Genomic DNA, 112,005 nt, shown 5'->3' on the forward strand with positions numbered 1-112,005 from the left:
AAAGCTGGTGATACAGTTTCAATATCGACAGTAAAAACTATATGCCGGTATGGGCTTACAGGATGCGCAGTGAGGAAGAAACCATTTTCCCAAAAGTACCATGAAAAGAGTCGGTCCTTCACCCTGAAGTTCCTTCCCTCGGGGGGGGGGGGGGGGGAATTATGTTTTCGCATCCACCTGAATAATGTGCAGTTGCGCCACTGCCCCCATGGAAAAACAGAGTGAATCTAGAAAGTTTTGACATGTTACATAAGATGTGTAGATGTCACATCTTGCAAGATGCAGGCCTATGGCTTTTGGACTGTGCAGGGCAAATGAAGACAGGTGATTATACGTGGGAACTAAATGCATCCATTATTCTTTTGCTGAAGTCCACTTTACATTTTAATCGTTCTAAGTCACTATGCTGCCAAGATGTTTTTTTTGTTTTTTTTTACCAACACTTCACTTTTTTCCTCATTAATTTCGCTCGTTTAATCTTACTGTGTTATAAACCTTGTACATCAGAAACAAATTAAATACCCACATTGCCTTGTCAGCAGGTGAAGTTTATCATTTACGTCAGGGATCCTTCTAACAAGGACACCTGTTGGCTCTTGGTGATAAGGGGAAGCTGGTTCCTGGCGCACTGCGAGCAGCGACTCTGCAAGGCAGCTTTGGGATCACAGGGCTGCTCTGGGCTCTTTATCAAATGTTTCACACAAAGAGCAGTGCCATACACACATGCACACACAGGATGCAGAAACCGTGCAAATGAAACTCAAGACGAAACAAACTCGTCGTTAAGAAGAGGGAGATAAAACTAGAGAATTTCTGTGAGGTGAATCATCCAATATTCCAGAGGAAGAATCTTCTTTTTTTTGTGATTATTAAACAAATCTGTCATCAGGTAAAATGTAAGTAAGTGAAATAATTAAAACTAAAGTGGAATTAAGCAAAGGGGAAAATTCCAAAAAGTACTGTTTGGTTTCTACATCTGCTAGCATGCTAGCAAAGTTTTTCTCAAAAATAGTGTTCCCAAACTTTTCAGCAAATAGCACTGGAACAGAATTAAGTTATTTGCTATAATAGAATTATACATTACTATTGATAAATAATAATTACCCAGCCAATAATAATAAAACTACAAAAAATGCCACGGTTTACTATATCAATTTGTAATGCTATTATAGCGCAGAATTTATAGCAACAGCTCTGCTATTTGAAGTAGTTTTTTTTTTTTTTTACACCTAATTAGTTTTTATTTCTCACCTACAGCCTCTGGAAACTCTTACTTAATTATCTATGTTTCTTGCTAAAACCAGTCTTTTCCTAATGTGTCTTTTATGCAGCCTTTTCTTCCCACCTTGAGTTCAATCATCTGTTTTGGTTAAAGAAGAAAAAAGAAAAAAACCCTCATGTCAAGCACGGCCTTCAGGACTGAATCCAGAACAAGTTCTATCGTTTTTTTTCTCCGGCCCTTATCTCTTTGGAGTGTCCTTCGCGAGCTGTATAAAGACGCGAGGAACTCCTTCGATACTTTGCTGTCTCTGGCGAAGACAGACAACATGCTGCCTGCTGTGGTGAAGCTCTGCTGTGGAATATCCTACCCACACCTCAGGAGCATGTCAGGTAAAGCAAAGGAGGATTGGAAAACAAAAAGCTTCCCTGTGCTCCATTCAGATGCTATACATTCTGATTCTTCTTCCTCCCGTGCTAACTTGCAGGGCTTCAACGCACAGCTGTGGCAGTGATAAGCAAGGAGATCACGCAAATGAAGCACTGGGCCCAGATCAAACATCACATCGGAAAACCTGCTGGTATTGAAACATAGGTCTGTTACTACTACTTAATGTTTTGCTATGAAGTTTTACTCATCCACGTTGCTTGCAGAGCCCAAAACAGAAGTGGCGGTGAGTGAAGATCAGCTGTTTTACATACAACATGGCAAGGAAGCACTGAGGAAGGCTGTCAGCATGTTGGAGGACGGAGAAGGATGGAAGCTGGAAATTCAAGAGGTAACGTCGATTCACCAACTTTCTTTTGTGTCTTAAAATGTGTCCTTACTGTCAACTCCTTTTGGTCACTCCTACATAAATGTGAAAGTTGCATTATGTTTCATCTTGTTTTAGAACAATGGTGATGTGATCTGTAGCAAAGTGATACCGGGGGCTGGGAAGGTCTTCAGGCTGGAGGCAGTATTGGAAGCCAGCTTGGACGACCTCTATGACCTCCTGTTTGTCAGGGTTGAGAACATGCACGAGTGGAACCCGAGCATACAGCGAGTCAAAGTGAGCTCAATATCATTAAATAACTTATGAAAACCTGTAGCTGTGACAATAAATGTTTTATAAGCTGCAGATGTGAGACTTGAAAAAGTTCCACTGTGTGGACTTACTGGAGTTTTCTGATTTTCTATGAAGCACTGACTCCAGCTGCTGTCCATGTCATGTGAAACTCCGCAGAACTTTTAAAAAGACTTTATTTTTACATTGCTCTCATTGTTGTGATTATCCTTATTTCTTATTAATATTTTCTACCACATTTTGTCTTTCCATTCAACTTTCCCTTAATAGGCACAGCACTATGTGAACAGAAAGCTTCTTTAGCAAATACATAACTATTCACTAGTAATTCACTAAATCACTAGAATAGTTCAGTTTTTTTTTTACGATTACCTTTTTGCTCATTTCAGCTTATTGCTCATATTCATGTCTTTTTTTTTTAGTTTTGTGGGTTATTAAACATACAAATCTATCATTGAAGACTCTGATGTTGTTTTTTTGATTGTAGGTTTTAAAACGAGCCGGACCCGAAACAATTGTAACTCACGAAGTTTCAGCTGAGACAGCAGGGAATCTTATTGGACAAAGGGATTTCCTCAGCGTCAGACACAGCTGCAAAGAAAAATCCTGCCTTTATCTAGGAGGAACAGCAATTCAGCTGGAGTCTTTCCCACCTCAGGCTGGATTTGTGAGGTATGCTGTAATCAAGCCAAACTCCAAAACCCATTTATCATTCAGTGTTGAAATTTTCTGAATTGCTCCATTAAAACATTCATGTAGTTGTATGGAAAGCCAGTTTCTCCATGTGCTGAGATTACAACAACAAAAAGAAACCCATCTGCTTTGATTAGCTCTGACAGTTAAACTTGTCCAAAAAAAAAGAAAAACAAGGAAAAAAAACTCTGAAACGTGTGCAAAACCCACTAATGTGAGAGATACAATGCCTTGCAAAAGTGTTCATATTTACTAAATGCTTTTACAGTTTAGAATAAATAAGATATGCATAGTCCAAAGGCGGAAGAAAATTATTTTTGAGTGTTTTTACAAATAGAGAACAGCATATTCAGCCTATTTTACTCGGACACCCCTAAATGAAAGTAAACATGTTGAAGACAGTTCCCTAGAAAGATGAGATCAGATTTACACATTTTGGTTTTCCTGCAAAATGGATTGTGTGGCAGAAATTAGCACCCTGAATACACCATTACCACGGTAAAACAGGTACCACGCTTCTGGAAAGGCTGTAAAACACTTGACACTGTGATGGAAGTTCCCCTTTCAACTGGATAATGAGCTTAAGCATTACATGAAATTACATTAAAATGATCCAGTCAAAGTGTAAACATATCCCATTTAGTCTCTGCTAACTGCAGAATATTGTGTGGTTTTACAAGGCATTGATTTATTATGGATCGGAGTAGATGAGCCTAATTACAAATCCGTGGCATAGTTTAGTTTCTTGTTTGTGAAAAATATTCAGACTCTTAATATGTTTGTTGAGCAAGTACAATCCATATTAACCGCATATAATTTTTTCGGTTGCAACATCTCTGTGTTTGGAAGAAGTGTTTTTACTAAAGATGATCAGTTAATGAAATGGAAATGACACATCAAACAGATGTAATGGTAATTCAAGACAAGAGCTAAAGTCAAGTGTTTAGATTTGTCATTTTTAATCTTTTACTGAGATGAGGAGTGCAGATTTTTGGTAACTAGTAAGCACATAAATACATCAACTGTATTAGTAGTTATGTTAGGTGGGTATTTCATTATAGTGATATTTGGTCAGTATAATCTTGTTTTTATTTTATGTTGATGGAAATAACTGATTTTGTCTGAACTAAAGATAAGGTGTGGTTGAGGCTAACAAGAATGTTACTGGAGGCAGTTTGTGTCGACATAAAGCCAATTTAAATGCTGTCCTGCTGTTCAAATGTGTTTCCAAGAGAAATCAAACAGACTTTAACCGCCTTTTGGCCTTTTACATGGGAAAGTTAAAAGAATGTGATGCAGGGATGCATGACATACATTATATATGTGTCATAATTAGCCTTTTATTGAACTATTTCTTCTTATTATTATTCTAACACAGAGCTGAGGACGGGCCGACCTGCATTGTTATTAAAGCTCTGGATGAGGACACAAGGAAAAGCAGCTTTACATGGCTCCTCAACATGGATGTGAAGGTGAACTAATGAGCTTTTTCATGTAATAAGACTTCAGATATGTAGCTTTTGTTCTAATGCCAAATTAAGATAGTCACGACGGCAAAATAAATCATTTCAACTTGGATGCAAAGTGCTACGTACATAGGAACAGAAAGTGCTTGAACAAAGCATCAGTTTGTGAATAATAAGTTTGTTCACAGGAGACAGGAAAAACGGTCCGAGTTGATGTGAAGACAGATTGAGCTACATATAGGAGGATCCTGAAAAAAAAGTAAAGGTTGCAAAAGTCTTGAGACTGAGGCGAAGGTTGAACTTCCCACAAGGATACTGAGTCTTAACCCTGTAGCCAAAGCTACTAGAAGATAATCTGAACAAACTAAAAACTCTACATCTATTCCTATACATCTACTCTATTGGTGTTGGTCTTTGTTTCACAGAATCAAAACAAAATGCATCACATTTTGTGGCGCAAAGAACTAAATTCCCCAACATTACTGTCTTACTTCATCCGTTTCTTCTTTGTATATTGGAGCATATTTGTAAAAGAAAGTTTCCTTCTCGTTTTTCCTCAGGGCTGGCTGCCTAAGTCCATTGTCAATCAGGGTTTGCCTCGAGCACAGCTGGATTTCACAAGACATCTTCGGAAACGTCTCAGTCTGAGATGACTGAGTCCTCGTGACCGTCACACTGCAGCAGCACCTTGCCCTGGTTCAGAGAAGGCGGGGGGCACAGTGACAGACTGCCCGAACGGCAAGACGCTACCCTGTTGAAACGAAATGCTGCCCGGATGATATGACCTGCTTGAAGAAGAGCGAGCAGAAGGGAGAAACAGCCTTCAGGTGGATGGAAGCTGGATTATAATAGGAACAAATGTCAAATTGTGCCACTTAAACCTCTCAGTGATTTCCTGTTTAAGAGTCACAACTTGTCTCTTGATACATGACACCCTGCAAATGACTGGATAGAATTAATAAAGTGCTTAAATGCACGTGTACTGGCTGTCTTGTTTTTACTTAGTACTTACACAAATAGATTGAACGCATTAATTGCAAACTATACAGCACATGTCTCATTACAGGAAGTGTCCTGTAGATCTGCACTCATTGATTTAGAATGAAATGAGCCGTTAAATAAAGGTTGTAGGATATAAAATCTTATTTAGAGCAGCTGTTGTGATCTCCATTCACATAAAGAGCCCATCTTTTTTTTTCACTCTGTCACAGTACAACAATAGACTTCAATGTATTTCATAAGTATTTCACTTCACAAGTGTGAAAGTTTGTTCAGACTTTGTAGTGTCATCGTTTTTTTTTTTTTTTTAGCAATCACAGCTGAAAGTCTTCTAGGGTATGACTGTCAGCTTCACACATCCAGATGCTGAAAGTCATCATATTAGATGTGGAGCATCTCTGAACATCTATCTTGTCGCAAATTTCCAATCTCGCTGTACGAAGGAAGACGATGAACTGAACAGTTTATTTCTGCAGCAGAATCTTGTCCAGCAGATCTGACAAACACATCAGCCCGTCAATAAATGGACGTCAAATTACATGTGCTTATTATTAAGAGTCGGATGCAGAAAAGAGGGAAAGGAGGGTGAGAGAAAAGAGACAGTAATAGGCATACTCACGGCTGTGCAAAAGACGAAACAGTCAGACACTGGCTGCCGGGGCAAGTCACTTCACAATTTTCCCAGAACATATTCCACAGTTTGATGTTTATTACTGAACTTCTTTGGTCTTGGAAACGCTAAATTGGTGGCCAGTGCACCTCCCACAAAAAACCCCACAGAACACTGTCTTAAGCTCAGGTTTTGCATGTAGCGCAATCCGACCTCAGCCGCTTCCTCCACGTGTTTATTGCGTCTCCCACCAAGCTTGTGGTAAACTTAAAACATGACTTTTTATGGTTTGCTCTTAACACTGGTTTTCTTCTTGTTACTTTTCTGTGAAGGTTTGTGCATGAGTGCATGACTAATATTTGTCCTGCCAACCTGAGCTGTGGATCTCTACAGCTCCTCAAGAGTTGCAATAGGCTTTTTTTTTTGTCTACTTCTCTGATTAATGCTGTCCTTGCCCAGTCAGTCAGTTGAACTGGTTGTCCACTTCATAGTAAGTTGGCAGTTGTGCCATATCTTTCCCATTTTCACATGTTGGACTGTTATACAACATAACCCCACTTGAAACTTCTCCACAACTTTACTCCATCAGGTAATTATTACTCTCTTTATCCTCTGACAAAACATCTGAGGCCAGATTAAACAAAGATGGATGACATTTACCAATCAGCTGATTCCTGAAGAACATCTGTGGTACTGGATTTTGCTTTGGGTAAAAGGGAGCCGAAAGCACCTAAACACCACAGTTTTCATGTATTTATTTGAAAAATCCTTTGGAAACCAAGTATCATTTCCTTTTCATGTCACAGTTATGCTCTAGTTTGTGTTGGTCTATAAAATAAAATCCTAATAAAACACATTAAGGGCTGTAATGTAACAAAACGTAGTGGGGAAAATCGAAGGCCTGTTTATACTTTTGCAAGGCACTGCGTTGTCACAAACTGAAACAAACTTAACTAAAATAAAAAGGAGCAGTGAAATCACAAAAAAAATCATTGTTCTTACTTTGAAATAAATTTTACTTTGTTCACTTAACCACTTAGAAATTCAATAAATATTAACACTTAAAGCTTTCATTCATGTACGTATATACAAGAACTATACAATGAACATAGTGAAGATGTTAGCTAGAGAGCAGGAACTGTGTAAAAGTATTTCCAGCTTCAGTTCGTAGACCTGTAGTATTGTCTATTGTTTCTAATTCCAAATGTTTTTAACATGTAATTTACACTATGTACACTATCTTAAAACTGCAGGAGTTACAAAAATATCATAACATGTTCTTTCTGAAGTTTTTTTTTTAGTCCTTAAAGCATCAAGTCCCACAAAGGTAGACAGAGGACATGCTACAGTACATTGGGGTTGGCTTGCAAAAGTCATAATTTGGCTTCATTTAAAACAAATCATCATTATACTTGGAAAAAAATATAAAAATAGCAATAAAAAAAGAGCACCAGAGGCAGGGAAGCAGTGAGGTCACTGCCAGAAATGCAGACCATAAAATTATCAGTGTGCCACCAGAAAAAAAAAAAAAAAACACTTAAAAAATTATGTTATTGAGTTTAGATGTGAAGCTGAAATGAGACAGGTCAATACAGAAAACATTTTTTTTAACTTGCTGGGTTTTCATCATCTGCTTAAAGGTTCAATTTGGATAGCAAGATTTATAATATGGCTAACGTACAATGCAAGACAGTGAATGCCTTGCACTTTAATACTAATTGATAGTGTCACGTCAGTGATACGTTTCAACATGAATTTGTAAGCCCGGGAAAGGAAATGCAGTTTGGTTGCTTGAGAGCCTTAAAAAAAGTTCACTTTTTTTATAGACTGAAACATAAAACCTCATTGCTGTTAAGATAACAACAAAGTATGCAGATTTTAAATTCAATGTAAATATGTTAGAAAAAAGTGAGAAATAAGGCCCATAGTAATCTAAAATAATAGCCCCTATTGTCAATTCTATGTTTCTTTTGATTTATTTTATTTTACTTTTTTAATTAACACACCATGGCCTTGACTGTTTAGATGGCTTTTGTTCAAAAACAAATATATAAAAATGAATGAATTATTCTGTAATGCAGTAGATTTACCCACCAAGTAAAAAAATGGATTTCTACTTAGAAAATTATTATTTAAAATAATTTTAGAATTAAAACAGAATTGGATTAAATCAATATGGGCTGCCAATAAAACCTCTGCTGGGTATATTTGGGTGGAGATTTACGATTAAATTAAAAAAAGTGAACCAGATGGGGTCCTGTGGTGGCGCAGGGGTGAAACACAACCCACGTTTGGAGCCCTTAGTCCTCGTGACAACCATCACAGGTTTGAGTCCTGGCCTGATGACCTTCGCTGCATGTCTTCCCTCTCTCTCTTTACCCAATATCCTGTTTAACCACCATCAAATAAAGGCCAATTCAAGCCAATTAAACATTTTTTTTTTAAGTGAACTAGATAATCTATAAAGTCCAACTTGACGATTGCTTGGCACAAAGAGGTAATGTAAAGATTAATTATTTTCCTCATGATCTAATACTTACAATTCTCTTTTTTTTTTATCTGGGAAAGGGTCGATAATTATTCTGGTGTTACACTAATGAAGCTATGGTGGGCACATGCACCGACATGTTCACAATCCAAGTTCAATAGTAGTTCTAATGCACTTGAAAAAACAGGCTAACACAACTGTACACAGATATAAAACATGAATGTAGCTATGCAGTCATCACATTTTGAACATGTCCTGTAGTCTGATTAGTTTACAGCACCTGTGTTTTGACTTTTTTCTTCTTCTTCTTCTGCTTCATATTTTAAGCACAGAGAACAGAGTGTGTGCAGATGCTTCACACATTTTGCTCTGAGGTTTCGATGAGGTAACCATCACTGGGCTTGTCAGGGTTCACTGGCATACAGAAAAACATTGTTAAAAAAAAAAAAAAACAGACGAGAAGTGAGCTGACGTTTCTATTCAGTCCCACTAATGCTCACAGCATTGCTCACGGTTCATTGATGAGCCAACAGGGTTCTGTGACTTGAGTCCCTCTCTGATCCTAAATTGTCCCTTCTTGACCTGGCGGCAACAGGGCCTAAAGTGCTCATCGGATTGTGCTCTTTCGACACACCTCCACTTGAGTCTTGCTTGGGCCGCGGCGGCCCGGGAGGTAGACGAGTGTCCACGTGGGAATCTCTCCTCTCTTCGTTTGGTAAGGAGTCGATGGTGGGATGTGGAGACAGAGCAGCATCTGTCGGTGGAGGAATCTTAGCAGCGGCGGCCGTGGTTGGCGCAGGGATGGTGGAGAACAACCGTCGTCTCATGGCTTTAGTGGTTTGTTGCAGGCTTGGAGTGGTGGTTGCCAGCCACGAAGCCTTGGCTGAGGCAGAATGGGAGGGTGTGGAGGTCTCAGGTTCAGTCTTGGAGCTGGAGTCAGGAACGTGTGCAGTGTGGCTTTCCTTTTTGTTGCATGACTCACAGCAAAGCTTATAGTAACCAGGGATGGAACAGTAGCGAGCCAGAACTTCCATTTGACAGAAAATTGATTTATCCCCCAGACATGGCTCATCTAGAAACGGAAGACAACATAACATTACTAAGAAAAACATTTATGTAAGAGATGCACCAAGAATTGACGTAGCGACAGGAATTGACTGATGTTGAGCTTAATCAAAATCTCCAATAATCAGTGAATGCACCGCCATGTGGAGCGATTGCTTCACTACAACAAGAACACGCGGTTGGTCTGGACGTTTTTACTGACGAGGGTAAAAAGTCAAATTCAGCTACTTTCAAAATCTGTGATGATGAACGAAGTCAGAAAGCACAAAAGGCGCAAAAAGGAGGAAATAGTGTGCATTCATTCAGGGTGACACTCAAACAGAGAATGTGACTTTTGAGAGATCTTTGGAAATCCCAGAATTAAAGAGGATACATTCTCTGGAGAATACACTCAGGGATTATATTGTTTTAATTGTGCTAACCATGCTAAATGCTAATATTAGATGCTAAAGGCAGTTTGAAACAGAAACTGTGTAGAATCAGCCCGCCAAAGCTTTACAAAATACAAAGCATGAAAATAGTGTTTTGTGATTCTAATCAGTGCATCTCCAGATATTTTTAGGTTTGTAAATGTGACTGTTTTAGTAACAGATTTCAGATCGACTTACTAGATGAAAGTTTCTGGAAGGGGCTTTCAGAAGCACCATGGAATACTGCGTCGTCCATCATTGTAGAATTATCTGTAGATTGAGAAAATAAAATAAAACTGTTAGACCAGGACTATACAACAAAGACAGTAAAGTAATAGTAATAACAAGGGACAGCAAGAACACGATAAGCCGCTGAACATGCCAAAAAAAAAAAAAAAAAGCAATATCTTATTGCGTTTTCCAGAGAAGGCAAAAGACATGTTTGCTTCACACTGTTTGAGGACAGAGCAATAAAACAAAAGATGCAGTGGGTCATCACTGAAAGAACATTTTTGATAAAAAAAAAAAAGACCCCTAAAAGGTCTAGCACAACGCTTCTGCACCCACAGAGCATATTGTGAGCCAAGAGTGCTTTGAACTCCTGGAGTGAGTCATCACAAAAATTGAAAATCATAATCAAAGACAACAAACGCAGCTATAAACAGGAGGCTCTCAAGCGAAAGACTGCAGATTTCTGGAGAATAAAAGAGGGAAGATTGAATTTGTTGAATTTAACTCAGCAAACAAAAACTTCAGCAGATCTCTGTCTGTTCTCCTCGCCAGGATTCAGAATCTAACTTTCTCTTGTCTTTCCTGTGTTATTTAATCTGTGTTAATAACTCTGACATCACTAAATATATATAAATATTTGCTTTACAATATGCCTACTTCCCTGTTCTCCATTGCTTTTCTCATCTAAGTTTCAACCATTAACCAAGAAGAAAAAAGGTAACTGGAGGTTACTGAAATGATGTCATAACGTAGAGTCACTAAATACCTAATTACTAAAAAAATTCCAAAAACTCTGAATTTCTTTTAAACTGCTTTTGTTATCATGCAGGTAAACCTCTGAAAAAATACACAGCATCTGACTTGCACAGCAAGATTCCCCTTTTACAAGTAAAATTTGAACAGTGATCTACATATTGTCATTCATGACAAGCTGTAATACATTCATACTTCCACCAATTATTTATGTGCATCATTGCTTGTTTTTTTTTTGTTTGTTTTTTTTCCAGAACAAGCTCCAGTTGTAAAACTGCATCTCACACAGAGAACGTCGAGCTGTGAAGAGCATGTAAGAGCATTCATATGTAAACAAGCTCCCAACGTGAGTCTCCTGACATTTTACTATAATGCCAAAGTTGACTGAAAAAAAATGCTTCCCTATTGATATGAAAAGTGCATTTTCTAAAATAAATTGGTCAATTGTAGGAAAAAGACTCACAATGAAACGTTGGCCAACATCTCTTCGTCACGCATTGGGGAGAGCAATATGTACTTTTACTTATCTGTTGCTTGCTGTATGGTTTAAATAAAGATTAAATCTGATTTTAGTCATGGAGTTGTAATCTTTTTGGACGTCTTTCTTAAAGTCTGTCTTTTTGGGAGAAACAAAAGGGATGCTCTGTTGTGTTGACTGAATATCCCTCCTGTTATTTATCATTGAAACAGCCCACTTCCTGTTGACATTAGTCGTCTCTCACCTGAACATGGACTCAGTTTGCAGATAAGGACCGTTTCTGGCTTCTCGCCCTCACACTCTGTGACGGCGCTGTCGCTGGCCTTGCAAGCCACCTGCCTTTGCTGAATCCCTTCACCACAGGTCACTGAGCACTGCCGCGTAGCAGACAAAAACAAAAAGCACAAGCAGAAACAGTTTGCTCGCGTCTGACATTTATGCACGCTTGTATTTTTTTTTGCAATCACTTTTTTTTTTTTTTTAATAAAGCCAAAACCTTAACTTTAAGAATCTACCTACAACGGATATAAATACAATTTTAGAATCAATATTGCTTAATAATAAAACTAAAAAGGACTCCAGACAGTTTCTGTCCGCACTTCATGACACATCTGGAAAGATCTGGAAAGAAAAAAAAAAAGATAGAATAGAATCTAACATCCATCTTAGAGTAAGACGGACGTGAATTTAATCACAAGGAAAACCTTTTGCTTTGGTAACAAAATCACCACTGACTCCTGCTATCACAGCTATCCTACTCATTTTAATTTCCGTTTGTCAAATTACAACTTTAGATTATTATGTTAATGACAAAAAAAAAAAAACTCAGTACCAATTTTTCTTTGATTTTCTTACCTGAGACCACGCCCCTGTCCTCCACTGAGCGGGACATGCAGTGTAGTTACACACTCTTCTCATCTCTGGCCGGTCGCCTGTGCAGTGTTTGCTGTGGACAGCCCTGCTGGTGCCATTGTAGAGCGACTGCATGCACTGCACCACCCTGGTCTGGTAGCCGAGCTTCCCACAGGTCTTACTGCAGGGACTCCAGTCTTCCACCACCCACCTGCAAGGATATCAAGTGTGTTAAAATACTCTACACTGAGATTGGTGGTAAGCTTACTGTTATATCTTTGCCTGAAGCTCACTCACGTGGGCTGACTGCACTCTTGCACGTTGCAGCGTTTGCGGATGGGTTTAGGCTTTTTGCTGGTTTCGCAAAAGTTTCGGTGGACTAAACGGCCGTCACTCTTCCTCCTGCATCCATATTTTGTGTACTGTATTCCTGAGGAAGACAAAAAAGGTCCAAACCATCTCAGAACACCTGAAGTTGTTTTATAGGGACGAAAGTTATGGAAACAAAGCATTTACAGCCACGTCGTTGGCTGACTGGCTAGCAAGCCATTGACAAATAAAGGGGCAGATGAATGTATGCTAACTGTATTTTCTTAAGAGTGGCAGAATCCTGTGTTTTCCATAAGAAATGTGAGTTTAATTAAAATCTTCAAAGTATGAGAAAAGCATATCACAAATAAAGTTAGTGATGTGTGTTCACCTGTGTCTCAGACTATGTTGTGGAAGTCTATCTAACTCCATAAGAGACGTAAATACAAATAAAAATAACCTTGAATATTACTGCTGTAGAGGAGAAAATAAACTGAAATAACATAAATGCATCTGCTGTGTTTCCTGCTATTACTGCCACCTTTTGCGTCACTGGATAAAAATGTCAGTAGGTGGAAATGTTTTGATTCATCTCCTGTTCACAAAAGTTTACCACTTTCTTAAAGTAAATTCAGAAAGTGAATTTACTTTATAAAATTCATACTTAGTACCAATATTCATCTGGTACTGAATACTTCTTGTCACTGCATCCTTTAATTTAACCCAGGCACATTTTTTCATGTTCAGAACTAACACAGATTTTAAAAAAAAGGAAAGGGGTTGAATAGAAATCCAGACACTCAATGCCAGATGCAACACAACACGTCTACCTTCTTGTAAAACCTTCACAGTGCCTCTTAACTTGAAACGTGTGCTTGAACTTATTGACATGATTATTACATGCTTCCGAATGCTTTAATTTATTTATCAGTAATAACGTTTTTTTTTTTTTGCCAAGCCCATTAAAGTTTTAAATGAAATACTTTTTAAATCTTTTACACAAAAGTGGGCTTTTTCCACAAAAGTCTACTGAGTCATTTCTGTACCCCAAATGCTGGATTATATGCTTTTAAACTGAAAACAAAACAAAACAAAAAAAAACTAATCAGAACTCACCAAAACCTCTCCTAAAGGAGGAAGTAAGACACACTAAGACGACAGATTTATTCTGTTGCAAGTAACATTTTTTTTTCAATCCAGTCCTTTACTGTCCAACTTTGGAGAGTCTGTGCGACTTGTAGCCAAAACTGAATGTTCTCAGCTGGCGTAAACTTGTCCAGATACTTGTCTACTTGTGCGTTCATACTTTAGTTGTAGTGGTTATTTTCTGAAATTTATAGGCCAGGCAGGCAGCAACAGCTAATACCATAGTTATACTCGTGTCATGATCGTGTTTCTGTATATTTATTTTTAGAGTTTTTTGTGTTCAGTTTCCTTCCTGTGTCTCTGTCTCTGCGTCCTCCCCGTTGATTGTCTCCCAGGCGTGTCTCGTTCCCTTGATTAGCCCGTGTGTATTTAGTCTCACCTGTTGTCTGTGTTCTTCGTCGGGTCCTTGTCTTACGTCTTAGTTTGTCTAACGTCGTGTGTATGTGACTCCTTGTTTGACGCTCCAGTAGAACTGCTAAGTCCTGGATAGCGTTAGCTCTCGTTTCCAGTCCTGGTTATCTGTTGCTACCGGTATTTAGCTGTGTGCTAGTTCTCTGCCGTGCTGCCTGTTTTGGACTGTGTGAGCATTTTCATCATTAAACTCATCATCATCATCACCATAACCTGGGTCTCTCCTCACCACCTCAAACCACCACCTTATGACAACTCGCTTTATTCCCCCAATCTGATGGGGAAGCCAACACTGTTGTGTTTAATAAATCCAGGACTGGATCAGTCCTTTTTTTAAAATCAGGACTTGGTTTTGCAAATGCACTCAAAATAAGTTGGGTTAAAAAAAACAACCAATGCCTGGAGATTCTCAGCTGCCGATGGACCTGTTCTAGAGAACATCAGTAGGTACGCTATTTCAAAGCAATAATTTTACGTTGCAAATGTTGCAGCTTTTCCACTGACCTCCGCCACATGGTTTGGAGCACTGAGACCAGCTTTTCAGCGCCCACTCATATGTGTCCAGCTCGGCAAGAAGCACATTGTTGTTGGTAATAAGTGGCAGGAGGTCCTCATGTATTATGTACTTATAAGTCAAACTGATTTTGACGTCCTCTTCCAGTGGAATGACCTGCAACATGCAAACAATGCGCTGTTAGGAAACTCTTGGCAGCTGGTAAAAATTTTACAGTTTTAGCTGTACTCACCAGAACCACAATGCCTTCGTGCAGAGGACCGGTTGTCTTTAATGTCTCCCTCCCTCCATCGACAGAGTACTCCCACTGTAAACCATTTTCGATGAAGGTCTTCGATTCAGCATCCTCACTTTTTTCATTTAGTATGAAGTGCTCAGTAACTTGATTCTTCACAGCTGAGCATTGAGGAAAAGGTCATTTAATTAGGATGCAGAGAGAAGGAGAGATGCTTGCCATGTGAGTTTCTTTTTATGATGATATCTTTGATATTTTCTCAAAGTGGGAATCTCACTGCACGTATTCTGACATTTCAACTGTTGTGATGATCCGACACTAATTCCGCCAAGTTAAGTACCACCTGCTGCTCAGAATAGCCATTAAAAGCCACAATGAGATATGGACGGTTCTGATGAATGCCACCGAGAGTCAGACTTTCCCAGCACTCCTGTGTGTTATCACTCAGGTATTGAAAAATAAAAATTATATAAACTAATTTTTTTTTATAAGTAAGATTATAAAAGCTTTTAACAGCAGGCAGGATGTAGACTGCACTCAGAGTTTCAATTTTCAGCTTTGGATAAAAAATTAAAAAAAACAAGGTGATCCACAGAAGTAATGCACTGTAATTATATGTACAAGCATATTTTTCTGCCTTGTCAACTCCACTGCTACAGAAAATAAGAGAGGTAAACATATTTTTTAAATCCGGTATTGATCTGGAATTTTTTTATGTTTTTAAATCAGTGAGAAAAGGGCTTTGAGCAGTCAGTACCACTAGGAAAAAAAAGCTACACGAAGTCAGTACATGTGTTATTTAATTCCGGAAATGACTTTTTATAAGCTACAAACAGACAAGGAATCCAACTGAATGTGAATGTAAAGCTGAAAACCCAGCATGTCAGTTCCTTTCATTTTATTAACAAAAAAGAAAAAATGGTTGGGTGACCCCCGGGAAGAATACACAACCGCTTCTGAAAAGCATAAACAGATGCTGAGAGCAGGACGGACATGACTTCACGTTTCAGAAGAAACACGTAATGCATTTTACGATTGGTACAAAGTTAGTGCATGTCATCCAGGTCTCTCCAACCCTCCCTGCACCTACTGCTGAGAATTATATTTTGGAAATAGTCAGATACGGAGTTACTGAGCTCTCACTAATTAAAAAGCACAGGCAGCTCACCACCAAATTAAATTACATTTTTATCTTTGTTCAAAGCACTGGAATTGATAAAGGGAGTAGACCTCTACTAAGTAATAACAGTCATTTCTCCAGGTCACCCTCCAAATCTTTGGGAAGTGAGATAACAAGGCTGTGGTTAAATTATTCAGTTCAACGTGTAAAAATTTATATCCCCATTACGTCAAACCTAGTGCATAACTGTGAACTAAATAATAATGTGAACTAAACTCATTTCAGGCAGAAGAATCTAAACATTTATTATTAGACACTTTAAAAAGAGAAAACTATGTGAGTTGTACTTACCAATAATATGGGGGGAGGTATTGTTTTCTTCAATGATTATGTGTCGGGCTCCCATTGGGATGTCAAACATTTTAAGCATTCCTTAGAATAAAAAACAGATTAGGTCAGCCCAGTGCTGGGTGTTAAATGATTTCTGCCTCGATGATATGATGAAACTTTATATTTACCATTCTTTTTGGGGGTCTTAGTCAGTGTTAGCTTCACAGTCCGACAGTGGGAGTTGTCCCCCTCACAAACTCCACATTTATCCTCGTCTTTGTAAGAGCCAACCTCCTTGTCGCAGCCTACGTGCTGCAGAGAGAGCGCAGGCAATCAAACCAGAGCAACTTTTAGACACACTGAGATTGCGTTTCGGGAACAATTATGTCATGTGTGGACGCGGCCCATATTTGGGTTTTTAAAAACGACAATTTCTTACGAAAGACCCAGACATAACATAAGTTGCAGCCAAAACAAAATGTTGAGCCTTTTCATTCAAAAAGATTAAAGCTTCAAACTTTGCATTCAAGGTTAATAACGGAATAGAATACAAACAGTGTGCACTCATTGGGGCAGCAGCGTTTCAGTCCAGACTGTTTTACGGTTTGCAGAAAAAAATATCAGACGATGCTCTAACAATGAGCAACTTCATCACGAGCACAGCAACAAAAGTTATGATAATTTGTGAAAATTCACTATTTCTCAGTCTGGAACCTATATTTCTTAATGAAAATTTTTGCTTCCATGCGAAAAGAAGCCTTTGGATCTCTCTAGGTCAGGGGTGTCAAACTCAATTTCACCGAGGGCCACTTCAGCATATTGGCCCCCCTTAACGGGCCACATTGACGGTACAAATCAGGAGTACATCCCTGCTAAAACACACCCCAGAAAAAAGGTTGACTTCCCTCATTCAGTTCTGTAGAGGCTCATAATGAGTCAATGGTCCAGGTGTGTTAGAGAAGGAATCCATCTAAAGCTGCAGATGGTAGCTCTGGAAAACTAGACTTGGGCACCTCTAGCATAAATGTATAAAATACAATGTTAAAAATAAATTAAACACCTCATATTGTTAAATAACTGATTTTATGTATTGAAGTTTTAAATATTACATTTGAGTTGCTATGGATGTAAAATTACTACTCAGTTTAAAAATTACAATATTTAAATCAGTGTTTAAAGGTAAGCAAACAAATAATAAAAACAAGTCACATGGGCAGACATTATAGACTTTATGCAAAGATTTAGTCTCAGAGGCAACTGAAATCAATTAATTAAAAAAAATCCTTTCTGAATATCATCTCATGGTCTTTGAACTAAATGTGTCTTTCTGACCGGGAGCTGACAGCATGTTGAAGAGTTATGGACCGGACGCTTTGGAGCGTCTGGTTAGGAAGCGCATTACAAACCTTTGGTTGAAATGTAGTTTGTAGTCAATTCATGCTCAAAATCTATTTTAAGTCAATCATTGGCCTATAAATGTGGTCCCCCAGCATGTTTGAGCACGGTGCATGTGTCAGACATGGTGTAATGCATGTTTGACACATGTGCATTACGCCATAGAACTGCCAATTGGTAATTGAAGTAGAGTAGCTTCGATTTCAAAGAAGCCTACATTGAAGTCGATTGGAAAATGAACCATCACGAAAGAGGAAGGCTCTTGTTGTCTCACTGCACCCCAAGAGATGTATAACCTACAAAAACTGTTTCTGTCTGGTTTTGAACCAGAGACCTATTGTGTGTAAAGCAAATGTGATAACCACTACACTACAGGAACTGAACTTCTCTGCTTTGTTTCAGTTTGAGGTTCCAAAGTTGATGATGTGAGATGGAACGCATGAAAATTTCAACTGAGGCTTGCACTCAGATGCCTGGATTCAGAGTACAGACCATGACACCACAGACCCTTGTTGACCTTTAGTAAATACCTGTGATGAATAGAACATGCAAAATCTGTTTCTGTCTGGTTTTGAACCAGAGACCTTTTGCATGTGAAGCAACCATGATAACCACTACACTATAGAAACTCATGCTCTTTGCAGTGTTCCTGGTAGATGATCCACATTTTGTTAGAGACACATTAAAATAAAAAATATCTCTGAAATACAATCAACACTTGAAAATTAAAAATGGTACAAAAATAATATCAACACTTCTAAATCTCTGGAAAATAAAATATTATGTATGTTGTTTTGAAAAACATTGGAATATAAGCACTTTTATCAAATCTCCATTGTGGTAAGATCATGTAAGTTCTTCTTAAATCCATGGAAACTCAACAGTTTGTAAGGTAGGTGAGTTAGCTCAGCAGGTAAGAGCACCGTGCTGGTAATGCTCAGGTCATCGGTTCAAACCCCGTATGGGGCAATTCATGTCTAAGGTCTTTCAGACAATCAACACTTCAAAATAAATAAGGGTTCAAAAATAAAATCAACACTACAATAAAAAAGGTTTCAAAAATAAAATCAACACTTTACAATAAAAAAATGGTTCAAAAATAAAATCAACACTTTACAATAAAAAAATGGTTCAAAAATAAAATCAACACTTTACAATTAAAAAAAAGGTTCAAAAATAAAATCAACAGTTCAAAATGGTTACCATTATGGTAACCGTTTCTGTCTGTTCAGTCCATAAACTAAGCCTGGGATACAAAAAATGTATTGAAGATGTCATTAGCAGAGACAAATGGTTCTACAGAGTCCAGAACGCCCAGGAGAGCAGCGTTCTGGAGGACAGTGACACTAATTTAAGTGAAGTCGCTCAATTTAATTTAAGTTATTGGGGTGGTTTTTGTCACTACGAGAAAAATGTAGATACATTTATCTGCTTAATTTGTGATGGGATATGGATTCACGGTGAATATTAACTAAACCGCATAAAATGCGACTAAATAGCCGATGTTAATATGATTGTAATTTCACGGATAAAAATAGTACATGACCGATTTTTTTAATGTTGTCGGTCAAGATAACGGATAACAAAAAAAGTCTAGCGCCACCTGCCGCCCTGACACCAACTCACACATCTTCATTCACAGTCTTACTTGTAAATCGATTTTTCTTTTCTTGGACGTTTTGATGTTAGCTTGTCGATGTCTCAGTTTTATTCGCTGGTAAAATCAATAAGCAGCTTGAGTTGACTCTGCTGCTCTCTAGTGGCGAGAAGCCATAATGTTGGCTGGTAACAATCGGAATGCATTATGGGAGATGTAGTTTGTAGTCAATTCGTGCTCAAAACCTATTTTAAATCAATCATGGGCCTATAAAATGCTGGGGGGGGGCACATAAAATGACATGGCGGGCCACATGTGGCCCGCGGGCCTTGAGTTTGACACATGTGCTCTAGGTGAATATCTCTTGATTTTGCACCTTTTACTATAATACTTTTTCCTTCCACTCAACTCTCTATAAATATGCTGGGATACATCGTTAGCAGTGACATCCTCAGGCTTATCCTCCTCGTCTCCCACATGACTGTTGTAGGTCATGACATAAAATAAAAGCGTAACGTAATGTAACATTTTTGTGTTCAAAACATTGTCAGTTTACGAATACTCTTTTTCGAGAAAATCAATACTGGTTTTTCATTAGCTCTATCCCATCATTATCAAAATTCCCTGTTATGAAGACACTCTGTGTAATAATTTTAAGTAGGATTTTCACTTTTTAATCAGTTTACTGAAATAAATTACATTTTTAGTGATAGTCTAAGTCAGTGAATTGCACCTGTATATTTTTTTCATACTGTCTTATATCCTACCATAGAAAAATATTCAATTTGAAGTAATTGCACCCTTTTTTATTAAACAATGTTCATATTACCAGGGTTGAAGTTTTTCAGTTTATGGGAAAGGTTTGACTTCAGTCAACCTTTTGGGATTAGCAGTTTAAAACGTTATGTTTTTATTCATTTTTTCTTTCTGCTTTGCCCCTAAAAACTGAGTTAAACATAAAGAACACCGCACATGTTTCACATATAACTCTCATTAGAAAAACAACTCACTCCTGAAGTGATGTTCTTTAAAAGTTATAGCCTGGGTATGCAATCACTGGTGTTACATCAGTAATTGAGAACATGTGTCTCGTTCATATGTGGCGGTAGGATGGAGTGATAAGGGGATGGATGGATTTAGGTATTACTTGCAAGTCTGTTATCATGAGGAACGAACAGAGCCAAAAATGGAGGCTTTCAATTGACCCATCCGTCTATATTCCATGGCTAAAATAACAATATCCTGAATAAAAGCAGGAGGGAAGGCTGGGCTCAGCCTTAGAGAGAGTGGAAACTCCAGTAGAGAGCTGATCCATTGAATCAGAAGGAGTCAGTCGAGATATTCCTGCAGGAAACACCTCAGGATTCCCAAGAGTGAGCTGAAGAGTATTGATAATGACAAGAATAATTGGCTTTACCCCTGTAACCAATATGCCCCCTGCAGGCTGATCTGAGATGAGTAAAACATTGCAAATAAATGCTGTAGATGTGATTTTTATTTATTTATTTATTTTTTAAATCTTTCAGTGGACTGCTTCACTCAAGACTCACCAGACACTCCCCTCGAGCGCAGACGCTGAAGGGGTCTGAGTAGCTGCACCTCGTCCCATCATGCATCACCTGGTTCATGAACACCACCTCCCCAGTTTCCTTCGATTTACAGCTTAGCTCGCATTTACGAGCCTCTGGAAACAACAACCAAGGGTCACTAATTAGTTTGTGAAAATGTCTTTCAGATGTGAAAAATTGATTCATACAATAAACACACAACAGACACACACACACACACACACACGCGCGCGCACACACACACACACATACCCACACACACACACACACACAAATTCAACAAATTGTTTTCTCCCCCAACAGGTAGAGCCAGCTTTCATAATGTATTTACAGTCTTACCATCTGGGTGCTCATATGGCAGCCAGGTGTGCTTGACGTTGTTGTGGTATTTGTTGCTCCGCTGGACGCACTGCTGAGCGCGGAAGTCTTCATAGTGGCCTGCACACTCCTCTGTGTTGCACATCTGGTAGTCAAACGCAGAGCCTGGACAGTCTCGACCGCCGTAGGCAGGCCTGACCCGGGACAGAAACAGCAGCGGTGTTAAATTCGTGGCAAGGATTCAGACTCCTTAGATTTCTGGTTCTGAGCTTTGCTTATGTGATTTTATTAATTAACATGAAATGGTGTACGCCGATCTAATGAAGATTTTCTCATTGTTCTGCTTGACCATACAGTATGCTTTAAGTTCTTTGCAGTTTTTCCTTTGCATAGGTGGAAATGAAGCTGGATTACGTCAGGCACTGTGGTTCATCTTCTGTTTTTATTCTTTTTAATTGCTGCATTTGCATGCAGAATAACATACTCAGCCTGGTCTGACGTTTCAGACTCTGCCATTTGAAACAGTGTAAAGGCATTAGCTGCATTATTTAACAGAAAATGCATAGCAATTATAATTTTTTTTTTGTAGCAAGGCATAAATGCTTCAACCGTTCCTCTAATTACCTTGATGACCCAACCTATTAATTAGTCAACAACACTATGCAACATACTTCAGCTCTCCATTCAAAAAACCCCTTTTTGTGATAGACAAGTATAAGCTACTGAATAATTTAGATGTGAAAGGAAAAGGAAAAGCACATGCGTTTCTCTGATATGTTTCTGTAATCTCTTCCCTGATTCTTGACCATTATATGTTACTTTGTTTTGGTCTATCAGATAAAATGACAATAAAATATACCGAAGTTCAGCAAAACAAAATATGAAGAGTTTGCAAAAAAAAAAAAAAAAAAAAAAAAGAAAGGCTATTAATACCGATGAAAGAACAATATCTGTGCTGTCTAATCAGGAGCGTTCTTCCCAGATTTCCGTTTATAGTTTTAAAACAATGACACAATTTCTTTGATGAATTAAAATAATGTGTTCATCCAAGAGGTCATGACTATGTTTTGGATCAGTCTCATCACTGCCTCAATACTCACGGGGGGTCATTGCACTGCCTGCTGCGGGAACGAACTCCACCGCCACACGTCCTGGAACATGACCCGTATTTTGACCAGGAGCCCCAGTTCCCATCATGCCCTTGCAACTCCTGGCTGGACTTCCAGATGCAGTGACCCTTGAAGCACCACTGGAAAATGAGATGAGATGGGAAGGATGACGGACGGTTCAAAACATCTTGAAACAGTGCAATTGAGTTTCCTGAAAACATCATAGCCGTTCTGACGTTCAGTATCCCAAGACAATTCCACTTTTTACCAGTTAAATAAAGAAAGAAAAAACACCAATCAAATTACATAAAAGGAATGAAAAGTCAGTTTTTATAAAAGCTCTTTCAGTGCCATGTCCTACCTTTCCAGGTGCACACTCCGTCCCATCTACTGGAGGGCCTTTTTTGGTTTTACAGAAATACTGGTTGTCAGGGTGGCTGCACCACAGCTGCTTGCAGGGGTCGTAGGTTCGAAACTAAAGAGGGGAATTTTATTTTTTTAAGAATTGATCTAAACATTTCTGTTTTTTTCTTTCTTTACAACTCAGAAATGGTGAACCTAACTTCAACATTTCAGAAATGATGCATCCCCCTCTTTTATCAGTCATCCACCCGTGATCTTACATGTTAAAATCACTCGCAAAAGATAAAGAAGGACTTTCGTTAGTCAATGCAGTGCATCCGGGTGTGCAGGACTTACAGCTGTGCACATTTTGTAACCAACACCAAAGTCAAAGCGGCACTGCTCATCCATTGAATAATTAATTCCAGGAAGCTCAGGAAGCTTGGGCCACTTGTGTTCAAAGGGATCATCCAGGAGGCAATCATAGGAGCTGTGGGAAAGATTAAAATGAGTTAAGCGTAAATATTACATATCATGAACCAAGGGAACTTTAAAAAAAAAGACCTGGGAGAAGCAGCACATACTGAATGTATCTGTTGAGCTCCTGTTTGCTGCAACGCGACCAGTGGTAGCGATGGAAAGCTGCTTGGACCAGTGGGGCCATGATGCTGCCCATACTGGTTTCATCAGCGCAGCGATTCCCCTGGCCATCGTGCTCCATGCCCAGCCTAAGGGCCAAAACAAACTCATTAGACAAGAGTACGTGCAATATTTGCTGTACGTATTTATAATTGGCACGAGATGATAACTTCACGATTTTGCAAGTCGATGTCATGTACGAGTAAGTAGGATTTAAGTTAGTATAGTAGCTCCACCAAACTGCAGCGAGAGCCACTACAAAAATCAAGTGACAGATCCCACAATCTGCTTCAAACCAACACGGCAAGACAGAAGAGCACCGAAGAGGAAAAACAGGCTGATTTATGCGACTCCCTGTTGTTTTATAAAAACTATTCCTACTAATTAATAGTAATTTCCATATTGTTTTTTTCCGTATTGTTTTTCACACGAGTGTTAATCATCGTACATTGTCTGAGTTTGATTACAAACAATTCATCCCAAGAAACCTTTTCACACTGACAGCTCAATAAACCCTCGGCGTTAAGGTTGCTAAAGCCAATGAGTGAAACCACACCAGGGGTCTGTTTTTAATGGAATAATCCAATCAAAAGTCTGGCAGAGCCTTCCTGAAGCCAGCAACAGACAGCAACAAAATGACGAGTTTTGCATAATTTGGTAAATATTTGAATGTAGCCGCAGGAGGCACCTTAATGTTGTCTTGTCGGATGCTATCAGGAGAAGCACAACATGTCGGAACCCTTTCGGGTCTCACAGCTTGAAAAAGTTGACTGAAGAGTGAGAAGTATAAGGCAAAATGCCAATTAGCATCAAGTGAAATCTTTCTTCTTTAAGTTGCTATAAAAATACTGTAAACAAAAAAAATTACTGTTGAATGTGAGTCAACAGTCCTGTTAGCATTTTGCTCCAAGTCAGCTAAGAACACAAGCGTAAAAAGGTGCTCCAGACCACAATAACACTTTTTCTCTAAAAGATAAATGATATAAGTGGTGGAAAACTCACAGTTCTCATCACCCTGGACACCCCACTCCCATCATAAAAACATTGTGTTGATAGGATCATAGTGTGGAGTGATTTTCTGTCTGACGGAGAAAATGACGTACTTCGAAAATGGTTGAAGTTAAAACAAAAACCCATGAGGAAAAACCTGCTACAGAGTGACACTTCAGTCTTTCAGGACAGCAACTCCAAAAATAATGCCAACGCTACAATGGAACGATCTCCAAACAACCAATCTGACAAAACTTGAGTTTTTTCCACAAACAAAAATAGAAAATGAAATCAATGTCTTTCTCTGTGCAGCTGGTAGAGACCACCTGAGCAGTTCTGCTAATCTTTTTTTTTTTTAATTTTCAGGGGGTCTAAATACGATGGCTCACCACGTTTTTCAAAATCATTTTTTTGTAAAAAAAAAAATTGGAAAACTACGGATCATTTTCCTTCAGCTTTATAATTATGCACTACTTTGTTGTGCTCTAAAAAAAAAAAAGCCGTTACAGTAAGGTTTCGTTTGTGCTGTGAAAAGTTACATGAACATAAATACTTTTTGAAAGGCACCTTATACCATCAACATTTGTTTTCCACAGTTCTGATCAGCAATGCAGACATTATGAGAAGACAAAAATCAAGTCAAAAAGCATAACATTTTCTTACTGAATGACAATAGCACTGTGAAAAGAAAGCTTGTCCTTATTCAAAAAAAAAAGTCCATGCACAGAGAGACATAATCACTATAACATATTCATCTACCCAACTTCACTTCTCTATGACCCTGTCCATACAACCAAAAAATTATCTCTGCATGGTGAGGAGACTGCACTTCTTTTACTCTGCTTTTTCCTGAAACAGACTCAGACTCAGCAGGAACATCAAGTTTGTCATGCAGCCGACTGGAAGGTGTTTGGACTGACAATCTCAAACAGCTCACACCTAGAGATCAGTGACGCGACCACGAGAAACTGTGATTATCAAATGAGTTCTTAAAATCAAATAGTCCTGATGCATCCATTCTGAAAAACCTCTTGGATTTGCTAAAAAAAAAAAACAGCATCATTTTCACTGAGCGGAAGTTGTGACACCTAAAACACGAACGCACTTGAGGACTGAACAAAGTCATTGAGACAAACAGCTGCTAAAAATGTTCTGATTTGACTGTAGAAGCAATCAGTTGCAACAAGCCTCAGATTACACAGGTGGGTTTCTGCGATGCCATTAGGGGGGAAAAAACAACAACACTGCCAGCAATTAGCTGCTGCTGGAATTAAAGCCATAAAGGTGCATATGTAAATTATCATATAACCTGTACGTTACATGGGTATACTTTTCAACATTTCTCAATTAAAAATGCTTTGTTTATTGTGACAAACGTTTTGTGGTAACTGAGTTTGGGTTTTTAACTAGCTGTAAATGAAATTAGCACAAATAAATGTTCAAAATATAAAACTCTCATTGTAATTAGTGCAAATATTCTATGTGTTTTATTTTTTAAAGTTGAATTACTAACAGAAATAAACTTTTTTTTTATAATGGTCTACTCGTTAGCATGTAGATCTACATGCGTGTTTTTCTTGAAACAAATAATTGTCCAAATGTAAATGGAAAAAAAAAAAAAAGCTTATAAAATAGGAAGAAAAACATAGAGAAACCTTTGGGTGGTTGTTGATCTCAAGATAGGAGATTTTTAAACGTCAATAGGCACAGCATGAAGTCTGCTTCTGTCCACTCCTAAAGGATGGAAACATTGGTGACCTTGTTTTTTTTTGTTTTTTTTCTTCTTTTGTGCAATGTGACAGACAATCAAGTCTGTTTGGCTGGCTCTAGATTCTCGTGCCACAGTGGGAGGCTGGGCTCACAAATGTTACAGCTTCTCATTATGCTCCCGAGCTCAAAGAAAGAGGAAAAAAAGCTCTGTGAAATGGGGCAGAGGTGATACGCAATATCTGGACTGAGTGACCACAAGAAAAAAACACTGCTGGTGACTTGGAGGAAACGCAACATGATGCAGCGCAAACCTTTAAGAGTCATCTCTTCAGCTTCACAGAGATGGAAGTCATCTTTAAAAGATCTAATGGTGTAACTTGCAAGCAACTTTGAGTATATATATATATATATATATATATATATATATATATATATATATATATATACTGCTCAAAAAAATAAATAAATAAAGGAACATTTCACTTTAATTTTGTGTGTGACTCCAAATCCAGGCCTCCATTGGTTAATAAATTTGATTTCCATTGATGATTTTTGTGTGATTTTGTTGTCAGCACATTCAACTTTGTACAGAACAAAGTATTCAATGAGAATATTTCATTCATTCAGATCTAGGATGTGTTATTTGAGTGTTCCATTTATTTTTTTGAGCAGTGTATATATATATATATATATATATATATATATATATATATTCTTAAACCTTTGTTCTCTATAAAATCTACCAAAAACACATAAAATCAACGAATTCATGTTAGAAAACATGTCCTTTAATTATTCAAACTGATCCTCTTTTTAAGTGCAAGATTTTTAGGTGTTGCATTTCTCCATTGAGGTTTTTTGACCACAGACTGCTGTGCTGTGACAGTCAAGCCAAACTGTCAGCTTAGCCGAAAGCTCGTAGACCTCGTGAAATGCCGCTACGCCCTTCGTCGGGAAGCTGTTACTTACACGTGACCAGTTTCGTGAGCAACGACGAAGGCAGAGGAGAAGCCGTCTTCGTGATTCAAGGTGCAGCTCCTCAGCGGGTGACACATGCCAGTCACTGGAGCATAACCTGGGCGACAGAGAAGATCATACAGCCCCGACAGTCAAGGACAAGAAAGAAGAACTTGCATCACACACTTTCTTGCATCGTTCCCGAGTCCAAATTACTATAAAATTCACACCAGACGCCACCAAGAACCCAAGTAATAAACATTCAAGGAATTCCTAATTATGTTACATGTAATAAAAGTTTAATGTCAGCGGGCATTAGTATTAAATATCCTTACTGTAATTGAATGCCTTGTAAAGCCTTTGCTGACAGCTTTAACATGTCTACAGGTGTAATTTCAGCCAATTTTTCAACAAAAACTGTCATGAAGTCTTAAATGTTCTCAGGGCCTTTTATATGCACTCTCATCTTCACTTATTTCCCCATTTTATTTTATTTTTTTCAAATAACTTCATTAATTTGCTAACTGATTTCTCTAGCTGTGAGCTTGTGGTTAACCTCTTGCATAAAATCCACTATAGTTCTCACGCAGTGCATTGCTTATTTTATAAAAAAATAAAATAAAATAATATCCCACTAATAGAATTTCTACAAGTTTAACATGTAGAAAAAAAATGTTGGTTCAGGCAACATTTGTGGATGATTTTTTTGTTTCCTCTTTCAGGAATCGTGCTACCAGAACCTGCTCATTAATGGTAAAATTAAGCTTTTTTGCATTTTTGGATTATGGCTCCATGCTTCTTGTTGACTACATTGGTAATTAGAAACCTTTTTATATGCAAACAGTTAGGATTAAGCTAGTCAATATTAGCTTACACTGACTGCTTTGAAATGTGGGCAGACTGTATTTTTTTTCCTCACTTTGAAAGCTTGTTCACACCCCCTTTAACCATGATTTCATTATTTTTTGCCCTGTGCTTTTTGCTTAATTACACAAACTGCATTATTTATTTATTTATTTTTTTTTTTATTTTGTTTGTATGTGATCATTACTTAGCTTGTCAGTGACATGAAGTGTGAATTTCTCATCAGTTCTGGAAGAATTTTAACTGGGGAAAAACATTGACGTTCTCAGTACTTATTTTCTTATCCACATGAGGCACCTGTCAGAGAAATATTCCACAAGTAGTCTTTCATAGTGCGCTTTTATAGACTCACTATGGACAGCTGGCTTTCAGAACAACTCTGCTGTGCAATTAGGTTCAGAAAAACACCCAAATGATTGCTCAGATTATTTTTTTTAAAATCCATATCATACATTAGTAATGATCTGGTTGAGCAGTTTGTATTCAGAAAGTAGCATTTTCACATACTCAGGGTAAAAACCACGTCTAATGAAGCTCTAAAGGGTAAAAGTAGCTGAGGATTTTGTTTTTGTAATGAGGTGTGAGTGACGCGTTTCACTCAGCAGCCACTCGGCAGGAAAACCTCTTGAGCCTCTGACAAAAGGCATGCAACATTTTGAAACTAATAGTCTTAGTTTCACGATCCCCAGGCTCCCGCGGCACAGCGTTTTTTTTCCCCCAGCTACACCAAAAGCTACGCCCCAGCTATCATGACAATGTGCTTTCAGCGCACCACGGCAACAAACTTTTAAGCAAAGCACAAACAGTAAACATGACTCGATCAAGAGGTGTGCAGCGATTCAGCTTTGAGCGTTTTGGCGTGGTTCAGAAGCACGCCGGTTTCAGCCTCGCTTTTTGGCGGCTTTCAGAGACTTCTTCATGCTTTCTGACCACCAGAAGACCTCTTTTGGCATGCAGGTAAAAAGCAGAAAATGCAGCAGGCAAACAGCTGGCGATAAAGGGCTCTCGTGTTATTTGGCCGGGGTTGAAAAAGAAATGTCCGCAGCAAGTTAATTCAGTCGTAGTGCAGTGACGTTCTCATGTTCATAATGAGGCATGTGCCGCATATCCAATACGTTTCAGTGAGGGCTCTAGTAGTAAATAAAAATACGAAGAGCTTATTATTGCTGGAGGCGAAACTGAGGCATGTGAAAGCAGTTATGGAGCATGACTCTTTATCTCAGAGGCAGATAAAGGGAAATTAGGGGAATGCTGAAGACATTCCCACAGAGAAGTCAGCTCTGAATATTTACACCCTGAAGCGCAACCATGCAGCAGGAGAAGCATGTTTCTTTTCTTCCGTGGCTCGTTGTGTACCCGGTGAACTCGGATATCGTATAACATGCCATTAAAACCTATTCATAATCTGTGTATGTTTCTATGCTTTTTTTTTCTTTTTTTTTTACATTACAACCATAGATTTCAATCTGTCTTATAAGAGATTTTACGGAGTTCCACTTTGAGATCTAGTCAGAGATTCCCAACAGGACTTAGCTTTAGCTTTTAACTGGGTCATTCTTGCACAGGAACATGCTGTTATCTAAACCAGTGGTACACGGTTATGTTGTGTCCATGCTTCAGAAGTGCAGATTCAAATGGCTGCCACCACCATGGCGGGGAAACGATGTTGCATAAGAGGGTGGGTCCAAGGTGATGTACAGTGTATGTTTTTTTTTTCCCTAAACATAGGATTTTGTTTCTAGGCCACAGAGTTCAATTTTGGTCTCCCCTGACCAAAACACTTTTTTCCACTTGTTTGTTGCGTCCAGGCCTGCACAGCTGGTAAACACTGTTGCCTGGCAGTAAGAAGGTCCTGACTTTATATAACCCAGCTTGAGGTCTTTCATGTGTGGAGTTTGCATGTTCTCCCCGTGCATGCATGGGTTCCTTCCAGGCACTCCGACTTCCTCCCACAGTTCAAAAACGTGACAGCAACGTCAACTGGGTCTCTCTAAAACTGAGCAGGTGTGTGTGTCTGTCCTGTGTGTGTCCATGTGTTGAACCGGCAGCATGTCCAGGATATACCCCACCTCTCGCCCAGTGACTGTAGCAGAAACCCATACTCTATTTTAAAGTTTCGGTACTTCTGAAGAAAACCTGTTTCACTCTGTTTTATTTCTGCATATCAGAGTAAAGTGGTTTGAATAGAAATGTTTGTCCCACTTTCAAATAAAAAGAAAAAACCCTGAAAACCCTCTATGGTGGCAAATCACACTGAATAACGAAACACATTGAAGTTTACGGTTGTAATGTGCAAAAAGGGTTATGGATGTTGTTGCAACCCACAATATCTTGCATCTTAATCTTGAAACCAGATCTTGAGAGAAAGTGAATTGATTGTGTAACTCTGTGCTTTATGATTCCATTTGAAATCCATTTTCTTTTGTTCATTTATCTTTTAAAAAATAATCATTCCCACCCACTCAAAATCTATATTTGGGTATAGAATCTGCCATCCCGTGGCTAAACCCTGACGAGAGAGTGCGATGTCTTCTCGTGACCCTGAGAGACAGCGCGGGCTCCAGGGCAACATGGTGTAACACTCTATAGAAACTGGGCTTGTTATGAGCACAACACAACTGCATCTATGGCAACATCCGTGGGTGTGACAAGCAAAGCAGGTAGCCCGAGGCCTTCCTCTAAAGTTGACACATGTACATCAGAAGTTGAGACTGTGCACAGGTCAATACAAGATACCAAGCTTTAGCTCAGCGAAACTTTTCTTATTCTGGAGACAGTTTTTGTGCCGGTTTGGCTGCTCACTTTAAAGTTTGTTTTGAAGGGCTGAAAAAGAGAAACACAGGGTGAGAACAACATGTATATAGCACAAAAATTGCCAACTACTGCATACATGTGAACTGATGAAGAGATTAATTTTAAAATGAGCAAAAAAATAAAATAAAATAAAAACTAATTTCTGTTTTTTCTCTACATGCCAAAATCCTTCTTCAACTTTACCAATTTATCTTTTTTTTTTTTAACAGGGTGGCATCAACATCAAGTCAGCAAGGTTCTGAAAAAACTTTTTTTTTTTCACCCAGTGATTTCGCCATTGGCAGATTTCTTTATGAGAAAAACCCACATGAGAGTTTCCATCAACCTTACCTGGGCAAGACATGAAGGAAGCCAACCCCCTTTTTTTTGTGAATTGAAGCAGATATCAGCAGTCAGTCTGCACAGTCCTCGATCGAGAAAAATACAGTACCTTGCATACCTGCGGGACCAAAATCTTGCCTTGTGAGGAAGATGGCGTGGTCGTGGTACTCGGCGTGCTCAGGGTCACGGCGCTGCTGAGTGTTGGCCCATCGGCACACCTGCTCTAGGCTGCGGGAGGGGTTACCACGCTCAATCAGGCTTACAGACTGTAGAATAACAAAGGGAGGAAAAAAGGGATGTGATTAGAAATTGTATTAGTTCTTCCTTTGAATTCCCTCAGCAGGGGTTCCTCTGCTTAGCAGGTTGAATAAGACGAGCTGACGCCTCATTGTTAACTTGCGGAGCATTAAAGAGAGGGAACACCTGCGCAGCCAGGGAAAATCGGAGATTATTTACAGCTAAATGCTTTAAAAGGAGAAAACTTTATTCGAAAGACTCCCAAAGGCTTAAAGCTGCAGACTATATTCAGTTATATAGACAGAAATACAATGGAGTAATCTATAACAAAGAGTAATTATTTGGAGATGAAATTAAGACAATATTTTCAATTGGTTCACGTATTGAAAGTTCGTGATAATAGCAAGGTGGCTCTGCAAAGTGCTGACTAAGGTTGGGTAAATTAAAACAGATGACAAACTTTCACGGTATGTTTTTCGTAAAAATGATTAAGAACCATATCTCATTTTCTTCCATTTCTCTTTCGCAAAGCAATTTTGCGGACGAAAGGATTTCATGGAGTCAGAAATAACCTGGAATCTTGATGAGCAAATCATATGTATGAGCTTTTTCTCGGACTTCTAACATGCAGGTAAATAATGTCCAGGTGAAAACGGTCTGAGCTGAAATGTGAGCAAGAAGCCCAGCTTTCTCCTCCTCAGCTATGTCATAAAATCTGCTCAGCTCGTCTCCGAAACGGAGCAGGTGAGGCTAAGAAGTGAAGTCACACCTTGATTTTTCCTAAATGTCTGTTGAAAGCAGGACTGATGACACATCCAACTGATGTGTGCTAAAAGCTGCGGTCAACATCAGCTAATTATGAGGAAATAAAAGGCAACATGCATTAATATTAGCTCTGAAGAACCAATTTTAACTTCATGTAACTTAATGCTGCGTCAAAACAGATTCTCCATGAAGAACATCAAAGATTTTGTCAGACAACATTAGTCAGGAAATAGCATCACAAAGAACGTCGGAAAGGTCATATCCAGTTCATGATCCAAAATACTAAAAAAAAAAAAAAAAGCAGCATAGCTGAAAACCTACCCAGACAGGAACACAAACCTCAATTGCTAGTAGCTCTACTTTAAAGCATGTTGAAAAACACAATCATGATTGTGACAAAAATGTCAAAACAGAATGCAATTATCTGAAAATAAGTGTAGGGTGTATCAGCTAAAATAAGCAGGCAGCATGCAGGAACATTGCACCATAGATATAGAAAGAAAAACAGGAAGTTTTTCATCTTAAGTAGACCTCTTGTAGGGGTGTATTTAATGTGTTTTCTTTAGAATATGTGTGTGAAATCACACTTATATTGACATCTTGGACATACATAAATGACTGCAAATACATTTTTATTCTTGAGACAGCAAGATTTAGTTTTTCATTTCAATGACATAAAATGAAAAACAAAGTTAATGTAAATTACTTTAAAAGTTATACTTGCATACAAGAAAGACGCCACAGACCTTGTGATATGTAGACAAAACAATTTTGATTTGGATGTAAAAGGGGATTTTTCAAAGTTTGACCCATCAGAAGCAAGCAAAAGGAGGCATTCACTAATCTACAGAAAATAATTTAGAATACCGTACATTATTTTAAAACTAATTGTTTCAACTTCTTATGTATCTTTTTTTTTTACCAGTTTTATGACACTACTTTTACTCCATATAGCTACTCTCTGAGGCAAAGGTAATTTAAGACAATACTTAGACATTTCAAGCAATCTTGCACATCTCTATGCTAAAATGTTAACAGTGTAATACATAACTCACCTGTCTGTACCCCACCATTATCATGCGGACGAGCACAATGTTGATATTGGTTCCCAAAGACTCATCATGGTAGATCTCATCAACCTGAAATGAAAGAAAGAGGCTCTGTCACTGCTCAACAAAGTGGATTATGATGCTAATCTGCATATCTAACAACTATTAGTGAATATTCCAAGTTTTAAGAGTTTGATATAATCCCATGCTATGCTACAATCTCATTCAAATTCTAAGCCAAATGTTCCACAGAATGTAATTCATATTCTTTAAAAAGATATTTCTACATATCAGCCCTCATTTGGAGCCCCATAGAACCAATTATCTGGTTTGATGAAATGTACTTTGAAGAAGCGGCAGCTGAAGTAAAAAAAATAAAAATAAAAAAACTGATCTAACTCCTTATCTAGTCAGAGTGCCTGCTGTGACAACTTCTGACTTAAAAATTCTGCTAGACATAAAAAATTAAATTAAATTAAAAAATCTTCAATAATTCTGACTGGGTGAGTTTTAAGCCTCACACGACTGATAGATGAGAGATTCTTGTATTTATACTAGTTTTTATTTCTGTCTTCTAGAATCTTAAAATGTGAAGTGATCACAGATCAGCAGCAAAAGTTGGAAAAAAATTACACATTTTGATCTCCATGCAAGTTACGCTCAGGTTTGCAACACAATTTGAGATTGCATTCGCCTATAGCCAATTTGACTAATTTCTCTTGAGACACTCTCAGGTATTTTTTCGTTTGTTTTCTTGATCCTATTAGTCCTGCTTCAGCTTCCCTTGAGTTAATTATTCTCCTTCCCTCAGTCTGCCTGGTTTGCCTCCCCCCAGTCCCCAGTTACTAATAAACCACCTGTTTCTTGTTCACTGATCAAACTCCCCAGCACTTTAAGCTTCTCAGTTTCTGTCATTCCCTGCCCAATTTATCTGCTTAATCTTCTGTCAATTTGTTCCATTTTTATGCTTGGTTTCCAGCCTCTTCCAGGTCATGTAACGAGTGCATTAATCGGAGAAAGAGTCAAGACATCCAAGGTAACTCTGGAGGAGCTGCAAAGCTTATGGGCAAATGCCTCAAAAGACTTGCAGCAAAATATAGTTTTAACAAAGGGAGATGAAACAGGTATTTAAAGAGAAAAAATACTTGTTTTTTTTTTTACTAAATGAATCCTTTTCCTTTACCTTGTGTTCGTCTATTACATAAAATCTCAATTAAATACATTTAGCTTTTTGTTCTGAGTAAAATTCAAAATGCTTTACAAGTCTAAATACTTTTGCAACATATGGTTAAAATCTTACCATTTCTGAGTGAAAAGCAATGATATGACAAACTTATTAAAACATTGCACAGCAAAAATGAGTTCTTCGTCATCAACAGTTATTTTCTTTTCACAAGCATCTGTGGCCAAATCTAGAGCTTTGGAAGCGAAAGCTGTAATAATGAACATCTGTTAAACCAGTTGGGATAATTGAGTATTTTTATGCTGGAACATATAACTTGATGTCATTTTAAAAAGAAATGGATGCAAAGTTAAAGATGAATGAAAATGTTTTGTACCAGTGGGGAAAGTTGCAGTCTTCTTCTTTGCATTGAGCTCACACACATCCTGCTTTCTCTTTATTGACATATTTGAAAAATATGTCAATATCAATATCATAAGACGCTCATCCTACAAGTAAAAGTGTATGGACACATTAGAGAAGATTTCTTATCTTTTGACAGAAAATTTATGAATGATGCTCTAGTATTCTCAAGTAAACAGATTATCTTTCACCAGTCAAGACATTGTGAAGCATTGCATCCATTTAGCATGGGTTAATGCATTTATGTTGGCCTAAGTCAGCCATGTTGTTTAGACATAATTCAAATTTCCCTTTCATTTTGTTGCGGTATGAAGTGCTTTTGTTGAAAGCTGTTTAATTTTCGATGCGCTGCAGAGCAAAAGCATTATTTCCCCATGCTGTTGCCAGGCTCGGTCTTTCAATATTGCAGAGCCCTTGGCTGAAAAAGGTTGAGTGGTTAATTAGGGTCATTGGGCCCTGAGGTGTAGTCTAACGATTTCATTAACGCTAAAGCAAATAGGCTGTCGTAAAAACAACCTGCTTATGTAAAAGCAGGCTGTTTTACCGCAGCTTTCTTTGGAGAGCATAATGTGCTTTATTCTAACGTGATTAACTCATTTTATAGTTTTAAAAGGAACAAAATTATCTACATTCGGTGCAATAAGTATTTTTATTTTGCGTTTATAAATGAGTACAAAGTGCACTGCATTAATACTCCTGTGCTTTTACCTCTCACCTACAGGGGCTCTCTTTTTTCCTGATCACTCAAATGGCTTCTCTGGGCTTAAGACCTAATAAAAACTAAGTTCTTACAGATACAGGTAACATTTCTAAACAGTGAGAGGTATATGACTATGGTTGTCATCATTGTTCCTGTGTGATAGTTATTTTGGGTAAATAGTGACTGTTGATATTTTTGAAACTGAAAGAAAAAGTAAACAAAAAACATGGTTTAAAAAAAAGAGATACTATTTTTCATTGGTTTTCTGGCATGGCACAGTTCTCATGTAACCCCAGATTTGCTTCTGATTGGTTAATAAGCGCATCATGATGACTCCTTCCCCTGAAGTGCATCTTTCAGAGGAGCTATGCTCTGACAGTCAGGCAGAAATTTAGAATCCTTTATGAACAAGACTCACCCAACTAAGTCAGAGGTTTTTAATCAACCCTTAAAGAGTCAGTTGGGAGTTTTTTATTTTATTTATTTTTTTATTATTTGCCATGCTTTTGTCTAATTCCGTTTAAAGTTTCTACAGGATTTTGTTTCTTTTTTTCCTCAAAACACACCATGGAGAATCCTTAACTAGTAAGTTTCCCTTGTCATGTTAATATTCCAGTTTCCTCACATTATGAAGATAAAAAAAACATAGTCGTCAAGGAAGCTGTAACAAAACTGACAACCTACTTTCCTCTGTGCAACCTCTGGCTGATAATGGTAGAAGAATTAGTTCTTTACATGGAAATGCTAACTGAACAAAAAAAAAAAAAAGAAACCACCTAGGAAGAAAAACCTTTTTCTGGTCTGAATCCAAATTTCCTCCGGGATGCAGGTTACACCCAAGTCTATTTAGGTAAATATTCCACTTACAGAAACAAACTTCAGTTAACAAATCAGGAACCTCTGAGTGACCGAGAGGTTGCACAGATTTGCTACGCAAAATCCCTAGGAATGCCTACACTGACTTATATCCATGTGTTTATATTGGATCGTAACACAGAAGCCAGTGAAAAACAAAGAAAGTGTAAAAAAAAAATAAATAGCAACAAAAAAAGTTTTGTCATGGAATTTGTAAGGGTTTGTGGAGTTTTTTTTTTCTTTCAACTGAGAGATTCGGGTGGTTGCATTCTTAACTTTCCAGCGAGTCCAGATGAGGGACGGGCCAGCTCCGTGCACACCGAGATAATTGCAAATCCAGGAGGAGCACTCACAAACACACCTACACACACAAGAAGGACTGAAACGGAGCTGTTGTGGGGGGAAAATGAGCCTAGCAGCTGTGCTCTACAGGCGCTAGGTGTCTCTGGCTTGCGTACGGCTTCGCACTGACATGGACTAAACGTGGTCTGCAGTGGTCAAACAACATGACCATTGTGCAACAGAGACCTCACTAGTCACCTTGGCATTGTGCAGACAGGATGTTCAGTAATCAATCCCTCGGGGAGAGTTTCTCCAGGTGGTACTACACATTCTACAGCCCTGGAGCAGGGATTCAGAGGGATTTGAGCGGGCAGAGCTCTTTCAGACACAGCAAACCCGTGGCTTACAAGCAGAGCTGAAGGGTTCTGACCTTCGATTGTTTAAACTGCACCACTTTTTAAGTTAAAGAATAAAAATAAATAAATAAATAAAAGTGCAACATAATGGGAGATATATTCAGACAACTTTTAATTACCTGATTTTATCTACTGTGACGCTCAAGTCCATTTTAAACCAGATTACTTCAAATGCACTCCTCCAGATAGCCCTTTCCAATGCTATTAAGTCATCAGAGTGCATTAGACACCAAGGTCTGACAGATACCGAGTGTGCATGAGTCAGAGCTGCTACTCAGCACAATCAAGCTCAGTAAAAGTCAGACATTTTGCTCTGTTAAAGACATTTGGCACCAGATTTTGAGTATGAATTCCTAATTAAATAAACACATCATTCTATGTAAGAAGAGCTTTGGCAGTTCAAACAAACGTCTGGCACCACTTTCCATGGCTGCTCCGTACTGCTCCCACTCAACTTTCTAAGTGCTCTAATGCAGCTAATCAGACTGCCGTGCATGGTCCAAATGGTAACTGTTACAGAGTGAAACCAGCTCCCTGTGAAAATCTGACTTGGAGGGTGGTGGGGGGACTTAGGCTCAGTAAGAAGATTATGGTGGAAGGAGCTGGTGGAACCTGCAACGAACGAGCTGAGAGTTTCTCAGGGAGTTTCTCGTTTTGGCCCCGTCTCTCATCGGTAATCTGTCAGCTGCGAAGGAGAATGTGGCAGAGCTTGATGTCAATATAAACACATTCAGCAATATTTTATGGCAGAGACACATGGTTTTAGAGACAAAAAAAATAATAATTAAGAAATAGCACACTTTTATATCTAGAATTACATCTGACAACCAGGTCACTGTTTGGTCGAATACACGAGTAATTGCCGATTAGGAAATTTATTTTTTTTAGGTAAGTGCTTGGACAATACTGTATTTCAGGGGTGTAATAATACAGAGAGGTGAGTACTAATGCATGTCACACTTTTCAGAACTTACAATGTTCATTAGGGTGAGAACGTAATTCTGCACGTGCTCCTTGCCGTGGAAACGGATCACTGAGTCATCCACAGCCAGCAGAACCTCGATGTTGTAGTCGTCTTTCTTCGCGTGCCTCCTCTTCCGCTCAGACTCGGAGAGTTTATGTTCGACCAAGTCCAGAGCTGCAGGAAGGTCTGCGATGCCAACATCTGCCACTGGAGAGACATGAGGAGGACACAACATAACACCATGTAAAAGCAAAATGTATATGCTAAAAATCACATTGTACATCAAAGCAAACAAAATATTTTGTTTGGAGATTACCTGAAACCAAATAACTTACAGGAAATTGTAATTATTGTATTCGATGAAAAAAATAAATAAAAATGTTGCTCATGATTATATCAGAGCCAGTCAGCTGTAGGACTGGATGGTAAAACAATCATGGCTGAAGAGGCAGAAAATAGGTTGTAAAAATAGTGACTTTTCCAGCAGATGCTGAATCAATTGTTAAAGGAGAAGAAATTGATGGACAGTCAATGAAAGTTCACCCCCTTTTCTTGGCTCCACTGCGCTCCTGAGTCTCCCATTGTGCCATTAGAGCACAGCATTCCTCATCCTACCAGCTGGTTTTGTGAACAGTGCTTCCACTGCTGGGTCTAATAGATACCCAGAGAGTAACCTTAAAGCTGCAGAGTTGGAGTAACCTTTAAAATGTGCAAGATGGGATTGAATTTGCAAGCTACAGCTCCTCTACCTTTAATTATGTATGATATTCAGTGTTTTCTGTATGTTTCGTGCTGAGGAAGCAGAGCCCAACTGGACTTTCAGATGGAAATAATATGGTGGTTCACCACACATTATCTCTCTAACAATAAGCATAGTAGAAATCAGCTGATTTTCACCTTTACCAGCTCTATCTAGTGACCGGTCAGTCAGAAGCTAAAAAAAGTAGATTTCTTTTTACCCGGATGAGTGAACGTATCTTACCAAGCGTGTTTGTAGTGACTGAGTGAAGAAGGCTCAAAGTTAGCCATGAGACATACAGATGTAAGAAGATATTTTATATGACACCCCAAAGCATCTGGTTCATTCAGACATTCTAAAATTGTATTATTTTCTCATCTGTGAAAGCACCATACCCAAACACTGTCACACCCTGCAGAGTGGAGGTCATCTTTTTTTTTAATCAAGTCAAAGGAAGCACAAACGGTTTGATAAGCTAACTAAGGGAAAACAGTATTTTCTGCTGAAGCCTATCAGCCATCTATTCAGCTCGTTTTAAGGTCACTGTGGCTCCAAGCATTGCAGTCTGCCACAGGATGTCTAATTTGGGGCACATTTGTCAAAACAGCAAAGAACTCAACTTAACCAGTAATAAGGGAGTCCCAACATATTACAGCATAATTGCTCTGTTTTGTTCTTTTGAGCTTTCGGCTTCTTTCCATTGTAAAACATGCCACCTTGCCAGCTCTTTGAAAAATCTCAAGGCTTACGCTACATTGGATTTTTCTTGGAAGACAGCGGCCGGAGGCAGAGATAAAGTCACACTTGACATGAGCGCATACTGGTCGGTGTTGCTTTGGTATCAGATTTAAAACGTGTTCATGCATATAAGAATGTTTTTTTTTGCAAAAGATGTCTTCGGTATAAAGCTCAGTGTTTGCTTCTCTCTGACCCCTGTGTTGATGTCTGGCTCAGCATGACCGTCTGGTCTGCCTGTTTTGGAACGTCTGGGGTATATTTTTGGGCGAACACTTATAATTTCCCAGATGAAAGTAGTAAATTTGCAAGTAAAGACTACCACATACTGAGATCAAAGTGGAACATAGAGGTGCAACATCTCTCCTTTTTGGAAGCTCAAATCAACTCCACCTACCACAACATGCAAAAGTATTCACACCCCTCCATCTTTACCAAATTTTGTCTTGTTATATTCAGAAACTTGAACGAATTAAATGTGACCAGGTATTCAGCGACAGCCTAATCTGGACACGATGGATTGTTTTGCAGTTTGCCAGAAGCCATAAAGGGCCACAAATAACAAGTAGAAGAAGGTGTTCTAGCCAGACGAGACCAAAATGTAACTTTTTGTCCCACATGCGCATCATGCTGAACACACCATCCCAATAGTGAAACATTATAATGAAGCTGGTGAGCGCTGAGCTTCACCTTCCAGCAAGAGAGCAACAAACACCCAGAACTACAAACTGAATGGCAAGGAGCATTTCAGTGTTAGATTGGCCCAGTCAAAGTCCGAAACCGAACACAGTTTAGAATCTGTGCCGATAAATGTTTTCCAGATCTGTGAGCTTGAGATATTTTGGCAAGAAGCGTAGATTCAGATTTCCATAATTTGACGTGCAAAGCTGGTAGAGGGAAACGCCGGGAGAATCTGGGAAAACATGCAGACAACACTTTTCAAACTTCTATTTGTAAAAGAAAAATATACATATATTTCCATTTCTTCAGAAAGTCAAAAGTACACGATGACTAGTCTGACTTTAAATACTTTGTGGCATTCTCACATGGTGAGCTTCTGAAAGATTAATATTCAATATTTACACTGATCAGAGGAACACCAACAATTTTTTCAGATCAGAAAATATATATATATAAAGAAATTACACAATCAGCAAGACAATTTTGGACATCCACAGCTCTTCTTTGAATACATTTTCCAAGTGGCTGAAGGTGCTGCATTCACCTTTTCAAACAATTTGTATGCAAGTTTACATCATGAGAATAATGTGCAGCTATCATACAGCTCAGGAAGGAGACGGGTTCGGTGTCCCAGAGACAAAGAACAAAAGTGATGGACAATGCTGGTGAGAGAATATCATTATCCACAGTGAAATTAGCATTGTGCTGATGGGGGCTGAAAGCCCACTCAGCAAGGAACAAGCCATTACAACACAAAAAGCCTGATGACATTTTACAAATGGACTCAGAGGCAAAGACCTTCATTTTGGCTTTTATGACACTGCTCCATTTTGGAGGCAAAATGGGGGAAGCTTTAAAGCCGGAGAACACCATCGCAGCTGTGATGTACGAGGGTGGCAGTATCATGTTGTTTGAGCGTTTTGCTGCAGGAGAGATTGAAGCACGCTACCAAATAGATTGCACATGTGGAAATATCGAAGCGGCATCTGAGAAGACGTCTAGAAAAGTCAAAGCTTGGGCACAAATCTGTTTTTCAAACGGACGGTGGACTTCAGGACAAGAAAGCCAACGTTTTGGAGGCTTAGTCTCAAGCCTAGAGAAAGTTTGTGAACAGTTCTTAAATGTGTAGCCAAGCGAGTTTCAATAAATGCGACTGTCAGAAGCAATGGGCCAAAAGGAGCTGGTAGGTAGAAGGATTCAGCATTTAACACAAGTCATACTGTTTGAAAGACAGTTCTACCAAAATACTTGAAAAATGGATGCAAACTTCAGAATTTGAACAAAAAGTTAAAAATGATCCTTTTTATTATTTTTATATTTAGCAACTACAAATAATTCAGTTAACACAATCTGAACACAAAAGAATAAGTTTTTATTCTGATTTGATGTGGAGCAGCGAGAAAAGGTTATGTCTTTTTATCCATTTTAAATAAATACCTGATGTGTTCTGCGTGTCCTTCTTGTAGGACCTATAAGTGACCATGCAGCTGAGCCGTTCTGTTCGTTTTGCAGCCACAAAACAACTCAAACCCACACAGTGCTTTTTGTTTCCACTGATGTAAGTCTCCTTTCCTCCTACCTTCATTGTGCAAGTCCTCTTTCCGCTGGCCCGTCTCCCGCTTGATGGCCGATCTGCGGTAGACCACGTGCACTCGCCCCTTTACTTCCACATCCTGTTGGCCTTTCTCAAGTGGTTCAATGAAAAACTCGCCATTATCAGTGCGGATCAGGCCTGCCTGGAAAAACAGAACTTTGCATCAGAGCACCACTCTTCCTTTAAATCAAGTTAATCCAACTGGATCCTGTAATAACAGCGGAGCCGGTCAGTTGGAGGATTCAGCGCAATAAGGAATGGTGAAGGTGGACACAACTTGGAAGCTTTGAAGATTATTTCTAAACAGTTATTAGTGAATAACTTGAATGTTCTACAGCTCAAAAAAAGTTTGTGACGGTTTACTAATCTAATTCGTTTGTGTACCTCTATAATAAACTCTGTATCGATTATAGAAAAACCTTTAATAATTTGTATCTTTGATTTTTGCCTTTTGCTTTAATGAGTTTCCACTATAACATGCGGTTTGTTTCAAACCCTAACCCTACTACAAAGCTTTCTTCCTTTACACAGACGACGCCTCTTCAGTTTAACCTGAACATTCAAACACTTCACAAAGAAGTTTTATTAGCTCCTAGACATTTTAACATTAATCGAGCTACAGAAATATAATTTTCGGCATGAGAAATCAATCATGTTTGCTGAGGAAGACTTCTCTCTTGCTTGTTGCCGAGTGTCTACAAACAAAAGGTCAGTGTGGAAGGAAGCAGCCATTCTCTAATTCAAGTCAACCACAAACCTGCCATTTTCTCTTGATTGCATAAATATACAAAACGCCCACATAATACAGAGTGAGGCATTTTTATAAATATTGCAACAGATTGTGCATTTTATTTGCATAGATAATCAGTTTATTTGTCACTATAAGTTATATCTGTCTGTGTTCAGAAGGACACACTTTGTGCTCATTTTGTTATATGGACAGGGTTACGGGGGTTTAGTATTTTATCATTGGTTTATTATTGAGCAGAACTGCAGTAGAACAGGATGAACTTGCTAATATCCTAAGTTCACTTTTATTTTTGCTTGTTTATTCAGAACTTTTTCAAGTTCTACATATTTATTGTGCCTAACAATAGCTTATATTTGGAACATTTTCTCATTTTGCCCCATTACAACCACAGACTTAATTGTATTGGGATTCTCTTGTGAAAAAAAAAATATGTAGAAATTTATATTTACCCCTAAATAACTTCAGGCTTAACCAGTTACCCTTAAGAAATACTTCTGTGATTAATAAATTAGATTAATTCAACTAAATCCATCTGCCACGTGAAAGCCTCCAAGGTTTCATAGTGAACCTAAGTAAACCAGCAGCACCAGGTGAAAAGAAATGTTATAGTGAAACTTAAAACAGCGTTAAATTACAATAGATTATAACAAGCTTTATCGCTCAGAACACTGGCGAGTTCATCATCTAAAAACAGAATGATTGTGATGATTGTGACTAATAAAATCGAGTCAAGACGTGGCTGTCCATCTAAACTGACAGGTCAGATAAAGAGAACATTAAACGGAGAAGCAGCGGAAGACCATAAGAAGACCTCCTGAAGAACTCTCCAGTGCTGCACATCTTTAAGAAACCAACATGTAGCTTTTTGGCTTTAATTCAAAATGTTTTGTGTAGTGGAAAACTAACCAGGTTTTCTTCAGTAGCTGGTCAGATTTGATGGAAGAATCGCTAAAGATAAATTGGGGCAAATCATTAAAGAACCAATTAGACGCCACTTTTGGACTCGAGGTTGGGATGGAGGCTTACCTTCAGTGGGACAAAGATCTGAACCGGAGCTACAATGGAACGGTTTAGGTCAAAGAATACTCGGACATTATGATAGCCCAGTCAAAGTCTATGGTTAAGTGCAATTGAGAAGGCAGCACTGGAAAATTGCTATGCACAGACATGCTCTGTCCAGTCTGAGCTATTTTGCAAAGGAGGAGAATAAACAAGAAGTGCCGACTCCAAATCTCCAAAGCTGGTAGATGCACCTCTAAACCGTTGCAACTAATTGTGGCAAAATAACAAATATGTGCAGGAAGGAGTTGAAATTACTTGCAGGGTATGAATAAGTGTTATTAAATTATGAAAGCCTCTCTTTATTGCAGAGAGCATCCTGTCTGGTCATGTGATGCATTGTTTATGTAATGATATTGATAACAGCTGCTCTATCTGTACACAGGATGTGTTTTGAGGACAGTATTGAGTCACATTTTGGAAGCAAGTTCAACAGACCACACAGTTACTGCTTTACAAGAGATATCAGGGCTCAACATGGGATCACTGACGTCATATAATGTAACACAAAGCTGCGCTTTGACTTGAGGTTTAGGTTAACTCTGCAAACCTCTTCCAAACAGCTATTTTTGAAGAAAGAAATAAAGTATACAAGGGACTGTAATATCATACATTACATTACAAGCTACATCATAGGATGGCTGTCACAACAAAGGTTGGGGAATAAAATAGTCAAAAATCTCAATAACAATGAGAAAGGTAGGTTTTAAAATTCAATAAAACAGATTATGCAGACAGTTTGAGGGTCTGTATTCTTTTTTTTTTTTTTTGCACAAGAAGTGCACATTTGATTTGCATTATTTTCTGGTTGTAATATATTTGCACTTTTCAATTTTATTGTACATCGATTTTGTACATCAAAATATTGCTATTTGAGAAAGTCCCATTGTTTGAAACCCTTTATTCCGTGTTTAGTTTTTGACAACTTGCATTGTAATACATTTTAAAGTAACTCATTTAAATTTGGTCTTTAATCTTAGAAATTAGAGACGTTTCATCTGAAACCTTGCCTGTGATCATTATCATCATAATCACTTCAATTTAGTCACTACCTTTTGACAAACTCAGCCAATAAATATTTGACAGCAGGGTCACTTTAGACCGGGTAAAGAAAATTAGATCTAAACACTACAGCAAAATGAAGGGATGCTAAAGGACACAAACAGCGTACAAAATATGCACTTAATGAAAAAATGTGGAGAACGTCATGTTCCGAAAAAATGCACTCTATCTTTTTAAGTGCTTGCTGATTTCCAGTGTGTTTATAATTCCCCGAGTCATCATTGTTATTGCCATAACACCAAGTATGACCAGCATTACTGCATGTTTTCCTGATATTGCGCTGCCCTTGTTTGCTTTCATTTTTAAGCTTTTGCCTATTTTCATTTGCTTGCAATGAAAAACATCCCACTAAGAGTGCACAAAAATAACTTTACACTTTTGGTAAAAAGTGCATTTCTTCAATGTGCCACCTTGGATAAATTACCCCTAATAAGCCCAGAGTCTGAGTCAGAGTCACTGTCTTCAGCCGAAGTGTTTCTCCAAGACTTTGTTGAGAAAGGAGTAAAACCTCTTCAACCTATCATTATCTTCGTGACACGGAGACACCAACCAAACCTCTGGCAAGTGTGTGTGTGTATTTACAGCTGCTGAATGAAATCTAAATATGGAACAGAAATGAAAGATCTGAGTTTGGTAACTCTCTGCTCAACAGCAGTGATATATTTATTACCCTTAAGGGTGACATCCCACCGTTGGGTTAAAGAAGAGTGAGAGACAAAAGTCTGCATTAAGAACAAATTCGATCATGTGTCGCTCTTGTTGCATAGTTTGAGCTGGCTCATTTTTAATTCTTCCAGACAAGCAGTATGGCATCATTTTTAAGCAGAAAAAAAAGTGCCATAGGTTTATTTATTTATTTTTTGTTTTATATTTTCTACACATAAAAATTCTGAACTTGTGGAGTGAATTTTAATTCAACCCACGCAAATGAATACCGAGCAATTAACAGTTGGTGCAAAATGCTTTCCTCTAGTCTCAGTTGACCGGAGCTCCTCCTGCATGACTGATTGCAAACAACAAAAATGAATTCTTATGATCATCTTTCAACAATGACTTCCCACCCTCTCACACATTACCAAATTTGTGAAGCACATGACAAATATAAGTCTTCCCACCTGACATATGAATGTCTGCAGCTCATCCAAAGTCGCCGCGCTCCTAATGGTTGTCGGCTGTGGTTTGACAGCTATGTCAGGATGTGCCAGAAAATTTCTATTTTTGGTACGATTAGCTTACACTCGACTACACTCGAAGGAGGTTGGCCGCCCTGCATCGTGTTTAGCGGTATCGAAGAAAAGAGGATGAATTTTATAACTATAACTGTTAGATTAACAATAACCTGAGACAAAACCCTGTGACTTTCTAACAGGGGTTGCATTAACAATCAAGAGTTCCCTCATGTTTCATAATTGCCTGAGTACATGTGACAGATAACAGCTTATGTTTTATTCTTTTTTTTTTTTTTTTTTCCACTGTCAACTTCACAGTTTTACAGATTTATACAGGCATAAATTATATAGCAAGTTTCTTTTTGTTGTTTTTTTAACTTAAGTCAAGTGACATAGAGGCCATAATGTTACTCAACAAGCTGAACTACAATCTCAGCATACAGTTTGTGAAGGGAGTCATCCGGCTGTGCCACACCACACGAAAAAGACCCGAACATAAATCTGAACCTTTAGCTCACTGGTGCACTAAATTCCTCACCTTTGCAGGGACAACTTTGAAGTTCCACATGCACTGCATGTCATTTTAGGGTGAGACAGTATTCCTTTCAAATCCCTACTGGAAGGTTAAGTGGTGAAAGCATGAAGGCAAACTTTTTTTTTTTTTGTTAGTATGCATCTCTGTCACCCAGTAGTAGTCAAAGTTAAGAGCTTGGTTGCTTCTTCACAAAAAGAAACAATGCAAAATCCTACACTACTCTGAACCGTAACAGGCTTCAAATACTGCAAAAATGCTTTCCTCAACAGGAAATCATGCTGTGATTCATGTGTGAAGATAAAGATGATCGTTTCTTTAAAAAAAAAAAAAACTAAATCAAATCTTTCCTATTTATTGTTTCTTCTTGTCATTTCCAGCTCTGAATGTCCGCCATTAATCACGGATAGCTGGTAAACAAAGGCATAGCTACACTGCGGTGTTGCCATCACGCTTGGTGGTCCAGTTACATCACTGCCTGAGATAATCTGATGGAGTCATCCTTTATGGTGCATGTCAGACAAACAAAAATCCGAAAGCTGAATAAGCACCACAGGCTACGGATGCAGGGAAATTAAAAGCCAGCGTTGGTTCCGGAGGCTCAACCTGTAATTTGTGGTAGATTATTTGGAAACATGCATTTAGGTTCCAGGCACGCTCTCTCTTACTGATTCACCAAAAAACTGGGAGACTTAGAAAGGTACTGCAGTGTTACATCATGAAGTCAGTGATGTACTCTTTCTGTGAAATTTACCCCTTGAACTTTTGTAATAAGATCTACATAGCACTACGAAGGGACTGGACATCTCTGTTATTCCTGTTAAATACAGGTTTTGTGAGAAAAAAGAAAAACAAAAACAGAATTATCAACAGATTAGGACCTTGGCTCACCTGTGTGGCAGCGTCATATAATGGGGGAAATAACTAAACAGGACAGAGTGTAGAGGAAGGAGATTAGTTCCTCGTTCCGTTTTATCCTTTACATCTCACAGTGTTCGCATATATTACTGATCGAGAAGAGAGTCATGAATAAAAAAAAAAAAGAGAGGGGTTATAATCACAACAGTAATCTGCATGAATTAATCACACCAATCTAACATCGAGTGGACATCTCAATCAACCAACAAGCTGCACGAGGGAACGAATCCGTTTGAAAACAAGAAACAGGTCTTTTGAAAACACACTTCTCATGGTACTCGCAACAGCATGAGACACAGGAACGTCTTTGGCTAAATTTGTCCGGTTTGTATGTTAGCATAGAAAGTATGTTATTCCAAAACAACAGCTGAACTACAATTAATCAGTTAATCAAGTTTTGTTTTGTTTGTTTTGTTTTTTTTCCTCCAAAGAATCACAAAACTATGTAATCTACAAATAAATAAATAAATAAATAAATAAATAAATAAATAAATAAATAAATAAATAAATAAAAATTCCTATGTCAGATGAAATCATTTCCTTGATTTTGGTTGGTTTTCAGAAGTTAAGGTTATGTGGATATGGGGTGTGAGGCACAAGTTATCCTGACATCATCTTCTCATCTAAGCACCACATTTATCTTCACTCAGTCAGGAAACTAAAACTTTTTTCTGTAGAAATCTGCATCATAAAAGCAGACCCAATCAAGAGAAAGGGTTGCACGAATTGGAAAGCACAACTGCACACAGACTTCTTGCTCTCAAAGTAAACTGCATGTCTTTAGCTTCCTTATACCTGTCAAGAGTATTAAAGTAAGGTAACAACTGTTAATCATTTAGTCTGTCATATTATGATCCTTTCTTGCTAGCTGTAGTGGGAGGTGAAGTGCAACGGAAGATGATGGATTTTGATGTTAAATGAATGACCTCAGTCTTAATGCCTGACATTAACAAATAAGTTAACTCTCTTATTGGATCAAATCAATAAAAAAATGTGAAAATAAAATCAAAGCGAAGAGAGTCCGCAACATTCATCCACAAATGTTGGCACCTCTGCTACAGACATGCAGCGCAACTTTAAACAAGCAGCTTTTGTTGCAACGTAATCTCGGTAATCTCAGTTTTAATTTGAGCGTTTTAACTCACCGAGAAATGACGTTATTTTTAATAAGTGTGGATGACGCATCATTTGTCTAGGGAACATTTAAATACAAAACTATACTGTATATGCTGCGGTAAAAGATGAGAGTGACAGGAAATACATCACAGTTTTGGCTGGAGATCACATGCGTAGATCTTTATTTAGAGACTGCCTACATGCCAGTAGGGTGTTGGAAGGCTAGAATCATCCCAGTAAAACATGCAAGCATGGGTACAACAGTCTGCATCTATTTCCATTAACAATAGATGGAAGCTGAAACTCTTCTACTTACACCTGAAAAAGAGCGAGATGTCTCACTTTGACTGTTGCTAGGTGCCTCTGTCATTTTTGGACCGGTAGACACAGAAATAGCGCTCCTCATCCAGTGACAGGGCGTGTAAGGCACTCGTGTTACATCCATCACACGTGTAACTCTAGCCATCTGTCATCTGGGCTAATTCCCAACACATGAGCAACACCGGTATTATCATAGCCATCATTCATCATTCCACAACAGTAGCGTGCCAGCTGTCGCCATCGAGACGGGGACACTTCAACAGGAGGATGTCACAAACTTTGAGGCAGTCAAACAATAAACTATGAGTACAGATCAGCCAACAAAACAGTGGGACTTTAGCAACAAAGATTAATCAATTATATAAAAAATGCCAATAATGTTGCACCATCAGGTTTAGGGCAGAGGATCAAACAAGTCTAATGTGTTGCTTAAAGTCATGAAATGCCTTGAAACCTGATCTTTTTTTTTTCAGATTTCATCCAGTTACAACCAAACACTGACACTAAAAGCCCAACACAAATGGAAAGGAAAACTATGCATTGTTTTTAGAATATAACAAACAAACCGCTGGAAAAAAAAAATACAGTGCAACTAATTACTTCAGAAGTAAACACATTAATAAACACAATCCTATTAAGTGTAACTTAGTCTCACTAAAAATCCAGCTGTTCGGTTAAGGCTCTGGGGGTTTGCTAAAAAAAAAAAAAAAAAAAAAAAAAAAAGTATTAAGAAACCAACAGCTCCATGAAGAACCAAAGAACATTATCACTGCTGTAAAACATGGTGGTGGTAGACACAGTGAAGCTGGTCTTATTTGATAAGAGCATTGGTTGGAACACAAAGGTGCAAAACACTTTGTAGTTTTTAATTTTCAAATTCCATTCATACTCCATTCTCTGAATTGACAAATAAAATCCAAATAAAGGATTATTATTTCTGGTTGTAACATGACAAAAATATATATATACATAAAACTGTCCTGCTCAATGCTTTGTTTTAATAAATGCACGTGATGTGGGTAGGAAAAAACGAATCCCTGATATGAATCTACTCTGATCTTGACTCATCCACTTTTGAAGACTTCATGCTGGCAGTACGACAAAACACACCATGTGTGTCAAAGATCTGACCCGCATATTTTGACTCTAATGCGTGATGTACTTTTTTTTTTCTTTTTTATGCCTTTCATTCACAGTCCTTTCATCACGCATCATCTTTTGAGCCCCTTCCACATCAAGCGTTACATGTCAGCCTGTCTGCGTAGCTCCAAATGCTCCCCAAGCACCCACCCTGCTTGCTCCGACAGGTTTTTATTTAAGTTGGCTCTGAGTCAAGGAATCACATGGACAATATTCCTAAGAGTATGACAGCACCTCTTAAAGGGAGTGCTCACATAAATCACAAGCAAAACGTGGCGATGGCCTCCCCGCTTTCATCTCTGTGAATGTGTCTTCAGAGTCCTAACATCACACAGTGTCTCAAATAAAAGAAATAAATCTAAGCCACATTTTTTTGTTAGATACACTTTTGTTTTCTGCTTTTACTCTCAGTCGTTATGCGTCGCCGTGACAACAAGGTATTGTTGTTTTGTTTTTTGTTTTTTTCTACAACCAGGAGCAGCTGATTAGAATCTCAAAAGCTCAAATAACACCTGAACTACAACCCCAAATCTCAAGAGGAGCTGGAAAGGTCGGAGAGCAGAAAGAGAAGGAGGAAGTTCAAACCTCCTGTCCCATCGATCCTACTGGGCGAGGACAATATCCCCAACTCCAACACCTCTCTGTCCAACTTTCAAAACATCTGGTCGGATAGAGATTTAAAGACAAGTGGCAAAAAGCAAATGAGGTGGATCGTTGGTGCTTGCCAACAACTGATGGTGCAACTCAGGTCGTGTTACTGTGAAATATTATTACTGCCGACCAGATATTGAGCTGTTAGCTCGTCGTGACAGACGTGACGCCGTCATACCGCAACAGCCGTCACTCAGATGGCTCTTCAGACCGATCAATTATGATGATCTTGATGGATGTTGTTTCTGCTCAGGCTATCAGAGCTGCTATGTGTGGGTTTAATTAAGGCCTCTTATCAACAAGCTGCGATTTACTGGCTTCTCATGAGCAATATGGCTGCTCAGAAATATTTGAGCTGGCAGTTCTTGCTTTTCCCTTTATCTTTTACAATTTGTACTTGTAACTCATGTTTATGTGTTCTGGGATTTTTATACAAAAGGGAGCCAGCAATTTATCATGTAGTGAAATCGGCTGAGTTTATGAAATTGAGATTTTGTGGAAGCATTGTTACTTCAACCTTTAAAATATAATGCATGGGGCAGGGGGGTGGGGAGGGGGGTTACAATTCTTTAACACATGTGAGGACATTTGGTTCGTGACGAATGAGCACGGCTGTCTCTCAGGCGTTTGTCGATTAGATTGATGGATAGATGCAGCCCAAAAGCATGGGAATGTTTTTTTTTTTCTTTTGTAGCAATGTGCTACATGGAAGCTAGCACGTCACTTGCAGCCTTGAGTCACCAAAGTGCACAACAGCAGTCTAGCAGTCTGTCAGGAAATAGTACAAAATACGCAGGTTTTACAATAGTAAAGAAAGCATGGCTTGATTTTATTTATTTTTTTCTCAAGGTGGTTTGCCGGACTTGTATGGAACAGCCCAAAAAGGACAAAAGTAGCTTTAAGAGACATGTGTTAGTTCCTAATGGAGTGTTGATGGAACACAGATCTGGTCCAATTATAGTAGAAATTGAGCAAAAAAGCACTAAGGCTCCTCAGGTAATATAAATGTGCTCACCAAAGTTTCAGAATAAGTAATAACTTTTTCAGTTACTGAGTAAAGTTTAGGGCTTCTGCGATTAGTCAACGTAATCAATGTGATTGACTACAGTCAATCTATATTTAATATTATCCATATTTAGAATTGACTTTTTCATTGAATGATTCTGAGCTACCTAGTTTTTTGGTTTTATTAAACAACTGATATATTTCACACTGGGTTACTCTGAGAAAATATATTTTCCAAAAAAAAAAAGTGCAAGTCTTTCAAAGTTCTCACAGGCTAAAGTCTGGAAATATTTAAAGCTACTTAACAACACATTTATTTTTTCATGCTCTTTTGGGTTTCATTTAAAACCACCATCGGCACAAGCATCACATGCATGATGAGCTTCTGAAGAAACAATAAATCTGAATAACAATAAAAAAAAAAAAAAACCTCTTGTTTGCATTCTGCCACATCCCCATTGTTACTAATGATCTGCTGGTGCAGACAAAGCCATATTAAGTGTTTTAAAGCTGCTGAACTCCCCCTATGAAGTTAGTAAAGTGGTTATGGTAACAATTAAACACGTTTGACTGATTAATGCTGCGCCTGAGTGTGACAGTATGCAGACTTTACAGAGCAAAGCAGATGTGTTTTACCTAATCCCATCTAAATCACAGTTAATTGCACAGCTAATGATAGCAATTCAGATTTGGCCCATGTTTTCCGCTTAGATGCAGCAACGCACGTGACACGCTCTTCAAATATCATTCCAGATGTTGACGTGACGGGATCTTAAAGTCTTTACACTGGTTCTCTGTAGCTCAGAGAATAAACTTTAAAATACTTTTTGAATTTTTATTTAATTTATTTTATGAATGGCTTAATGAGTTGCTACCAAAATACATTAAAGATCTGCTGTCTGGTCTTCTAGTCCAAGTCTACTCTGCATCCCCACATCCCGAACCAAACACAGAGAACCGTCGTTCGGTTTTTATGCTCACTAATTTGGAACGAGCTTCCAAAAACAGCGTAACTGTTGAAACACGGAGTTCCTTCAAATTAAGGCTAAAAACACATTTGTGTACAACTGACTTTGATTAATAACTGGAACATCATGAAGTGAAGTCTGCTTTTCCGCCTGTTATTTTTTTTCCCTCTCTTTGGCATTTTGCTTGTTTATTTTTCTTCTGATCACAAAACGCATTCTGAACTCCCTTTTTTTCTGAAAATGTGCTGCACCAATAAAACTGCTTCGTCCTACCTTGTCAAAGCAAGAAAATATAACCTCACACGACCGCCACCGGCTTGAACTGCTGATAGTCAGCAGGACAGAGCCATCCTTTCATGTGGTTTAAACCAAATCCAAATTCTGATCCTGCTTTCTGAATGTTAGAGCTTTCTGAATCAGGTCTCAAATCAATGTTTTTTTTGTACTCTGTTATTGCCGCCCCCGTGTCTGGCGCACCATATAAAACAGTGGAAGAACATGTCACCATCTATTGCAATTGGCTAAAGACAATGAAGTTGGAATCTGACTCACAGACTAACTCTTAATATGAATGTTTTTCGAATGAGTTTTTTGAGACGCTTGACTGTGTTGAATCAGCTCTAGCCCAAAGTAATAAGTAATTAAACTGGTCAAACTTGAATTCAATTACTCTACATGAAGTCTTTAAAACAGAGGTTGAAATTTGCGAAACTTTTTTACTAACACAACTTTTCTCAAAACACAAACTGCGCATCTATTAGTATTATTCCTCAGCGATTTGGCTCATGCGATTTCTGTCAAAAATAGTTTTGAGATAGTTTCGCTCTTTGGATAGCTCTGGCATTAGCTGCTCTCAAGCCTGCCCGTTCAAGTGTCACACGACTGTTTTGCAGTAAACGTCCATCAGTGGCTCAGCTTTTCTCACTCCCTCTCTGTTTTGTTACAGCCGAACACACATTTGAAAACCAAGCAGCTACGCAAGAGCAGAATGACATGTCAGACTGTGGCAATAGGCGGGACGTGGGGTGGGGGGGGCATCTGATGCTGCAGGATGCAGACAAGTTGACTTTTTATTATTCAGATTTATGGTTAATTGTTCCCTTTGCTTAATTATGGAGGAAAGGTGGAACAGAGAGAGAGAGATCATTTCTCTAATACATCACGTAATTTCTCTAGTTTGTTTCACGAGTTTGTTAAAACTGGAAAATGCTTTTTGCGCTTACAATGCAACACGGTTAGAATTCGTCTCCTATCAAAGACAGCATTCAGGGGAAACAATAAGATAAAGTAATAAACTTGTCTCTTTCCACTTAACTTTTAGGACTGCAGTGACAACGGTTGATAACGCAAGCAGTGTGAGCTAGTCATCATTTTGATTTCTGTAACCTCATTTGCCATTAAGGTCAGGTTGGGTTACCACACAAAACCAGCTTATAGAAAAACTGTGCAGCCAGGGTTCGTGACGTGATTCAATAAATGGTTATCATTGATTTCTCAGCACACAGCTGCTGATTGCGTGCCCAACTGCAGCTGCTCCAACTGAGCGTCCCGCGTGGAGCGGGGGCCGAAATGCGCTCTCTCTTCAGCTTGGCCAGCAGTGCTGGTTTCAACCCGAAGTGCTTTTGTTTGACAGCTTACAAACGTACGCAGTGAAAGATTTTAGTAAAACAGTATGATGCAATGCGCTCTGCTTCTCTTAAGAAATGAAAATATGTTTAGAGGGCAATAAGAAGCAACTAAAAATCCCACAGAAACAGAATATTATTTACTGATCGCGGGCTACTGCTTCGGCTAACTCGGCGACTGAATGTCTAAGAATAAAAACATTCAAACACCTGTTCTGCCAACGTACAGTCAAATAAATTCAAAGTGTTAAAGATCAAAAGGACAGCTCAGACATTCTAAAAGATAACTGGCTTGTATTTGTATAGCACTTTATCAAGAGCTGTACAAGTACAAGGCGCTTCACATTACAGAGATGGGCCTAAAGCTCGAAGCTGACAACTTTATCGGGGTTTTTATTTAGAATAAATCCCAGTGAGTTGTTTGTGGACCCAAAGCTAATGGCTCGTAGAAGAGGAACCAAGACCACAGCAAACCTCTACCGTCCTCAAACAACTCCAATCTCTGAAACATCACTGCTTGGTTCTTTACACAGAAGCAGTGTGCCACTAGTGATGCTCTGAAAAGATAACATTAAAAATGATCCAGCTATTGTAACTGTTTGATGTAAAAGTAAAGCCGTGAACAAAGCAAAACGTTTACTTACCTTCCTATTTGATAGTTGCTCTGGCCAGAAAAGCTCGACATGTTCTGGAAGCGCATCATCTCCTTCGTCCATATACTGTGTAAATTAGCTTGATGCTACACTGTGACATTTTTGAGACTGGATTTGTTTTTAAATGGCAGAAGTGTACTTTGATCTTGGCCACTCTCAGACTACCTGTTAGCTGCAGCCTCCAGGACCCAATAAATGTGGATTTATACTGAATGAAGATGCAATCAGAGTTACAACCTTTTAACAAACGGACCCTTCGAAATCCTGAGCTATCCCTTTAAACAATCTGATAAGGTGGTGATAAGTTCATACTTGTGGATTTATGAACTCTAGAAGACAGAATTGCTTACCTGGACAGTTAAAATAAAAATAAAAATAAAAATAAAAAATAAGGTCAGAACGACAGCCATTGGTTTGTTCCTAAGAGTAAATATTAACAACAGATTTAAAAAGCGGTTTGCATGAACGGATATGAAAGTTTTGAAATTGGAGTTATTAAGCTAAATTGGTTTCAGCACTCAGATCAGGTGTGTCAGTCTACTGCAGTGATATTTCATCCAGCAGCCTGAATATTTTCTTGGCGTGCAAAGTGTGACTTCATGAATAGGGATGTACAAATATGAAAACGTGACCAATATTGATATCAATATTGGCATTAATTTTGCTGCCATTAACTGATATTTAATAATATTATATATATATAATATATATTACCTGTTCAAGGCTGATTCTTCTCTGCTTCAGTTAAACTCCCCACGATCCTGCACTGTATCACCATCACTATCATATGGCCAAACAAAAACCACATGGCCAACATCCTACTTAATTTCAGATCTTCTACGGATCACTGCATCCCAGTCTGGGCCATCTAAACACATAAAATACGTTTACATATACACTGCTATAGATAGGGCTTTTATGTAAGTTACTGTGTGAATCAGCCATAAGAACTTCTCTCAACTCAACAATGAACTTCTTTCATGATTATTAAAAGTGACATCATTGTGACTGCTGCCTGCTGTATGTGAGATAACCTCCGTTCATCGCTAATCTACAGAAATCCCACTTCAGAAAAGCTTAAAATCCATCTAATCGACGTCTTCTATGAAGGCATAAAGCATGTAGAAGTTTAGAAAAACAATGTTCTACAACATTTAGAGGGATCTTTTCAGTATATGTGTTTGTTTCAATTGTTTGAACTGATTTGTTTGTGTTTAGCCCCACTGAAGGTTCACACTTACCAGTCCATCACAGTTGCTGATGGCCACGGAGGCCTCCGGCATGTCGGTCACATCGCCGGTGAAGACACAGTCCCGATGGATGCGTTCCTTGGCCTTTTCCTCAAAGTCCTCCTGCCATTCCACGAAAGCTCCCGGTGCCACCAGCCTCCTGTTGGCCTTCAGGCGAAGGTGGAGCTCTTTCCCAAACAAGGTGACATTGAAAAACAAGTGCTGACCCATACTAGAGGTGACCGAGGGCGTCTGGGGGGCACTGCGGGCCATTCTTCTTCTGCTGCCAGGAGCTGAGAGATTCTCATCAGTAGCCGCACTTTTACTTCCACTTCCAGCAGAAACCACGTGAGAAATGTACCGGCCGTGGGAGTCTGTGCTGAACGGCACCATAAGACCATATTCACTTAACTTTCCAGAGAGTTTTTCTGATGGGACAAATGGTGTCAAATAAGAATCACATAAAAAAGGACATAAAATGTGCCAATGGAAAAAGAAAAAAATAAATAGAAAGGTGAAATAAGAAATGCTTATTTAGGAATGGAATGCCAAATGGAGGGGATTCAGTGGAAAATTCTACAATACTTCTTTTCATTTTCAATATAATGCATCTTTTTTTTTGTTTGTTTGTTTTTAGGGTTTTGCATACATTTTTCATTTATAAAAATGCAATAAAAAAAGTGAAAATAAAGACTCACCCTCTGATTCCGCAGCCAGAATTTGGTCCATACATACTTGACAAAGTGAAAAGCACATCAATAAATATAAACAATCCATAGCGAGGGCTAAAGTGTGAGAGCTGCCACTTTTTTTTAATTTTCTTTTTTCTTTTCTTTTTTTTTTGTTTTTACTTTTTCTTTCTGTAGTAAACTTTGTGAGTAGAGTTCCTCTCCACCTCCAATGACAAAAAAGAAAAGAAAAAAAAGAAGAAGAAGAAAGCCCAAAAACGCAAAAGCAAAAGTGCTCAGAGCTGAGCTCCAGCGAGGCAGCCGGGCATTTCTCAGCGTCCTCCCCGGTCTACACGCCAAACTGTAGCTGCTTACAGTGTGTTGGCCCTCGCTGAACTGAACACACCGAAACTGCCGCGTCCATTTAGGGAACCGAACCGGGGAGGGGGGAGAGAGAGATATCTGGGGGTGCTGATGACGACAAACTCTCCGGTATAAGAACCGGGACGGTTGGAAGTTGTTGCCCACTTTTTCCCCTCTCCCCTTTTCTTTCCTCCTCTCTTTCAAAACTTTTTTTTTTCCTTTTTTTTTCAGCAGGACAACACCGAGTTAACACACGCCTACACTGAGAGAGAGAGAGAGAGAGAGAGAGAGAGAGAGAGAGAGAGAGAGAGAGGTGGAGAAAAAAAGTAGGTAGAGTTGAGATGCAGAGACAGAGTGTCCCAGCGGTGGAACATCTGCCGTCCAGTCGTGCACAATTACGCACCGATGGTGCGGCTCCGGAACGCACAACTGCTAAACTGCGACCACTGGGAGCGCATTCTCCCTTGAAGACAGCCACATATTGAGACACGCATCCCCCCCCCCCCCCCCTCATAAAGGCAATAATAGTACGTTATATAATCGTATTAAGTTGGGAGAGAGAGAGAGAAAAAAAAACAGCCTCAGACACAGCTGATGTTCAGTCATGGAATTTGGACTATTTCTCCTTCTGTAACACGCCGAAATAGCCCGTCCAGACTCCAGATGCAAGGTAATAACTCATAGAGAGCGTGTTTACATTAGTCCACAAACATATGTTAGTGATCACATGGCAGTAAATCTGGGAACAGCATTCCTTCACATTACACTGAGGCACCGGTGACGACAAAACGCTACAAAATCCAATGGCCGAACATTTACAATAAACGCAAAGGTTGAAAAATGCAGCTCAGGGGGGGAAAAAAAAAACAGTTTTGGAAAAGTAAGTTTACTCAGATTTGAATCGTTTTTGCCCTTTAACAAAAATAAATTATCATTTGAAAACGTTGTGTTTGTCTTTGTGTAATATTAACACAAGTCATCTGAACGCGAGAAAATGTGTGTCCTTATAAATTGACTGCACAGACTGAAACTGCAGAATGACTGCAGCTTTCACATCCCCTTGACTTTGTTTTCTGAATAAAACACATTTTCTTACTTTTTAATATGCTGCAACATAAAATGGCATTTTATAAAACATCACTCAGATGTCTCTATTCTAACCAAAAAGGGGAAATATTGAATCTTAATTGATGTGCTGAAGTAAGAAAAAAATACATATAAGCAGTCTTTTGATAAGGTGTATGTAAACATCGATTTTAAAATCATCAAATTTGACAGCAAGTTTTGTAACAATAGAGCAATACAATTTTTTCCCCCTATTTTTATTTATTTTTCTGTTGTTGTCTTTTAATTGAAAAGATAGCCCTGGGAGGAAGGATGTGTGCTCTGTTTTGTCCAGTTTGACTTATTCTATTGTCCAAACCAAGAAAAAGAGTTATGAATTTAAAATGGTCTGTAGTCTACAGGGAAGCTGTCTGATTTGACATGGCGATTATGTTACCAGCTTCAGCAAAAACAAATCAAATCATACTAGTTTCGTAATCTGAGCTAATCCTGCAGATGTCACTCTGAGCATATGTTCCATTTGCCCAACAGCAGATCCACTGAGGGGAAACGAGAGCCTGGTAATATTTGGCAGTACTGTGAAGACCACCAAGATAATTCTTTTTAAATTTGCTCTGCTGGAGTCCAGACTGATTCAGACGTGAGTGCGCCGAGCCTGAATCAACAACTCTGGAATCTTTCTCAAAGGAAGGCAGAAGGCGGGGGGTTGGGGCTGCAACGAGTCTTGACTTTTAGTTTTTTTTTTCTTTTTTTTATTTGAGAAATTAGGGTGTCTAGACTGGACACCAAGCTCCCCATCCCCCTTTCTTTTCTGTTCCTCGAGTGTGTCTGGGCTCCAGATAAGAGCGCGTTGCCTGTAATGCCCTCAGTGTGTGGTTAATTGGCTCAAAGCTTCCAGGATGGTCAACGTTTGGCAGGTGTTGGGAGGGGGGATATTCCGCAGTCGTCTCCCCTGGGGCAACTGAGAGGGGATTGGATGGTGATCCAGAGCTGTGCATTAATAAGCAGTGGAAACTAACCACAGTATTAAGAGATGGAAACCATTAACTGCCTTGTGAGATGCTTTATGCTGTTTTTCCATCCATGATGTTTAGAAGTTTTTTTTTTCTTCTTCTTCGTCTTCTTCATGTGTGTCTAAAAGCCAGGAACACATTCCACAATATAGCATAGTATTCAGTTAGAAGCCCTGTTTTTTCCCCTTCAGAAATGAATAGCTCCACTCACAGTCTGTGGTTACGTCCACACACAAGTACAATTTTCTACAACAGAACACTCTGTCCTTTATAACATAAGAGCGAAACATTGGTGCACTTTTGACTTGAACTGAACCTACATGGCAAGTTTTCCCAACAGAAAAATCCACTGAGATGTTCAGAAATCCCTTTAGAATTGTGAATCGGCGAATAAAAAAAGAAAAGGCTCTGTCTGGTTGTGTTTCTCCTCCAAAACCCCGAATAACTGATCCGTAGCTGCAAAGACTTAAACTTTTTTTTCGAGTGTTTTCAGCCACAGGGAGAAGTTGCAGCACAGAGGGAACCTATGCAGACTCTGGATGCCTTAGCATGTGCTGTAATTCTGTCTAGCCATGCCAGCGAGCTGTGAAAATATGCAATTTTTTTCTTCTCCGAGATGCAGAAGATGCAAAGCAGCTGCCGCTCTGCCCAGCAGTTTGAGAGGTCTGAGTTTGAGAGGGAGTTGGGGGGGGGAGGGGGATCTGAACCTTAACAGTTGTTACGCTGAATAAAGTATGAATTGCCTTGCAGTGCTTTGTGCTGCAGAAGCATTTCAATGTGTATCCATTCCAAACAGAGGAATGGTTTATAATGGACATAGCTTTTTGAGTGTATTTATTTTTTCCAACTCATACAAAGCCGCTGTGGAAAATTCAGCATTTATCAATGCAGCAAAAAAAATTCTATAAAAAAACAAAAAACAAAGCTGCGTTTCCTCTCAATGCAAATCTCATAGACAGAATGTTGTTTTTCTGATAATTTGGACCCATTCAGAGTCACTTCTAAAACTAAAACGGAACTTTGACTAAAGACCATAGTTACATTTGGAGGGAAGTCTGGTGTGAGTAACACCACTCCAGCTGTGAAGCATGAGGGTAAGCAGCACCATTTTGTAGGGGTGTTTACTGTGTTTAACAAAACAGAGGGCATCGATGGAGAGAAAACAGTCGGAAATATTGAAGCAACAACTAGAGACGTCAGCCCGGTAGTTAAAGCTCTGGAGCAAATGGGTTTTCCAACGCAATCACTCTAAGTCAAAGTGGCTAAAAGTGGCAACACATTCAATGTTTTGGTGTGGACACTACAAAGCCTAGAGCTCACTCCTAAGGAGAATTTGTGGACAAATATGGTCAGACGTGTTTGAGCAAAAATCACACCCAGTTCCACCAGTTCTGTCAGGAGGCTCGGGCCAGAACTCCAACAAACTACTGGGAGAAGCTTGTGGAAGGTTTGACCCGAATCGGTTCAAAGGCAATGCTACCAAGCACTAAGTTCTGATTTTGAAGACATCAAGAATTCTTTCTTCCATTCTTTCTTTAGCAAATAAAAATAAACAAATTCCTAACTGATGTAAAGAAGAAAAGTCAGTGCAAGAAAAAAAAAGGTGCGTCTTTTTATTTGTTGGTTTTAAACAACAAATAAAAAGTTAAAACTCATTAAGCCGGCATTTCTGTATTTTTTTTTTAAAATCATTATTGGTTTGATGTAATATTCTAATCTTAAATGCCTTGTTTTCATTAGCGAAGCTGCATTAATAGAAATAAGGCTTGAAAACACTTGTCTGTGTGTAATTAATCTCTACGTGTTTCTCTAAGTGGTTGAGTTACTGAACTAAATCCAAACAGCTTTAACCTCCCTTTGTGTGCAAATACTCAAAACCATGCAATCAGCATGTCCTTGTAAAACACATTTTATGTCTGCAGTGTAGTCCAGCTTACAAGATAACACACTACCTTGATTTAGTTCCTATAAGTGGCAAAATCGGGATGTCTGCCAAAAGACTGAATGAGAGAGGAAATGAGTTTTTGAAAGTTACTTGTCAATTTCTTCATTTTATTATGGTGACTTTTCATTACCCTGCTCAGTGAGGTGTGTAATGCATCGCCTATCAGGGACTGTACATTATTGCCCATGGTAAGGGAAAAAAAAGAAAATAAAAAAAAAAACAAGACTTGGACGTGCAAAATGAAACGCTTCCCTTTCATGCGCTTATTACTGATCAAATCCCTTTGAGAGCTCGGTGCACACCGGAGTCTCCGAGGTGTTTGTCACTCTGCCTTCATGCACACAAGAACAATCAAAGCGGATGGCGATGCACTCGTGCACCCTCACGCCAGTGCCATGCCTCCTGTCCAGACCAGCTCTCTCATCTGCAGCGGGAAGCTTTCCACATGAAGTTCATTACATCCCCTCTTTGCCGCTCGGCTCTTCAATGGCGCTCTTTGTCCGTCGTAATCTCTGGATCCTTCAGAACCACTAGCTTGGATTTCACTTTGGGGAGTATCTCAATGAGTTTGGAAGGGATTTCAAAGGCGAGGGGGCCGCTATATCATCCAAGCATGGGCCTCGTGTCCTGGGCTTATCTTGACCCGGAGTCAAGTTGGCCGCATGCTGCAACTAAATAGGCCCTCTCCATATCCGTATCGGTTGTTTCGACCGATTTGTCTCCGCTGGTAAAGAGAAAACAGGGACAGACATTGCTCTTTGCAAAAGGGTTGCAGTGTGTTTGATCCATACAGTGGCTTGCATCAGATTTTATACACCCTTTTTAACGTTTTCACGTTTTGTCACATCACAACCATAAACTTCAAGCTGTTTTATCCATATTTTATGTGATAGATCAACGTAATGTAGTGCCTGACTGTGAAGTCAAAAGAAAATAATTCCATTTTTATGAATCCTTGGCAAGTAAAATTCTGAAACGTGTGGCCTGCATTTGTGTTTGCTGCACATGCATGCCGCGGCTGGCTTGCACTGCATTTACAGCTACAAGTCTTTTGTGGTATATCTGCACTCAGTTTCCCCGTCTAGGGAATGAAGTATTTGCGAATCCTTCTGACAAAAACAAAAACACTCCAGCTCAGTCGTAAAAGCAACTTTAAAGTTTTGCTTCGGATTTAAAGGATTTAGGCCGTTATAACCCATGAATGTACTGTGACGCAAACCCGTAACTCTGCGCGTGTGTTTACGGTTGCTGTGTCTGGATTCTGGACCATCACCTCGAGTCCGTCTTCCTAACTCTGGCCATTGTCCCTGTTGCCGCTGGAGAAGAATGTCCCCACAGCATGATGTCGTCACCTCCATGCTTCACCGTTATTTTCAGATTTTTGCCGTTTCCCCTTCTGGCAAAACTGAAACTGGGCTTTATGTGGCCTTCTTCTTGCCATGTTTCCACACATTTGACAGTTGATTCTCCCACCTGAACTGTGGATTTTTGCAGCTCTGTCAGATTTACTATAGAGCTCCCGGCTAGTTTTCTGATTGACGTTCTCCTTGCCTGGCTTTACCGGGTTAGGTGGACGGGTCACGTCTTGGTAGGTTTCCTGTTGTTCCATGCAATTATGTGATACTTTGTGTTGTTTTGCAAGAACTGCGGTGCACTTACCTAACAATTCAAAGTTAAGGTCATTTCAAAAGGAAAGAAACGTGGCAACCTGTATGGTGGGTTTTTTTTTTAACTTTTGAGGCAACTGGGTTTGCATCGAGAACACTCCAGAGCAGATAGGCAGCAGCGCGACAGAAATCCTAACAACTTCCGTATTCCAGAAGATAAGCCTGCTATGCTCTTACAAGAAGGGAAGTGATCTGAGATATTAGTCTTTCAAAGTAGGCCAGCAAAGCCAAGTGAGCTTCACTGATGTGCCGGCCGCGGGTGGCTTTTAATCCTCACACAACCCTCCGTTCTGGAAAGTGACCCTAGTTTTCTTCTTTTTTTTTTTTTTTTTAATTAAGACCCTACCTGTCCACATCAAAAGGCTTTTCAGATTAGTCTTTGATCTGACTAAGCTCTTTATTACTGTGTATGGAAAATGTTAAGATCTCAGTCCAACAAAGAATCATCTGTTTTTTTTTGCTTAGTTTTTTTTTGGAAATGTATGCCGTTCAATCTTCATAACCTGCTCCGCTCCGCCAAGGAAGCTGCGCCAGAGGATATACGAGAGGTTTTCTTTCGTACGGGGTGCAAAAGGATGATGCCGAGATAAGGAGGAAAAGGGAAAGGAAGCTGAGGAGGGAAGAGGCAAAATTCTTCTGGCTTTCGTGGAATCGGGACACTTTAAACTGCAGCACACCGAATCTTTAACGCAGATCAGCATTTTATGTTCCACCCTGATAAAATACCATCCTAGTGATGTACCAGAAAGCAGGCTTGCAGTTTAAGTTGTATTTTTTATTTTAGTCTCCCAAAAAATAAAAAATAAAAATGAACATACAATGAAAAACAGGGGACAGATAATCTCTACAATAAAACATTAAATACTATAAATGCGATAGACTAAAGTCGTTAGGGTGTTATCAAAGCTTACACTTACACATGCTTGTGTTGCAAAGTTACACAAGAATGTTTAACCTTCTGCATCTAGTTAAGTCACGTGAATTTCCATCTAATCCTCACAAAGCGATGCTGCTTGTTTGGAAAATCAACAGAGAAACATAAGGCTTCTTTTTGATGGATTTTTGATGTCTTTATTGGCTTATTTTTCTGGCTTTAGGGTAGGATTCTTGGTTAAAGCATGCTAAATTATTACTTTGAAGAAAAACAAAATACCAAATTATAAAAAATAAAAAAAAAAAAGTGCTAAGACACTGGAGACATACGAACAGTAGCTAACAAGATGCACACGGAAATCAGCTGATGACCAAAATTTGCTGATTTGGACTCTTCAGCCACCGCTACTGAAGGAAGACAACTCAGACGTAACTCAAGACCTCTTGAACCATCTGCGGTTCATTCAAGCTGTGAGAAAGCAAGAGAGAAAGCAAAACAAAAATCAGATAACATGAACGCTGAATGGAGTCCAGGGAATTTGCTCTGTTTTGTCCGTTTGAGCTTCAAGGATTTGGCAAATTTGGAAATCTCAGCCAAGGTTAGGATCTACATTGAGACAGCTGTTACTCAAATGACAACTTGTTGGTCTACAGGAGGCAATTTTTAGCGTAATAAAATCCTGTGTAACACTAAAATATGTAAACATTGTCTTTGTTTTGAAATAGTAAAACATTTTTTTTTTTTTTTTTACAGCAACTGTAACTGAGAAAGCATATGATCATATCAAAGCGTTTTGATGAGAGCAGAATTTAGCACTTGGGTTGATTTTAAGGGTTATCCAGTCCTGACACAACTAAATCAAGTGGTTGGGTTTGCATTCTCAATATAAAGTTGAACTTATTCTCATTGCTGGTTGGACTCTGCTGATCCCACCTGGTATCTATGGACAGGACCTTAAGACATAGCCATGAAGAGTGGGGAGTCTGGTTCAGGAACCTCAGATGACACGTTGAGGTTTTGCAGATCATGTGGGTTTCTTGGCATCTTCAGACCATGATCTCAAGTATGCACTCGGAGACGTTTGTAACAAAGTATGAGCCAGGCAGGGTAGGAATTAGCTCTTTAAAGTTCAAGCGATAGTTTTAAAATGCAAGAACGGGGATTGCTTCTAGGTCAGGCGTCGGTCTCTGCCTCATTTTTTTCCTGTATTTTCAGTATGTAAACTCATTGGGGTCAAAATGTGAAGCTGTTGATTCTCTGCTCAGTTTGCTTCAACCCCGACTTATGTGTCATGGAACTTGGATCACGGCCAAAACAGAGATTCAGGATGCAAGTGACTAAAATGAGCTTTTTTGATAACATCCAGCCTTAGAGATAAGGCTACTTCTCCACTTTGAAAGAAATCACGTTTGGACTCCAGGGCAGATCCTGGGGTTATCTGCCCCTTCTGGCCTACGAACACCTTGGGATTCCCCGGACTACCGTCACTGGGGATGGGGGGAATGTCTGAGTTTTCCTTCTGGATGGACAGATGGATGATTTATCCAATAGCCTCATGACATCACCCCAAGTTTATTTAAGCAATCCAAGAGTGCCCTTGGCAGGAAGACTAGAAAACTACTCTGAATTCTGATCTGTCGCTTGCTAGATTATATTTGGCATCTGAATGTCAGATCCATTCAGATCAATGCATCTCTAGTCTTCAGTGAAACATTGGTGCTATTGTTGTCCTGACAAAGAAAAACATGACTTACGTTTTCTAACCTTGTTACTAAAATGAACTACCCCAAGTATTTCCAGAGCAGGTTATTTGCAGCCATAAGTATAATAATTTGAGGTATAGTTTAATTCCTGCAGACAGTGATGATGTGAAAGTGGGGCAAACTGATGAAAAGAGGATCTGCACATCTCCCGCTCACTTTTAAGCCGAGTCATTTCTACTTTAAACAACCACAGCTCCAAACATGGTGCTGATTCGTCTCCAGTCGCGTGAATGACACTTAGGATGAATTATTTGGTTTCAAACGCATCAAAGTACTCATATTCAACTATTTAGGTCTATTTCCAAAAGCTAACAGTCGCATGTTGCAGGCACAATCCACGAAGCTGAGGCCAAACAACTCAAGGCTTCTGAAAACCGAAAGGCATTTAAAACAGGGTCCTTGAAAAGACGAGAGTCCAACTGGTTTAAGGAACCAAATTAGATGAAAAAACATACTTTTTCTGCTGTGAACCGTGCCAAGCTGTTATATTTGCAGAACTATGAAAAAAGAAGGCCTAAGGTAATGCCTCAAGAAAATTTAATTGAAAGAACGCTGTAAAAACTTCAACAACACCTCTCTAACGTTTGAAAGACAAACACCTTCAGAGTCAATCTAACATAAAAATTTTTGACATGTCAGTACCTGCATCTGGACACTTATAATCTAATGGTGAAAGAAAAAACAAAAACAAAAAAAAAACACAATCCAGGTACAACAAAGGGACACAGTATGGCAATTATCATAAAGGTGAAAAAAAAACAATAATGTGAAACTGTTAAAAACCATTTACTCTTAGATAAAAGCTTAAATAACTGCCATCATATGTACACCGTGAATTAAAAAAAAAAAAAAAAACTCTGAAAAGGACAATGCTTGGAAAAAAAAATATCAGGTCACACAACAGCAAACAGTTGTGACATGCAGCCATAATTGTTAGCTCACACAGTGGAATTTGTTTCTCTCCTTCAAAACATTTTTCTTTTTTCCTCAAAGGAGATGCAAAAGTTCAGATGCAAAAAAGGACTAAAAGAATCTGCGATAAGAAAATAAAAATAAAAAAATCAATATTAGTTAACTATTGATAAAGAAGGCACCTAAAAGAGAAGATCATAAAAATAAAAGTAAAGACTAAAAGGAGCTGTTAGGATGATCAACAATAGAACAAACCAAAATAAGACCTGATGTCGTTCATGACACGGGGATTAATTGTAAAGGCATAACAAGGTTACTGTAAGTGTCTCTCGTTGTGAAAACGGTGCATTCAGAGGAATCATCCTTCAGATGAATTCCCCTCGGAAAGGAAGTGACTGAATGTCCTGCTGCTGCCAGCGGTAGCGCAGCCTGGCCAGCGTCATCACCCTGGGGTCTTCGAACTCTGAGAAACACAGCTGGTTGAGGATGTCATAAACTCCAGCTCTGGCAGCCACCTACCACAAAAAAACACAACAAAACAAAACAAAAATTAATGACAAAAAAAGGGGTGGGGGGGGTCGGGAGTCTGGAAATCTTTCCTTTTTTTCCTTCTTTTGAAAATGAAACGAAAAACACTGTTGCAGAACGAAAGCGTTTTATCCGCTGGTGTCTTACAAGTGTAGCTGCTACACTGAAACAACAGGCGACTGTTGTCAGACGCGACAGGATGAGACGAGAAAAAAATTCTGTGATTCTGTCTATGAGACCTATAAGCAGCAGGAGAAAGCAGGTCAGAAATCTGCCTGCATGGATGTTGTTGCTCCTGAGGTGTTCAATTCTTGCAGTTTTGTAATTTAAGCTGAAAAAAACGTAGATTAAATTTACAGTAAGCTGTGAGTTTTTATGTAGAGAGTTCACTGTTCATATTAGTCCACTAGCCACGCTGAGTCACGGTTTGCTGTGGATGTCAAACACCTCGCGATTAACGGGAAGCACCAACCGGAAAAGCCCAACAATCCCAACAAATCTGTCCAAAACCCAGCCGTTTCAGACTTCCCTGGAAGCATCTTTAAAGGTTGAACGGTTCATTGGAAGAGATTCAGCTTGCCGAGTTTACCCTGCAGCAGAAGATTCAGCATTCAATAACAGAAATAGGAAAACAGCATGCAGGGGAAAGTAAGGTACTGTTACAAATTTTACTTTGCATATTTTAACGTTCCAGTACGGAGTCAGAATTGAACGAAGACATTCTGGAGGTAAAGTGGCCGAAACTCTGCCAAGTTAACTCCTCCCTGTTCGTCTGAGCCTGCAAATTTTGGACAGCACTGTGCCTTTTGTTGCAAAGGAGGTCGAGCTAGTTGCAATCGTTTTGTCGCTCTCTTCAAAGAAAAGCATAAATAAAGGGTTTTACACGCAGTTCTTTTTTTAATCTTTAAAGCAGCTGTTTATAAGTCATCCATTCAGCAGCATTCCTTGTCGCGGCATCCATGCTTCCATGTGATGTGTTCCTGGAAAGCTGACACGTCTGTTTAACGACCTTTCTGATGACTTGGTGCAGCTGAACTATTATAGTCAGTCGATGTGATTCCTTTGAGACGCCGCGGTTTAGCTGTTTAGCTGTTCACTAGGGCAACCTGACTCATCCCCTCCACATTCAGGCTGTCTAAATAATGGATGTGTGAAAAATCAGAAGACTGGGAGGGTAATTTGTGAGGAAGAGGCCAGAAAAAAAGGAGGATGTTGGAGGGCTCCGGTGAGCCGTGATTACGTGCAATCTCTTGAGAATCAGCGCAGAGGGTGTTGACATCCTCTGAAGGATTGTCAAGAAGAATACCCAGTTTTGAAAAAATATGTCTTGTACATCCTTGGTGCCAGATAATCAGGCAGGAAAGGTTTACTCCCTCTTGGAAAATAACTACTCTTGTCAGTTTAACCTGACATTACACTGCAAAACTAATTGTGATGCCAACAGAGCAAATAAGGCCAGAATGAAACAATCACTTCCAAAACACGGTAAAAAGCAATGACTTAGTAATCCAATAGTTTCTTCCAAAAGGATTCAGCTTTTCCGTATTTTGACACGTTGCATCCTGCTGGCATCAATGGAATTAACTGACGGTTAAGGAGACAGACAGCGCTCTGCTCAAATGAGAGAAAAATGAAACATGCACAAAGCTGTGTGTGGCAGAAACCAAACACTTACAGAGTAATACATGTTGGTGTAAGCATCATGCTTTTGGGGTGTTTGGAGAAAGTTAATGGTAAAATTGAAGGAGCTAAATGTAGATGGTGATGCCCAGAAACTATGGCTGCATCCCACTGAGTTACTACTTACAGAAATGACTTGGGATGTTGTTTTTATTTTGTCTGAGTTCTGTTTATTTTTAACCTATAAATATAATGGACATTTTGAAGGTTCACATGGACGCTCTTGGTGATGTTTTGGTTTATAAAAAATAAAAATAAAAACAGGCCTGTGTGCATGTAGCCTAAAAAATGAAGCATGAAATTGTGCCTGCTCAGCGTAACATAACAAAAAACAAACAAATAGAAACTATCTGATCTGTGGTGGTAAATTACCTCACCCTCTGTGGCTTTGTATGAGTAAAATGGTTTCAAAATCATCGGCTTGTGGTAACGATCTTGTTGCATTGACGATAAGCAGAGCAGTCGGATCGAGGTCTTTCGTGCTGCAATGCAACAATCACTAACGCCAATACTCATGACGCCAGAGCTGTGGTGCTGGATTGATGGGAGGGGAGGCAGGGAGGCACCGGTCTTTCCCACACTCGGCGATCTCAAAGGCGGCACATACCAGGTCGGCGCAGAGGGACAGTGAAGCCTCTGTGGCACACATCGAAACAGCTGGAGTGACTGATAGGGCACCCTCATGCAGGCATCTAAGGTATGCACTGTACACAGGTCCCTCTATTGTGCTAAAGCCAACATTCTGGATTAGCAAACATGGATTTTAATATCTATAACTTTCAAGAAATTTTTCCTCTGGTTGTACTTTAAGGACTGATGATGTATGGGCACTTTTAGCTTTTCCATGTCATTTCAAAAAGCAAGGGCAAATGTCGAACTATTTATCCCCAACATATTAGGGGGGACATGCATATGTACGTTCAATCTTTCAAGACTGATGTAAATCTTGTTGCTGTTGCTGCTAATAACACAAAAGTAAAGTAAAAAAGCTATAATGGTTTTATATCTAATGTGACTGATTGTAATGTTTGCTTGTGTTTCCAGTATTAGATTCCTGCCTCCCACTGACATGTTCTGAGCAAAACAAAAAATAGCCAAGCACATCACTAACCTAGTATCACCTGCCATGATTGGAAACCCGGCACTCCTGCTTTTAGTGGGCACAGAAATCAAATTAGTTCCCACATGTACAGCACAACCAATGTAGAGCGAAGGACAGACTGTGCCAGTTCAGGCCTGAGAGGTTGTGTAACCACGGCTCCAAAAAACACGACCAGTGGTGGAGACGACCCGCGACCGCTGCCCTCAGCGCTGGCCGTTTGTCATTACAGATCCAGCCACGGTCACTGATGATAGGCTAGTGATTGCGCCGCAGGGTTGGCTGGGTCAGAATAATTGGGTGGCTGCCAGAGTGCTGCAACTGGGCCACTAAAGGCATCAGAATACAGATGTTGTTTGTCAGAATATTGTTCTTTATACTAATGACAGTCAAATCAAAGCTGCTTGTCAGTCCAAATGTCTGCGGACATACTGGTTCAAACAAATATCTGCGGTTTAAAAATAAGATTTCATTTAATAATTTATTGGAAAAGATAGGAACATCAGTGCTTTGCATGTAGATGCCTCACTAAGTGAGAGAGCGGAAGTACAATCAAAAATCTATTTTGTATCCTACAGTTTCAGCAAATAACTAAAGTTAACATAATTGCTTGATTGTGCCATACAATGGCGCTATGTGTCCAGAAAACAGTGCCCCTTTGAAATAATATTTATTAAAAGAATCTATCTCACCACTCTGTTGACTTGATCAAATTTGGCTGCTACACGTTTTTATTTTTTATTTGGACGTAAGACTGCTCTTCTATTCACACTTACACTTCTGTCCAGACGAAGTCGACCAGAGTTCCTCAACCAATCACAAACTGACGTACAGAACCATGGGAACTGCATCATGTTATATTTAGAGTAAAGCGGAGCTTAAAGTTAGCAAAGTTGCTCCTCTCTGATGCAGCAGAGTTTCAGAGGGGACATTTTACTCATCACATTTCATCAAATCAAAACCCACCAGATGTGGGTTCTTTTGCACATTCAAATGAGCTCTTTTGCAATTGTAGCTTCAACAGAAAACACAGAAAGATCAAATTCATCAAACCTGTTTGGCTCAGGTGAACTTTAAATCTGATTAATTCAGCACATTAGTGCCTGGAAAATCCTTTTTACAGCCAACACAAGTATAAAGTGCAGGCAGTAAAAAATAGAAACGAGTTATTTTGGAGAAAAACCACTGAAACAGGAAAGGATTTCTTGATTTGCATTCAAGTTCAAATTCAGGGTTACTTTACGTGCTTATAAAACGAAACAAAACATTATTGCAATAAATCCTTAATGGTGTTTATTTTTGCCATTTACATCAGCATGAAACAACTCAAAAGGAAAGATGACTTTTAAGTGTAATCTCTGCATCCTTTCCTGTTAATACATGCACAATGGATGCATGTATTAACATGCATCCATCGTGCATGGATGCATGTTAATACATGCATCCATGCACGATGTGCATGTGTATTAACATGCACATCCATTGTGCATGTTAATACATGCACAATGGATGTGCATGTATTAACAGAGTACAGGGTTGAAAACAGGTGAAGTCAGAAGTAATCAATGTAAGTTCTGCAAGTTAATATTTTCTCCATTATTAAAAAAGAGACAGCTTGTACATCTGCCATGATAATTATGCTGCTGAGTGTCCAGCCATCATAAGAATTAGATTTAAATAATGCAACAGTTCTTCTGAACAGCAGGTTCTGACCACTATTTAAGTTGTAAAAGGTTTTTAAATAGTTTCCATGGGTTTCAATCTGAGGTGATCAAAGTTTCCTTAGTGGCTTTCAACATTTACATGTCTTCCCACACTCCATGACAAAAGCATCAAATATTAGGCAGTTATTTTGGAGTTATACATCTTTATATTGTTCTAAAAATGCCTCTTTGTTACAAAATGTTCATTCTGAAACTGACGTCAGACTACTAAAATTGCAAACTCATTTCAGATGGTCTTCCATCTCCTGATCACAGGTTTTGCAAAGATGTCCTGCAGACTGACAGTAGGTTCATTGGACAGATATTGCGCTAACAAAATCAAAGGCCCACTGACAGAAAACGTTTAATAACTGTGAGAGGAAATTATTTTATACTGCATTATTACAACGTTTTATTCCCAGTCAACAGCTGCGAATAGCGAATGTTTGGTTTTTCTACCTCTTGTTAAGGCAAGCAGCAGTGCAGATACTCACACACACAACTCAAAGCAGCATATTACTCGTACCTTTATTCACATGAATGTAGAAACAGCTGCGAAAATGAAAGGTTTTCAGATTCATGTTCTGAGGATGATTTTTGAAATTATTATAGTAACTGGCTTTCCCAGCAGAATATTCCTCTTCGTTGCAAAAAACCCTGCATTCTTTTCATGGCATAACTGGGCAATTACAGCCACCCTAATGCACCACATATATTTGCTATTCATAACAGGAAGAAAATGGCATGAATGACTGTGCATATTTCTGTGGCAATTGTTTTCACAGCAGTCATTCCATTCTATTTTGGATTCCTGTTTTTTTAATCCATCTTTTAAGAAGAAAAGGAAAAAGAAAAAACACAGGAAGTCTTCTGCTGGGCGATTTTAAAACATTCCAGGGCTTCAGGGGCATGTTTCTACAGCCATTCTCACAATGAATAATAATAGAAGTGCTTCAAAAGAAAAAAAAACAAAAAAACTTTGACCCCAAAGGAAGATTTTCATCTATTTTTAATCGCATTGAACGTAATTTTGTCCGCCTGTAAAATCATTCTCTCTTCATTCCAAGCATAAAACATCTACTGATGTTGATGCTGACTACTGCAATATGTTAGCAAAAATACTGGATAACATAAAAGACAGCCATTACGCTCTATTATTATACACTAGGATAATGTATGTCTTTTTTTAATCCACACAAATGAAAGTATGATGTAAGAGGCTGATTTACCTGTTCCATCCAGACGGAGAAGGAGCGATGCCAGGAGTCCTTCTTCTCCAGATGCAGGTATGTGTTAAAGAGGATGAGGTAAATGTAGCGCTCCAGGAACTGCAGGCTCCTGAGCAGCTGCTGCTTACACTCCTTCTCTGTCTTCTCAGGTTTGATCTAAAAAAAAAAAAAAACAACATAAAAAACAAGTTCATATATAAGTGGTTGTGCATACTTCTGTCAAAACTTCAAGGTGTACAAGGCTGGCTTCTAGAGGTCTCTTTCTAAGAGTTTATTGTGAGCACAATCTAGTGAAATAAAAGCCAAGAGCTCCTGTGAAGGACCTGTACCAAGCAAAACATACTTGACCTACAAAATGTTTTGGAAGTACTTGAGATAAAAAAAATAAGAGGGCGACCTACACTGGTTTTATTTAAGTAAACAACTCGTCCTTTGCTAGTCTTATGACAATATAGACACTTTTATCCTTTAATACTAATCATGTTTTCTTGTTAAAAATATTTTAACAAGAAAATCAAACAAGGCCATTTCCCTTTCATCAACTTTGCAGGTTTCAATTTATGTATTTTTTCCACAGTGTGTCAAGTAGCCACATGTAGGTAATTCATTGGCCTATTTTGGAATAAAAGTGAACAGGACTCTCAAATGAACATTATGGACCAACGGGAAACCATGAATGGAAAAAAAAAAAAAACGAAATATGAAAAACTCTGAATTTGTGTCTTACTGTTGACACAACAGGCAAAACATTTGGAAGCGGGATAAAATTTGTAGTAAATAGATTGCAGTTACAGTTTCATCGATATGCTCTGCCAGCAAAGCAAACATCTAGCTCGACATACAGGCTGTCTAGTAAAACAGCCAGCAAACAGACAGGGTAACCAGCAGAACAAACCACTCTTCATAATACGTCAGTGTTTTAAAATAAACATAGATACAAGGACACTCTTGGCATAAATGCTAATCAAAATTTTCACTTCATAACCCTATGATCAGCAGCACAACTGTGCAATTATCCAAAGTACAAGATGCTCCAATAATTCCCTTGGTTGTTATTTAAAAGACAGGATAATAACACTTTTATGTGACCAGGTCAGAGCCTAGACAGGTGAGGGAAAAATGCTTCAAACTCAAGACTGAATGAGATCTACAAAGTCTGAAAGCATAAAATAAATATATGATCTAAAAATCGGTTTCCTGAAACAAAACGCAACAGTGAATATTTTTAAGGCTTTCTGTTCGAAATTCTCTGAGGCTTCACTGGATTGCATACGCGCCAATTTGAAAAAAAAAAAAAAGCAAGGTCAGCAACTGGACTGCTCTTTGATTACAGGTTGTTGGAAGCTGAAGGCAAGTCTTCATTAGTTTGTTGAGTCAGTGACATTCTTTTTTTTCCCTCCCCTTTTCTTTTTTTCATACTGATTGAAGCCTAGAGAAATCTGAGGCCTAGAGTTAAAGGGTCCATCATCCCTCTTTGTGTTAGAACATTGTTATTAAAAGACCAGACGACTTACTGGCTTTGTTACTCAGTAGGAAAAAAAAAAAAAAAAAAGGCTGCACAGTGGAGCAGTTGCTAGCAATGCTGCTAAGTTGGCAGCAAACAAATCCCGGGTTCAAATCTCAGCCTGGGGAGGTTCAGCATGGAGTCAGCATATTCTCCCAGTACATGCATGGGTTACTCACCGAGTACAATCCCAACTTACTCACGATGGATTAATTGGTCTAAATTCCTCTGAGAAGTGAGCATTGCAAGCATAAGCATCCATTTAAGATCATCTCACATCTGAACTGAATTTATGCCACAAGTAACAGGGCACCCACCTTCAGGTCAAAGTGATAGATATTATTTTGTTTTTCACCTATTATAAAAGTTTCTTTTTGATAATATAGTCTAATTCATGTTTTCTGACAGTATTTTTTTTTCTTCTGATTTCTTGATTCTGTAGGGTAGACGTGAAATCAACCAGAAAACACAGTTGATCACAATTAGCTCAAGGGAGACCAATATATTTTCAAATGGATCTATGGTGATTTGAAAATATATTGGTCACTAATAAAATCATAATCTAAACACTATGTTTTGCATTTACTCAGGTTATTTTTGTCTTATCTTAACATTTGTCAAATGATGTGAAACATTTAATTGGGAGAAGCAGTAACTGTGTCGTTACATTACCAAGTGGTGATACTGTTAGTATCGGTTTGGATTAAAAAAAATGCAAAGGGACAAAAGTGTACGACGCACTAACAGTACCTATGGAATTTCTCAAGAACTAATAGTTTCACCTAAAAGAATCCATGTTCACAGAATATCATAGGAAGAAACTCTTTTTGAGAGCATTCAATTCTGTCCTCTAGCAGTGAGCAGAATGAGTGCCACATATAAAGAAATTGGGTTGAGAACCAACTTTAAATGTCCACAGAACATCACAATACTATCATTCCAGAGTTAAATGACAGCAGAGGAAGTGGGAGTAAGAAGAGTTTCCTTTCCATTCCCAGATTCCAAAGCATGTGTTAGAGTGGAGGAGAAACTTCACCCAGGCAGACAATGTGTGCACTGTGTAAAGTTGTTGATGTTTTATTAAAGGAAAAGAGGAAAAGAGATGTTACACACTTAGGTAGTTATTCCTCGTTTTACAACTAAAAAGGAAACGGTGAACACTGATGAACCTGATTACCATGTGCACCTTGCACCCCTACTGTTTTTTTTTTGGGGGACATTTTTAATGTTTAGCCCATTAAAAAAAGCAAAACAATTTGTTGCAGTGCTTTAACACAAACACCTTAAGAAACAAATGAAAGTGATTAGCTTGAAGAGATTACATGATTCACACCTCCAACAATCTGTTGAACTCTAAATCTGAAAGCGACCATCTGTCCACCCACAAGAAGAGAGAGCCACATGTGAGGGTGAGTGCTCTCCTGAGCATTTTTAGAATTGCCTTTAGAAAAGGATGTCAGGAAAGATTTTCTACATTTCTGAAGTACTGGGGCAGTCTTACACTGGGTGCAATGTGTAGAAACTCACTTCCATACGTTACAGTTGAAAACCAAGCGGAGAGGGAGTTAGTCGTTATCACTCCTGTAAAGCTTTATTGGTAAAGAAGAACAAATTTCTCCTCATGTGATAAAATACATGAAAGGACAGCAAAGGTCAGTGTCCTCTCATCCCATCTGGCCTTCAAGAAGAAAAAGGAGCGGCGTCTGAGGTGTGATAATGAACATCCTGAGATCTCCCCAGCCATAGCTGAGAGAGAAGCCAGACCAATCATGTCCTATTTTAGAGAATTCAGGAATGCTCGCTGGCAACGCAGACATACAATCAATTACAATGGGACAGTGGTAAAATGAGAGGGTGAAGTGGACTGGTTGGGAGAAGTCGGCACATTAACTGCATGATGCAACAAAAAGTGATCTGAATTTGTAAAAACGATACAAACATTTAGCGTCAAGTATGCAGAGAAGAGTTACTTTCCCGGAAACTGATTGAAACACCTTCCTCTAAATACCAGTGAACGTTGACGTAAAACCTTGAGGCTTCTCAAAGAAAACTGAAGAAGAACTTCTTTCAGTGTCACTACAACCAAAAACTACATCAAAGTTGACAAAAGAATGACTTTTCTAGAGGAACTGTTGGAATGGCCCGTGCAGAACCCAGATCTGAATCTGATTGAAAATATGGTGGTGCACAGGAGGATGTGGCCTTGCAATCTGACATATTTAACCCTACCTTAAAAAGCAGGAGAGGTATCCAAAAAATCCAAACACTTTGTATCCATGGACATGCTGTTTTTTTCTCTCATTTTTTATTTTTTTTTTAATCTATGGTTGGCCAGTTCAGAAAAATTGGTTAAAACTTGTAACTCCTTTCAGCGACGAAGCAGTCGTGACAGGCTTCCATCTGATCAACCCAAACCACAATTCAACCACATTCAGACATCAACAGACATCTTTATGTGGATCTATTTTCACATTTAATCAACAATTTTATCATGCTGTTGGATCCAAAAAAAAAATCTGCTCATAATAGCAGTGAACAACAGAGTTCAGTGCATAGTGTAAATGAGTCTGACATTTATGCTCTGAGAAAAGAGTCTGAAACCTCACATTTCCCAGAGTATCCCCTACATAACATCCCAGGGGATGTGATTGTTTCACTTATCTGGGTAAACAAAATCCTGCAATTTATAAACTAACAAAGCTCTGACTCTGCAAAGTGAACGTCTACGAAACCTACAGATCTTTCTCTCGGCTTTCTGTGAGCACTACAGATGACAAGTGATGGTAAGTTGTGCTTATTTCATTTATTTTTTTTATGCAATATCTTAAATTTTCACTTTTGTTTTCCCATTTCCCGTTTAACTACTCCAGAGGCTGAGTGCTAAAATAAGAGGTGCATATTATGGAGTTCTCTGACTGTTTGACATATGGTGTCAATTACCAGCTGATGGGGTTGCAGAGGTAAAAAGGCCAACCTATATTGGCCCTTCCCACACAGCTTTGCACAAACACCTATTCATTGGATTCAACAAGAACAGCTCCTACTCAAATCCTAAATCAAACTAAAGCTTGCTGAGGGTGGACAGGCAGCCATACATTGCTTCTCAAAAAAAGAAAAAAAATTTTACAGACATCTCACTATGGTACACATGTTGCTTTCCAGGTAATCTCATTAAGTGAATCTAATTCAAAATCTGTCAGTAGCTTATTTAAACTTTGCTTGCTTTATTTTATATTATTGGCAAGAATACAGAATCCGTACAGAAGTGTGAACAATTCTGGAATGTGAGTATTTTCCATGCCTGAATAAGAATAAGCAAATAGATATGGAAAACTATTTTTATTTCAATTCTTTATTGTAAACTGAACCCATACATCCATCCCTCTATGTTTGGCATTTTGCTTCAAGACACAACCTTAAAGTGTAACTATATGGTTTTTTAGGAAGAGCAACATACTGTAGATTAGAACATCTCACTGACAGTTTCAAATTAAGGGATTAAAATATTTTGTAATTCAAAACACAAAATTGGTCATTTTTAATACATCAGTTTATTTAGATGAGGTAGTAGAAATAATATTGGTTTTATTGCAACACTGTGAACAGCGAACAATAGTGGAAAAAATACAATCTTTCTGTATTATCTTATCATCATTTAGTCATCATCTGAGCTGCTTTAATACAAGGAGCAGCAGAATTTTGGTCATTTTTTCCCCATGTTTTTTTTTTTTTTTTAATCCAGCAAGCATTACTCTCTACAGCAAAAGTCACTGAAAATATTTTTATTATAGCCTTTCTTTTGCAACATTCAAATTTTTTTCTTTAGTTTTCAGATGTTAAGATCAAGTTACTTAATATTATATTTGTATACATATATTTTCTGAGAATAGATTTTTGCATATTCATTTTTTTTTTTGACACAAAGCAAGCCACCAAATTTCCCCCTGGAGGCTTGATGAAAAGCTAAGTTATACATCATCTGGCCTTAATTTCAAAAGCTGATCTTTATGGATCAAGATGGTGCCCAAAACTCCTTTTTAAAGGCCCAGAGAAGCCATGAAGCAGCCGGTAAAAGACAGAGATGAAGATGCCTTTCTGCTAATGGTTTCTGCAGATTCCAGGCCTCTGTCTTTTTCCAGCCACACTGTGCTGATTAAATCATGACGTTAAAGCTGAGGTGGATTTTAGAGGCAAGGCATCTAAATCCAAACATTGTACATAAAGTGCTCAATACAGGCAGTTCATCCAGGCACAACTCTGAAGCCCTCTCACATAAGTTTCATTAATCTCTGCCAGGAAACAGATCCAATATTCCTGTAATAGTTAAGTAAACTATTAACAATGGGACAGAAGTCAAGCATTAAAATGACCAAAGGCTTGGCAAATGAGAAAGAAATAACCCAACAAAAGCTCGATAGACTTTGGGCTCAAAAGAGTGATTGAAAGCAGAAAACAAACGTGAATACATGGCATGTCAGGTGAACGGAGATTACAAACGCCACAGAAGCAGACGGGGAAAATCAACTTTGCCTACACACAAGACTGGAATATCCGCCCACATTAACCTCACAAATTATGGTACATTTTGTACAAACGTATGCCTGGCAAAATAACTCTTGGAGACTCCATTTTCTAATCAATCATTCAGTAAACTATCAAGAAACAAATTATTTGGGGAATGCAAGCCCTACGCAGGCAGAAAAATGGCATGAAAGGCAACTGCAGCCAATTAGATAGTTAATATTTTAGATCTCAATCTGAACCTTGACTCGTCTTCATGACAAACCGTTATTTTCTGTTTCTTAGCAACTCTATGGTTAGGTAAAACAGTTTGACCCAGTGGTATTTTTTTATTAGACTAGGGTAAAGCTGGTTTTCTGTTAAGCAATTATATGTTTTTGTACTTGTCTGACATTATCAAACAGAGTTCTCTTGTGGCCGTTCAGATCAGAGTTGTGCGTAAACACAGTGAAATCAGTACTCTCATGGGTGGCATTAACTTCCTAAGAACCTTCAGACATAGGTTGTTTTTTTTGTTTTTTTTTACATCACAATCCGGTTCACAAAGAAGAGTGACAACATTTCTCCTCGAACGTGAAAGCTTAATGTGCACAACTAGCTAAAAGAGATAGAAGGAAAACACAGAATCATTTATTCTCAACAGTGTGCACATGTGCATATCTGTCTTACTGAGGATTGTTGATAATGTAGCTGGGCCTCTCTCCTCATAACAATATTACTTACACATACAGCATAAATGTTCTACACTGCTTCTCCAACCCGGTTCTGTTACCAGAATGACTTCAAATAATAAAATAATTCTAAATACTAAAAGTGTGAAGGGAAAAAAAATGATTTGTCAGCATTAGTCTGACCACGCCGGCTTTAAGAGAGCAGTGAGGGCATCGCTAGCGCAATCATCATCTGCTGCACAACCGACCTTGCATATAGAACACAGTGTCTCAGCTTTGGCACCATGTAAATGCAATTCCTAGAGCAACTCCTGGCGGTCACACATTTTGGTTCACTTATGGTTGGCATTAAGTCACTTGATCAGTACAATTTTCTTCTAAAATATTACTGATTCAATGTATTCAAAGGTAGCAGATTAGCTGGTGCAGAAAAACGTGACCCTTTCTCAGTGAAATGATTTGGGACTCAATAGGATTTGACAGATAACAGCACCAAAGCTAGTCTGGGTGGCATTTAACTATCTTGCGTGTCTTTGGAAACAGATGTCTATGGTAATTTTTATTTTATTTTTTTAGCTGGCATGAATTTGAACCACCATTTTGAGAAATGGCGTTGTAGGATTATAAAAGAAAACCTAAAAGCAGAAGGCTGGTGAAGAAAGTAAACTAGTCATTGTAAAATGGATTGTGGAAAAAAAGAGAAAGTAGACACTGGAACTTGAAGTGCCTTGTGGATGTAAAAGGGGAGCAGAAGATATATAAAGATGCTTTGATAAAATGACACAAAATCTGAACAAAATCTAAACACAATGTATGATGGAAGCTACGCTGCACATCACTTCAAGCATACCATCTCAACACGGCAAGAGCAGCGTCATGCTGTGGGGGGGGGAGGTTTTCTTTAACAGAGGAAAGGAGGTTGATCAGAAAAAAAGGAAGATGAATGGTGCTAAAAAACAAAGCAATCCTAAAAGAAACTTGTTAGGGGCAGCAAACGACTTGAGAGTGCACTGGAGGTTTACCTTTCGCCTAAACAAGAAATCAGCACTACGATGCTTTAGCACAGCCTGTTTGACCAAAGTTCAGACCTAAACCCAACTGAGTTTACAGACTCAACGGACACTCTCCGTCTAATCTGAAGATTCTGAAACCGCGTTTCAATTTTCTTTCACTTTAATAAAGCTCTACTTTCTGCAGAAACCATAAGACAATGAGAAATCTCCCAGTGAGCAACTCAAATAAGCACATTAACATAATTGTCTCTACACAGACTGTGTAAAATAAAATTAGATAAAATTAGCATTTGAATACAGCCAGCCTGTTGCTGCTTTAGAGACAAAGTTTAATTTTAAAATGAGAGAGAGAAAGACAACGTTTTTTGAGAGAGATGGGGCAAGATTAACGCAAGAGAGTTTGTGGACAGATCTATAGTACAATGTTATTTATTGGCACACTGAAACGGCAAAAGAAAGCCTTTAAATTTTAAATATATTTATATACAAGTATAAATGGATCTTCATTAAGGTCAAATGTACTGACTCAATGAAGATTCAATGAGCAAATGTATAGTTCTAAAAATACAGAACAGAAAAAACTAATGAAAAGAGTACAGCAATAACTTTAGAAAACCGATGCCCTAAAATTGTGCAGCAAGGGATAATCTTGGGATGAATCCACAAAGTGGCTTTTAAGGTGTCGAAATTAGCTGGAATGCAGCTAAAATGCTTTTGTCATTGATATTAAATTCGTCTTTACTAATTTACCTGTTAATAACAGATTGTGTGCTACAGTAATGTGATGAAATTTCTTTATTATAACTTTTCCAAAAATGCAACTGGAGAAATTGCATTTCTGCAGGTTACATGTGGTAACCGTAGACAGCGACGTACTTAGAAATTACACGTCTAATTTACTCAGATTTACTGCTTAAAGACAAAAAAACTGAAGGAAACAAAAATTCTACCAACAAATGTATGACATGAGAAATCCAATAAGGTCATTATGCAAAATCAGGTGAGGGTTTCCTCAGAACGTTCCCAAGGAGACAAATTACTTGTAGATTATTCAAAGTGATTTGGACTGTTGGTTGCAAAGAAATGACAAGATAATACAAACACCCAGAGATGGAAATAAATCATCAAGTTTAGAGAAAAAATACCTTCAGATCTTCCATTTGGAAGTTGTTGTGTGTGGAAAATAACATAACTATCTTGGTTTTGCATATTGGTATTTTGCTGGATTTGAAAATATGTTTGCTTCAACACATTTGTGCCAAAATATTACAAGTTGCATCAAGGAAAGACAAGGAATCAAGGTGGATTCTAAAGCATAAAGGTTGAACAGGGAAGCACTATAACTATGCAGTTATAGTGCATCTTTTTCATTGTTTTTGCTTCGAAATCCTGATCATCGGTGAGCTTGGAGGTCCTAGTTGCTCCTCTGTCTTTCTGGTCTAAATACTTTCATCAACTTTATGCAAGAAAATCTGCACACGTCATTCTTCCATATCTTAAAATATTTTTCCATTGCCCCATCCAAACCATGAGCACCTTTCTTTGGACACACACACATACAAAGAAGAGAAGCAAGGTTAGTACCACTCACTCTTTTCTCATTCTGTATGTTTTTCACCACCTGTGTGGAAAAGCATCACATTTTTGACAAAAGGCAACAAAAAAAAAACAAACAAACAAAAAAAAAAAAACGATTTTAGCAGCCGCTCTCACCCAGCAGCAAAGGATTACTGCTCAGGTTGATGAGACTGGCCAATTCTGAAGCGCAGCTCACTTTTGCTTTCAGTAGCTTCTTGAAGGTCTGGGCAGAAGCCAGCGATCTTCAGCGATCACATTCTCGGGTCAGAGAGTGTATGCTGCTCGGAAATGAATCAGTCAAGGCTACAGAGACCGCAGCCTATTGGAATGAAAGGTAACACTGGGCACACTGAGCAAAACGATGTCCTGGAAAAGCAGCAGAAATATAACTGTTTGTTGAAATGTGGTATTGCAATAAGAAACACAAGGTGATGGCTGAAGATATAACAAGAAGATTGGAGAGGAGTGGAAGACTCGAACAAATAGGAAAGACAACTGAGAGCTGGTGAGGAAATTATTCTAGCCATTCTTAAATTAAGATCCCATGCCAAACCTATAACCATACATCAACAAAACTTTAAAAAGCCTGTCAACAATAACAAAAAATAATAATAATAAAACTGCAGCTGTGCAGAAACTGTGAACTGTTCCTTTATTGCATTAACTTAAGTGTTAGATGTTGTATCTGAGTTGTGGTCTTACGTCTGGTTGGCAGCAGAGATTTTAAGGCTCTTAAGCCAATGTCAAACTGGGAGAAGATGGTAGTTTTAGATGGGGGAGGGTTTATTGTGGGGGTAAGACTTTTTTCCCCTCATTTCTCCCCCCTTTTTGGTCTGCTGTTGCCTGCCAGTTCTATCAACATCTGGCACTGTTTATCGCCCAGGCTGATGGTTCAGACTGGAGAAATACAAATACAGATACTGAACCATGAATAGGCGAGCGTCCACTATACATTCAGTCAGTATTACCTTGGGCACTGAAAATATTTAAATGTATTGTCTGTACTGTGACAATTTAAAAATAATCTTGAAACCGGAAGGTGTCCCAGAAGCAGCAGTGCTTGTCTGAAAAGCGACAAACATTTTCTTTCCCAGCAGGAGTTTCTGCAGTTGGGATCACTGCATGAAATAAATGTTTCAATGCGGTTGCAGTGAATCGTGCAGACAGAAACATACAGAAAAAGGTTGTTCTCCTGCTTCATAAACGTAGTGACTTTCCTGGAACACCACAGAGTTGATTGACAGGTCTTATCAAAACAGACAACTGTTTGGGGCAAAGCAGCCTCTCTTCTGCTGTCAATGTCACTGTAAAGGATGAAATCACTTTCTGAATACTAGGGAGAAAACCCACATATGGTAGGTCTGTAAAACTTCAGGGATATGTCCTTCGGAAAAATATTGCGACATATCTGCAGTTCCTCCAGGCTGCATGAGAGACAGAGAGGGCAACACTTTCAGCATAGATAGGCTGAACAAAGTACAGCGTAGCTTTTCTGTCTTATCTTTTTGGCCTTTCTCTTTCTTTCTGTTATGGGATTGGGAAAAAAAATGACAGTTTCCTGCCGTTTTAGCAATGCTAGCTCTGCTTCCCACTAATCTTTTAAACTTCTCTACCACTTAGTTTTTGTTTTAAAGAACAGGTAAAATCGTCTTCTTGTCGACTGCGCTCTCACAGACATAGCCTATGTTTCTAATATCAATAATTACTGACATTTCATTGCAGGATATCTAGAAAAAAATGCAACGGAATATTTACATCTTGTTGGATTCAAGTCTTTGGTCATGACTCATGTTTACTATTTAACCAAAACAGCCTGACACTCAAAAGGCATGAAAATATGAGATTTAACACCTTTCATTTGGAGAATTTTTAATGACATTAAAGTCTAAAATTAATCATTGTATCTACAAAAAAAAGCCATTTTTAAGCTCTATCAGCTTTTCATTATGTAATAAAAACACGTAAGTAAAAAAAAAAAAAAAAAAAAAATTAAGTAAGTAATTAGTGTCGCAATAATTGTAACGAGAGTTTACAGGGCACCCTTTTTTCCTGGAGCCTGGTATCTGAAAGTGACAGGCAGAGAAAACGACAGAGTTCATGGGACAATGAGGCCCATTGATACGGTGGAGACAGGACCGGGCGCCTCCCGTGTGCCGAGGGCAGCTGACGGTGCACAGAGGCACCATGATTAGTCTGCATTACAAATGGCTTAAACAGAGCTGTAGACGTGAAGGTACAAAAAAAAAAATAAAAATTCAGACAGAAATCAAAACCTCAACTGCTTTCGCTCTCTTTGTACTCTTATAATTAAAACACAAGATGAAAGCTCCTTGAAACAGCTTCCAGGAATGTTTTCACGATCAGAATCTTTGAATTATTCTCTCTCTTGGCTCTTCTTGCATGTCTTTGTTGTATCAAGGTTTGTGGCAAAGGAAGCAGCCGACACTGATATGATGTGGTCTGTAACAATGTTTAAACTATGATCAGCTTGAAAGTAAAATACTTCCAACAGGTCAACCTCCAAAATCCTCATCTTTTCCTGCACACACACCCCCTCCGCCCCCTTTATACTGTTTTCCATTAATCCAAGGGAATTTCATTTAGTTTCAGAGATGAGATGCGTTGGGTCGCTTTTATTTTCCACAAAAAGCAGCGGACACATAAATTTGTAGCCCTGAGGCCATCTACAGGTTTTCCTGTGCAACTGCACATAAATCATCTAAACTGTTGCTTGTCACCAAGAGCAAAAGGAATCTACATTAGAATGCAACGTAGGTGTTTTCACAAGATAACTCTCTGCAAAAACTCTAATCCTCAGTTTAAACCTTTGTTGAAACCCACGTCTAACTTGCAAGTCCCTGTCTTTTTTTCTTCTTTAGTAACATTTCAAGTAAACATGGATGTTTCGGGGTGTACCTGTCTGTAAATGGAGATGATCATCTCTCTCAGATGATAGTGCATGGGGGTCATGGTCTCACTGATGGAATCCAGTGCCAGGTCTACCTCTTTCTTCCTCTTGTGGCCGTCGGGGAGAAGGCGAACCACTCGCATAACAACCTGCAGATCGGCAGAAACAATGCACATGCTATTTATGCAGTACCTTTTAAAGGGATTTATATTGTTGACTACATAATGTGTTTCTATATTTGTGTTTTGATGATGTAAAGCACTTTGAACTGCCATGTTGTTCAAAGCTAGGAATGTGTTACACGAATAAACTTCATGATTGATATTCATGAACTTTAATCATAAACCTTAACATTTTTCCACAGCTCCTCCACAAACAACAAGTAGTGCAAAGCTGTGAAGAGGAAGAAAATTATGAGTGTGTGTGTTTTTCAACTCTTTACAGAAAACACACTTATTGGATACAAACCCTTTTATTTTGATGTACGTTTCGATCCATCCGATGTTGCATAAATATCTCAAAAGCATGCATACAAAACAGGAGACATTTTGAAACTTAGGTCAGATGTAAAGAACACAGCTCGTCTGTCCTGACCCAATTAGCGCACTAGTGCAAATGTGTGTCATTGTGTTCGTTTATAGTGTTGACCCTGCAGAAAAAGGGAGTGTGTCCAGCAACACATGCGCATGACGTTAAACCGGGAAAACAGTGTCACAGAAAGCGGTCACTACATTTTTTTTTTTTTTTCCCTCTGGGTGGCAGAAATTGAAAAGTCAAAAAGGGGAGAGAAGAAGGGCAACAATGCAGGCAGAACATTCTTTTCCATGGTAAATCTTTGATGCAAAAATCATCTCAAAATTTGTCTCAGTTTGCATCAAACTTCACTTTGATGGACACAACTTCACAGTCTGTCAATGCACATGGGTTTATTCAACCACTCTGGGTAAGCAAGGACAATAAATACATGATTTGTTGTTTTAAGAACGTTTATCTTTCAGATACCTAACCCAAACTAAAGACTAATAATGAAAATAAGCCAACAGAGCAAAAGAAAACAGACCAAATTTAAGCATACCATTTGCCAATTGAAATTGTCCGTTGACTTTATTATTTTCAGCTGTGCTGCTGATGCTCTGTACCCTTAAGGCACTGTAATCTGTGTCGGGTGTGGGTATCCGCTGCAGTTAGACTCTATCAAACAGGCTCTACATCTGAATATTGACTTTGTAATTACAATATGTTTGTGAAATACTGGGCAGCATTATTGGTAATACAGCTTGAAAGGTTTTAAAAAGCAGCTACACTTCATTTTGTCAGTGGTAAGCAATAACCACATCGGTGTATCTTCATTTACAGTTGGCACGTTTCCTCACCTTTACATCACCTACACATTCCACAATACTCACAAAGTGTCCAGCTTGAGGTTATCTGATTTAGCAAAACCAAAACCAACTTTTTAAAGTTTAGGTTTCTAGCAGTTCTGGGTGATACCCTTTGCTTTTGAATGGCTAAATTTGTCCACCACGTTTATCAAATTACCAATAAAAGAATCTTTGTAGAGTGGAGCTGAATGTGAAGCAAGCAGCAGCAAGTTAAAGTTAAAAGAAATTGCCTGCTGAGGTTAAAAGGCTCTGGCATGAAACGCGTTTCATAAGCAACAAAACATCCATGACAGAAATCCAGAAGGCATAACTAGGTGAAAGGAGGGAGGTTATTTAAAACTGCTTTTTTTCTTCTACTGAATAATGTGTCAGACTTAGGAGCCATCACAGCATTTTTTTTTTTGCAGTTAATTCAAAGGGGATTACGACATCCTATTTTTGTAGGAGGTTGAATTGGAGGCTGACAAGGTTTCCGTGGTGACCGTTCTGTGCCTCTGAGAAAATCCAATGGACACACTGCTGTGATTGACATGTGGTATTGTGTGGCTGCAGAGTGTGGCCTCCTGCGCCGAGGACCCAACCAGCAGGTTCCAACCACTGACTCATTGTCACGACGCTGAACCAAGAGGGGGAAATATATATATATATATATATATATATATATATATATATATATATATATATATATATATATATATATATATATATATATATATATATATATAATAAAAAATAAAAGACCGCCTCTAACTAACAGACCAGATGAGAGAAGCCAGAGCTTCTCTCTGGCTTCTAACAAGACTTAATCGCTGCTTTCAATTTGAAACACTGACTGTAAACCCAGTGGAAAAACCGCACAACGAGGTGTTTTTAAATTATTTGTCTTGAAATGGATTAAGTTGTGTCTCAGCTCAGGTTGCGCTCAATAAGATGCCAACAAAACACACCACCTTCAGGGAAAGGCTCCCACTGACACAAGACACAAAAACTCACAGAGTGCTGATGGAAGTGAAATAGACAAGTGACACTGTGTAACTGGAACATATAACAATTAATAATATTGAAGTTTCATGAATTCCCAAAAATATGCCTCATTATTATGTTGTAGTAAGTAGAAAAATTAAACCTGGATTATTTTCAAGCCTCTGTAAGTATATATAAACTAATGGGTGAAATTATGAAACTGCAAAAATATTTTTAATTAAATAAATATAATTCTAAGAATCATTTTGAAGTGTTTTAACAATCTTTACCAAGAATGATAATAAATGCAGCCAGCACTGTAAAAATGTTAGAAAAGGTGTAACAAACTTTTACAACAGGTGATAATCAATTCATCCAAGATCTGAATCTTACCATGGATAAAGAGCATAAAGATTTTAAACAAATGGTTAAATGTGCAAGCTTGTCTTACGTGCATCTGTTCATTTTCTGTCGAAATAAATATATTTGTATTGAGCATACACACCTCAAACTCTCCCTTTGTGTACTTGGCATCAGGAACACTGACAATCTCATCATCTGTGCACTCTGGGAAACCCTGCAAACCAGGTCAAGTTTCAGTTAAAAAAAAAAAAAAAAGTCTTGAATAATGCTGATTTTAAAGCCCAAAGAGAGAACTTTAATAATTCTGCTGCTTACCTTCAAATGCCAGAGAGTGAGCACAGCAACAACCATGGCGGTTGTAGACCTGCTTTTGCCATTGGCGCAATTAAAGACAAAAGCTGTGTGGGGATCTTCAGCTAACGCATTCCTTATGGCCTCGTGAAGCTTATCAAAATCCTGGGAAACAACAAGACACACAATAAGAATGTCTGAAATTACTACAGGATGTCTTGGCTTCACTTAAACCGTTTAACTGTCACCCCTATAGATGATGTCAGACCATGGTTTTATTAGGACACTGATGTCCTCATGTCAGTTAAGAGGATGAGAAATGACGTGATGAAATTTGCTTAATGTGAAGAGTTAGTCACCCAGATGTAGCTACATTTTTAACCACCAGAGGGAGCCTTAAACTTATTCTTTATCCTATCCAGACTGGATGCCCTGAATCTGATTTCCTTCACCCAAATATACTTATTTTTAAATAAGATGTCTGTGCCATACTTAATACTCTATTTGTTTTTGTTTTCCTGCATTGCTAAATAAAACAAACAAAAAAAAAAAACACCCAATGGTAGGTCAGTGATGGTGGATGCTTACTTCTTCCCGTGGTGAGCTGCAGTCCGGCAGAGGGATGCGTTTGTACACGAGGCCTTGGTGGGAGCTTTTGTGCTGGTTGAAGATCTCCTGAATGGTCAGGCAGCTTTTAAACATCTTCATCTGTTTCTCCTGCTCCAGAGTCACCTCCAGCCACTTCTGAGCTCGCAGAATCTCCTCCTTCAGCGAGCTTTCCAATTTCTGCAGGACGAGTGGAGACACAGGCCCAGTGTATAAATTCTTTCATATGCATTTGTTTTCTTTTTCTTTCCTCTTTTACCTGTAGCAACTGCGGGTCACTCGTTGGGACGGGGATGGGCTGGTCCAGACACGAGGGCTCCCTGGGAATGAAGATTTGTCCATTTCCTTCGAGCGCCAACTCCTCGTGCACGTTGATCCACAAAACGTGGTTGTGCTTCCTCTTCTCATCCGTCAGGTGGGCGAGAACCGCTCCGATGGCCTGCAGAAAGAACGGTCAGGAATTAGGCAAGCAGACGGAAGTCCAGCTTGTGCTTCCTGTGGTGGGCGTCCGAATGATCATGAAATAATCATGAGTCTTTCCTGTGAGTGTGTCTGCACTGTTGATTATTACAGAGTACAGCAATGCATATTAATAAGAACTGCTGTTTATTTTTGAATGAATGAAAGTAAGCGTGTTTTGGAAGAAATGATTCCAAACAAAATCCAAAAAAAGATCATCTGTGGTTTTTATTCTTTATAGATGTCCTTTATATAGAGGCAGCCTGAAGGAAGACATGCTCTCACTGAAAGCATTAGTGTCATAAATTGGACTTTCAATTTAGGGCTCTAATTTTAGAAAGAAAACCAATTTTGTACTTCTACAAGCCGCACTGCTTGTAAGCTGCAGGTGTCCCACGTTGCAATGTAAGACGTTTACACAGAAAGATATTACACGTGAGGATTTTTTAACTTTTCATTTAATCCATATGGCAACATAAACAAATACATATTGCAAATGCTTTTTTTCCTAATAGTGCCTGTAACACGGCTGCCTGTAAGTACTTCTCAGTAACGCATGTTGCTTGTGCTCACCGGAAAGCGACGCTTTCCAGGGCGCGGGCCCGTCTCTCAGGGCAAACCCACCGCCGCACCTGACCCACATGCGCACAACCACACCGACACGAGGCACGATGTTTGTGTCGGCATGAAAACAAACACGCATTAGCTGCACCTTAGTATAGGCCGCCGTGTTCGGAGTGTGAGAAAAAAGGAGCGGCTTATAGTCTGGAATTTATATACATTTCAGTTTGCATGTATATAATTTTCAACCCGTTTGAATTACGGCAAAATCAGTGCTGAATTTTTTTCAATTAAATTTATTTGTATGTTGTACTATTATTACCTCCGCAAACGAAAAACAAGATCAAATGCATCATTGAAAAATTGCAATTAATGCACATTTCAAGCTGCTGATGAGAGTGTGTGAACTGATCGTGTCTAATCATTTTTCTTGCATCCTCTGGAAATGTAAGCAGCAGCAGAGCATTGATTGGACAGAAACAGAATCTTTCACTCATCTCCAGATGCTTGACTTTCATCTCACAGGCAGATGATCAAAACAGCCGGTTCTAATTTGACGACAGAATCAGCGGCTGCACTTCACCTCTGACGTCGGCTGAGCCACTCCATAAACGGGCATCTTGGGCACTCGTCTGAAGTTGGCCACCTTCATCTCTTTGATTGTGCTGAGCACGTCGGGGGCCAAGTACTCATCAGCAACCTGCTCAGACACACAAGCAGTCACGCATTAATCACAGCGCCAACAAACGCAGAGTGCGTGTGAAGATACAAATGAGAGCTTAGGAGGCAGTGTGGGTGGCAGGTGGGGCACCAGCACCTCATCTGAATTGAAATTTATCTCACCGTGAGAAAATGATTGATTTAAAAGGGAAAAAAAGTTAAAGATTATTCAGATTTGAATACATTTAGACGTGTTTAGGAGCTTAACATTTTCATCATGAGGACAGATGCTGCAGCAGTACTGCTATCCAGTGTTGCAGTTATTTAATTGTCAGGATTCCTAAACATTTAACATTCCACACTTCTCCAGAATCTCATTTCCAAGGTGAGTGGACTACCAAAAACACAGGAAAAGAAGGAAGAAAAGAAAAAAAACAAGGATGGAAGTATAGAAATTAGAACAAGGATGAATGTAAAAAAAAAAAAAAAAAAAGGAGACAGGGGAGAAAGGAAGACAAAAACGAAGAAGGACAGCATTGGGACAAAGAAACCGAAAAAAGGGACCAAGTAGAATGCATGAATCCTGAATTGTTCAGAAGAAAAACTTGGTAAACAATCTTTAATTTATTCTTCTGTTCTAATATAACTTCACACTCATGGAGAAAAATGTAAATATATTGACTCATTAAAAAATAAAAAGACTACAAAAACAAAAATAGCTTATTTGATTCTAAAGACAAGAATGATCTGATCCAACACAACATGTATAGTTTACAGCCACTATTTCTGGTTTTAAATAAAAAAGCTAATGTAATAATTAATTTTTAGCTTAACGTATTAATTTATTGCAATGCAAGTATATTCTTGAACACAAAATGTAAAATCTAAAGTCAAAAATCCCAAGAACTTCAACAACACGAGAAAAGGTAAGTCATATTCGGTGCATGCTTTGCCGGCTGCTCGGTTCCTCACCAGGACGCGGGCTCCTTTGGTGAGCAGCTCGGCAGGAGCAGACAGCTCCGACACGTCCATGCGGGCCAGCAGCCTGTACAACCAGGCGTGGCAGCACATCCACTGACTGAAGTTGGACACAAAGGCAAGGGGATACTGGAAAACACAGCAGAGCCGCAGCTGATTTATCACAAAACTGCAAATGGTGTTAATAAAGCTGAAACAAACGCTACCTGTTCATGAAGGTAAGCATTAAATACGATCAAGTAGAAGTAGCGCTCCAAGCTCTGCTTTGTTCTGTTGAGAAAGTACTCTTTGGTAGTGCTTCCCTAAAAGATAAAATATATATATATATATATATATTTTCTGTTTAATTGAGTCATATCTAGTACAAGGTGGTGGACTTTGAAGAGAAACTTAAAGCCATTGCTATTAGCAAAAAAATGTAATGACTTACTTGAGTCTGGTAATCTTCTCCAATCCCTTCCAATTTACTTGCATTCTCATATATTGCTTCTTTAATGTTGTGCATCTCTGAGCACAAGGCAATAGCGTGGTCCACCTGAAAAGTAAGCAAAAAAAACTTGTTTATGGCCTCTTTAAAGCAATTTCAATTAAAGATGCCACAAAAGCATGTTTAAAAAACATTTATAAAACCAAACTGTAAGGTTTATTTCCAACTAAAAATTCTTTAAATGTCCTACAAGGCTTCCGAGGTGAGTTGGAACATATTAATCAGATTTGATCCCACATCAAAGCGGCTCTGGGATACTTGTTGTTAACAATTTTCCAAAGAAAAAGCACAAATTCCTCCTGATCTCTCAAATCAAAAGTGTGCTCAACTTGGTGTTAATAAATAAGGTGTGATGTTATATAACATGCACAGATCTCCGGAAATCTGCTCCCTGCGCAGCCGACGCCTGACACGGAGCAAAGCATTCGCATGTATTTGCACGTTGTGTGGGTAACCGAGATCTAATCACAGATGGTCACTCCAGAGCCAGTAGGATATGCATGCTAAAAACACATCTCCTCTGCAACATTTCTTTCTTTAAAAATGCATGGAGAAAAACAGGTAAATGAAGCCCACTGATATCACTACAGATCACCAAATCACAGAGCGAGATTTACCCCAACAGGCAATTCTCACAAGTCCATCTCTGTGAGTAATCACGGTTTTGTGCTAGAAAACGTTTTTTGTCCATTGATATTTTTCTTTTTCTTTTTGCAACTCCACACATCATTACACCTCAAATGATTGGACACGACGCTGGAGAAAAACTTACCCAATCATAAAACCCCACAGCGACTAAAATCAAATTGATGATCAGTTACAAGCCTCAACAATTTATGTTACAGACATTATCCATCAAATTTTGGAAAAAAAAAAAAAGAACAACAAAAAGATTCAGTCTTTAGATGTGCAAAGCAGGACACATTTCAAAAGACCTACACTCTTGCAGATGTGCATATATTGCATGCTTTTTCCAATTTGGGTACATTATTACCTCTTCCATAAGCTGCTGACCATTAGGCAACTTCTTGATCAGACTCTGGATAACTTGGAATAGTGGTCTTGGCTCTGAAGTACCTGCCTCTGCACTTCTGCAGCAAAAAGCAAATATTTAACATTTTACTCCATAAATACTTCAATAAAAATCTCTTTTGGCACTGTCCTGTTAAACAACTTGTAGGCGTGGGTGAGTGTTTAAACTCTTACTGTGGTGGCAGTTGTGAGTCGCCTTTGAGTCTTTTCATGACTAACGTGCCCAGAATCATGGCCAGGTTGGTGCGGCCGACGCCCACCTGGCAGCTGAAGACCAGGGTAGGTGGCACTCTGGACGCGCTGTGGCCCAGACACAGGCTGGGACTCTCCTGCAAAGCAGAACGCATCAGAGAAGAGAGATGCGGTGTCAGCAATCGGTCAGTAATAATAAAAGTGGAACTGCGCAGAATAAAACCAAAACGATAGTGATGGAAAAGTTAACATTCTCCATAAAAATCATGTAATTTTGCCAGTGTTAAGAAGTGAAACGCTATCAGTGGGAAAGATTTAGCAATCTGAAACTACTTCTACATGAGTCATTATGTTAACATCTTGGAAATAACAAGTGAGTGAGATTTACAAAAAGGCTGACTAAGAAGAAAGAGCACTGCATTAAAAATGTGTTTAAAAAAAAAGAAAAAGAAGCACGAGCCACTTTCCAACCACATGGAACTCGATCAGCAGCTGCACGTCACTCCAAAAAAGGGCAAAATGAGGAGAAGAGAACATCCTGAAGGGCAGGACAGAAAGCAGGCCGCGCAGATGACTGAAGAGCGGACATGAAGTGACTGCGGACTCTCTTTCTTCAAATTTTAATCATATTTATATCGTAACTGATTGCACATGCAAGACAGATTTAAGCGGAGATTAAATAAAAGCCAGCGTGACCTTTTCACCACCTTTGTGACAGAGTGCAGACTCTCCGCAGTATTCTAGGCATTAATAACTCCAACGGGAACGAGATTCAGCAAGAAGAGCACAACCAAAAAAGGGTATAGACTTAATTGTCAGAGTGAGATTTTTACATATGCTTACCCTGAGTATGTTAACAAATGCGTCAAAATCTTCTTCCAATGGCGCTCCCTCCACTGGTAGTGGTAATCTGAAGTACCTGCAGTGCAACAGACAGTTACCCAGAGGGAAAGCAGCAGCCTTTGTTGTGTCAATAACATTGTTATGTAGCATGTAAGCAAACACTTAAAGGCAGATGAACTTCCTCAAGTTTTCACTTAACTTATGAGGGTGAAAAACGGGAGACGTAGGATCAGAATCACTGGATAACACACCCCTCAACTTCAGCTGCATTTTGTCAATTTAAATTCTAATGAGATTTTATATGATAGAACAACACCACATTAGAAAAAGGATACAGAGTTCAACATTAATTCTTCTTTTAACATTTTAATTTAGGACAACAATCACGCATTCCATAAACTGTATTTATTAAAAGTGGCAAAAACTACTTCGATTTTGAAGTTTGTTGTTTTTGAATGGATTGTTTTCTCAGTGCATCTCTATTTTTTTTTTCATAGTGGAAAAAATTGTCACCATAAAAAAAAAATAAAACAGCTAAAGAAGTTCTGTTTGCAGTTAGCAACAAACAATTTGGGGGTAAACAGCCAACATGGGCGTGATGAGGGAGCTTTGCTCAGGTAAGACCAAAAGTGAACTTTTTGTCCTAGTTTCAAATCAGTGATGTGGTGGAAACCTTGTACATCATACCACTGCTGTAGGTATGCTCTTCTTTAGCAGGAAGAGAAAAGCTGGTCAGAGGGTGACAGGGTGGGGGAGGGAGGGTAGACGATGACACACTCAAAGTCTACAACACAAGGCAATGACGAATCTGCGTCAAGAATTTCAAAAGGTTTGCAGATCGCCTTGCGCTCAATCTGACTGAACTCAAGCTATTTTAAGAAGAACGGACAAAAATGTCAAGTTCTACATGTGCAAAACTGGTCTGCGGAAGAAGGTAGTTCTACGAAGTACAAAACACGTTGAAGTTTGTGGCTGTATGGTGATGAAATACGAAAAAGTTCAAGCATGAAGAGAAGCAAGGTACAGTACATCAAAGCATTTTGCTTCTCTGAAGAACCTTCTGTCCCTTAAACGGAAGTGTGGAGATCATGTCAATAAATCAACAAACAGGATGCCTCCATCTTCAGTAGGCACACACCGATCAATCAACTACTGACTGGTGCTGGCCTGTTTACACCTTGGCCATTTTAACAGCTGAACACCCACTCAGATACTTAAAAGTCTAAATTATTTTCCCGTCAAGCACCATAGCATAGCAGCCAGTTTGTTCTGGCGTTTTTAATGACTGAAGAAGACTAAAAAGATTAAGGGAACATTAAAATGCAGACAAACTGACTAGTAAATTCAATGACATAATTATAGTTCATTTTCAAAGTGAACCTATTTGTTGAAATGTCTCCAGTTACATGGGTGACTTTACCTGTAGACATATAATATGCTCAATAGAAAAGGCTTTGTTTTTAGAATTACATTTTTTTTAGATCACATTTTTCATCTAAGAAAGAAAAATTGAAACAAAAAAACAGGAAGCCATGACGTGTGAAAACCGACAACCAACCTGTAGCCTTGCATGGTGAACATCGGCCTCTTATAGACCTCCTCCGTCACGTGGATGTCCTCCTCGCACAATATGGACATCTTCTGCGGCTCGTCTTTGAAGAACTCGATGTCGTTGTAGACATATAAGATGTTTTTGCTGAGCTTTGCAAAGTCATGGAGCTGCAAAGGAAGAACCTTCACTCAGTCACGTCCAGATTGTTTTTTATTCTTCCACATAGAAACTGAATATGTTTGCTACCTCGTTTCTGATGCTCAGCTCAAGGCTTTCTACCGTTTCCTCTCCTTGCAGTCCTTGAAGGTTCTCGTGTAGGTTTTCCTTCCTACGCGGGGTGTACGGCACAAAGTCGTCGTCCTTACGAAGGAACACCACTGGCTCCTCTCGAATGCAGAAGAAGATAATCTCCTGCTTGGAAAAGGAGAGACGTAAAAACAACATCCAAGTGTAATACTTCTTGGGGAAACTAGCAGGACTACATATTCATGCCATTTAGCACAAGTATAAATAAGCCTGGTGTAATAATAACCATAATGTCTTTCCAACATTAAGAAATGAGCTTAATGTTTGCTCATTAAGCCGAGGACTCAAATATTTACTGACAACACCGAGAAAGAACTCCACACATTCCAACACGGTTAGCAAATGATCTTTCCGATCATTTGCTAACCATTTGTGTCAAAGGAAGACAAGGAGTCCGCGGTTCACGCCAGAGTCAAGTTTAAAAATAAACAAAAAAAGAAAGGGAGAGAGAGAGAGAAAGAGAGATTACCTGCTGTCCTTGGGTTTGAAGTCTCTGGAGAACCTGTTTGAAGCCATTCAAGGTTGGCTGACCCATTCCGTACAGCGGGTAGGCTCCCTTCACCTGGCGGAAGTTGGGGGCTCCATAGCTGCTCGTTGTGTTTAGAACATCTGCCTTGCTGGACACATCCTGCACCATGAAGTATTCGCCCTGGAAACAAACAACATTCATCTGAATCGGTCTGGGAGCTTAACGCTGAGAAAAGTTCCCTTGTTTTCCCTCTTTTTACTCCTTTTACAAGTTCTTGACCTATTCTGTTAGCAAAAAAAAACAGCACAGCTGACATGCGGTCTGGCTACTTTGTTGTCTCAACAGTTTAAATCTCTGCTCTGCTGTGTACACTTTCCAAAACAAAAAGTACCCTTAAACACTCCATGCATGTATATAAGTGGGTCTACATGCGAGATACGGCTACAACTAAATCTTCTTGTTTAAATAGTGTGAAGGTAATCAACAATGTAGTGACTGAACCAGGTACAATCAATACTAAAGAAATACTAAAAAAATCTAAAAAAAAAAAAAAAAAAAAATTAACCAAATGAAGAGTAAAATTTAAAAGTAAAAGATGTATATTCAGGAAAAAATGTGATGTATTGGGAAATCCAGTTGATCAAAATCAGATTTTTTTTTTCCCGATCAGCTCTCAGTTATTTTCAGTATCAGTGAGATGTTTAAAGTGAGATCAGAAAATGATCTCACTTGATGCGAGAAGCTTTTCAAAAGAACATTCTCAACAACATCCGAAGTACTTTATTGGGATTCTACATGGAGGGGGAAAAGAAACTGGTACACAGCTGAATATTAGATCTTCAAAACAAAAAGTAAAACATGATTTTTATACTTTTTTGAGGAAACATACCCTGATTTTCTTCCACTTATGAACAGAAGTTGTGGGTTAAACCCTAACAAAAACGTGAATGCAGCAGAGGTCACAGAGTGCAACATAGCCTTGCTATAGGGGTGCTAACAGCTCTGTTTCAATGACTGCCTCTGATCATAAAGAAACGAATGACAATGTTCCAACACAGAACTGCAATTTGGACATGAAGATGTGAAAACAACAGACAAAGAAACAGGCGAGATTCCTCCACAGCTTTCTGAGATAAGGCGGCACCTTGTGGTGACTTTATAAAGCTTGAAGCTTGAGTAGTCCTTACCTTAACCAGGTAATGCTCAGGCAAGGAGTCCGATATCCGACCAACCTTGTAGTTGGCTTTAAGGACGGTGTCGTGAATCTGAAACTCTTGTCTGCAGTTATAGCTGTGTAAAAAATATATTAAAAAAAAAGGGGGGGCATTTAATTATCAGCTGCTGTTTGCTCGGTCGAAGCAGACAAACGAGATGATAACAGGAGCAAACGTTTCGCCTGGAGGTTGGGGATGGGCGGGATGTCACCGCAGTGATCAAACAGGATTAACACCCAACTGCGAGAACGCAGGTTTAGCAGGAGGGACTTACGTGATGACGACCGGCGCAACCTTGTTGGTGATAATGGACTTGGCTTTGTTGTTGTGGATGTTGACCATGTGGACTGGACTCATGCTGCTTTGGGCCATCCCGTTGGCGTGGACGTTGTCAAGCGGCGACGCTACATAAACAGGCTGTGGGGCAGCGCTGGCAGTTGTACCCATGCTCCACAAGCTGCTGCGGATGACAGCAATTTGAGACTCAGAGACAGGAAGAAAAGGCTCCTGAACGTATGCGAGAGCGACGGCAACGAGGCCTAACGTCACTTAAAAGGAGGTCCAAGGTGTGAAGAGACCGTCTCACACTTCAGCAAGGAGATGTAGAAGATAGCGGTAGTCTCTCACATTAATTTGAAATGACGTTAACAAAAAAAGTATGAATTTTACAGTTATTTGCAGGGCATTTTTCAAATTAAAAAACGTTTTGTTGACAGTTGGTGAGTCCACCACATCTATGCATTTTATTGTTGTCTTTTAAACAAAAATATTATCTCCTACACAAATACAATACACGGGCTGTTGGCTAGCTCATTTCAACAAACCTGTGCCTGTTTCAAAGGAAAAATCACCACTGAGCCATTTTATCACTGGTTTTTTGGCAATACCACTGGATATTTTTAACTATTAGTTAGTAAATGCTATTACATATTAAAAATTATATGCACAAAATTGACAGTTTTGTCTTTAACAATACCATTATCTAGTATTATTGTTAAAATGATACTAGATCATTTTAACAATAATTATCTAGTATGATTATCGTTGTACTAGATAGCAGGTATAATTATTAGTATGTTCTATATTGTTAAAATATAGCCATTTTAACAATGTAATTGATAAAATTATACTAGAAAATGTTAATAATAGTTAAAATAATTTTAATTATTTTAACAATAACTTAAATTATTGTTAAAGTAACAGTTAGATGCCTATCAAAACATCTAACTGATCAGCTAGATGTATTGATGGGTGGAATTTTAAAGGGGCAGCGCACAAAAAGCCTGAGAATACATGGTATTTTCCACACTACTATCTTTTTACACACTTATCAAGACCTGGACAATGCTGAAATCAAATCCCAGACTTGTCTGGTGTTCATAGGAATGCCAAACATTCTTAACAGCAATTAAATTCCTAAAAGAAGACAGAAGAGTCCAAACACAATATAGTGTTTTTTGTTTTTTTTTTAAAGAATCAATTAGAGGTAATATGAAAGGCTTAGCTGTCACTTCCACTTAAATTAAAGACAGGAATAACACAAAAAGAGCAATAATATTAATGCTTATTAGACCACATTTATAAGAGCCATGACGCAAAGCACAAACATTTTTTGTAACTTCTTTAATAGATTCAGAAGTCATATTGAACAGGACTCATAACTCTGGAGGCCACAGAGATTTCTAATGAGTGGTACAGCTTGAGGTGAATGTGAGAAGGTAGATCGTAAAGATCCAACTTTTTCACAATTTCTCACATTAGAACCACGAGCCTCACTGTATTTTATCGACTTTTATATGTGTAACTATTAAGCATAAAAACAAATCCAGTTTCATTTTAATAAATAAAACTGAAAAGTTAAGTGTTTGCATCTGCACCCCACTGAGCTGGTGGTCTGTGGAATCCCATTCAGTTGCAATTACAGCTGCAACTGTTTTAGATGATGTTTCAACATCAGTCAGATTGGATTGAGAGCTTCTGTGAACACCAATCAGATTAAAAAAACAAACAAAAAAAAACACTGACACCGAGGCACAGTGGCAAAACCTGAAACTGCTGCTGCAGGTTGTTGCTAGGTAACCAAAGGATGAATGAGTGAGTTAGCTAGACCGTGAGAGGTTGAGTGGCTAACGCCTTTTTATCTGCCTACATCCCCCAGAAAGCTGTGTGGTTCTGGATCGGTTTGGAGTTTAGTGAAATTATTAAGCACTGTATCAAATGTATTATGTATTTTTAATGATCATACCGCGATACATATATATTGTTATTGATTTACTGGCCAGCCCTAAATTAACTTCACGACAACTTGCCTTCATCTGGATTACAAACATGGGACATTGGAGAAAAGTGTAAAAATATTTCTATTACACCCATGCAACTTAAAATAGAGGCTCACACGAGCCTGCCACGAGTTCCACACTAATCTCCTTCTGTTTGAATAAAACAGATTTTATCAGGACACTCTGCAGATAAACAAACCCTCAGAGCAAAACATCAGGCCTAATATAGGAAGCTACAAATAAAAAAAAAAGAACTAGATCCTGAGTGTAAACCATCCTCATCATCACCCAAACATGTTTCATTCAAAATGAAAGCAAACTTGTTGCCACACATTTCAGATGAATTTAGCCATTTAAGCTCAAAGCATCTCTGCGCGATCTCTAGCTTCGAATACAATTCGTCTCTGGCTGTGCAAAGCGAGAGATGCCGGATGAGTCACAGCCACTCTCCTCGTTGTTGCATCTGGAGGTGAGTGGGTAGATCAACCTTGTACTCAGAAAAGCTTTCAAGCCAATAAAAAGATTCACTTCTCTGAAGCGCAAACTGTTAAAACAACAAACTGATGTGTTGTTTTTTTTTCTTTCTTTTTCTCTCCAGACACAGTTTAAAATCATTTTTGCAGCTTTTAGGCAACATAAATGAAAAACAGAAAAGTAAACTCCCAATCCAGCTTCCACAAAAGCAAGCAATCCTTTTAAAAGAGCAGTTTGCTCCATCTGCCCACATCTATTTCAGTCTTTGCCACATACCAAAAGCATCCCAGCTGCCAAAGATCTGCGGCCACCACTAGAAAAACAGACAAAAATAAAAAAATAAAATAAAATAACAACCCTTTACGGCACAACGCTCCGCTAAAATCTGATATCTTACAAATGAGACGAGGAGCGATCTCCACTTCCAGGACTTTTTCTCTGCTGCCTGTTTTCCGCCATGGTCCGAAAAGAGTGTGAGAACTTGGCATCCCATCTAAAGAAGAAATATATTCCTCTCTGGAATCCCGTCGCCCGCCCCCATCAGACGGTGGGAAACACCCCTCACGGGAAATCAGAGTGCCTGACAGCTTGGCATTCAATGAAGAAAAAAGAAAAGGAAGAGAGGAAGAAAGAAAACTCAAAGTTTTCAGACAACGTCCTGCTCTGCTGCGTGCTATCTCCTGTCTGAAGTTGGGAAGTGGATTTAGGCAGGAGAATTGAGTCTCTACGGAGGGGAGAGGAGGAAGTTGTCGTACATCTGGTGGCCAGATGGCTAAAGTTTAGTTCTCTTCTCATGGGGCGCATGCAAAATAAAGACTTCTCGGAGAGAAATACAGTATTATAAGGTGTAAATATTAGGAAATATATTGACAAAAACATGTAATTCTTATGCAACTATTTGGATTTGCTATGTCGTTATTAATTAAACAAAACTTACATAGTGTCAGTCATTTGGAACCCAACAGTGAATACAAGCAAACAAATCTATTTTTGTAATTAGAGCAATAAGAGGTTATCTAATAAAAGCGAGTTATTATAAAAGGCATATTGCATCATACTTTGAAGGCAGAAAACCCTATTATTTCAAAAGTATCAAACATAACTATTTATAACTGGAAGTATAACATTTTTTGAAAACAGACAATTAGCTTTAAAACCTGTTGTTGCAAAACAAACGGTGTGTCTTGAGTCATATCCTCCATAAGCGGAGTTCACTACCATATATGAATAGTGGCGTCCTGTCAGAAATCCCACTAGATGGAAATACGATCGGTTTTCATGCCAAGAAAAAATACATTTTTAGTGGGAACATGCCCAGTTACACGCTAACTGGAGACATAGAAAAAAAGACAGAATAAGAACCTTTGCTATAAAGTTCATGAAAGAAAGGTAAAGTTTGAGGAACTAACCTTCAGGTGGGTGAGGGGGTAAACTTGTTTAGCTTGAATTTAAGGGAAGCAAGAAGCCAAAGCTGTGAGATAATCACGCAGTCGTGGCATTACACAATTAATGCCACAACTTGGATATATAGAGTCAACAGCCATATCGCCATGGCAACCGAGGCGTTGTTTATCAAGTAAGTGCCGTCTTGTCATAGCTTTATCAGCATCATACTTTTCTCTGTGTCTGTGCCAAGTTAAGAAGAACATTTGTAGATACCGTCTTAGTATTTTAACTTCCCTTCTATCAACAATATGTAGCATTAGATGAAAGTCACATTTTGGGGCCTAAATGGCATGTTCTTATGGGTAAACTAATAGCATATAGAGTGTTAATGTATGAACAGTGTCACAGAAAGTGTCCTGAGGAAAATGTTTTGACAGTTAACATTCCTGTAGTCCAGTTCACATTCATGTGTTAAGCAAAAAAACTGATTACAGATTTTAAAAAAGTAAAAAAAATCAATGCAAAGTTTTCTCTTGAGACAGTTACTTATAGAAACGGGAGAAGATGAAAGAATACTTAAACCACCTGAATATGGATAGAATTTTTGTATTTTAAAGTCACATTTTTGTCATAAGCAGTCATTCCCCTCTATGGTAATTTACAGGCAGACTCAAAGACTTGGAGACTGGGTACAATCCCAGTCTCCAAGGTCTCCAAGCAACTGTGCAACATTTTTCCTGATTTCCTCCTCATCATTGGATAAAACACAACATAAATCATGAACTTAAATTCAAGCAGAAGATTTTCCCCACACCTTCATTTGTCTTGAATCACCATTGTGTTTTGTGGCATTGTTTAAGTTCTTTTTTTTTTTTTCAAATATAACACCATCTTTAACTTTTGGTTGCATTATTGCTTGACTTTTTTTATACATACCTTGTCATTTTGGATATGGAAAAGCTAGTGTTAGCTACCAGCCTAAACCCAGGGGAAAACATTGTAAAAATGATGATGAAGGGGTTTTCAACATCAAAGAGTACTAAAAAAAATATATATATATCTTCAGTCACTTACTTTGCACCATTTAATTAGTAGGCATCCTTCTAACACTTAATGGCCTTCCTAAAACCTGTTCTTTGTAGTTTTTCCAACAACAAGCTGCCTGATAACTTCACGATACTTTATTTTCAAAGGCCTGCTGAGGAAATGTCACATTACCGCTGCTGCAGAACAGGTTTCAGACTGAATTTGGTGCATCAGAGAGCCTCCTCCGCCTCACCTTACTCTCAGTCAGCTCTGCCACCGCAAGACTAAAGAGTTCACGTTTTTTCAGCACGGAAGTCCCTGGTACACACAAGCGCCGCCGACTCCTAAGCAACTAGTGATTTCAGCTAAGGCAAACCCAGACTTCCAAAGCAGGCAGAGTCGGGCGGAGGCCTGAGTAGAAATAGCCCTCAGTCATAAACATCCTCCTGAAGGGCCAATAATGGCAGCTCATCAGAGAGGCTGTTTATCCCTCATGTCGGCTACAGAAGTGCCACGCTTGCATCGCAAATATTTTCTTTACCGACGCAAGCCGTTGTAATAAAAAGTTGTTTTTTAAGTCCTAATTTAAAGTGTCTTGCAAAAGTATTCATGTCTATTTAACTTTTCTATCTTGTGTTATTTCTTGTTTCCATATTTATATTGTTGGTGTTTTCTACGTCGTACTGTTTCGTTCTGTTGTTTCTCTGTTCCTGTTACTCTTATTTTTTTACTGTCCACTTTCTGTTATGACAACTTATGTTTCCCACTTGTGCGGCTAACAAAGAGTTATCTTATCTTATGTTACAACCACAAACTTCAATGTATTTTAATTAAATTTTAAGGTGTGCACTAACAAAAAGCACTGCATCAAGTGGAATGTAAAATGTGTTGCCAGTAATGAACAAACTGGATCGCGTAGGCCAAGCGGCAGAGTAACAATATCTCAAGATTTTGACATCTCACAGAAAAAAGATGCCCACAAAGAAACATGGCGGTGGCAGCATCATACTATGGAGACACTTTTCTTAAGCTGTTACAAAAAATAGGTCAGAGCTGATATTAAGGCAAGGCGTTTTAAAAATGTCTTATGATGAGAATTTGATTTATTATTATCTTAATAAAATTTCAATTAATGACACTAAATAAACTGAGGGAGGGATGAGTAAAAATATTATTTTTACTGTTTGTACCACAAGAGCATCAATAAATATCAGTAAATTTCAAACTATGGTTAAATGCAGTGATTGTGTGAGGTCTACTAATAGAAATCACATTTCTTTATGGCGTCCTGAAGAGGCCATTTTTCAAATGGGAATGTTTTCAAGAACAGTATTTGTGTTTGTGGTGCTATGAATGCTGTAGCATGAAGTCAAGCCATACAGTAAACTAAAAATAAAGTAATAGTATTTTAATATATATATATATTTTATCATTTTTATCATAAGATTTACAAAAAAACTAAAATCACAAAGATTTGTGGTTGCAATATCATAAAATGCGAAAGCTCAAGAAGCACGAACATGTTTGCATGATCATCCATGTTCACTTTGAAACTATCTACCGCTGGCGCTTCAATGTAGTGATGATGCAAAACAGAAGCGCCTGCCAGCCAACTAGCATCGCTCCATTCAGGCCTGCTCCATTTAAATTCACACAGTGTCCCAACTTCGCTGTAGCTGCATCTTAACACAAAAGGGTCCCCTTGCAGACAGGAAGGAGCTTGCAGCTGCAGGATGCATCTGTTGTTGGCCCAGAGGAAGGATGCAGAGCACGCTTCATTCAGAAGACATGCAGGGGTTCGAGAGAGAGATACACTCCGTGACACATACAGAGGTCTTTCAACACCACATCCCATACCAAGGTTGAGCACAACGCCACAAGCGTGGTTGCACAACCCACAAAAGATGTCAAATTCAATCCACTTGTTGCGCAACATTGGTCATTACATTAAGGAACCCCGTTTGTCTCCATGGAGTCGACTTATTCAGTCTGCCAATGTGAAGTTTGAGAGGCCGAACAAACAGGAGCAGAAAAAAACAACAACAACAAAAAACACACACACATAATCAGATCACAACATGTTGTATGATTCAACCCTGACATGAAAAGAAATGAAAAACTCATAATAATCTCATTACTGTAAACAACAGGAACCGTAACTCAGTTGCATGGCAAAGCGAGAGGTGGGGGGGGGGGGAGGTGAGCTCATAGGAAACGCTCAGCAGTATTCTCTGAAGCTTCCACTCTACAGCTGTACGCATGTACACCCAATGAGGTTAAGGGTTAGGCGCACAAGCGTGGCTCTGCAGGACACGGCAAGTTCCTGAGCTGAAATATCAGAGATCTGCCTGGAAATGAGCTCAGAGCTTCCTCTGCAAATACTTTTTTTGTTTGTTTCATTTTGTTTTTCCTTTAAAACTAACTCAACTCATTGTGCATTCATGTCAACTTGCAGCGGCGATGTTTGTCTTTGTTTCTAAAAAGAAAACCGGAGGGGTGTGGGGGGGGCCAAACAACTTGTAAAGAGGAAACCAAGCAGTGTTATCGTTCTGCTTGCAAATCTAATCAAAAGACGTGAAACTCATTTTCCGCTGCGAGGTCAAACTACAATCCAATACAAAAACTATTGGGAAAGGTGCCTTTTAGTTTATTATGCAAGTTATTCATAAATCACATGAATAACTTGCATAATTCTGCATTTTACTAAAAAAAAAAGAAAAAAATAGAAAGAAAGAAAGAAAGAAAGAAAGAAAGAAAGAAAGAAAGAAAGAAAGAAAGAAAGAAAGAAAGAAAGAAAGAAAGAAAGAAAGAAAGAAAGAAAGAAAGAAAGAAAGAAAGAAAGAAAGAAAGAAAGAAGAGCAAGTGATTCTATTTTTAAAACCCCAGCCTGTAATTGATTCTATGTCAGGCTGGCAATTTCAGCGCTCTGATTTCAAGGCTGCGGTAAAATACGGTCTTATTTTCTCCTCCAAACCAAAGTGTCCAACCGCAACATTCTGTCAGTGCCGCCGGACCAACTGACAGGGCTTTCGGTCTGTCACACGCCTCAAAAATCTGCCTTCCTTCTGCCTGCTTCGGTGAGATTTTACTCAGATTTGTTTCGCTCGCTCGCAGCTCAGAGCTGTGCAACTGCAAAAACCCATTTTGTCTACAAGAAATTGTCGATCCATCTAAGTTTGCAGTGCAGCACTATCAAACTAACAATCTGAAATTTTCCTTACAGCCGACAGAACTCTACAGCACAGGTCAGGCATTGTAACAGAGAAGTCTCCCAACTGTACCTGACATTCAGCTGTTCGCTCCACCCTCTGAGAGGCTCGCAAGTGGAAAACAGCAGGTCGAAAACAAACTGACAGCTCTCCAGGCAGCGGACGACCGGTCTCAGTCACACGTCCTCTCTGGCATCTCTCTCTCTCTGATGATCTGTGAGGCAATCCGTCTCTGCCTGCCGATCAAACTACAGCAGGTGGCAGTCTCTGCATTATTAGCGTGTCCTTACAAAAGCGGGTCCTTCACTCAGGACAGATCCCAGCAGCAAGTGTTTAGAGGTTTAGGTGTGCAAAGGTATGCTCTGCTTGTTGGTTGTCTGTTACTTTTTTGAATGCATCCCCTATGCACGAGGTGCAAAGCTGCTCGTGCATGACCGGGTGTGTGTGTATGTGTTTGTGCGTGTGTGTGTGTGTGTAAGGAGAGGATGTGGAGGCGGGTCCAGAGAGGCTTACTCATCATCCAGTTCACCACCGGAGCCCCCGCCTGGCAGCGCCGCACCTTTCAAACACATGGCTGATCTTTTCACATAGGAATGGACCGTAACCGTTACAGTCGACCCTCACTGACCCAGCGTAGCTCAAACTCTGACAACTACTAACAACTGCGCACAGATGACATCACACAAGCCTGATTCACTGCAAAGCTCTAATTACTCCATTCATTAACAGTTAACACACGGCATGCTGAAGGCAAACAAGGCTAACAGCTGGGCAAATACTTGGATTAAAGCCTGAGCTTCAGCTGCAAACGGCTGTCTGACGTACTGCCTGTAATTACAACCCCAGCATCTCAGACCGCTTCTCCATGCAAATACGCAGACAAAAACCACACACCGGGCGACATGCAGAGCCTTGCATGGCTTTTCCACATTTTCCTACATCATAACCACAAACAAAACGGGTTCAATTGGGATTGTTTGTATGCGACAAACCGGCACATGTTGCAAAGAGGGGGGAAAAAAAAAAGACACATGATTTCAGTTTTGTTTACAAATAAAAATCTGTAAGGTGTGGTTTATAAAGTTTATGACTGTAGCTTCCCATTTTGATTTGTAGAATATTCTTTAGCTCTTTTGGTAAATGTATTTTTGAACATCTAAAGACAAAACGTTTAGCCCATTCAACAGATAACTGGAAAGCCTGCAAGCACAGCATTTTTTTTTTTATGTCTTGGCAACAATTTCCAAGAGCATTTGGGTCTGGACTTCTGAACCGTTCTCGTCTTCGCATTTCTTATTTTTATCCTTCGCCACAATGTCTCCACAACTTTCTCTCCATTGCTAAAATCCAGAAAAAGTATTTAGCTGGCCATATTATGGGCATGAAGAGCATGACTCCATTGCGCAAAAAAAAAAAAAAAATTTCATTCAAGCATCAAACCCAATTATTCACTAAAAATTGCATTTAATCCAAATTAAACATGTTGAAGTTTGAGACTGTGAAACAAAAAAGTGAAGAAGAGAAAATAAAAGGGCATGGATGCTTTCACAATACAACAACATCATATTTCCTCTACTGACAGGCAATCTGTCAGAATAAATTCATACAAATACAACCCACAATCCACAATCTATCAAAAGATAGAGCGCAGGAGTCATTTTTGAGATATGGATGCAGAAATCTACTGCTGCCACACCTGTTCCTTCCTTCCTGCAAGAGCTGCGAGCCAAGACTCTGAAGTTCTTGCAACACCATTAAAAGTGAAACCAGGCCCTCCCATTGCCTGAAAAAACCTCAGTACCAGAATGAATCTGTTGGAGGAAAGAGAATTGATAAGCCCAGTTTCATTCATGTGAAGGCTTATATAATAGCAAAACTGAAAAGCAAAGACGTCGCAAAAATAACCTGAGTGTAATGAAATATAGCGGCATGAAATGAGTGTTCTGACAGCTTCACTTCCTTCCTCGCTAGAAAAAAAAAGATGAAATAAAAGACGGATGTTCTTTGACAGATTAAGTAAAACATCCTCTCTGTTTAATGTCCCAAACGGAAAACCTGCACAAGCCCTGCATATCACCTGACATGAGCTAAATATCTCTCTGTCCTGGTCTGTGTCACACTCAAAAAAAAAAAAAAAAAAAAACACAAGTGTGTTTAGTAGGCCACAGTGTAACAGGAAAAGGAGGCAATAACACAGGAAAGTGTTTTCACCTGTTACAAAAGTTCAGCTCTCAGCTGCCAAACAAAATATTATACCACTGATGGTTTCACGGTTGCATCATTATTCTTCAAGGACAGGGGAGTTGAAGTCGAAACACAAAATCACTCCGCAGCTCCAGGGAGGAGCGAATGAGAATCACAGAGATGCAAAAGTACATGTTGATGGGAAATAAACTGTTCTCCCAAGTGCTTTAATGAAATGTGACACCTTGTGGTGGAAATAACCCACTGCATTGCACAATGCTTCCTACTAGGATATTTGCTCTGACAAATTTATTTTTGTCCAATCAAGGATTTTTAAATTCAATTAGGTATAGCTTAGCCTACAGACAGGACAATGGATCAGTTCAAACAAACATTTCTGGGGACAGAACCCAGTACATCCAACCCAGTCTCGTCGGTTACAGCTGTGTTTTAGCTTCTTTTTTCTTTTTTACCCATTTTCATGTGCTGCAAGAGATCCTCCCAAACTTTGACTTAAACTTCTCCCCCGCTTTATTGTTAACCTGTCTGGTGTGTTCCTTGATTTTCTCGATGCTGTTTGTTCTCTAATGTTCTCTAACAAACCTCCAAGGCCTTCGCAGCACAGCTTTATTTATACCGAGATTAAATTACACACAGTGGACTCTTTTTCATTCTGAAATCAATAAGTTACACTTGATTCTGCCATCAGGGTGAAGAGATCTGAATGCGAGCAACACTTTTCCTGACTCTTATTTGGTAAAAAACGTTGAAAAGCATGTTCAAGGGGTATAAATACTTTTTTCAAACCACTGTAATTGCCATTACCAAGGAAGCTATGGCAGCATTTTCCAAATGAAAAATCTTCCACGTTTTTTTGTGCTCCATCTGTGAGAACTACATTTCCTCTTGTAGGTCTCTTATCAAGATAAACGAAATGTTTTTGAGCCCAATCATTTATTCCCCAGCTGTTCACTCTCTGGGGAGTCTCGTGCGCTCAATTTTGATTAATGGTGATGTTCACAGTTTGATCTGGGCTCACACACTGACAAGCGCCAGTTTATGTCTTCTGCCCCCGGGGACATAGGGCAAAGTGATATGCCCAGAGCTCAGAGACAGAGAACGGTCCCAGCTGGATGGGGCCCCCAGTACAATACATCAAAGAGCATCATGTGCTTTGTCTTACTTCAACTGGGGTCTTTCTCATACCTACAGTGTCATATTTTGATGATAAATATCTTTCCAATCTTTAAGCTAATAAAGACACTGTAGTACAGTTATAATAAAAAATGAATTTTATGTGCTCTGAAACCAAAAGTGTATTTTTTTTAAGGTTCTAGTTACTTTCAGGTAATTAATTTGGTGAAATTGTTTATCAAAGACTTTACTACTTTTATGTAACTCACTGGTCTACATGGTTATGAAAATCATTGCAAGTTGCCTCCCTGTTTGATGAAAATAGAACCATCTATAAACCATTTGCACATGTCCAAGCACTTCCAACTCAGACTTTCATCATGGCTCTAACACGCTCAGTTGCCCAGATGCAATGCACAATACAGTTAAAGCATTGAGAGCAGAGTGGGGGATGCCAAGCACATGCTTCCATCAGCCTGAAAAGAAATACTTCGTAGAATGAAAAACACGCTAAAGAACTGTAGTATTCGTGAAACACAAGCCAGGCGTATAAGCGTAGAGGTTACGGCGATTCTGTTTAAGTCCAAGCATCAAAAAACAGGGGAAAAAATCCCAACTTTTAAGGCTGCCATTGCAACAAGAGCACGGTAAACTTTAAAGCGACTCACCATTTCAGCAGCTCTCAGTCGGCGGAAAAGCGTCCAGACGAAACATACTTTCTTCCGAAGCTTATAAAAATATACAGGTTTTGCTTTTTTTTACCAGCGAAAGACAAACAAACAACGGTTTATTAAGGTTTTTTTTTCTGTCCTATCTTGAGAATTTCACGGAAAAGATTTTGCTTGCGAACTCTGACACACGGCGCATGCGCGGGTAGTGGTTATCCACAGATGCTCCATCAGCGAGTCAAAATAAGAACACAGAAACCTTGCATAGGGAGGCACAGGAATATGAGAAACGTGGAGTCAGATGTTAAAAACAGATTACATTAGTTGCTTCCTGTTTGATTACACTCCCACTGAAGTGATTGAGGACGACACAGTGTTCCACTTATTTTATATCTCCTATCTCTTGTTTTCATCTCCTATCTTAATATGGACACTTGTCTTTCAAGCTAGCATATGGCGTTCACATGAACTAAATGCACATATTTCTACCAGCCATGTTTATACTCCCAGATAAAGACAAATTTATCAGGCACTCTCACTGGCCACTTTATTAGGTACACCTTACAGAACCCCCTTTACCTTCATAGATGGGTTAATTAAATTCAAAAGGATTTTATTTACACCAAAGGGAAAACAAATGTTCTCGTATCATGCATGTATTTTCAAAGAGTCATTGCTGCTGCTAAGAGGATCTCAAGCAGCAGTCAGCATTACATCATTTCTGAAGTAGCTTCTGACTCAAAATGATTGCTGTTGGTTTCATGATCATGCTAACGGCTCAATTTTCAAGCAGCAGAAACAGTATTCCACAGTAAAATGTCCTGGATGACATGATCAGTTGTTGGTAAGCACTGCTAAAACCACCTCATTTATCTTTGCTGCTCCCCTATCTGGCCATATAGCAGGAAAGCTGGGCAGGATACGATCCTTCAACGTCTCTGGGATTGGGTGTCGTAAGATTACTTACTTTTTTTAACTTTTGAGATGCTAACTGGCTGCTCCCTGTTGTAAAAATAATTAATTCGTCACAGAATACAGGTGCTGGTCATAAAATTAGAATATTGTGATAAAGTTCATTATTTTCCATAATGTCATGATAAAAATTAAATTGTCATATATTTTAGATTCATTGCACACCAACTGAAATATTTCAGGTCTTTTATTGTTTTAATTTTGATGATTTTGGCAAACAGCTCATGAAAACCCAAAATCCCTGTCTCAAAAAATTAGAATATTATGAAAAGGTTCTCTGAACGAGCAATAAAAATAATCATCTGAATCAACAAAGTAACTCTAAACACCTGAAAAAGATTCCTGAGGCCTTTAAAAACTCCCAGCCTGGTTCGTTACTCAAAACCGCAATCATGGGTCAGACTGCTGACCTGACTGCTGTCCAGAAGGCCATCACTGACATCCTCAAGCAAGAGGGTGAGAAACAGAAAGAAATTTCTGAACGAATCGGCTGTTTGCAGAGTGTTATATCAAGGCACCTCAGTGGGAAGTCAGTAGGAAGGAAAAAGTGTGGCAGAAAACGCTGCACAACGAGAAGAGGTGACCGGACCCTGAGGAAGATTGTGGAGAAGGGCCGATTCCAGACCAAATTAAATCTTCATCTCCATAAAGCTTTTCAGCAGATGGAAGCATGAAGTGCTCCAAAATCTTCTGATAGCTGCTGCATTGATCCTGCCCTTGATAAAACCCAGTGGACCAACACCAGCAGCTGACATGGCACCCAGACCATCACTGACTGTGGGTACTTGACACTGGACTTCTGGCATTTTGGCATTTCCTTCTCCCCAGTCTTCCTCCAGAGTCTGGCACTTTGATTTCCGAATGACATGCAAAGTTTGCTTTCATCCGAAAAAAGTACTTTGGACCACTGAACAACAGTGGTCCAAAGTGCTGCTTCTCTGTAGCCCAGGTCAGGCGCTTCTGCCGCTGTTTCTGGTTCAAAAGTGGCTTGACCTTTGACCTGGGGAATGCGGCACCTGTAGCCCATTTCCTGCACACGCCTGTGCACAGTGGCTCTGGATGTTTCTACTCCAGACTCAGTCCACTGCTTCCCCCAAGGTCTGGAATCGGCCCTTCTCCACAATCTTCCTCAGGGTCCGGTCACCTCTTCTCGTTGTGCAGCGTTTTCTGCCACACTTTTTCCTTCCTACTGACTTCCCACTGAGGTGCCTTGATATAACACTCTGCAAACAGCCGATTCGTTCAGAAATTTCTTTCTGTTTCTCACCCTCTTGCTTGAGGATGTCAGTGATGGCCTTCTGGACAGCAGTCAGGTCAGCAGTCTGACCCATGATTGCGGTTTTGAGTAACGAACCAGGCTGGGAGTTTTTAAAGGCCTCAGGAATCTTTTTCAGGTGTTTAGAGTTACTTTGTTGATTCAGATGATTATTTTTATTGCTCGTTCAGAGAACCTTTTCATAATATTCTAATTTTTTGAGACAGGGATTTTGGGTTTTCATGAGCTGTTTGCCAAAATCATCAAAATTAAAACAATAAAAGACCTGAAATATTTCAGTTGGTGTGCAATGAATCTAAAATATATGACAATTTAATTTTTATCATGACATTATGGAAAATAATGAACTTTATCACAATATTCTAATTTTATGACCAGCACCTGTATATTCAGCAAGGAGTTGATAATATTAGACAGATTTTGATCCATATTGACACGGTAGCATCTCGCAGTATGGATTTATATGCTGTACATCCATGACGCAAATCCACAATTCCACTACATCCCAACCCATG

General features: G+C 38.9%; 3 protein-coding genes across 7 annotated transcripts; 1 reads left to right on the top strand and 2 right to left on the bottom strand.

The window, feature by feature from the left end:
* Positions 1 to 1,047: 1,047 nt before the first annotated feature.
* On the top strand, positions 1,048 to 5,420 carry star2 (steroidogenic acute regulatory protein 2). Its single transcript, XM_015003520.2, has 7 exons — positions 1,048 to 1,611; positions 1,707 to 1,799; positions 1,873 to 1,997; positions 2,112 to 2,270; positions 2,773 to 2,957; positions 4,357 to 4,450; positions 5,005 to 5,420. The coding sequence occupies exons 1-7, from the start codon at positions 1,398 to 1,400 to the stop codon at positions 5,095 to 5,097; spliced, it is 963 nt and encodes a 320-aa protein (XP_014859006.2). The 5' UTR covers positions 1,048 to 1,397; the 3' UTR covers positions 5,098 to 5,420.
* Positions 5,421 to 6,793: 1,373 nt separating this feature from the next.
* Positions 6,794 to 57,762, bottom strand: adamts14 (ADAM metallopeptidase with thrombospondin type 1 motif, 14). 2 transcript variants are annotated; one of them, XM_088001109.1, is made up of 23 exons: positions 56,519 to 57,762; positions 55,833 to 56,248; positions 41,607 to 41,763; positions 37,883 to 38,079; positions 33,077 to 33,160; positions 31,129 to 31,285; positions 27,033 to 27,138; positions 23,309 to 23,452; positions 23,082 to 23,214; positions 22,744 to 22,857; positions 22,374 to 22,522; positions 21,295 to 21,467; positions 20,938 to 21,071; positions 16,584 to 16,707; positions 16,417 to 16,497; positions 14,943 to 15,106; positions 14,701 to 14,866; positions 12,628 to 12,760; positions 12,334 to 12,541; positions 11,723 to 11,852; positions 10,616 to 10,617; positions 10,215 to 10,326; positions 6,794 to 9,613 (listed from the first exon to the last, which is right to left on the bottom strand). In XM_088001109.1, exons 1-23 carry the CDS (start codon positions 56,595 to 56,597, stop codon positions 9,057 to 9,059), a joined length of 3,720 nt encoding a protein of 1,239 aa, XP_087857235.1. In that variant the 5' UTR covers positions 56,598 to 57,762; the 3' UTR covers positions 6,794 to 9,056. The 2 variants fall into 2 exon arrangements, with proteins under 2 accessions (XP_087857235.1, XP_014859023.2); XM_015003537.2 differs by lacking the exon at positions 10,616 to 10,617 and having other exon boundaries at positions 10,215 to 10,286; positions 56,519 to 57,761.
* Positions 57,763 to 63,301: 5,539 nt separating this feature from the next.
* On the bottom strand, positions 63,302 to 109,450 carry pald1a (phosphatase domain containing paladin 1a). 4 transcript variants are annotated; one of them, XM_088001002.1, is made up of 20 exons: positions 109,243 to 109,450; positions 97,157 to 97,342; positions 96,856 to 96,958; positions 95,669 to 95,848; positions 95,140 to 95,304; positions 94,900 to 95,060; positions 93,342 to 93,417; positions 92,481 to 92,635; positions 92,269 to 92,365; positions 91,218 to 91,322; positions 90,994 to 91,089; positions 90,782 to 90,916; positions 89,733 to 89,849; positions 88,389 to 88,568; positions 88,112 to 88,309; positions 87,548 to 87,688; positions 87,375 to 87,446; positions 84,533 to 84,673; positions 72,330 to 72,485; positions 63,302 to 66,605 (listed from the first exon to the last, which is right to left on the bottom strand). In XM_088001002.1, exons 2-20 carry the CDS (start codon positions 97,327 to 97,329, stop codon positions 66,456 to 66,458), a joined length of 2,601 nt encoding a protein of 866 aa, XP_087857128.1. In that variant the 5' UTR covers positions 97,330 to 97,342; positions 109,243 to 109,450; the 3' UTR covers positions 63,302 to 66,455. The 4 variants fall into 4 exon arrangements, with proteins under 4 accessions (XP_087857128.1, XP_087857129.1, XP_087857126.1 ...); XM_088001003.1 differs by lacking the exon at positions 109,243 to 109,450 and adding an exon at positions 105,329 to 105,963 and having other exon boundaries at positions 97,157 to 97,339; XM_088001000.1 differs by lacking the exon at positions 109,243 to 109,450 and adding an exon at positions 105,329 to 105,962.
* Positions 109,451 to 112,005: the final 2,555 nt, after the last annotated feature.

The sequence above is a fragment of the Poecilia mexicana genome, unplaced genomic scaffold (genome assembly GCF_051168715.1).
Source record: "Poecilia mexicana isolate PSO_F unplaced genomic scaffold, ASM5116871v1 scaffold_19, whole genome shotgun sequence".
NCBI classification, from domain to species: domain Eukaryota; kingdom Metazoa; phylum Chordata; class Actinopteri; order Cyprinodontiformes; family Poeciliidae; genus Poecilia; species Poecilia mexicana.

Bases quoted from the DNA above. Each gene is read 5' to 3' on its own strand.
- star2 (XM_015003520.2), top strand. From the start codon at position 1,398: ATGTCAAGCACGGCCTTCAGGACTGAATCCAGAACAAGTTCTATCGTT. The intron at 1,998-2,111 runs GTAACGTCGATT...ATCTTGTTTTAG, and splicing joins GGAAGCTGGAAATTCAAGAG to AACAATGGTGATGTGATCTG. The intron at 2,958-4,356 runs GTATGCTGTAAT...ATTCTAACACAG, and splicing joins CCTCAGGCTGGATTTGTGAG to AGCTGAGGACGGGCCGACCT.
- adamts14 (XM_088001109.1), bottom strand. From the start codon at position 56,597: ATGGATTGTTTATATTTATTGATGTGCTTTTCACTTTGTCAAGTATGT. The intron at 33,161-37,882 runs GTAAGTTCTGAA...CTTTCATTTCAG, and splicing joins TTCTCACCCTAATGAACATT to GTTGATGAGATCTACCATGA. The intron at 21,468-22,373 runs GTGAGTATTGAG...GTCCCGGGTCAG, and splicing joins AGGCAGTGCAATGACCCCCC to GCCTGCCTACGGCGGTCGAG.
- pald1a (XM_088000999.1), bottom strand. From the start codon at position 100,094: ATGGCGGAAAACAGGCAGCAGAGAAAAAGTCCTGGAAGTGGAGATCGC. The intron at 93,418-94,899 runs GTTGGTTGTCGG...GTTGCACTGCAG, and splicing joins TTCACCATGCAAGGCTACAG to GTACTTCAGATTACCACTAC. The intron at 92,636-93,341 runs GTAAGCATATGT...TCTGCTTTGCAG, and splicing joins CATTTGTTAACATACTCAGG to GAGAGTCCCAGCCTGTGTCT.